Here is a 144,179-nt window from a genome sequence, read left to right on the forward strand (position 1 = left end):
CTAACTTCCGTAGGGAATAACTTCCAAATTATAGCAAACCAAATTCTTAGAAATAGAACTAAATACTCTAATAATTTTCATTAATATGGTGCAAGTTTCACTTTAAGAATCCTTGTAAAAAAAAGGTACAGCACAAATTCCAAACTGACTTGTTTGGAATTGAATTTCGGAGCATACAAAAACCCTAACTTCCTTGCAGCATATCTCCAAAAAATACAGTGAAACAAGATCTCTAACTTGGACCATATTTTCACCATAATTTTTCCTCAACATGGTCCAAGCTTCACAGTCTGAAGCCTCATAGAAAAAATCTACATCAAAAATTAAAAAGAAACCCATTTGAGATAGAATTGAGGAGAATTCACAAACCCTAACTTTCTTAGACAATATATCATAAAAATATCAAATCAATATCTAAAATGTGAACCAAATATTTCTTAGGATTTATTCTCAATATTCTCTAGGTTTCACCATCTGAAGCCTCCTAGAAAAAAAGTCAAAGAGAAAATGTCACGATGGCCTGTTTGAAGTAGCAAAACCATAGGATCAAGAGCTATGATACCAAATGTTATGATCCTTGAGGCTTAAAAATGCTACGAAACCAATAATTACAATACACTTTTAGGGGGAAAGCTCATTTTATAAAAGATACAATGAACGATACAATATTTTGTGATCCTAAGACTATATCTCCTTAGTATATGTATAGGAGACAAAGGATACAATTATAATAAAATGGGAACATGAAGGGTTCTAGCCAACATAACAAAATAATAACATAAATGCAATTACACAATAAATAAGGCTCAATAACGGGTTTTTGGGATAACATGGAGCTTATATAAGGCTTAACATTTACCCACATGAGGCAAAATGATCCAAATAGTTTGCCTAAAGAAACATAAGACACACTTTGCGTAGCTTCTCTAAGATTCCTTTAAAAATGCAAGAGAGAGACATCCAAAACACAAGGATGGATTCAAGGATAGACTTGATAAGCACTAATCATTCTACTCTAGAGAGCCATTTAAAACTCCAAGCCTTTAACCTTTTTTCCAATTTTGCAACGAGGCAATTCTAGTGTAATTTTTTGTATGAATTTGGTTCTAAATGGAATCCAATGTATTTAAGACCTTCACAAAAATTCATCAAGGTAGAAGGGAAAAAAACTTTAAAATGAATGACTTCAACCTATTCTAATAATTGTATCAAGAGAGTTTATTTAGAAATATTTATTTGCATACCCATGGCTCTCCAAAACAAAACCAAAGGGGAATCTGGAAAACTTGTGTCTTGACATGAACCATCACAAAAGACAAGAATACTATAAAAAAAATAGGTGCGTAATTGACAGTTTACATCAACTGTTATTCCTCTAAAGTCTCCCCTTGGCTTTGCATTTCCTAGCATCCTACTTAGTCCTTCATCCACTAGTAGGAAAAGTAATGGGGAAAGAAAACATCTTTGTCGGAGACCCTTTTGCACATGGAAGAAAGAAGATGTTGGTCCATTCATAAGGGCTACAAAAGAAAATGATGAGATGAAACTCATAACCCATGTAATAAAAGGAACTTCAAAACCTAGGTGAGTTAGAAGGAGACAAAGGTGATGCTTTCCTTTTCTAGTAGTTCCTAGCTAAATAATTGTGTCAAAGAATATAAGTGAAGGATTTGTTTAAAAATGGTTTTTTTAGGAATAAAATCCTTGACTTAATGTAAATAAACTCTTCCTTTTTAAAATATAACCAAAGTGGTGAGTTCCAATAATAATAGTATGTGAATATAACTTTGCCAGGGGATTTAAGGTAAGCTAATCCTTAGTCAGACCTCTCCCAAGATCCACACAATATTAAATGTATAAAAGAAAAGACCACGTAAAACAAGAGATAACTTACGTATGAACAATATTTTTTTATCTTGAAACCAATAATCCTTGATTAAATTTGGAAAATTGGGCTAGTACAAAAAATATCAACTTTTGATCTAAGAATCAACCCCTTTCCATATCAAAATTTACAATATTTATATAGTCTCTACAAAACTCAATTTCTACAAATCTTAAGGAACACCCTTTGACTGTTGGATTTCCCCCCCACAATTTGAACCTGCCCTGATTCTGTGTCTTGATATAACTTGTTTATATGGATGTTTTTGTAGTTGAAATATCTTATGATTGGATTTCAAAAAGTTTATCCAAATCTCTCATAGTTGGATAAGTGAAAGAGATTAACTTTCAATATACTTCATCCAACTCGTTATACTTTTGAAAAGTTAGCATGACTGTAAAAACATATTTAATCTTATAACACACGAATAAATCATTTGATAACTTTTCAAGAATATTTTGACCACTTGGAGCTCTTGTGAAACCAATAAAACTTGAATTACCATTTGCATAATCATCAAGTAATTTCTGATACACATTCTTAGAAACAAGTTTACCCAGGTAATTTTTGAATGATGCACTGATACAAAATGAGAGATTAGTAACTATGCGACTAAATTAGTTAGTTACCACAGTCATTTCAAGTGAATTATTACTAAATTTGAGTAATTTTAAGTGACTCAACTAAAACTGACTAAATTAAACAACTAATTTAGTCTAGGGATAAAATATATGACTAGACAATGAGTGACCCAACTAAAAATGACTAACTTAACTAACAAATTTAGTCAAGGACTAAAATATATGACTAGATAATAAGTGACAACATTAAAAATGATTATCCTAAATGATTAATGCAGTGCAAGAATAAAAATATGACCAACTAAGAAGTACAAGTATATGACTTAGTCATTTATGCTAGTCACTTTTAATTGTGTCACTCCAAAAAAGAAAAATTGTAATTTTGATATTGAAGTGTTACCTTTCACTAAATTTTAACAATGAAGATGGATTCAGAGACTCCTTGCCCCTTTTAAAATTGTATATCGATTCAGAAACCCATTTAATCCATCTACAATGTTAAAATTTAGAGACAAAGGGGTCTCTAAATTTATCTAGAGTGATAAAATTTATATACAACTTAATTTTGGAGAATTATTTTAATCCTCAAATACAGAGATTGATTTAATAACTTGGGAAAATGTTGGGTTTGGGACAAGGGAAACCCTTCACTCATATACGTTAGGGAATGAGAGGAATTTCACATGTTTCAACCCATTTTGGTTTTTATATGTTCTTTCCCACAACAATGTAAGAGCAAGGAAGTCAATCTCATGCATATTTTCTCCATGCAGGATTGGCATCTAATGTGTTTTGTCTAGATATTTTTGTTGTTTTTTGTGAACCTAAATTCTAGAAGTCCCAAATTATCAGTATGTATCAGAGAACAATACTATGTTTGAATAATGATTTTCTATCACGGGTATAGAAGGAGGAAGATGTTACAACTCAAATTATCATATTGAGAAGGATTGCAACATTTTCAGTATATAGGTGACATGTTTACACTATTCTTTAAGTTCCTTTTGATTTGAATGTTTATGCTGTTTTCTTATCTGGGGATTAGGTTTTGGGTAATTGGATTTATTTATTTTACTATTAGTGCAATCATGTACAAGAACCATCTATAAGAGCTTGCTGAGAGGATTTGTTTCAATTTTCCATCGTATTTTTGGATATAGGAGGGGCTCAATCATGCCCCTTTTTTAAAGGAAGTATTCATATTCAATGGTGAAACTTTTGAAAGGCCCAAATTGTATGTCAATTTGTTCTAGGCCGAGCATGTGGTTGCAGAAGTTGCTCTCAGTAATCTCTCAAGAAGAGGCCCCTCACAGTGTCTTGCTACAAGAATCCTAGTAAGTAGACCATTGCTTGTTTATTTTTCCTTGTTGGTTTTAATATTAGATTGAAAGAGGTACACAAACATAAGTATTATCCATTAAATTCCATTAGCACTACCACATTACAAATGTCTCTTGTTGTACTTTTGAGTCCCATTGACCTATGAACAATAATGTGATTTATTTATGTTATCATTCCTTTCCTTCGCCCAGCGAGAACTGGTTTTGCACCTGCTCAAACCCTATGATGTGGTACCTCAAGGCTTGTGTTAATGAAATTTGTATCTATATATCAAGTAGGGTTACCAAACCTGCCCAACCCAAAATGGCAAGCACCGCACCGAAAATAATACATAGATTTAACTTTGGTTGAAGACTTGTTGATGCCTATACAACAAATTACAAGTTTCACTGGATAGGTTAAGGGTTGTAAGTTGTGACCTTTGTCGCACCTTGAAATCACGCATGTTATGATCCTTGTAAAAGAATAACAAACTAGATGAACTATAAAAGGAGAAGGGAAGAGAGATGGGTTTTGAACCCTCTGTTATAATATCAATCTACCATCTAGACTAGATTGGTTGTTGTGAAATAGGCGGGCATAATCTATGGCAGAGAGGCCAATCGGCAAAGGTAAGTCCATGGATTAATTCATATCTTGTCCAATTTTTAACACCTTCAAGCATTTTTTGTAGTTTTAAATTCAGATCAAACAAATTCCACTGGAACCTTATCTACTTACCTAGAAGTAGTATGGTTATTTATAACATCCATAAAATTTTAGAAACAAGGTGGTCAACTTTGTTCTCTAAGATGATGGAGCTATACAATGTCTATTATTGTCTATATCTACATTTAGAGATGAATGTAACTAATTTCATAGCACTTGAAGAATAGGTGAGAGACTAGGGTTGATATTTGGCCATTTTTTGTGTCCCAGTTAGTTGGCTTAAGGGAATTTGGAATTTTTATCTCTAGTTATTTATTGCCACTAGTAGCGGAAATCGCGAGTGAACGTCATTTTACCTTAAAAGTAGACATGCTTTCTTTGGAGAAGGGATAAAATTAACAATTATTCAGCTTGCATTGCATGGACTTCCTATGGAGGGAACTCTCTTAAGGAAGGTAGGACTTTGATTACTATTGGATTTACACTCAATGCGTGCTAGGAAATCTACACCATAGAGAATGAAAAAAAAAGGTTCATTATTATTTGTTTTAAAGAGTGGAGGCTAGCAGAGTTGAAGATGACATTATTCTATCAAGGTTTGTGAATTTGTTTTGTAGAAAAATCTATGGAAATTTATAATTAAAATGTCAAAATATGTTAAATGTAATGAATTATAAATGCGACTATAAATAAGTAATTTCTAAGATGTGTTTTGAATTACAGGAAAAAACTAGAGCGTGCAAAAATCTAATACAAGAGATGGCCCAAAGGGTTGGGGTGTCGTTACCAATATATACAACAAGGAGGTCAAGACCGGGACATATGCGAGCGTTTACATGTTTTGTGGAAGTTGTGGGGATGATCTTTCAAGGTGAAGATGAAAAATCAAAGAAGCAAGCTAAAAATAATGGTACAATGGTTGCATGGTCATCCTTAAAGCAACATATGATTATTCACATTGTGCATGTAATTTTCAGTGCAATGTATTAAATTCTTGGGTTGGTAATGTTATGCTCATTTTTTATTGTTTGTGTAGATACTATATATTTATATTATGCCCATAGCTACAATGAATCTTAAGAAAACGTTAATACCCCTAACTTTTAGCTTGAAATCGAGAACATATGTGAAGTCGCTATCCCACTTACAGTTTCAGAAACATTTCAGTGGGCGAGGTTACTCTAATTTGTGTGTTTAATGGCCTCAGGAAAATACAAGGGAACCTCACTAATGGAGGTTGTTAATATTATTTTCCATTGAGGTGACCATAAGTTTTATCTATGAAAGAAATTAAAAAGCAACTGATCATTGTTGAATCAACTTTAGTGGCATGGCATTTGTATTTTCTAATTAGACGGGTGCAAGGGAGTTTGAGAGATAAGATATCTTCAATGCTAAGGATCATTGAAGAAAAATTGTTGACAAGATATAATAGAAATTATTAAAAGGTTCTTTTATCAACTAAACCTTCAAGGTAATGTTTCTATAAGCATTAAAGTCTAGACATAATTGAACATGACATTGTGTGCAAGGCATAAATGAAAGGAACAAGGAAGCTAGTTGTAGAAATGCTTATGAAGGAGAAATATTATCACATTAATAGAATCTCATTATCATTTTTTAAAACAAAAATAATGTAGTGATCTAGGTAAATTTTATATGCTAGGGCTTGTGGGGATTAGGGTTTGAGGTTGAGATGTCCTTATGTCAACTGAAAGCTGAATCATATTCAAACAATACATATTCTAATGAACAAATCAATAATAAAACATCGTATTGATAGAATGAACTACCCTGAATAAATTGCTTCGGTCAATAGAATCGATGTGATTTAAGTTAAATCATACCATAGGAGTTCATATAGTTTTGTATTCAGATAAAGAACCAATTTCTAAACATGAAGGTTTCATGCCCTAATGGACATTCAACTAGAACCCTATGTATGGACTGATCTAAGCAATAGTAAAAAAAATCCTTCCTCTGTTACAAAATTCGCTAACTTTAGATCCATGTCCTTATTTTTCCTTCACTATCTCTACCAACGTAGGATGCTAGTTCTGATTAAGCTCGGCTTGGATGTATTTGTTTTATCCAGACTGCAGGGTATCAAGTTTCCCTTCGATCACAGTTCAAAACCCTTAGTCTTCCTTAGAGTGTGATCTTTGAGTGTGCAAAACTTCTTGATGACCCCTCAAACATTAATAACACTTCTAATCCTTACTAGGCTATAGAATGTACCTCTAAATGCAATTATTTGGATATACTTTTATCATGCAATAATCTAAGTTTTAGATTGTGAACCTTTATTTTACTTGTCAGTCCATCCAAAATTTCAGTTGTTTTTTTCTAGCTATGTTCTTATGTTTCTTTCTAACATGTCAATGCCTAATCTAATTCTATTCTTTCCTTTAAGATATTTTGGAGGAGGTAGGGCTACTGCTTTGGTTGTATTCTTATGAAGTTATTGTTACTTATTCATATACTACTTTGATTGAAACAATTCCAAACATGGTAAGTAGAATTGTCGGCATATATGACTGTTCTCTTATTTGACATCCTGTTTTTGTTTATTTGGCTCTTAATTTAGCATTTCTCGAGCAGGACTCAGTACATGCCATTAAAATCAAACATCCAAACATCACAAGCTTGTGGGAGTTATTTTTAGAAAAATACAAGGATAACTCACCTTATTTCAAGCTTGCTTAGGTTATGTCTCTTAATTCTTGACTAAAATTGAGTTGAAGGGGTTTTCCTGTTATTCATTATTTCATGTTAAATCAAATTTGTAAGTTTTCTTCCTAACCCATGCGGCCAAAAACTAATTTAAAATAGGGGTTTTCTTATGCCTTTTGTTAATATTGAATGATTAGCAATGACAAATAACTAAGTATGAATGAAATTATAGTGGATCCATAATTTTAATGGTTCAACTTTAACTTCTTGCCTCACTCAGGCACATCTCACTTTTTGGTGCTCTGTCTACCCTTAAAGAGTTCATCAATTTTTTTTTATCGAATACTATGTAGATTTGACTGTTCAAACATATCATTTTAGCATTTTCCCCATATGTTTAGAAAAATATAAAAAGCACTACATTATGCTAAGGAAATTTGATTATAGACATGTAGAGGAAGGGAAATTTACCCTAAACACATTGGTTGAGATGCATTTGGCTTTGAAAGATGAAGAGCAAGGAGGCAATTTTGAGCCAACCTACACCTGGAACTTCCAAGTAGATTTGCACATGGAATCAAAGATCTGACCTGCACTAGACACCCCATGACTTACACATACATTGCAACCCAACTTGTGTAAACTAGTTGTTGCGTCCCAATTTTTCTCAATTTTGATAATATTTATTAGGCCTTAACCCCCTTATTTTGAAGCCTTCTTATCCTTAAAAACCCTCTTTTACTACATTTTGTGTGGTTTGACCAAGAGGGTGCTATGAACTTGAAAGAATGTAAATTATTTTAAAATGTATCATTTTACTTTAATTCCTAAGTATTTTTGATGTTAAAATGTTATCTAATCAAATAACCTACAATGTCAAAGAAGTTGACCACATCTTGTGCAGATCAACCATTTTTTGAAGTGGTTCCAAGATTCCTGCAACTACTCTGCAATTTCCTGCAGTCATCGATTTCCTATAATTGCCTCGATTACCTGTATCTTCTCCGCAATTTCCAGAAAGTTCGTCGATTTCCTGTATATGTGGAGATTTCCTGTAACCACCCTGATTTCCTCCAACTGCTCCATAATTTCTTGCAAGTTCACCAATTTCCTACAGACACAGAGATTTCCTGTAACCGCCTTGATTTCCTGTAACAATATCCATGGTTGAGCATGTTTCGGTCAGCCTCGAGGAGAATGAAGACATGAGTTTTGTTGAGAAAGACACTAATATGGATGTTGTCCTATTGGTCACCTCAGAATTTCCATTAAAACTGCCTAGATCTTCATTCCTTTTTCATATGGCCATATTAAGAGGCAGTTCCTGCAGCTTCACAAAATCTATTCGATCCATGCTTTTAGTCATGGATCGACCTCATCATGCTTATTTATTCTATCTTTATCAGCTATTGTTAGTCAGCAGTTGTAGGGTGTTATATTTTCTAACTTGAGGCAAGTTATGCCCATGTATTTGTATAAAAGAACTTTATGTTTATTTGGATGGGGAGAAGAAGGATCTGGAGAGAAGAAGGATAGATTGAATATATCAGACCTATATGACTGTATATTTTCTAGATTAATATAATAATTGATGTTATACTAAATTTTGTTGAGTAACTCCTTTTGTATTTGAAGGGGTTGTGAGTAAGGGAGGGCCCCCTTTACTCACAACTCCTATAGCTGCAGATTTGTTTTATTTTTATTTATTTTTGTCATGCATTACTAGAATTAGTACACAGTTTGCAGTTCTCTTTTCTAATTTGTAACAGCTTGTGAATGATGGTTAAAAGTGAGCTCATTTGATGAATGATTTGGAATTGTTGAATATGCTTTCATTTCTATTATGCAAAGTGTGAATTGAGTTAATTGTTGTTGTTTGGGTTTGTATCTTTTCTGGATCTGCATCAACAATTCTAGGTGTTGTAGAGAGATGAATTATCTACTCCATAGCCATTGCTGCTAAGTGCTGATGAAGAAAAGAGTTCTTGAAGGAATTGAGTTAATTGTTGTTGTTTGGGTTTGTATCTTTTCTAGATCTGCATCAGCAATTCTAGGTGTTGTAGAGAGATGAATTATCTACTCCATAGCCTTTGCTGCTAAGTGTTGATAAAGAAAAGAGTTCTTGAAGCTGTGTGTGTGTGATTTTACTTAGAACAACACTTACGGTATTAGCCTGCATATATTTTTCACAACATCTCACAAGCTTACCTACCCTGGTTGATAATTTATGTTTGTCAAATTATAAGTCTATAATTTTCCCAAACATTTTGGCGTCGTTGCCGGGGAGGTGCTAAGGGATGATACTGGAAGTGTTTTAGTATGATTTCTTTTGTTTGAATTTTTTAGGACTGGGGGAGTTGAAGTGGTAAGACGTGGGGTAAGGCCTACGCACCTGCAGAGATCAGAATTCGCCAAAGTCATGTCCTGATTGTTTGGTAAGTAGAAGTTTTTAAATTTCTGCATAATATATGAATAGGGTCCAATATTTTCAAATATTTTTAGTGGTGATGTGAGCACCACTTCGTCCACTAATAAACTGGTAAGGGAGAGGAAGTTCGTAAAGAACAAGGCAAAGGAAATAGAGGAATCCAACAGGAGGTTTACAACAAGGTTTGATAGTTGATCCTAAGTGGACTAATAATCCCACAACAGCTTCCTCTGGCAGAAAATCCTCTATTGCTGCTCATTTAGAATTTGCAATGGCACCTCAAAGGCCATGGAAACCACATCCTGTAGGTATGTTACAACAACATTTTCAATTTCCTTATGCCCAGAATTGGATGTGGAACATTCTAATGCCTTGGCAGCCCTGGCCTTGGCAAGGGAATTTCCCTTACCCTGCTGCACCAAATTATTCCCCTCAAAACTTTTATTTACAACAAATGGTACAACAACAACTTCCTGCCCAGCTAGTATCCAATCTCAACAATAAAGCCATCCAATCTACTCACAATATTGGAATGGTCATTTATCCCACTTATCCTACTTATTACATTACACCTCGGCCTCTGCAGGAAATTTTTGTACCTTTGCTGCAGGAGTTTCTTGCACCTCTGTAGGAAATTTTTGTACCTTTACTACAGGAGTTTCCTGCGTCTCTATAGGAAATTAAACTAAGGTTAGGAAAAGTGGTGACCCAACCAAAAAATATTGAAGAAATTATAGAGGAAGAAACCCTTGATACACCTAAAATAGAAAATGTACAAGAAACAATAGAACAAAACATTCTAAGATCACAAGAACCTTCCTTATCTCAAATTGTCCAACCTCCTTTTCTTGAGAGGTTGGGGTGGAAGAAATGACAAAACAGCCTGAATTTGATCTAGTATCCAAGTTAAGAAATTTATGCATCAAGTTTCCTTTACTGCAAGTGATTAGGAATATCCCAATCTATGCTAAAATAGTTAGGGAACTATGTATCAAAAAGCTGGGGAGACAAAAGAAAGAACCCTCTACAATTCAAGTAGGTGGGGAAATTGCAAGCCTTGTGTCTACCAGATTTTCCATTGGAAAATATGCAGACCCTGGTGTTCTTCAGCCTAGGACTAATTTAGGGAGGTACCCTTTGATCTTAGGGAGACCTTGGTTGGCCACAACGGATGCCTTCATTAAGTGTAGGTCGGGGAACATGACCATCACTCATAAGGCTGAAATTAAGCATATCAATCTATATCCCCCTGCTAAACCCCTCTTGAAATCAGAAAAGATTCATTAGGCTGAGGAAGAACTTAATTGAGAAATTATTCAACCAATTTTGACAATACCCCAAGCTATGGGCCTTAATGGAAACCTTGGGGATAATTTAATTAATTGCTCTATTTCAAACATTGATTTTTTCCAGCACTTAGAGGGGCATTCAAGTCATGAGATAAATATCATTGCTAAGAATAACTTCCAAGACCATAGTACAACAACCGAATTAAATTCATCCCTCTTATCTGTATTTCCTATATAATCAATGACTAAAGGTGGAAGCAAGGTAATTGAGATATTTCCCAGAAAAACTTTAATTATCAATTCTGCCCTAACTTATGAACAGGGAAGTCAATTAACTCATATATTGAAATATTTTTTAGACACATTTTCTTGGGAATATGTAGATATGGATATGATACTTGGAATTAAAGTTGACCCGACAAAAATTGAAGTGATTTTGAAGAAGAAAGAGCTAGAAATGGTGGGAAAGGGGATCATTCCTTTCACTACCTCTTCTTGATCTTCTGCTGCAATAGACTAATCTTACTTTGTTCCTTCTTTTGCTCATTAAACCATGAGAGGAACGTCTATTGGGTACAGGTTTATTCCTTTTTCCAGGCCTAATGGACTAATTACGGAAAATGAGCCCGCTCAGAGTCTTCTTTTCCATGTGTTTTTGACTCTCTAAAATTGAAATCTGGTCAGCATGGACTGCCCTGGGCTCGTTGAAATTATAGGTCAGTAGGTCCTTTAGGATCCTTTCAGTAAATTTTGTTTTCATTTAATTCTGGATTGCTTGTGTTGGATTGATGTGGGATTTCTTAAGGCCCTCCTTCCAACAATCTTGGCCCATCAACATCAGCGAGTTATCTGGGTGCAATATCAGAGGCTTATGATGCCATGAAGCTTGTATGTCTTAATGACAGGCTATCTTGCTAGCAGCAATGGGGAGTCACTATGGCTCCTTGACTGTTGGATCCTACAGGGGGTTTGACACCAGCTCATACATTCACACCTGATAGGATGCATTAGATGTACCTTGGTCCTCGCTCTCATCATTGGTGATGGGCCTCGCGTTGGTTAACAACTGACCTTAATGGCTGGTAATCCAGCGAGTCCACTACACATTCGACCTCAGCACATTTATTCATGTGTAGTGAACTGTACAAGAGGGGGAGAATATGGTTTCCTGTACATGGAATTCCTATAGAACATTCCAGCAACAGCATTTCCGCAACAAAAAAGTAATTATTTCCTGAAGAATGAATTTCAAGCAGAGCATATTCTACAAAATCTGGAAAGTATCGATTATCATCATTGTTATTTGAGGCCACGTAGCTATATGATCTTTCATCTAATATGATTTCAAAGTGGTTCATAATTTCAAAGTAAGTACAGGCATCATCAAATGTATTGACAGTTGTAAGGTAAGATCGAAGGTACGTTTTGACATCAGAATACTTAGGGTAAGAAAAGTAATGGTACTAAATTTTTTAAATTTGCATGAATTTAAGTCATGGCTACCTTCATGGAAAAGATGGCCTTGACCATTGGTATCTTACACAAATTCCCATTCCCGCCTATTATCCTATTTGCATGATGTTATCTTCCTAATGTTTATCTGGCAGAATGGATCATGATGACAATAATGATCACATTCCCCCATAACTCAAAGTTTCCCATTACTCCCGAGTCTTTCTGAATTAAACCTTCTTGTTTTCATTGGGTTTGAATTATTTCTGCCTAGTTTTAGTAACAGGGGAAACTGTTGGGTGAAACTCGAAGCCAAAAGGGCACCCTCGCGCCTGCTAAACGCTTTACGAGGATCCAAGCCATAAAGCTGGTGATTAAAGAACATGCAGAGGAAAGGGAACAACCGTCAAGACTGAGGAACCAAGTCTGTCATAGTCCTCCTAGGGACAATGTGATGATGAGGGGACCTCTAAGGAATTAATGAGCTCACCGTTTCTGAATGGGTGCTCCGGACAAAAAAATAAAAAAACTTGAAGGAGAATAGCTTGTGATTGTAGAAAGAGGTGGAAGAATGGAAAGAGAACATCAGAAGGTCTACCATATTATGAAGAAACATCAAGTTCATATTGGTCATTTGTAGAAGAAGAATGAAGAGTATTAGAACAGGGTACAAAAAGTAGAATCTAGCAGGGCACACCTAGACCATCTTGCTGCAGTAGTTGCGACCCAGAATAAGGACTAAATTTTCTTCCTGGAGGAACATTTTTGCTTGCATAAGGGACATGCAAGAAGCTAGGTGTGGGGGAGATGTTGAGTCCAAATTTTTCTCACTTTTGATAATATTTTTGAGGCCTTAACCCCCTTATTTTGAAGCCTTCTTATCCTTAAAAACCCTCTTTCACTACATTTTGTGTGTTTTGACCAAGAGGGTGCTGTGAACTTGAAAGAATGCAAATTATTTTAAAATGTATCATTTTACTTTAATTCCCAAGTATTTTTGAAGTTAAAATATTATCTAATTGAATCACCTACAATGTCAAAGAATTTGACCACATCTTGTGCAAATCAACCATTTTTTGAAGTAGTTCCAAGATTCCTGCAACTACTCCACAATTTCCTGCAGTCGTCGATTTCCTGTAGATGCAGAGATTTCCTGTAACTGCCCTGATTTCTTGTAGCTGCTCCGTAATTTCCTGCAAGTTCGTCGATTTCCTGTAACCGCCCCAATTTCCTGCAATTGCTCTGCAATTTCTTGCAAGTTCACTGATTTCTTGCAGACGCAGAGATTTCTTGTAACCGCCCTGATTTCCTGCAGCGATATCCATGGTTGAGCATGTTCCGGTCAACCTCGAGGAGAATGAAGACATGGGTTTTGTTGAGAAAGACACTAATATGGATGTTGTCCTATTGGTCACCTCAGAACTGCCATTGAAACTTCCCAGATCTTCATTCCTTTTTCAGATGGTCGTATTAAGAGGCAGTTCCTGCAGCTTCACGAAATCTATTCGATCCATGCTTTCAGTCATGGATCAACCTCATCATGCTTATTTCTGCTATCTTTATCAGCTATTGTTAGTCAACAGTTGTAGGGTGTTATATTTTCTAACTTGAGGCAAGTTATGCCCATGTATTTGTATAAAATAACTTTATGTTTATTTGGATGGGGAGGAGAAGGATCTGGAGAGAAGAAGGACAGATTGAATATATTAGACCTGTTGTAGGTTTTAACCCCGTACAGAAATTACCTGCATATGAATTTTAAAACACAGAAAATAAACAATGAGAGAGCATAACACATAAAACACATATACACAGAGATTTTCCCCTGGATCCCAAAACCGGGACTACCAGCTTGATTTTTCATTATATTCCTTTCAATGTTACAATACATATTTATACATGCCGAAGCATCCAATACAATGGAACGAAAACCATCGCGTCCAAAACCATGGACCGAAAACCATCGCGTTGAAAACCATATGCGAAAACCATGCACAAAACCATAAGTAGGTCCACGCAACCTAATATAGGGTCCAAAAAAAAAATTCCTGGGGCGCTACCCTGGACCCCATAGAGGGGGGCTACCCACCCCCTTCAAACCCCCTGTGACCCCCCTTTTGCGCAATCAATGCAACGAAGGGGCAGCTCTCCCCCCCCCCCCTCTAACCCCCTGGTTAACTACATTGGCTAGTCACGAAAAGAATATAACACAACCCAAAATTCTCCCACTTGTTGGTTTCTTTCCACAGGGGGCCACAGATGAGCTTAGTCATTTATCCAGCCCTGCAATTCCCATTGTTTCTCTACACCATGAGAACATCTCAGAGCTCACAGATTTTTTCAATGCATGTACAGTATTCTTCAAAGTGTCCACCTTTACCAACAACACCTTTCTGTCTTCTATCATATCCCTCACAAAGTGATACTGAACATCAATGTGTTTTTTCTTTGATTGATAAGTAGGGTTCTTTGCCAAGAAAATTGCACTTTGGCTATCACGTCTATCCTTATAGCTCCTTGTACTAACCCCATACTTGAACACAATCTCTGTAGCCAAACTGCTTCCTTGCTTGCATGAGTGGCTGCCATGTATTCTGCCTCTGTAGTTGATATTGCCACTACAGGTTGTTTCTTACTCATCCAACTGACTACACCTCCAAATAAGTTAAACACATACCCACTTGTAGATCTTCTCTGATCCAAATCTCCAGTCCAATCTCTATGAACAAATCCATGAATATCCAACACTCTGTCCAATCCTGGTATTCATTGGTAGCACAAACCATCATCACTAGTGCCATGAAAATACCTAAAAACCTACTTCACTACTGTCCAATGACTTTTTCCTGGTTTTGACATAAACCTGCTCAATACACCCACTGCATGTGTAATGTCTGGTCTAGTACAAACCATTGCATACATCAAGCTACTGACTGCACTTGCATATGGAACACGGGACATGTCCTCTTGCTCTTCTTGTGTCTTGGGACATTGTTTAGCAAATAACTGTACACCTACAGGAATAGGAACCTTCACTAGTTTACTATCCTTCATATAAAACCTTTGCAATATTGTCTTGACATACTTCCTCTGGTTTAACCAAAGCTTCCTCTTTGCCCGATCTCCTTTAATTTCCATGCCCAAAATATAGTTTGCAGCACCAAGATCTTTCATGTCGAATTTGGAGGAAAATTGGGTCTTCAAATCCTGGATAATTTCTTTGTCATTTCCAACCAGCAAAATATCATCCACATATAATACCAGATAAATAACATGGTCACCAATTAATTTAAAATACACACAGTGATTTGCTTTTCTTCTGGTGAAGCCAAGTCCCCGTTTAAATGTATCAAATTTCTGATACCACATCCTTGGTGACTGTTTTAAGCCATACAGAGACTTCTTTAATTTGCATACCAGTTCCTTCTTACCCTTCACCACAAAAACTTCAGGGTGCTTCATATAGATCTCATCTTCTAGATCCTTGTGAAGAAATGTTGTCTTCATATCCATCTATTCTACCTCAAAATCAAAAGCAGCAGCAATAGATAAAATTAATCTAATAGAAGTTGTCTTGGCAATAGGAGAAAAAATATCACCAAAATCAATTCCCGGCACCTAAGAATAACCTTTTGCTACCAACCAGGCTTTTTATTCTCCACCTTACCTTCTGCATTTGTCTTCTTCTTGAACACCCATTTGCTGCCAATGGGTTTTAACTTCCAGCCCACAACTCCACTAGATCCCATGCCTCACTTTTGTGCAAAGATTCCATTTCATCAACCATGGCCTCTTTCTAAAGTTTTCCATCCTCTGAATCTATTGCTTCCTTCACAGTTCTATAATCATCATCAATAATAGATAAAGAAAAATTTGAATAGAAAGCAGATGGACTATACCTTTCTGGCTACCTTCTTTCTCGAACTGATATTCTCACACCCGGAGTTTGTGGCTCTTCATCTTCTGATTCCTCCTCTGTTGTAGAGTCTAATTATTCCTTCATTAGCTCAAAATCTATCTTCTCAGGTTCCTTTGATGGGACTTCATGTTTAATAACATCTTTCACCTCTCTAAACACCACATTTGGGTTGTACACAACCTTCCTTGTTACTGGGTTCCAAAGCTTATAACCGTTTAAGACATCCTTATACCCAATAAAGATGCACTTTTCAGATTTACTATCCAACTTGGTTCTTTTCTCCTTTGCAACATGTACATATGCATCACATCCAAATACCCTTAGATGTGAAAGAGAGGGTTTCTTACCAGTCCATACCTCTTGTGGAGTCTTATCCTCCAACGCTGATGAAGGTGATCTGTTGACCAGGTGACATGTTGTCTCCACTGCCTCTGCCCAGAATTCCTGTCCTAACCCGACACCACTAAGCATGCTTCTTGCCCTTTCAATCAATGTCTTGTTCATTCTTTTTGCAACTCCATTTTTTTTAAGTGTGTATGGAGTAGTCTCTTGCCATGTTATACCACACTTCTTACAGAATTCTTCAAATTCATTGCTACAAAACTCTCCATCATTATCTGACCTTAACACCTTTATCTTCTTTTCTGTCTATTTTTCCACTAGAGCCTTAAATTCTTTAAACCTGTCAAAGAATTCAGGTTTCTTCTTAAGGAAATATATCCATGTATTCCTTGAGAAGTCATCTATAAATGATACATAGTACACAGACTTACCCAGTGATGGAACCTTCACAGGTCCAAACACATCACTGTGCACAAGCTCTAATATATGTTTTTCCCTCTTACCACCAGAGGGGAAACTCACCCGATTCTGCTTCCCATATACACAATTTTCACAGAAATCAAAATCTAGAGAGCTATTACTCATACCTTCTACCATAACTTTACCATGAAGTATTCGAAGGCCCTTCTCTCCAATATGTCCAAGCCTTTGATGCCACAACATGGTCTTCTCTCTAGAGACCACTAGATTTTATGCTCCACTTTCAGGAACCACAGAAATTTTGCACCCATCAACAATAGTACTACCTTGCAGCTTGTACAGAGTTCCAATCCGAACTCCTCGCATCAATACCAGTGCTCCCCAAACCATCTTGTAGGTATCCTTCTCGAACACTACTTTTACAAATGCATCATCCAACTTGCTTACAGAAATCAGATTTCTGGCCAATGCAGGAATGTGCAGAACACCCAGAAGTGTTCTAACCCTTCCACCTTGCAACTTCAACTTTACCTTTCCATGACCAATGATTCTAGCCTTACTATCATCCCCTAAGAAGACATCACCACCATCGTATTTCTCATACTCGTAGAAATACTCTCTATGGGGAGTGAAGTGAAAGGATGTACCTGAGTCAATCGACCATGCCTCATGATCTACATGTGTACTTGAAGAATCCAAGTACACATCCCCACCTTCATCTAAGGTGGTTTTCGCCTCTGCAGAAGGAGCATCATCAGATCCCTTTCTTTTGTCAGGAGCTTTAGATTTACAGTCCCTTTTGTAGTGCCCTTCCTTTTCGCATTTCCAGCACACCACCTTTACAGGTTTTCCTAGAGATTTAGATCTCCCTTTAGATTTAGATCTCCCACTCAATGATTTATTTTTGTTTCTATTTTGGGACCGTCCTCATATAGATAAAGCATCACCATTCTGGCTCTCCATATTTTTCCATCTCATCTCAGCAAGGATGATACTATTTCATCAAACTACAAAGTAGCTACATTGCTACCTATTGCAATAACCAGACTATCCAACGAATTTGGTAGAGAACACAACAAACTAATGCACTTATCTTCATCTAAAATGTTAATATCAACAAACAATAACTGACTTACCATAGTATTAATGCATTCAGATGCTCTGTCACTGAGTCTCCATCTTTCATCCTTAGGTTATACAACTCTTTCCGTAGGAACATTTTATTCACCAGAGACTTAGATTGGTACAAAGTCCCTAACTTGTCCCACAAAGCCTTCATTGTAGCTTCCCTTGATACATTCAGCAATATTGAATTTGAGACACACAATCGTACTGTGCTCTTTTCCTTCCAATCCAACTTCTTCCATTCTTCGTCAGACACTCCCATTGCTTTAGTACCCGGATCTACCACGATCCACTGATCTTTATCCACCAATAGATCCTCCATCTTGATTTTCCACAACTCAAAACTTTGACCATTAAATTTCTCGATCTCTATCTTTCCACTACTAGCCATCTTCTTTCACCACCATAATCGATCTTGTAGGTCTCCCATTGAACAGGGTCTACCACAGGCCTGAGCGAAACCCCTCAGCAACAAAGGTGTCCCCTTGAAACCAAAAAAGCTTTGATACCAAATGTAGGTGTTAACCCTGTACAGAAATTACCTGCATACGAATTCTAAAACATAGAAAATAAACAATGCGAGAGCATAACACATAAAACACATATACACAAAGATTTTCCCCTGGATCCCAAAACTGGGACTACCAGCTTGATTTTTCATTATATTCCTTTCAATGTTACAATACATATTTATACATGTCAAAGCATCCAATACCATGGAATAAAAACCATCGCATCCAAAACCATGGACCGAAAATCATCGTGTCTAAAACCATGTGCAAAAACCATGCACAAAACCATAGGTAGGTCCACCCAACCTAATATAGGGTCCAAAAACGATTTTCCCGGGGCGCTGCCCCAGACCCCGTAGAGGGGGGGCTACCCACCCCCCTCAAACCCCCCTGTGACCCCCCCACTGCGTAATCGACGCAATGAAGAGGGGGCAGAGCCCCCCCTCTAACCCCCTGGGTAACTACGTGGGCTAGTCGTGGAAAGAATATAATGCAACCGAACACTTGTATGACTGTATATTTTCCAAATTAATATAATACTTGATGTTTTGCTGAATTTCATTGAGTAACTTCTTTCGTAGTTGAAGGGGTTGCGAGTAAGGGAGGGCCCACTTTACTCATAACTCATGTAGCTGTAGATTTGTTTTATTTTTATTTATTTTTCTCATGCATTACTAGAATTAGTACACAATTTGCAGTTCTCTTTTCTAATTTTTAACAGCTTGTGAATGATGGTTAAATGTGAGCTCATTTGATGAATGATTTGGAATTGTTGAATATGCTTTCATTTATGTTATGCAAAGTGTGAATTGAGTTAATTGTTGTTGTTTGGGTTTGTATCTTTTCTGGATCTGCATCAGCAATTCTAGGTGTTGTAGAGAGATGAATTATCTACTCCATAGCCTTTGCTGCTAAGTGTTGATAAAGAAAAGAGTTCTTGAATCTGTGTGTGTGTGATTTTGCTTGGAACAACACTTATGGTATTAGCCTGCATATATTTTTCACAGTATCTCATAAGCTTACCTACCCCTGGTTGATAATTTATGTTTTTCAAATTATAAGTTTATAATTTTCCCAATCACCAGTGATCTGATTTTGAATTTGGACCCAATCTGCTCAAATATGCAATTTGATCTGCAAATTCATTATTGTAACAAGATCTTACTTTTGTTCCCTACAAATTATTTTCCCCATCCCTAAGATTTGTAGTGCCTCCCATATCTTGACTATCTCATCTTGTGATTATGTGTCTAAATTCCCTTATCTAGAATCTTTGTCTTTGTGGAAATCTTAATAAAGTGAAACCTTCATAACCCCACATTGACCTTGACTCACTATGGAGTCCAATCACTTAAGGTTTTTATGGATATAAAAAACAACTATTGGAAAAAGAAAGTATGAGGTGCACTAACATGATAGAGAATTACGAAGTTGGTAAAATGTTGAAACACGATTTCAATTTTTTCCCATTTGTGTCCATTGTGTGGTTTGTTTTTGGGATGTTGAGTTCATTCTACAAACTGAACAGAGGATAAAGTTGAAATTATTTTCATTTTGAACCACAATTTCATTTCCTACATGTGTTTCCCTTATGTGGCTTGATCATACATTTTGGGGATGTTGAGTTCATTCTATAAGGCGATGGGTGAGATTTCTTTGCATTTGACACAAATTTAATTTAGTTTTATCTTCTTATGCAGAAGAAATTTGTTGAGAGCATGGTTGTATATTTCATATTGTGCTACCTTCTTCAAATATATCTCCCTCGTAGGATATTTTACCATTGTTCAAGTCAATATGAATTTTACACCTGGTGATGCTTTTGATTTCTTTGTGTACAAGGATAAAATATGGAAAATTCGAAAAAAGAAACCTACAAACATTCATAAATTATGGGTATGGTCCATTTATGATTTTAAATTGTGGAGCATTAAAAGTGATTTTCTTGCTTTCACATACTTCTTATCTTGCTGCTTCCCTGTCTTCTTGAGTAGGTTGGTGGTTGCAAGCCAGAAACCAACACTAATACATTTTTCTTTACTAATTCATAAATGAGAGAAATAAATTAACGAGTAGTATAGTATAATATTAAACAATATGATCCATAACAAGATTACTTGTTCATTCAACAATATGCAATGAAATATTTCATCAACACAGTATTTTTGTTCATCCCAATCAATATATTAAGAATAAATTCCAGATTCACAAAACTTCACCAATGAGAAATTATACCCGATCTACCAAATGACCTTAATTTTTCCACTGACTAATCCATACACTGAAGGTAGTACCTAGTGTGGTTTTCCTTGTGAGCTTTTACTAGACCAAATGTTCGACTAGCCATAGAACGAATCTACTAAAAGAAAGTTACCTAAGGGTCACTAGATAACGGTTGATTTCCTCATGATGATAACCAACTACTTAAGACAATAATCGAACTTTTTCACAGGATCTATCTTGCATTGAGATTGAGATTGAACGATTTCAACTTAAGAATAGGTAGTCTGTTGTGGACACCACCCCCTAATTGTTCTATGATACCATGAAGGAAATGTAGGAAAGAAAAACAAGACTTTGGACAATGAATTGTAGGCAAATTTAATTCTCATTGCCTAGAATTTTAGAAGATAGAGAAAATCTATGCATGGCACATTACTTTCCTCTAACAACACAAGGAGAACTTCCTTCTCTACTTTGTAGTCCCTCAAAAGTTTCCCTCTTGTATGCATTTTATGAGAACATAGAAAGGTCCAACTATTATCTCAAACTTCTACATTTTTTTCTAAGTTATTTGGATCTTTTCGGCACATGTATGTTTTTCCATGGTTGGTACAATCTTTATGGTCGTGGATTCTTATTTTCTAATGTTCAAGTTCTTCTTTTTTCTTGCCCCTCTCTTAGCCTTCTCCTTCCATTTCAAATTTCCCATACATGAATTCTCAATAAGAAGTCCCCCCCACTACTTTTACTTGTTACAAAAATGTAGGGGAGACACATTGCTATAGGAGTGATGGCTTAAATCTACGAAATGGTTTTCTCCACTACTCATGGCTTAATAAGGTAGGATAGGTAGAAATAACATATGGTTTTTAGACATAAAGAAATCACATGGACCCCTCACCTTTCCCCCACTTGTGTTATCATAGCCCCTTTAATTGTTTTTTCTTCGTTGACCTTGGTCATTTTTATTAACTACAAAAATAAAAAAATTATAGTATTCAAAAGGGTTATGTTGGAATATAATCCTAACATCTACATTTATTTTTTAGCCTAAGTATCCTTGACTTAGCCACATGCACTAAAAATCATGTTCACACTTGGCTTTTGGTAAACTAGCTCGGTGGACCAACTTTCCCTTGGTTTTTTACCTTTAAAGGCTTAATATTATGGAAATATTAGTCCAACCACTTTCCTAAACCATTTAGACATCTAAGTGCATGTTCACACCTAACCACACCTCATCCACTTGAGTTATTTGAGGATTGGCGCCCACATGAAGATTCCCCCTTAAATCAAGGGATTTGGTCCCCCGAACCATTTTAGCATGTTTTAAAGTTGCCTTCCTTGGGAAATGCACTCCTCCTCATTCTTTCCTCGTGGCTGATAGTTGGCATAGGTTTTCTTGAGTCATTGTTGCTATTTTAGGCCTCCCTTTAGCTTTTCTTAGCCTTTTCTAGTTTTTTACTAGTTTTATAGATTCAGAAATTTCTATATAACCACCTCCCTTTGGGATTAGAGGTTTGGTTTCTCATGTATTACTATTGTTCATTAATTTAATACATTGATTTTATGGAGCAAATTCTTTCTCTCCTCTCTTGAATATCAACAAATTACTTGTGCTTAATTTAACTATAATTCTAGATATATCGAAGTTTCTGCAGGAATTATACATGGTATCGGAGCTAGTTCGAATCTAGTGGATTGTACAAGGTTTTATTTTCAGGTATAGATCATCAAGAGGCGCAGCAAGAAGCAATGGATCATCTCTCTCAACCCACAAAACTCGTTCTAAATCCTTTCAATTACTTTGAATGGTAGATAAAGATCACTTTGCTCCTCCAAAGCAAAGGGCTTTACAGGGTAACAATGAGAATAAAGACTGAACCGAATTCTGTAGCAGAGAAGATCAATTATTTCAATAAATTAGATGAAGCAATTGGGCTGATATGCCTTTGAATTTCCAGAGAACTCCTCTTTCATGTCAATGGAGCCAGTACTCTTGATGTGGTCTGGACCACATTGGAAGGACTATTCAGCAAGCAAGATGAAATGAGAGTGCATCAACTGTAGAATGAACTCATATCCCTCATTCCAACTCATTTTAGCAACCTGCAAGAATAATTCTGTTAAAAAAAATATATATATTAAGGAGCAATGGAACACATAAAATATTGCAGAAATATAAACACAAAAAACGCATAAAACAAGAGAGACACAAATATACGTGGTTCACCCAGTCTGGGCTACGTCCACGAAGAAACAACCAGTCCTTCCTTTTATATTATCCAGTACACTGAAGAGATAAAACCTACAACAGATCCGCTGTAACACCCTCTTCGCTCTCAATCTCCTCTCTCTTTCTCACTCAGAATACAGATCTACATAGACGCAATACAATTCCCTCATATATAGTGAGGGGTTGCCTTCTAGGGCAAAAAACCCTAAATTAAACATAACTTCTACTGTTAGATCTCTGCCTAATGAACGGCCCAGATTGACTAGAAATTATGATACTTTTAAAAGGAAATTTTACATCTATTCTTAGCTTCGGGGGCGCTGCCCCCTAGACCCCCCCTGCAGCAAATATTTTATGGGCGGTGTTGCTGCCCCATTTCAAAGTGGGGTCCAATGTGGCAATACCTTTGAATACAGAAGATAATCAGGCTCCACACCCAACAAATTCACCAAGTTTAAATCCCTCCTCATTGAAATTGATGCATGTGGAGTCAAAAAAGAGGAAGATCAAGGCATCCTTTCAATTCTCTCGAAATTAAGCTCTGAATATTCTGTATTTGTATCTTCTTTTCAAGCATCTAAGTTGACTCTGGAAAAACGGAAAATTGTTCCATTGAATGACTTCATTTCAGAATTGACTCAAGAGTAAGCTAATTTAGACCAAATGGGTGCCATCAAGTGTTCAAAGAACCAAGCACTTGTGGCTACTGATGCTCCAAAGAGCAGTGGAAGAGACAAGCAAAAAAGGAAGTGTAAATTTAATGAATCAAAGAAGGAGAGACTTGTACAATCTGCAGAGAGTTCTTCTTTTCCTAAGGGTAAGAAGAAGAAGGAAAGAACACTTTGCAGCTACTGTTCCAAAGGTTTTCATCTCGAAGAAAATTGCATGAGGAAAAAAATAAATGAGATGGTTAAGAAATTGTAGCAACACAATCTCATTGTGCCCGAGAATGCAAAGAAGAAGGATGATAACAGAACGGGAGATGGGAGAGGGAGAGCACGAGATGGTCATGATTTAATGGCTATCACATCCACTCTATTAGCTCGAATCCTTGATTCAGGTGCATCGAACCATATGACTGCATCAAAAGATGAATTTTCCTCCATCGAAGAAAGCACCAGATCCCCAATTTACTTGGGAGATGCCACACCCACAAAAGTGTGCAGAGAAGGAATTGTAGACCTTGAAAGGGGCTGCTTCACAAATGTGCTTCATGTTCCCTCACTGTCCAGAAATCTTCTCTCGATATATTAGATCACTCATTCTAGCTCTGGAAGGAAGGTGGAGTTCACTCCGGACTCCGTAGTGATTATTGACATTTCCACGGGCTCGCAACTTGCACATGGAATTGCAGATCACAGTTCTCATTTGTATTTCTTCTCCCACTTTGTTCCTAAATCTTTAGCACTGTATTTATGTCACAATCTAATGATATCAACAATTTATGGCATGAAATATTTGGCCATCTAAACTATAATTACTTGCATCAACTCAGCAAGGAAAACATGGTAGAAGGATTCCCGGCTATTAAATTCACAAGCGGTGTATATCAAGGATGCATTCTTAGCAAGCATCCGGAGCAAAATTTTGACAAAGGGAAGGCACAAATAGCTTCTTCACCTCTTGGTCTGATTCACAGTGACATCGCGGGCCCATTCATGCAACCTTCAATCAGTAAGGCTCGATATGTACTCACCTTCATAGATGATTTCTTTCGCTTTACTTGGGTATTTTTTCTGAAATTAAAATTGGAAGTATTTGAATGCCTTATAGAATTTAAAGCACTTGCTGAGAATGAGTCTGGGTGCAAGATTAAGAAACTCTGTACTGATAATGGGGAGAGCATGTCAACAAAGATGTGCAACAACTTTTTATTGATGCAAGTATACAGCTACAACACACAGTGCCATATACACCGCAGCAAAATGGTGTTGTGGAGAGGAAAAAATAGTCGTTAAAAGAGATGGCTAATTGTATGCTACAATCCAAATCATTAGCTCCTATGCTATGGGCTGAAGCTATTAATTTTGCAGCATACATTTAGAATTTCATTCCTCACAAAGCAATCAAAGGCACCACTCCATTTGAATGTTGAACTAGTAAGAAACCAAAAGTGTCGCACTTTCACATTTTTGGTTCACGAGCATGGGCTCACATTCTGACAGATAAGAGGAAGGCTTTGGAGCCTCAAAGTGTTGAATGTATATTTTTTGGATATCTTGACAGTGTCAAAGGATATATATTTCTAGACTCTCACATTGAAAAGTTCCTTGTAGCTCGAAGTGTGAAGTTTGAAGAAGAATCACTGCATGATTTTTCAGCAGACCCTACCGAGGAACTACTTGTTGCCACTGATGAGGAGGAGTCTGAAACTTCTTCGAGCACTTCAGAGCAGCCATCAGAGAAGCCTCTTGGGTCTGATTCAGAGGATGAGGAGCAGGTCATGGCTGCTCCAACTCAGCTGCCAACTTGGGTAGAGAAAACCCTGCAAGATGCGGGTGAACTAGTCGGTGATCCTACGGATGCGAGAAGGACTAGATCACAGTTTTTTGGGGCTCCTCAAGCCCTGGATGCCACCAAACCATTGCTTCCCATACATTTCTATATGAAACTTGGTTCATATCCACAATCACACTCTAAGGTTGCTAGAAACCCGCTTTGGGAGGTTGCCATGGATGAAGAGTACTTTGCTCTCATGGAAAACAACACATGGGACTTGTTTCCACTTCCGAAAGGAAGAAAGCTTGTTCGATGCCGATGGATCTATCGAAAAATATTTCTGCAAATGGTGAGATTAGAAAGTATAAAGCTTGAATTGTTGCAAAAGGATACTCATAGGTACATGGCATAGACTAAATAGAGACATTTGCACCTATTGCAAAAATGGACTCCATTCGACTTGTTTTAGCCATTGCTGCTTCTTGCTGATGGGAAGTTCATCACATGGATGTGAAGAGTGCATTTATTCATGGAGATCTCAAGGAGGAGATATATATGGAGCAGCCACAGAGATACATTCAGAACTCTTCCCTTTTTTGCAGATTAAAGAAATCTTTGTATGGCCTAAAACAGGCCCCCAGAGCCTGGTATGCAAAGATGGATTCTTTCCTGCTTTCCATTAGATTCATTCGATGCAAATCTGATCTGAATGTTTATTTGTTGTAACATGATGATTCCATTTTTCTTATATTGCTTTATGTAGATGATTTACTGATGACAGGGAACCTTACCTCAATTATTGATTCGGCAAAATCAACATTGCACGATCGATTTTCCATGACAAATTTGGGACTGTTGCACTACTTTCTTGGTCTTGAAGTTTCTCAGTCTACTTCAGGGATCAAGATGGCACAGTCTAAGTATGCATCAGATCTACTTGTCCACTTTCAGATGACAGAATGCAAGCCAGCAACATCTCCCTTTCTTTCGGGGATCAGATTTGAGGATGCGGGTACTACACCTTTGGTGGACAGTACACTATATCGACAGTTGGTTGGGAGTTTGTTGTATCTTACTCACACCCGACCTAATATATCTTTTGTAGTAGGAGTTTGTTCCAGATATATACAGGAGCCCCATGAGCTTCACTAGAAAGCTACAAAGAGAATCCTTAGATATGTGAAAGGTACTTCTAGTTTTGGTATCTTTTATGTTGCAGATTGCCCACTTTCACTGATTGGGTACACAGATTCTGATTGGGTTGGCGATGGTACAGACCACAAGTCCACCTCTGGTTATGTTTTTAGCTTTGGTTCAGGGAATTTTTGCTGGTCTAGCAAGAATCAATCCACGATCACTTTATCTTCAACTGAGGTAGAGTATAGAGGTGTAGTGAATGCAGCTACACAGGCTGTTTGGTTACAGGGGCTTCTCTCCGAGTTTGGTATTTAGTATCCACTTTCGACTGTCATATTTTGTGATAATCAGGGGTCCATTCAGATATCGATTGATCCAATTTAGAGGCAGAGGATCAAGCACATCAAGATTCACATGCATTACATCCACGAGTTGATCTGTGACCGAGTCATGTCACTGCAGTACTACCCCAATAAGCAGCAGGTTGCAGACATCTTCACCAAGTCTTTCACTGAAAAGAAATTTTCAGAACTGAGAGCTATGATGTGGAGTGGTTGAGATAGCTGAGTAGGCCCTTCTGGCCACTCAGCCCTTTTTTTTCCTCTTTTAGGGGGGTTTTTCTCACGAGGTTTTCCCTCTTTCTTCATTTTATGAGGATGTTTTATTTATTGTACTTGAGTAGCTAACATGGCATCTTGGCCGGGACTCAGTTTAGATAAGTGAGTTAGGATGATGGGGGATGTTGGAATACAATCCTAAAGTCTACATTTATTTTTTAGCCTAAGTATCCTTGACTTAGCCACATGCACTAAAAATCATGTTCACACTTGGTTTTTGGTAAACTAGCTTGATGGACGAACTTTCCCTTGTTTTTTGACTTTAAAGGCTTATTATTATGGAAATATTGGTCCAACCACTTTCCTAAACCATTTAGACATCTAAGTGCATGTTCACACCTAACCACATCTCATCCACTTGAGTTATTTGAGGATTGGTGCCCCACACGAATATTCCCCCTTAAATCAAGGGATTTGGTCCCCCGGACCATTTTAGCATGTTTTAAAGTTTCCTTCCTTGGGAAATGTGCCCCTCCTCATGCTTTCCTCGTGGTTGATAGTTGGCATAGGTTGTCTTGAGCCATTGTTGCTATTTTAGGCCTCTCTTTAGCTTTTCTTAGCCTTTTCTAGTTTTTTACTAGTTTTCTAGATTCAGCAATTTCTATATAACCACCTCCCTTTGGGATTAGAGGTTTGGTTGCTCATGTATTACTATTGTTCATTAATTTAATACATTAATTTTATGGAGCAAATTATTTCTCTCCTCTCTTGAATATCAACAAATTACTTGTGTTTAATTTAACTAGAATTCTAGATCTATAAGAGTTTCTACAAGAATTCTACAGGTTAAACCACAATATTACTTTGATTTTGTTCTACATTTTGTGTTTCCTCAACTAAGGAATAATTATATGTTGGCTCCTAAGGTCACTGCTCATAGTCACAATCCTTGAGATCATATACCTACTCTAGCCACTTCATGAAAGCCCTCAAGTTATGGGATAAAACCTTGTATACATTGTAAACATCCATGCATTGGTAATTGTACAGTATCTATTTGTTATTTTTTGCTCATATATCAATATTTTGATTATATATAAATAAAACAAACAAGAAGACTAGCTGAAACAATTTGTAACATTTCACATTTTTGTTGGTTTCTTTCATACCATATCTATTTAGTTTGTTTGAACTCTAAGTTAGCACAAATAAGAAAATTGATAGAGCCATTTGTAACTTCTTGCATTTATATTGGTTTGTTTCATGTCATCTCTTTTTAGTTTGTTTAAGCTCCAATATGGTTGCACTATGGTATAATGTTAGATTATCTAACTCGAGTTAGGTTATTAGTGCATTTTGTTATAATTTTTTCTCAAAGAGTCTTGGATCAACATGTTTTAGTAATTTGGGTCCTATTCCTGTTGAAAATTTCATGCCTTCTTGGTTCTTCTCCACTCCTCCCTCTAGCTTTGGGGTATTGGCTCACAACTTCTCTGAGGTATACTATAATAAATAGTAGCTGCATATTTATATTCATAATGATTAAATCTACATATTCAATTCTGATATGCTACATTTATAGTGGTTTGGGGTGTAGGTTTTAACCCTGTAGAGAAATTACCTGCATACAAATTCTAAAAATATAAAATAAACAATGGTGAGAGCATAAAACATAAAACAAATATACACAGAGATTTTCCCTTGGATTCCAAAACCGGGACTACCAGATTGATTTTTCATTATATTCATTTCAATGTTACAATACATATATATACATGTTGAAGCATCCATAAACCCCAATCCATTAACCCTGGATAAGAACATAATCGTAGTTCCCTTGACCGGATCTATAAAATACCATAGACAGGAAACCATCATGCCCAAAACCATGTGCGAAATCCATGCACAAAACCATAGGTAGGTCCGCCCACCTAAAGAAAAGGGATTACCTTGTTCATCTTGAATTATGTATCTATGATTTTTTTGGTTCAAAATTAGAAGTTACTTTTACCAACTATCTTTGTGCATAGATAGTAAGTTAGTCTAAAGAAGTGTTTCTACCCATTTTCTTGTTGTCACTAATAATAGATATCCATGTATTTCTATTAAATGTAAATTGTTAAATTGTATTGCTAGATAGAGAGAGCGGAATGCAGTAACATGAACACAATTTTCGCTAAGTAACCTCTCCACTGAGGACTTGCCTCTAAATTCTTCTTTTTATTTTAATGATGACCATTCTTATTGTTAGGTTCCTATACCAATAGGAGTCATAATTTTGAATGACTAAGGTTAAGCCTTGTAATATTGTACATACCTTTGCTTTCTACAAATGATTTCCATATTATAAAAATTACAAAATGTAAAGAGGGTATGTCTTAAAAGAAAAATCAAAAGGACGAAAAGAATAAGAGAAGGTCAAAAGAAAATGAAAATATATTGTCATGCGGAAAGAGTCAATTTTGCAGACAAAACCGACCTCCCTAGAAGCTAAGGCTTTCTAGTGACAAACAAGACAAGTAAACACTACCTTTCTCTAAATATGCATTTAGAATACAAGAAATCAGGTGTTTATAACATACCTTTAGTCCAACGCTTTGTAGTAGTCCAGCCTTGCCGATCCGGATGAGCTCCTCCTTCTCTTCGAAACCTGCATTCACTAACAAGCCAAAAGATTACATAGCACCTAAATAACTTATAAAATAACACATATTCATCATACAGACCAAGGAGTATATGAAACAAATCATGTATAACAACTTGTTGAGAAAAATGAGCTTAATTGTATTAAGTGGAAACAAAAGAAACCATTACAACCTGAGCCTTGGTGTTGTGCAGGTCCCTCCCAGGGTCCAGCAAGAGTTTTCCTTTACTTTGATCAGCTCACCCACTTCCAAATGAAGCTAAGAAAGGATGGGAATCTCTCCTCTCAAGCTCTATAAGGGAGTCCTAATCTCAGCAGCATCTACCCTTAGGAATGTTCAGCTTTCAACCTCCCCTCCCTCTGGCCCAATGCCTGTATTTATAGTGCTTTAGAGGAAGTTAATCAGGTCCACCATGAATGGGATAAGCCCCTCTTTCAATGGGATAGCTCCCCTCTTCATGGGATAAGTTCCTCTTACATAGGGATGCATGAACCATCTGGAGGCACTCAATCCATGTCAAACCATCTTCTAGAATGCTCTAGAAATGACCACAAGTAACTTTTTTGAAGTGAAACTTGCGCCTTTTGACCTTTACAGGAGTACGCACCCAGCCCTTTACATACAGAGCGTACAAGTACGCAGGTTTTATGAACTGGAGGTGCGTACACGCAGGTAAGGCTAAGAGAAACTGCGTAACCAGAGTTAATTGACTTTTAAAGGACTTTCTCTCTTTCTTGGGGTTTGACATGAGGAGCAGAGGTATGAGACTTGCCAAGGAGGATAGTATGACAGTTGATAGAGCCATACTAACTGTAGATAGTCATGGTGACAAATTTTAGTGTAACATATATGAACCCCAAAAAAACAAAAGAGACCATGAAAGTGTGCAAGTCTAAATGCCACTACTATTTACTTTTGTGCAAAATAATGATTCTGTGAAACTTGTTATTCATGCCACAATCCATGGTAATCAAACTGTTTAATCTTGGTTATTTCATGCTTTGAATTTTATGTTTATAGTTAGAGAATAAAATCTAACCAAACAATTTAATCTTGGCAGATCATTAGATAGGTAGAGAAAATAAAAGGAGCTCATAAGCTTAATCTGAGCCCTTGGATGATATAAGGTTAGAAATAGATAGATTACTTTTCAAAATAAAAATAGATGAATAAGGGTTTGCTAGCCTAAATGCACCCAAAGAAATGAAGAAAACATGTTAGAGGTAAGAAATGGGTAAGTAGAAGAAAGGTTGCTGAACTACAAAGTTAATTGGATCAAAGCACATGCATCATGCTTAGACACATCTTTCAACATGTATGATCAACTATGGAAGCAAAGGAAAAGGTTTGCAAGTTAATGTAATTAACCCCCCCATTCATTTTTTCCCCTATCCTGTAGGTTTTAACCCCGTACATAAATTAGCTGCATACGATTTCTAAAACACAGAAAATAAACAATAGCGAGAGCATAACACATAAAACACATATACATAGAGATTTTCTCCTGGATCCCAAAACCGGGACTACCAACTTAATTTTTCATTATGTTCCTTTCAATGTTATAATACATATTTATACATGCCGAAGCATCCAATACCATGGACCGAAAACCATCATGTCCAAAACCATGGACCAAAAACCATCACATCCAAAAACATGTGCGAAAATCATGCACAAAACCATAGGTGGGTTCGCCCAACCTAACAGAGGTTCCAAAACCAAAATTTTCCATAGAGTGGGGTTACTTGCACCCCTCAAAACCCCTGTGACCCCCCACTAAGCAATTGGCGCAACGAAGGGGGGGCTTTGCCCCCCCTCTAACCCCCCGGTTAACTGCGTGGGTTAGTCATGGAAAGAATATAACACAACCCAACATTCTCCCACTTGTTGTTTTCTTTCCACAGGGAGCCACAAGAGATCTTAGTCATTTATCTAGCCCTACAATGCCCATTTTTTCTCTACACCAAGAGAACTTCTCAGAGCTCATAGATTTTGTCAATGCATCTACAGTATTCTTCAAAGTGTCTACCCTTACCAGCAACACCTTTTTATCTTCTATCATCTCCCTCACAAATTCATACTGAACATCAATGTGCTTTGTCTTTGAATAATATGCAGGGTTCTTTGGCAAGAAAATTGCACTTTGGCTGTCACAGTCTATCCTTGTAGCTCCCTGTACTAACCCCATACTTGAACACAATATCTGCAACCAAACTGCGTCCTTTCTTGCATGAGTGGTTGCCATGTCTTCTGCCTCTGTAGTTGATAGTGCCATTACAAATTGTTTCTTACTCATCCAACTGACTGCACCTCCAAATAGGTTAAACACATAGCCACTTGTAGATCTTCTCTAATCCAGATCTTCAGCCCAGTCTCCATCAACAAAGCCATGAATATCCAACACTCTATCCAATCCTAGTCTTCCTTGGTAGCATAAAACATAATCACTAGTGCCACGCAAATACCTGAAAACCCGCTTCACTGTTGTCCAATGCTCCTTTCCTGGTTTTGACATAAACTTGCTCAATACTCCCACTGCATGTGCAATGTCTGGTCTAGTACAAACCATTGCATACATTAGGCTACCAACTACACTTGCATATGGAACATGGTACATGTCCTCTTCCTCTTCTTATGTCTTGGGACACTGTTCAGCAGATAACTTTACACCTACAAGAATAGAAACCTTCACCGGTTTACTATCTTGCATATTAAATCTCTACAATATTGTCTCGACATACTTCCTCTGGTTTAACTAGAGCTTCCTCTTTGCCCGATCTATTTTAATTTCCATGCCCAAAATATAGTTTGCAGCACCAAGATCTTTCATGTTGAATTTGGAGGACAATTGGGTCTTCAAATCCTAGATAATTTCTTTGTCATTTCCAACCAACAACATATGATCCACATACAAGACCAAATAAATAACATGGTCACCAATTAATTTAAAATACACACAGTGATTTTCTTTGCTTCTGGTGAAGCCAAGTCCTTGTATAAATGTATCAAATTTTTGATACCACATCCTTGGTGATTGTTTTAACCCATACAGAGACTTGTTTAACTTGCATACTAGTTCTTTCTTACCTTTCACCGCAAAGCCTTTAGGTTGCTTCATGTAGATTTCCTCTTCCAAATCCCCATGAAGAAATGTTGTCTTCACATCCATCTGTTCTACCTCAAAATCAAAAGCAGCAGCAACAGATAAAAGTAATCTAATAGAAGTTACCTTGGCAACAGGAGAAAAAATATCACCAAAATCAATTCCTGGCACCTGGGAATAACCTTTTGCTACCAAACGAGATTTGTATTTCTCCACCTTTCCTTCTGCATTTGTCTTCTTCTTGGACACCCATTTGCTTCCAATGGGTTTCCTTCCAGTCGGCAACTCCACCAGATCCCAAGCCTCATTTTTGTGCAAAGATGCCATTTCATCAACCATGGCCTCTTTCCAAAGTTTTCCATCATTTGAATCTACTGCTTCCTTCACAGTTCTGGGATAATCATCAGTAATCAATAAAGAAAAATTTGAACAGAAAGCAAATGGACTATACCTTTCTAGCTGCCTTCTTTCTCGAACTGATATTCTCACACTTAGAGTTTGTGGCTCTTCATATTCTAATTCCTCCTCTGTTGTAGAGTCTGATTCTTCCTCCTTTAGCTCAAACTCCATCTTCTCAGGTTCCTTTGGTTGGACTTCATGTTTAATAACATATTTCACCTCTTTGAGCACCACATCTCGGCTAGACACAACCTTCCTTGTTACTGGGTTCCAAAGCTTATAGCCCTTTAAACCATCCTTATACCCAATAAAGATGCACTTTTCAGATTTACTATCCAACTTGGTTCATTTCTACTTTGGCACATGTACATATGCATCACATCCAAATACCCTCAGATGTGAAAGAGAGGGTTTCTTACCAGTCCATACCTCTTGTGGAGTCCTATCCTCCAACGCTGATGAAGGTGATTTGTTGACTAGGTAATATGTTGTCTCCACCACCTCTGCCCAGAATTCCTGTCCTAACCCGACACCACTGAGCATGCTTCTTGCCCTTTCCATCAACGTCTTGTTCATTATTTCTACAACTCCATTTTGCTGAGGTGTATATGGAGTAGTCTTCTGCCGTGCTATACCACACTTCTTATAGAATTCTCAAATTCCTTACTGCAAAATTCTCCACCGTTATCTGTCCTCAAAACCTTTATCTTCTTCTCTGTCTGGTTTTCCACCAGAGCCTTAAATTATTTAAACCTGTCAAACACTTCAGATTTCTTCTTAAGGAAATATATCCATGTATTCCTTGAGAAGTCATCTATAAATGATACATAGTACACAGACTTACCGAGTGATGGAACCTTCATAGGTCCAAACACATCACTGTGCACAAGCTTTAATATATGTTTCGCCCTCTTACCACCAAAGGGGAAACTCACCTGATTTTGCTTCCCATATACACAAATTTCATAGAAATCAAAATCCAAAGAGCTATTACTCATACCTTCTACCATACCTTTACCATGAAGTATTCGAAGGCCCTTCTCTCCAATATGTCCAAGCCATTGATGCCACATCATGGTCTTCTCTCAAGGGACCACTAGATTTTCTGCTTCACTTTCAGGAACAACGGTACTGTTGCACCCATCAACAACAGTGCTACCTTGAAGCTTGTATAGAGTTCCAATTAGAAATCCCCACATCAATGCCAGTGCTCCCCGAACCATCTTGCATGTATCCTTCTTGAACATTGTTTTTACACCTGCATCATCCAACTTGCTTATAGAAATCAGCTTTCTAGCCAATGCATGAATATGTAGAAAACCCGGAAGTGTTCTAACCCTTCCACCTTGCAACTTCAACTTTACTTTTCCGCGACCAATGATTCTAGCCTTCCTATCATCCCCTAAGAAGATATCACCACCATCGCATTTCTCACACTCGCAGAACCACTCTTTATGGGGAGTGAAGTGAAACGATGCACCTGAGTCAATCAACCATGCCTCATGATCTACATGTGTACTTGAATAAGCCAAGTACACATCCCCACCTTCATCTGAGGTGGTTTTTGCCTCTGCAGAAGGAGCATCATCCAATCTCTTTCCTTTATCAAGAGATTTAGATTTACAGTCCCTTTTGTAGTGCCATTCCTTTCTGCATTTCCAGCACACCACCTTTACAAGTTTTCCTCGAGATTTAGATCTCCCACTCGATGACTTATTTTTGTTTCTTTTCTGGGACCGTCCTCGTAAAAACAAGGCATCACCATTCTGGCTCTCCATATTTTTCCATCTCATCTCCTCCGTCAGCAAGGATGAGACTATTTCATCAAACTGCAAGGTAGTTGCATTGCTACCTATTGCAATAACTAGACTATCCCACGAATCTGGTAGAGAACACAACAAACTAATGCACTTATCTTCATCTGAAATTTTAATATCAATAGATGCTAACTGACTTACCATAGTATTAAATGCATTCAGATGCTCTGTCATCGAGTCTCCATCTTTCATCCTCAGGTTATACAGCTTTTTCTGTAGGAACAGTTTATTCACCAGAGACTTAGATTGGTACAAAGTCCCTAACTTATCCCACAAAGCCTTCATCATAGCTTCCCCTGATACATTCAGCAATACTGAATCCGAGACACACAATCATATTGTGCTCTTTGCCTTCCAATCCAACTTATTCCATTCTTCATCAGACACTCTCGTTGGTTTAGTACCCAGATCTACCACGATCCATTGATCTTTATCCACCAACAGATCCTCCATCTTGAGTTTCCACAACTCAAAACTCTGACCATTAAATTTCTCGATCTCTATCTTTCCACTGCTCGCCATCTTCTTTCACCACCAAAATCGATCTCGCAGATCTCCCACTGAAGAGAATCTACCACAGGCCCGAGTGAAACCCCTCGGCAACAAAGATGTCACCTTGAAGCCAAACAACTATGATACCAAATGTAGGTTTTAACCTCATACAGAAATTAGCTGCATAAAAATTCTAAAACATAGAAAAATATCGCATCCAAAACCATGGACCGAAAACTATCGCGTCCAAAACCATGGACCGAAAACCATCGCATCCAAAAACATGTGCCAAAATCATGCACAAAACCATAGGTGGGTCCGTGCAATCTAACATAGGTTCCAAAACCAAAATTTTCCGGGGCGCTGCCCTGGACCCCATAGAGTGGGGTCACCTGCACCCCTCAAACCCCCTGCGACCCCCCACTACGCAATCGGTGCAATGAAGGGGGGGCTTTGCCCCCCCTCTAACCCCCAGCTTAACTATGTGGGCTAGTCATGGAAAGGATATAACACAACCCAACATATACTTACTAATTTCCTATTCATGAGTATGTTCTAAATACTTTAAATCCTACAAGTCATAAAGGCTTAGAGAATTTCTCTGACTTCTGGTGGGACCGAACCCTCGGCTTAATGACTAATGGACACAAGTGCTAGAATCCCCTTCATAAAATCATTCCCCTTTCATACAAACCATTTCTCCTCATTATCCTAATAAACCCCCTTTTCCTAAGGTTAAACACCATTTACTTAGGAAAAGTAAAAACCCCCCATGTAAATCCCTTTTCGCTCAAAAAACCCACAAAAAGCCTTCTATCCCAAGTATAAAGTTAAGTGCGCAAATGTTACATTTTACCTTTTTACTTAGGAAAAACCCACTCTGCCCATCGCATTCATATTAATTATTAACGTTATTATATATTTCCCGATATAACCCTTTTTCCGTATATTAATTAAACCACTAAATTAAATATCCCAACCCTTAGTTTTAATAAAAACCATATAAATTACCCATATCCCGATACAACCTTACATAATTTACCTAATCCCGGTAAACCTAAGTTAATCCCATCATTAACCTCACCTGATTCCCTAATCTCACGATTAAGCCCCCCCGATCACTTAACCTAGGATTAATTCCTAAATTAATCCCAAACCGTTGTGATTAAAACCCCTGGCCCCCCCCCAACTCCCATTCATTTCCTCTGTGCATCTTCTCCGCCCGACTACTGTCAGATCACAAGCACCCAAATCTAACGGACCACAGCCATATCAGCCGAGCCCAATAGCCGACCTTTACCCACCCAATAAGGCGGTTTTCCCCGACCCCCTGAATGCTACGTGTCGCGCTCTAAAGTAGATCAAGTGACCCCTCCTAAAAACCACCCACACCACAAAAGCGGTGCGACAACCCTTAAAATCGCCTCCCCGCCAACCCGATAAACTGCCTATGATTCGTAAATATGAATTTCGCGCCATATTCAAAAAATTTCCCATTAAAGACTTTAAACCTTGAAAGCCTTGTTTTCGTGCCTTTTGCCTTTTTCATAGTATAAACCCGTTAAAACCTTTAGTGCCACCCTGAACCTTTGCGACACAATTCCACCTCCATTTACATCCAAAACACTGCCATGACCCCTTCCTAGGCATCCCTATGCAAATAAAGCCATCATATGCCTTTCGAGTAGTTCGATGTTTTCTTAATGATTGTTGAATTGTGCAGGTAATTAGCCGAAGATCAGAGCTTGGATAAATAGTTCTAATACTAATCACAGAACCTGTTTACTCCAAGACTCAACAAGAAACCTGTCAAAATCCTATATTTAGAAGAAGAACACCATTATACAAGGAACAAAGAAGAAGACAGTCACACATAGAGCTGAGAAGAAAACACTTATACAGAGACATGGATAGTCGAAACAGAGGAACCAGACTACAGATGCAGTTAGAAGAAAAATAAATAAAACATACTGAGACTTGATCAATATCCACTTCCCTATGTTGATACGCATAAAAACAAAATAATTATTGTCGAAACACACAGTAAAAGGTTAAAATGTGCAGTGAAAGGAAAGACACAGTGAAGGATAAAAACATGTCATCAGAGTGAAAGAGTATCAGAGTCGGAGAGTATCAAATGAAAGCTAGAAGTAAATAAAGCTTCTAGCGTAATGATTCAAACAACAAAGAGCGTAAGGAGATATAATCAAACCATAAAAGCTGGCAATACCACAATAAAATGGACAACGTGAAAGCAGTTCAATAGCTACATCTATCTTCCTGTGAGAATATATTTGTATTTCCTGGATTAAATCTCAAGTCAGTTTGAGATATTTGTAAAAAACCTTAGTATAAATACTTCACAATTCGAAGTATGCAGTGTGGATTCTTAGACATTTCTATAGACTTCTTGATTGAAAGACTGTAAAGCCATTGGAGCATAACTGAGCCAGCAAGATGGATTGATGAATAAAAGCCAGATATTTCAAAGAATTCATGTGTAGGGTTATGTGCAGGCAAGTATTTTCTCATGTTGTTGTTATCTCTTTTAAAGTTTTTCCATAATGTTTATTTGAATCTGAATTCCATAACTAAAGTATTATCTCAGAATCTATTTAATTACATTTTGTTATAACAATTAGGCAAATAAATGTTTTCTACTGATAATATAAGTTAAGGAATTCTTAATTGTTCCTTAGTTCAGGTTGTTTCTTTATAATCTATAGCAAATGATTCTTAATTGCCCTTTGTTTCCGATTACCATTTGTTCCACATTTCAATCCCAGTCTGAGAATTCTTAATTACTCTCTCACCATGGTTAAAACCTTTTCCATCCTTCTAGCCTAAAGACCTGCACTCTACTCTGCTATCTTGCCATTTGAACATTCCCTTTAGTGAGTTGATCCAGTCTTGTTGCTCTTTTGTTGACTCCATAGCCCAATGAACTAGAGACATCATCCTATCCATCTGTTTAAAGATTCCCACTACCCAATCTTCAATACAAATAAAAAACCCCTTGAACTTTATGAACTAGCCTAAAATCCCATCAAAAAAAGCTAAATCATATAGAGAGATCCCTCTCTAGACTTAGGTTGGCTCGAGCCTATACCCAAAAGTTGGTTTATGGTTACCTCGGTCATTTTCTTTCTTCTAATAAATTCTAGAGAAAATTCTGAGTGATAACATAGTGGTGACTCCAATGGGGAACCAACAATTCCTCAGTCGTAATAAAGTTTTAAGAAAATTCTAATTCTATATTTTGAGCCTCTTAAAGTCGTTTGTTAGAAGTTATATTGAAAAATCTCACCAAAACAATTAAAAATTTTGAAATTCTGGCTTCTAGGAAGACTCATTCTACTAGGGCTAATCCAGATCCCAACCCTCCCCTAGTAGTTGATAATCCTAACCTGATTTCAAGAAAATTTAAAAAAGAAGAAAGTTCAGTTAGTCAAATACCTTTAGTTAAAGCTAATTCATGTCCTGATGATTGGTTATTTTTAGAAGATCTTCCCTTTGATGAGCAATTGGGCTTTCATTATTTAAAACAAAATCTAAAAGTGAAATATATGAAACTGTTATAGATCCTGATTTTATTGCAGACCTTGAAGTCCAACAGTTCAATAGATCAATTGATGAGTACATTCTGAAATCTGCACAATCATCCATTAATACTACCACTAACCCTGAGTTTTCTGAAAAGTTCTCCACTACTTCGAGTTCATCATTATTCCCTTCGACTTCAATACTTTTTGAATTCCATTATGCACCATTGTTTACACCGTCACTCCCTCACCACCCTATCATTACTCATTCACCACCTACTAGTCTTGGTTCTTCATCCACTACTACATTAATCCCAAGTATATCAACCCCACATCTTATCCCCTCCCAACCAACAACAATGGAAAATAGATATGCTCCTCTTGTTTTACCTGCCCAACTTCATGTTATGCCTGCGGATTATCAGAGTAAGATTCTCTTGTTTGATGCTACTGGTCACTACACTGCCCAACAACATGTAAACAAGATTTCCGACTTCTTTGAATTACATGAAATAGATGAAGCCGATGTCCAGATGAGACTCTTTGCCCAAACCTTGATTGGTGATATCAAGAAGTGGTTTAAAGCCTTTCCTTCCAACCATATAGTAGACCTATAAAATTTCCAAAGGTTGTTTATTAATAAGTGGGAAAAGAAAAAGAATCTCTTACAAATCCTTTCAGAATATGAGAATATTAGGAGAGGACCTAATGAAACTGTTCAAGATTATTGCACTAGATTCAATAACATATATAATGCAATCCCATTTAACCTTAGACCCCCACCTGACTTAGCGTTAATAAAGTTCCCTGATGGTTTTGATACCGATATGTCATACCAACTTAGGGAAAGAAACCCCCCAACATTAGAAGAAATGCAAAGTGTAGCTGTTAGTGTAGAAGCTAATTTGTTAGCTAAAAGGGCTAGAGTTAGAAATGAAAAGAGAACTACTAAGGATGAAACTTCACCATCTAATCTTAAAATAGATAACTTGGCCAAAAACATGGAAAGACTAATGGAGAGAATAGGTAACATGGAAAGGAAACCCCAATGGGATAACCAACAAGCACTTCCAATTAGAAACCCAAATTTCAGAAATAACCAAAACATGGGGAAAAACAGACCATATCAGAACATAAGGCCTCCTTTTCAAGGAAATTATACAGAGACATCCCAACCAGAAAATCCAGAGCATGATCCACAAATTAACCTAATGGGAATAAATGATGATGACATTGCTTTTCTAACCCAAGATGAGCAAGAACTGTATATGTTGTAGCAATTACAAGTACAGTCTAGTGAATCATTTGATTATAAACAAGGATATGACTCTGCTATCTTCGAAATCCACAAGCAATATAATCTAAGAAGCAAAAGGAATGCAGATATCCCTCACCAAACTAAGAAAACAACCCCAAATCAACCCAAGAAAATAAAAGAAGCCCTTGTTTCAAAGATCCTCCAAATTCTCCCTAGACAGAACCCAAATCCTTTTAGCCCCACAACTGTAGATATAACCTTTGATCAACCTTCTGCTGGTCAACCATCCACTTCAATTCCACTTGAAAATCCACATAATGAGATCCCCAATAAATAAAAATAAAACAATCCTATTCAAATCCCTGCTGCTAAAACTCCAAACCTTTAAACAGACAAATCCTCTTTGCCATTCAATTTGGGAGAAGAGATAGAAAATTTAAAGATTCTAGTCCCTTTAACATAACTAATCAAGAATGAACCTTACAAATCACAAATAAACTAGACCTTAAACATTGCTGAAAATGAGGATTCAGTTAACTTGTTTGATGACCAACCAGAACTTATATTTGGTCCAGATGTTAATGGCAAACCATTAGAAGGAGGAGTTCCACCTTTTTACATTAGCCTTAGTATCCATGAAAAAATTCTACACAATGCAATGTTGGATTCTGGGGCCTCTCACAATTTAATGCCCAAATCAGTAATGGAGAAATTGAACCTAGACATTACAAGGCCTTACAAAGACTTATTCTCATTTGACTCTACTCAAGTAAAGTGTCTAGGATTGATTAAAGACCTATGTGTTACTTTAGTCCAATATCCTGCCAAAAGCATCCTTATGGACATTGTAGTTGTTGACATCCCACCAAAGTATGGCATGCTGTTATCCAGATCATGGGGAGCCAAACTTTAGGGATCTCTACAATTAGATATGTCAAATGCAACAATTTCTGTTTTTGGAAAACCTAAGAAACTATACTGAGAAACCTTAATGAAATATATGGTAAGTAGCCAGGATCAGCCTCAAAAATTTCCCATCTACTCCATACACCCAGATATTGATTCTTTTGTCTTGTATAATGCTGATCAAACACAAGAAACACTTTTAGATAGAACTGATACAGAACCAAACGAAATTGTAGTTTCTACACAAAAAGAAGCTAACAGGAATACAAAGCTATTCAATGAACAAGAAGGTCTTATTGTTGTCAATGATGAAAAGTTTGTTGCACCAGATAGTGAAAATTATGATCATGAGATATTATGGCATTTAGAATTTGATGGATCAGTCAATAGGTTAGGAGCAGGAGCAGGAGTGTGGATATATAATTTGGAGAACAATTATTCAGAAGGCCATGCATATAGATTGAATTTTAAATGTACAAATAATATAGCTGAATATGAAGCATTAATTTTAGGTCTTAAGTTAGTTAGGAATCTAGGAGATAAAAGAGTTTCAGTTATGGGAGACTCTGAACTAATTGTAAAACATATTGATGTTGTATATATGACTAAAGACCCTAGATTAAGTTGCTATAGAGACACTATTGTAGAAATACTTAACACTTTCCTAGAAACAAAGCTTGTAGTAATCCCTAGAAAACATAACATGCAAGCCCATAGTTTAGCAATGTTTGCCACTTGTAAATTACCCTTCCAACCTAGCTATCAATATACTGCTAAAGTTAGGCACAGACCTGCAATTCCAGATAATTTGAAGAATTGGCAAATATTTTCTAATGATAAACAGATAAATAACTTTTTACTTTCAAAAGAAGAATTTGTAAATAATAATATAGATACTGATACATCCATAGATCCTAACACTAAGGATAAGATAGAAATAAATGAGATAGAAGATGATAAAATAGATAGACTTAACCCAACTAAATTTTCCAAATCAAATGTAGATAACTTAAAGATAATGGATATTGATGAAATAATGAATGAAGAAACCGAAGTAATTAATATCAAGGATAACTTCTTACCAAAGGGATTAACCCCTCTGGAAGATTTATTTGATTCAAGTGATGTTCGTAGGAGACCTAAAATGGAACCATTAAGGTCTGAAATAGAGGAATGTAATATAGGCTCTGATGAAAATCCTAAACTGATCAAAATTTGAAAACCATTACCTCTGACTAAAAAAGTGAAATACATTGAGTTGTTGAAATAATTTAGGGATGTTTTTTCTTGGGGTTACGAGGACCTTAAATTATATGACACCAACATCATCCATCATACAATTCCTATCAAAGAAAATAAAAAGCCTTTCAAACAAAAACTAAGAAGGATCAATCTTGTCTTATTACCTGTGATTGAAAAAGAACTTTAGGGGATGTATGATGCCAAAATAATTGCACCAATCAGATTTTTTGATTGGGTCTCAAACTTGGTGCCAACTAGAAAGAAAACTGGTGAGATCAGATTCTGTGTGAATCTCAGAAACCTCAAAAAAGTGTCACTAAAAGAAAATTACCCTCTCCCCAAAATGGATCACATTTTATAGAGAGTAGTTGGATCAACCAGAATCTCATTGTTGGATGGGTTTTTTGGTTATAATCGAATCTTAATTCATCTAGATGACCAACCCAAAACTGCCTTTACTACTCCTTGGGGCACTTTTATGTATGTGAAAATGCCTTTTGGGCTAATGAATGCAGGAGCCACTTTCCAGAGGGTTATGGATATAGCCCTTGCTAAAGAAATTCATGGTTCCTTGTGATATATCCAGATGACATTACTATATTTTCAAAGTTAGACAATCAACATTTGGATCATCTAAGGCAAGTCTTTATTAAATGCAGGAAGTTTGGAATCTCCTTGAACCCCAAAAATTCCTTGTTTGGGTTAGAGGAAGGAAAGTTGTTAGGTCACATAATTTCAAAAGATGGTATAAGAATAGACCCTGCAAGAATAGAAGCCATCTTACAAATAATACACCCCAGGAACATTAGAGAATTACAAGCTTTCTTAGGAAAAATCAAATTTCTTAGAAGATTTATATTTAACCTAGTAGAGTTAATTAGATCACTAAACAATATGCTGAAAAAGGACTCCACCATAAAATGGAATGTTGAGGCTAAGAAATCTTTTGAAGACATCAAACTAGCCTTAACTAAAACACCTATACTAATAAGTCCTAAATTTGATAGAGATTTCATTTTGTTTTCCTTTGCTTCAGAGCACACAATAGCTGCAGTCCTATTACAGAAAAATGACCAGGGCTATGAACAACTCATTGCTTTCTTTAGCAAAGCCCTGAGAGATGCCCCCTTGAAATATAACATAATGGAAAAACAAGCTTTGGCTTTAGTCAAATCTATTAAGGATTTTAGGTATACATCTTATATTCTCACATAGTAGCTTGCGTTCCCAATTCAGTAGTAAAAGACATCCTAACTTAGGATGGTCTTGATGGAAAGAGGGGAAAGTGGATTGCTACTATTTTAGAGTATGATATAGAAATCAAACCTACAAAGTTAATCAAGGGCCAAGGTTTAGCCAAGCTCATGGCTGTTGGGTTGTGTTATATTCTTTCCATGTAGTTAATAGGGGGTTTGAAGGGCACCCGTAACCCCACTTTATGGGGTCTGGGGCAGCGCCCGGAAAATTTTGGTTTTGGACCATATGTTAGGTTGGGCGGACCCACCTATGGTTTTGTGCATGATTTTCGCACATGTTTTTGGACGCGATGGTTTTCGGTCCATGGTATTGGACACAATGGTTTTCGGTCCATGGTATTGGATGCTTCGGCATGTATAAATATGTATTGTAACATTGAAAGGAACATAATGAAAAATCAAGCTGGTAGTCCCGGTTTTGGGATCCAGGGAAAAATCTCTGTGCATATGTGTTTTATGGTTTATGCTCTCGCATTGTTTATTTTCTTTGTTTAAGAATTCGTATGCAGGTAATTTATGTACAGGGTTAAAACCTACATTTGGTATCAGAGTTGTTTTGGCTTCAAGGGGACGCCTTTGTTGCTGAGGGGTTTCGCTCAAGCCTGTGGTAGACCCTGTTTAGTGGGAGATCTATGAGATCGATTCTGGTGGTGAAAGAAGATGGCGAGCAGTGGAAAGATAGAGATTGAGAAGTTCAATGGTCAGAATTTTGAGTTGTGGAAACTCAAGATGGAGGATCTGTTGGTGGATAAAGATCAGTGGATCGCGGTAGATCCGGGTACTAAACCATCGGGAGTGACCGATGAAGAATGGAAGAAGTTGGATCGGAAGGCAAAGAGCACAATACGATTGTGTGTCTCGGATTCAGCATTGTTGAATGTATCAGGGGAAGCTACGACAAAGGCTTTGTGGGTCAAGTTAGGGACTTTGTACCAATCTAAGTCTCTGGTGAATAAACTGTTCCTGCGGAAAAATCTATATAACCTGAGGATGAAAGATGGAGACTCGGTGACAGAGCATCTGAATGCGTTTAATACTGTGGTAAGTCAGTTATTATCTGTTGATATTAAAATTTCAGATGAAGATAAGTGCATCAGTCTGTTGTGTTCTCTACCAGATTCGTGGGATAGTCTGGTTATTGCAATAGGTAGCAATGCAGCTGCTTTGCAGTTTGATGAAATAGTCTCAGCCTTGCTGATGGAGGAGATGAGACGGAAAAATATGGACAACCAGAATGGTGATGCCTTGTCTGTACGAGGACGGTCCCAGAAAAGAAACAAAAATAAGTCATCAAGTGGGAGATCTAAATCTCCAGGAAAACCTACAAAGGTGGTGTGCTGGAAATGCGGAAAGGAAGGGCACTTCAGAAGGGATTGTAAATCTAAAGCTCCTGATATAGGAAAGGGATCTGATGATGCTCCTTCTGCAGAGGCGAAAACCACCTCAGATGAAGGTGGGAATGTGTACTTGGCTTCTTCAAGTACACATGTAGATCATGAGGCATGGTTGATTGACTCAGGTGCATCCTTTCACTTCACTCCCCATAGAGAGTGGTTCTGCGAGTATGAGAAATACGATGGTGGTGATGTCTTCTTAGGAGATGATAGGAAGGCTAGAATCATTGGTCGGGGAAAAGTAAAGTTGAAGTTGCAAGGTGGAAGGGTTAGAACACTTCCGGGTGTTCTACATATTCCTGCATTGGCCAAAAATCTAATTTCTGTAAGCAAGTTGGATGATGCAGGTGTAAAGACGGTGTTCGAGAAATATACCTGCAAGATGGTTCGAGGAGCACTGATATTAATGTGGGGAGTTCGGATTGGAACTCTGTACAAGCTGCAAGGTAGCACTGTTGTTGATGGGTGCAATAGTTCTATGGTTCCTGAAAATGGAGTAGAGAATCTAGTGGTCTCTGGAGAGAAGACCATGTTGTGGCATCAAAGGCTTGGACATATTGGAGAGAAGGGCCTTCAAATACTTCATGGTAAAGGTATGGTAGAAGGTATGAATAATAGCTCTCTGGGTTTTGATTTCTATGAAAATTGTGTATATGGGAAGCAGAATCAGGTGAGTTTCCCCTCTAGTGGTAAGGGGACGAAACAGATATTAGAGCTTGTGCACAGTGATGTGTTTGGACCTGTGAAGGTTCCATCACTGGGTAAGTCTGTGTACTATGTATCATTCATAGATGACTTCCCAAGGAATACATTGATATATTTTCTTAAGAAGAAATCTGAAGTCTTTGACACGTTTAAAGAATTTAAGGCTCTGGTGGAAAATCAGACAGAGAAGAAGATAAAGGTGCTGAGGACAGATAATGGTGGAGAATTTTGCAGCAAGGAATTTGAAGAATTTTGTAAGAAGTGTGGTATAGCACGTCAGAAGACTACTCCATATACACCTCAGCAAAATGGAGTCGCAGAAAGAATGAACAAGACGTTGATGGAAAGGGCAAGAAGCATGCTCAGTGGTGCCGGGTTAGGACAGGAATTCTGGGCAGAGGCGGTGGATACTGGATGTTACCTGATCAACAGATCACCTTCATCAGCGTTGGAGGATAAGACTCCATAGGAAGTATGGACTGGTAAGAAACCCTCTCTTTCACATCTAAGGGTATTTGGATGTGATGCATATGTACATGTTCCAAAGGAGAAACAAACCAAGTTGGATAGTAAATCTGAAAAGTGCATCTTTATTGGGTATAAGGATGGTTTAAAGGGTTATAAGCTTTGGAACCCAGTCACACGGAAGGTTGTGTACAACCGAGATGTGTTGTTCAGAGAGGTAAAAGATGTTATTCAACATGAAGTCCAACCAAAGGAACCTGAGAAGATAGAGTTTGAGCCAAAGGAGGAAGAATCAAACTCTGCAGCAGAGGAGGAATCAGAAGATGAAGAGCCACAAACTCCGGCTGTGAGAAGATCAGTTCGAGAAAGAAGGCAGCCAGAAAGGTATAGTCCATCTGCTTTCAGTTCAAATTTTGCTTTGTCTGTTACTGATAATGATCCCAGAACTATGAAGGAAGCAGTGGATTCAGAGGATGGAAAACTCTGGAAAGAGGCCATGGTCGATGAAATGGCATCTTTGCACAAAAATGAGGCTTGGGATCTGGTGGAGTTGCCGACTGGAAGGAAACCCATTGGCAGCAAATGGGTGTTCAAGAAGAAGACAAATGTAGAAGGAAAGGTGGAGAAATACAAAGCTCGATTGGTAGCAAAAGGTTATTCCCAGGTGCCAGGAATTGATTTTGGTGATATTTTTTCTCCTGTTGCCAAGGTAACTTCTATTAGATTACTTTTATCTGTTGCTGCTGCTTTTGATTTTGAGGTAGAACAGATGGATGTGAAGACAGCATTTCTTCACGGGGATTTGGAAGAGGAAATCTACATGAAGCAACCTAAAGGCTTTGCAGTGAAGGGTAAGAAAGAACTGGTATGCAAGTTAAAGAAGTCTCTGTATGGGTTAAAACAGTCACCAAGGATGTGGTATCAGAAATTTGATACATTTATACGGGGACTTGGCTTCACCAGAAGCAAAGCAGATCATTGTGTGTATTTTAAATTAATTGGTGACCGTATTATTTATCTGATCTTGTATGTGGATGATATGTTGCTGGTTGGAAATGACAAAGAAATTATCCAGGATTTGAAGACCCAATTGTTCTCCAAATTCGACATGAAAGATCTTGGTGCTGCAAACTATATTTTGGGCATGGAAATTAAAAGAGATCGGTCAAAGAGGAAGCTCTGGTTAAACCAGAGGAAGTATGTCGAGACAATACTCGAGAGGTTTAATATGCAGGATAGTAAATCGGTGAAGGTTCCTATTCCTGTAGGTGTGAGGTTATCTGTTGAACAGTGTCCCAAGACACAAGAAGAGGAAGAGGACATGTCCCGTGTTCCATATGCAAGTGCAGTGGGTAGCCTGATGTATGCAATGGTCTGTACTAGAACAAACATTGCACATGCAGCGGGAGTATTGAGCAGGTTTATGTCAAAACCTGGGAAGGAGCACTGGACAGCAGTGAAGCGGGTTTTCAGGTATTTGCGTGGCACTAGTGATTATGGTTTGTGCTACCAAGGAAGACCAGGATTGGACAGAGTGTTGGATATTCATGGCTTTGTTGATGCAGACTGGGCTGGAGATCTAGATCAGAGAAGATCTACAAGTGCGTATGTGTTTAACCTATTTGGAGGTGCAGTCAGTTGGATGAGTAAGAAACAATCTGTAGTGGCACTATCAACTACAGAGGCAGAATACATGGCAGCCACTCATGCAAGCAAGGAAGCAGTTTGGTTGCAGAGATTGTGTTCAAGTATGGGGTTAATAGAGGGAGCTATAAGAATAGACTGTGACAGCCAAAGTGCAATTTTCTTGGCAAAGAACCCTGCTTATCATTCAAAGAAAAAGCACATTGATGTTCAGTATCACTTTGTGAGGGATATGATAGAAGACAGAAAGGTGTTGCTGGTAAAGGTGGACACTTTGAAGAATACTGCAGATGCATTGACAAAATCTGTGAGCTCTAAGAAGTTCTCTTGGTGTGGAGAAGCAACGGGAATCTCAGGGCAGAAAAAATGACTAAGCTCTCCTGTGGCCCCCTGTGGAAAGAAAACAACAAGTGGGAGATTGTTGGGTTGTGTTATATTCTTTCCACGTAGTTAATAGGGGGTTTGAAGGGCACCCGTAACCCCACTTTATGGGGTCCGGGGCAGTGCCCCGGAAAATTTTGGTTTTGGACAATATGTTAGGTTGGGCGGACCCACCTATGGTTTTGTGCATGATTTTCGCACATGTTTTTTGGACGCGATGGTTTTCGGTCCATGGTATTGGATGCTTCGGCATGTATAAATATGTATTGTAACATTGAAAAGAACATAATGAAAAATCAAGCTGGTAGTCCCGGTTTTGGGATCCAGGGAAAAGTCTCTGTGCATATGTGTTTTATGGTTTATGCTCTCGCATTGTTTATTTTCTTTGTTTAAGAATTCGTATGCAGGTAATTTCTGTACAGGGTTAAAACCTACAATGGCTGAATTGAACTGTCAGGCCTTGGACATAAAATTTATTGCAATAATAGATAATGAAGAGGAGATTGCGACTCCACTAATCAGCTAGGCCTTTCTTGAACCACCATGGTATGATGATATTATTTATGTTTTACTAAATTTACAAGTTCCTCTTGAATTATCTAGGACTAAAAGCAAGTTTTTAAAGATGAAATCCTTAAGGTTTTGTATATTAGGCAATGTTTTGTTTTGGAGAGATCATGAAGGTATTCTTCTCAATTTCTTACTAAAAGAAGAATTTGACAAAGTTTTACAAGAGTTTCATGCAGGTGACTATGGAGGACACCTTTACTAAAAGACTGCTATAGATAAAATCCTTAGAGTTGGTGTCTACTGGCCTACCTTGTTTGTTGATGTCAAAAAATATGTGACCTCCTATCACAAATGTAAAATTTTTTAGGGGAAGAAAAAGCTTTTACCTTTACCCCTCAAGCCAATCTCTGCTAAAATATCTTTTCAACAATGGGGTCTAGACTTCATTGGTGAAATTCACCCACCCTCCTCTACCCAACACAAATGGATCCTCACAGCCACAGACTACTTCACAAAATGGATAGAGGCCATACCTTCAAGGAAAGCCACAGATACTGTTATCATAATCTTCCTTGAAACCAATATTCTACCAAGATTTGGATGTCCAACTAAGTTCATTACTGATGATGCAACAACCTTTAAATCCAAAAGAATGATAGATTTCTGTAATAAATACCATATCACCCTTAGCCATTCCACAACATATTACCCTCAAGGTAATGGATTGGCAAAATCCTCAAACAAAAGTGTAGTAAACATCATCAAGAAGTTACTAGAGGAAAATAAGAAAACTTGGAATAAAAAGCTAGTCAATGCCTTATGGGCAGATATATTGACTACTAAGAAATCAATTGGTACTCCTCCCTATCAACTAGTTTATGGAATGGAAGCTGTCTTTCCATCCTCTTTGGGAGTACTGGTAATGAAGTTACTTCAAGAAACGCATGTTGAACCAAATAGTATCCAAAGAAGAATCTACCAAACTATTCATCTACAACAAATAAGAGAAGACGTCTATGTCAGGTCTCAAGTTTTGCAAGAAAATATTAAGAAGATTTTTGATAAGAGAACGAAGGCTGAAGATTTCTACATTGGTGACAAAGTGCTCAAGTGGGACGCAAGGAGGGAAGATAAAGGAAAACATGGGAAATTTAATTTCCTATGGAAAGGTCCTTATGTCATTTATGCTTATAGAGGAAATAATGCTTTCTTCTTGAGAGAAATTGATGGTACAGATGCAGAAGGTGGGCCAGTGAATGGTCAAATGCTAAAACATTACTTTGAATCTACTTACTAATTTTCACTTGTATATATTCTATTTTTAATAGTCTAGTTTGGATTGGATGGTGATATTTGAAGTTGAAGCCTGAAGAGAAGGCCCTAAGCTTTAAAATATTCACTATCATAAGTATCAATAATGCAGATTCGTAGAAGGACACTTTGCAAGGCAACGTCAACAACAATTCAAAGGCTACTGATCTCTAAAGTTCTTGAAATTTCACAAGGAAATTCCATCCCCAAGTGGAGCCACTGTTAGGTTCCTATACCAATAGGATTTATAATTTTGAATGACTAAGGTTAAGCCTTGTCATATTGTACATACCTTTGCTTTTTGCAAATGTTTTCCATATTATAAAAATTAAAAAATGTAAAGAGGGTATGTCCTAAAAGAAAAATTAAAAGGACAAAAAGAATAAGAGAAGGTCAAAAGAAAATGAAAATATATGAACCCCAAAAAACGAAAGAGACCATGAAAGTGTGCAAATCTAAATGCCACTACTATTTACTTTTACGCATAATAATGATTGTGTGCAACTTGTTATTCATGCCACAGTCCATGGTAATCAAACTATTTAATCTTGGTTATTTCATGCTTTGAATTTTATGTTTATAGTTAGTGAATAAAATCTGACCAAACAGTTTAATTTTGGGAGATCATCAGCTAGGTAGAGAAAATAAAAGGAGCTCATAAGCTTAATATGAGCCCTTTGATGATATAAGGTTAGAAATAGATAGATGACTTTTCAAAAGAAAAATAAATGAATAAGGGTTTGCTAGCCTAAATGCACCCAAAGAAATGAAGAAAACATGTTAGAGGTAAGAAATGGGTAAGTAGAAGAAAGGTTGTTGAACTACAAAGTTAATTGGATCAAAGCACATGCATCATGCTTAGACACATCTTTCAACATATATGATCAACTATGGAAGCAAAGGCAAAGGTTTGCAAGTTAATGTAATTACCTCCCCCTCATTCATTTTTTCCCATATACTTATTAACTTCCTATCCACGAGTATGTTTTAAATACTTTAAATCCTACAAGTCATAGAGGCTCAGAGAATTTCTCTGACTTTTGGTGGGACTAGACCCTCGGCTTAATGACTAATGGACACAAGTGCTAGAATCCCCTTCATAAAATCATTCACCCTTCATACAAACCATTTCCCCTCATTACCCTAAGAAACCCCCTTTTCCTAAGGTTAAACACCATTTACCTAGAAAAAGTGAAAACCCCCCATGTAAATCCCTTTTCACTAAAAAAACCCACAAAAAGCCTTTTATCCCAAGTATAAAGCTAAGTGCGCAAATGTTACATTTTACCTTTTTACGTAGGAAAACCCCACTCTGCCCATCACATTCATATTAATTATCAATGTTATTATATGTTTCTTGATATAACCCTTTTTCTGTATATTAATTAAACCCCTAAATTAAATATCCCAACCCTTAGTTTTAATAAAAACTATATAAATTACCCATATCCCGATACAACCTTACTTAATTTACCTAATCCTGGTAAACCTAAGTTAATCTCGTCATTAATCTCACTCGATTCACTAATCCTGCAATTAAGCCCCGCCCGATCGCTTAACCCAGGATTAATTCCTAAATTAATCCCAAACCACTGTGATTAAAACCATTAGGCCCCCCTCAACACCCGTTCATTTCCTCTGCGCATCTTCTCCACCCGACTATCGTCAGATCACAAGTGCTCAGATCTACCGGACCACAGCCATATCGACCGAGCCCGATAGTCGACCTTTACCCACCCAATAAGGCGGTTTTTCCCAACCCCCCGAATGCCATGTGTTGCGCTCTAAAGTAGATTGGGTGACCCCTCCTATAAACCGTCCATGCCACAAAAGTGATGCGACGACCCTTAAAACTGCCTCCCCGCCAACCCGATAAACCGCCTATGATTCGTAAATATGAATTTCGTGCCATATTGAAAAATTTGCCCATTAAAGAATTTAAACCTTGAAAACCTTGTTTTCGTGCCTTTCGCCCATTTCATAGTATAAACCCGTTAAAAACTTCAGTGCCACCCTGAACCTCTGCGACACAATTTTGCCTCCATTTACGTCCAAAACACTACCACGACCCCTTCCTAGGCATCCATGTGCAAATAAAACTATCAAGTGCCTTTACAGTTGTTCGATGTTTTTTTAATTATTGTTGAATTGTGCAGGTAATTAGCCGAAGATCAGAGCTTGGATAAACAGTTCCGATACTAGTTGCAAAACCTGTTTACTCTAAGACTCAGCGAGAAACCTGTCAAAATCCTATATTCAGAAGAAGAAGACCATTATACAAGGAACAAAGAAGAAGACAATCACACACAGAGCTGAGAAGAAAACACTTATACAGAGACATGGACAGTGGAAATAGAGGAACCAGACCAGAGATGCAGTTAGAAGACAAATAAATAAAACATACTGAGATTTGATCAATATCCACTTCCCAATGTTGATACACATAAAAACAAAAGAATAACTGTTGAAACACACAATAAAAGGTTAAAATGTGCAGTAAAAGGAAAGACAGTGAAGGATAAAAATAGGTCATCAGAGTGAAAGAGTATCAAATGAAATCCAGAAGTAAATAAAGCTTCCAGCGTAATGATTCAAACAACAAAGAGCATAAAGAGCTAAAATCAAACCATAAAAGCCAACAATACCACAATAAAAGGAACAACATGAAAGTAGTTCAATAGTTGCCTCTATCTTCCAACGAGAAGATATTTGTATTTCCTAGATTAAATCTCAAGTCAGTTTGAGATATTTGTAAAAAAACCTTAGTATAAATACTTCACAATTCGAAGTATGTAGTGTGGATTCTTGAACATTTCTATAAACTTCTTAATTGAAAAATTGTAAAGCCATTGGAGCATTGACTGAGCTAGCAAGCTAGATTGATGAATAAAGACCAGATATTTCAAAGGAATCATGTGTAGAGTGAAGTGAAGACAAGTATTTTCTCACATTGTTGTTATCTCTCTTAAAGTTTTTCCATAATGTTTATCTAAATCTGAATGCCATAACTGAAGTATTATCTCAGAATTTGTTTAATTACACTCTGTTATAACAGTTAGGCAAATAAATTTTTTCTATTGATAATCTAAGTTAAGGAATTCTTAGTTTCTCCTTAGTTTAGGTTGTTCCTTTATAATCTATAGCAAAGGATTCTTAATTGCCCTTTGTTTCCGATTACCCTTTTTTCCTCGTCTCAATCCCGGTCTGCATTCTTAATTACTCTCTCACCTTGGTTAAAACCTTTTCCATCCTTCTGGCCTAAAGACCTGCACTTTAGTCTTCTATCTTGCCCTTTGAACATTCCCTTTAGTGAGTTGATCCATTCCTGCTGCTATTTTTTTGACTGCATAGCCCAATGGACTAGAGACATCATCATATCCATCTGTTTAAAGATTTCCACCACCCAATCTTCAATACAAATCAAAAACCCTTTAAACATTAAAAACGAGCCTAAAATCCGATCAAACAAAGCTAAATCATATAGAGAGAGCCCTCTCCGGACTTAGGTTGGCTAAAGCCTATGCCCAAAAGTTGGTTTGTGGTTACCTTGGTCATTTTCTTTCTTCTAATAATTTCTAGAGAAAATTCTGAGTGATAACACTTATTATGGTAGGAAATGTGGAAAATTAAATTTAATAAACCTTCCAAAACTTTATCTATGACTAAAATCAAGGATAGCATGATTCTCACCAACTTGAAAAGTGATAGTACCAAGATAAGGGATAAAGTTGTAAGAGATTATTATCATCCACTTAAAATGTCGTTGATCAAGGAGATATGGATCTGGATTGATTATACTACCACCTCAATCATAGCAATAGCAACTTCTTAATATTTAGCGCTATGTTAGAACCCCCTTCTTAAATTGCAGAATCATATTCAACTTTAACACACTTGCATCCACATAGGCCTTACATAGTGCTTAATTGACCTATTTGACCTATTCACCTCTATTTTTTTTTATTGGGCTTGGGATGTTGAAGGATAATGTACTCTAGGAAAAACAATAATTTCATACTAAAATCCAAAAACTTCTTTGTTGAACCCCAAATCCATAATGCCCTTCTCTTCCTCCATTGAAGAGCGTCCTTCATTTAGGAAAGAATGGTTCAAAGCAATACACTAACTCAGCTTTTCTTCATATCTCTTTGAAAGCATTTCCATATAGAGAAAATCCTAAATTTGAGTCAAATGGGATGCAAGCAAGTCACGCAACTCCTTTGTGTGCTCTCATCCATACATTTGTATATCCATTTAAATGGTACCATTTTGAATCAACCTCTCTTTTTCCCAGGTGAAATAATGGTGAAGATTGTCACCACTGCATTGAACTCACTCCTATATGCTACTAAAGCTAACATTCCTTATAGGTCTCTATCTTGGCCTATCTTGTCTCGATTGTGAGAAGTCCTCTAATTTCACATCCTCTAGGGTGTTGTAGGCTAACCTCAATGCATGTAACTTGTCAAATCCATGATGACTTTGATAGAAAGAAATTTTCCCACATTTCTCTTCATTGGTTTGTTGTTGGTACAATGCACAAATGACCCCCATATGGAGCAAAGGATCCTTTTCAAATGCAACACACAAATCATCTTCTTATTCCCATCTCAAAATGTTTTTTCTGTCACCTCAACCTTTTAAAGATTTCATCTAGATCCTCTAGGTTTGAATCACTCTATCACTGATATTTCTAAACTTGATTTTCTAAGTTTGATGTGTTAGAGTTTTTTCCCTTTGACTGACTTGAACTTTCCGCATTATCTCTGACCCTCAATTGTCATCCATAATAAATCCACCTAAATTTTCTCCCTCATTGTTCCTCTCATCTTCATCTTGTTCATCTCTTCCTCTTCATTGCCACTTAACTTCGATAAATTTATTGTCTTCCTTGAAATATTTCTTTTTGATCTTCACTTTAAATTTTCATAAGAGGTTTGGACAGCATGTCAGCATGCTTGACATTTCTAGCAGTTCTGCTTTTTTTGTAGTGTTAGGAGATCCACCATGTATAAAATATTTTCATTGCCCACTATGACTAAAGATGGTGGGGTTTATATATAGAACTAAAATTGTATGCTCTTATAAACATGTGAACATTTTAATACCTTTAGATTGTTTTGGTCCATTGGATTTTCTAACTCTCTTGAGTCTTTTGAACTTTGTGACAGGAGTGCGTTCATATCTATCAACTGAGTGTAAGCCCTCCTCAGATTGCACAGGGGAGGGTAGTTCATTTTATTCTATCATTCCTGGAAGCCCGCTCAATTCCATGACTGGTACATGTTCACCTCCAACAAAGCATGACTGTTTCTTGCAATGTGGCCACAGAAAATTCATTAACCGCTTTCACTTTTTCGAAGTCTTCAGAACTGTACACATTAAGCTTCTCTGTTTGACAAGACCTCAACCTTCATATGGTTAACAAACAGAACTGGCAATCTCATCTTCTTTAAGAGTTTCACCATAGAGTTCACCCAAGTCATTGCCTCTTGTGCGGTTAAATGGTATAGGAAACCTGATAAAATACGGATGAAAGGGTTCTTAATTTGTTTAAGGCTAAGGGATGATTAAAATATGACTCTTTCTTTTGCAAAACTGAAAGCATTTTTGGTCTTCAAACCACGGCTGCAAATTTGCAACTGAACAGATAACCTATAATTCAGGGAAAAAATGACATATGGCGTATTTTTTCTAAGGCATTGAAGTCCTCAAGTTTTAATCCTGAAAATTCAATGTCCATCCACTAAATCTCTTCTTTGGTCTCAATGTTTTAAATGCTAATTATTAATATATATTTAAAAGTCATCTTCAGTGTTCAAAAGGTACATGTACATTGAACAAAGAAGTCACACGTGATTTTACATAGCTGATGTATATCCATTATATATATGTAGTGGGTAGAGAAACCCTTTAGGAGAATAGTAGGAAAGCCATTAATTTATTTCATAAATTTTATTCCACCTGCAATAGGTTTCCAGGAGTTTATTAACATCTTCTATTCTGCTTATCATGTTTTGCTCTCGAAAATTACAAGGCCTAGTTGTTATTCATTTGGTGTCGGGGCGCTATTCAAGAAAGGTCCATTCAATCTTAGGGGAGACAAATTGATTAGAAATCAGTATTGTTGGAACAAAGGTAATGGCTGCTAATATTTGATTTCTTGTACTTGTATCATATAAGCATCCTTCTTAGTGCAATGATTACCAATACGTTCAAAAGTATGTATTGTATTTCTCAGGTTTTTTCTAGTTTGCTTTGTGCAGAAGAAAACATGCTTTATCTCGAAACTCCAACGAGAGTTGGATTTTCCTATTATAGTGATGCATCATACTATTTGGGTGCAAATGATGCTAAAACAGGTATCAAAATCAGGGATGAGATGTAAATTACATGTTAATAATTTCTACAATACCTTAGTATATCACAGTAATCTGATGGTTTGACTTTCTTACAGCAGAGGATAAGTTGTTATTTTTCCATGGTTAGTTTGACAAGTTTCTAGAGTACAACACCAGATATTTGTATTTAACATGGGACAACTATACAGGTGAATTTATGATTTAAGTTTAGGTTCTTATTAAAACTAATAGTATGGAAAGATGAGAACCATTATCTTCTATCCTTACCTTCATCTTCACGTTGACTTGTATGAAGTTATGAACCAGGCCACTATACTTTTCAGTGGAAAGAAATTATTGTTCAAGAGAATATCTTCAATCTGAAGGGTATAGCAGTAAGTCTAATTCTACATTTGTGGAAATTTTTTCAACAATATCCTGTACAACTGTTATTTGAAAATGCATATTTGGATTAACCCATTTTAGAGACAATTTCTTTAGATTTCTTTTGTCCTTTTCAGAAGATACTGACTTCCATTTTTGTCTCTCTGGTGGTATTATAGCTATGTTCATTATTGTTGATAAAGTAAGGGATCTAATTTAAATGGTCAAAATGTGCTCTAAATTGCATTTTTTTTGGAAGTTGTAAACCAACTACATTGTATGATGAGATTCTTCAAGTATAAATAATGAATATAAAATCCATACATAGAATCCATACCAGTTGGTTTACAGTAAGTCTACAAATGTCTTTTCTTCTATTGATACATGAAGTCAAGATATGATCTGATTTAATAATTTTTTGTTGGGTTAAATATTGGCAACCGACTGCTCGATTTCTTCACAGATTTTAATGCAAGGGAGGAGTTCCTATGGTCAGATGGTCTTAGTTCTAACTCGACATATAATATTATGGAAAACCGTTGCAACTACACTCACTATGTGGATGAGTATTACCGAGGCACTATTTCTTTGACCTGTGAAGAATACTCAATAATGAGCATGAAGGTCAGCCGTTACATTGATAGAAACGACGTCACAGTATACATTTATCTATCGTCTTTTGACACCCAGAAGTGTAAGATGATGGGAGTTGAGGTAAAGTAGGTAAAGTTTTGTTGAGAAATAAAGCCTGTAATTTACATATCTTTTCTCAAAGATCATGAATATGAAATGGTGTTAACTGTGTTTTGTTTTTTTTAAATGTATTTTTTATTGTAAAAATAGATTAAAAAATTACACATTTCAAAATTGTAATTTTAGTAAAAGTTTATTAAATTTCAATTAAATTTAATAAAGAAATATACGAAGAAAATGATAAAACTTAAGAGAGTTAAACTACGTATTGTGAAATGATCTTCAATATCTACTATACTATATACTTTTTAGAAGTTTTTTTTAGTATATTTTCTAGTCCACTTTGCTAAAAATCCCACATATATTTGTTAGAATCTCAAGTTTTAAATTATTCACATTTGAAGCATTCCATGGATTTTTCATGAGTGTTCAATATATATACAATCAAAAACCAGTTTTAAATAACAAATATCAAGATTTAACCAAAAAAATATAATTGAACTAAACAATAATTGAACTGAACTTTCTCCCTATCTCTGCTTGTGTGGTTTGATTATTTGGAATGAAGGGTGATGAATGGTTCCACCGCTTTCACTTTCAATATCACTTATTACTATAGGATACACTCTCATCAGTTTGGCACTTCCCTACAAGTTGGACATCATTACTAAAAGAAACATTTTATTTCCTAACAACCCATCACTTGAACACTTATCAATCGAGGACAACTTGAAGATCCCATAGTTTCTAGAGGTTCATCATTCCTATAAATTCTTGCAACATCCTTGCAATTGGTTCTTCAATTCTCTTTAACACACAAATCTACCATGATGTCCTATTCTCCACAAATAGAGGCTGAAGTAGAAAATGTTACAGGTACAGATACATCAGATGTAGACTCAGTGGTTGAAGTAATATTGGAAGATAAGAAACAACAATAGGCACCACAAAATGTACCAGATACCAATCAGGCTCCATTAGGTGGTGAATTAAAGAAAGATACATTGTTGGTTAAAACCTCAACATATCACCACTCACATCACCCTGCAAGAAAAAAACCAACAAGATGGCAACGAATTAGCCACCAGGACAACAACCCCCACATGGCATATACAACGGGGTGATGATCCACCAACTACACACCAACACAGAAGAGCCATCAGGGTCAACTTCCATCTCAAGCGAGCGAGGCACTAGCTAGATTGATGGTTCACCTTTCTCTAGGATGGCTAGATGCACGTGCATGGTACCAGTGGACGACTCTTTCGAGTAGATCTTATTATTTGTGTTCTTCCCATGTTTCGGGGACGAAACATGTTAAGGGGGTTGGCAGGTTGTATACCTAGGGGGGATAATATGGGGTACAAACAGAGGCACCCAAGGGAATAATGTAATAATGGGATGGGCATAGTAATAAATAAGGTGGTTAACCCGTATCATGTAAGGGACTACAAGTAGTTAGTAATAATGTAATGGGCCCATGGTATTAGATAGATGGTATTGAGGGAACCATAGTAATGACCCATGGTATTGTATGTATGAGGCCTATATAGAGGCTAGAGACTCCACATTGAGAGATGTCATGGATTATTGTATGAATATGCATATGGCTTGTGGAGTGTTCTCTTTCCTTAAGGAGTGAATGTATGGTGTTGCCCTACCTTAAGGGTTTGATCAATAAAGAAGCATTTCTATCTATTCAGATCTTGTTTTTTCTTGAGTTTATTTATATTATCATATATTTTTGGGTTAGATCTATAACACTTGCAACATCCATGCAATTGGTTCTTCAATTCTCTTTAACACACAAATCTACCATGATGTCCTATTTTCCATCATTTCCTAATTCATTTATTTTGATGGCATTATGTAGTTAATTCCTTTGATGTAGGATTGTCAAAAACAATGGTCTTGAAAGTTTCTTGCTCCAAATGACAAGTTTCTAGAGTACAACACCAGATATTTGTATTTAACATGGGACAACTATACAGGTGAATTTATGATTTAAGTTTAGGTTCTTATTAAAACTAATAGTAGGGAAATATGAGAACATTTATCTTCTATCATTCCCTTCATCTTCAAGCTGACTTGTATGAAGCTCTGAACCAGGTCATTAAACTTTTCAGTGGGAAAAAATTACTGTTGAGGAGAAGATATTCAATCTGAAGGGTATAGCAGTAAGTCTAATTCTACATTTGTGGAAATTTTTTCAACAATATCCTGTACAACTGTTATTTGAAAATGCATATTTGGATTAACCCATTTTAGAGACAATTTCTTTAGATTTCTTTTGTCCTTTTCAGAAGATACTGACTTCCATTTTTGTCTCTCTGGTGGTATTATAGCTATGTTCATTATTGTTGATAAAGTAAGGGATCTAATTTAAATGGTCAAAATGTGCTCTAAATTGCATTTTTTTTTGGAAGTTGTAAACCAACTACATTGTATGATGAGATTCTTCAAGTATAAATAATGAATATAAAATCCATACATAGAATCCATACCAGTTGGTTTACAGTAAGTCTACAAAAGAAAAATGTCTTTTCTTCTATTGATACATGAAGTCAAGATATGATCTGATTTAATAATTTTTTGTTGGGTTAAATATTGGCAACCGACTGCTCGATTTCTTCACAGATTTTAATGCAAGGGAGGAGTTCCTATGGTCAGATGGTCTTAGTTCTAACTCGACATATATTATGGAAAACGGTTAAAACTACACTCACTATGTGGATGAGTATTACCGAGGCACTATTTCTTTGACCTGTGAAGAATACTCAATAGTGAGCATGAAGGTCAGCCGTTACATTGATAGAAACGACGTCACAGTAGACATTTATCTATCGTCTTTTGACACCCAGAAGTGTAAGATGATGGGAGTTGAGGTAAAGTAGGTAAAGTTTTGTTGAGAAATAAAGCCTGTAATTTACATATCTTTTCTCAAAGATCATGACTATGAAATGGTGTTAACTATGTTTTGGTTTTTTTAAATGTATTTTTATTGTAAAAATAGATTAAAAAAATTACAAATTTCAAAATTGTAATTTTAGTAAATGTTTATTAAATTTCAATTAAATTTAATAAAGAAATATACCAAGAAAATGATAAAACTTAAGAGAGTTAAATTACGTATTGTGAAATGATCTTCAATATCTACTATACTATATACTTTTTAGAAGTTTTTTCAGTGTATTTTCTAGTCCAATTTGCTCAAAATCCGACAGATATTTGTTAGAATCACAAGTTTTAAATTATTCACATTTGAAGCATCCCACGGATTTTTCAGGAGTGTTCAATATATATATACAATCAAAAACCAGTTTTAAATAACAAATATCAGGATTTAACCAAAAAAATATAATTGAACTAAACCATAATTGAACTTTCTCCCTATCTCTGCTTGTGCGGTTTGATTATTTGGAATGAAGGGTGATGAATGGTTCCACTGCTTTCACTTTCAATATCACTTATTACTATAGGATACACTCTCATCAGTCTGGTGCTTCCCTACAAGTTGGACTTCATTACTAAAAGAAACATTTTATTTCCTAACAACCCATCCCTTGAACACTTATCAATCGAGGACAGCTTGAAGATCCCATAGTGTCTAGAGGTGCATCATTCTTATAAACTCTTGCAACATCCATGCAATTGGTTCTTCAATTCTCTTTAATACACAAATCTACCATGATGTCCTGTTTTCCATCATTTCCTGATTCATTTATTTTGATGGCATATGTAGTTAATTCCTTTGATGTAGGATTGTCAAAAACACTGGTGTTGAAATTCTCTTGCTCCAAATGACTTAAAACAATACTAGAAAATATTCCCCCATCCTTTAAATGGGAAATATGACCTAACAAATTCGCAACATGTGTAGGCTAAATCCTTGACCCTATATCAATCTTTTTTTTCCCTTAGTTGATTAGTGTGACCTTGTGATGTGTTGTCGAAATTTCCCTAAAAATAGTTGTCTCCTTGGAACTAAATAATAAGCTCTTTTTTTTGTTGCTTCAATGCTAATGTCTAATGTTTTAGGCATACTACTATTGATACAAGGAGTATTTTCTATATGCTCAATTTGACTAGCTTGGGGGTTTCACATCCTCCAACCATCACCATGGGCTTGTTCAATGCATATACACTATTTGAAGGAAAATTCTTGAGTCAAACTGTAGAATTTGTTGTATCTCATATTCCAAGTCTTTTTTAAGAGAAGAGACAAGTAGGTCACCCTACCATAAATGTGTCCTAGTTGAATCTCTTGTCTTCAGAGAATTCATGGAAGTCTGACAAATTATGACAACTTGTCTTGTCTTAAGGAATTTATCGAAGTCTAACAAATATGACAGTGTGTCTTGTCTTTGAGAATTCAGGGTGGTAGAATCACATGTATAAGTTGGTTATATAAGCTTCACAAGTATTCTTCTCAATTTATGCCTGAATTTGAGGGCTTAATATTTGAGGTTTTAAACACTCGATTTATATGCACTATTTCTCTTGTGTATATAATCCATTCATATATTGAGCTTTCCCATTTTCCTTTTAGCTTCATTGTCAACCTATTTACTTGATCTCTAAGGAATATGGATAGATCTACTAGATGTCTTGTTTAACATTTGATCTCCCAAATGAATTTCAGTTTGAACAAGATATTTTTTATGCTATCATTTACTGTCCAAATTATATTTCTTGGACACCCATTATGATAGACACCCATTTCTTTTTGTTTTTAAGGTCGTTTTTGCTACATATTCACTTATTCTAAGTGAGTTCATATTCTTGGACTTGTTCATGTCACTTATGTTGAATTTCCTTACACAATTTCATTTGTGTATATGTTTTTTTTTTGTAATATAGGATTATGTGAGGGCTATGATGTTTATAGAAAATGGGAAATATATAATCTTGTAGAAATTCTCACTATAGATTAAACTGATTATGTAATGTACTAAAGCAAAATAATTAATCTACTTCTATAATCAAACTTGCAGAAGCTTAATCAATTTTGAGCAAGATCAAACAGAACACATATAATAGAGAAGAAGATTCAATCACACATGAAACACAGAAGAATACTCTCATGAAAGCCTCAGCTAAAAACCCCGCTATCTGTATTATCATACAAGTGGAAATATCTCAAGATTACACAAATCTTTAGCTCTCAAGTTACCCAGCTCTCGGTACAATCTCTCACTGCTTCTCATAGACAGAATAGACAACACATATGCCTTCCTCTATCCTCCAAGCCTCCTATTTCCTTTCTCAGTTTCTCCTGGGTCCTCCAGCTGTAACCTGTGTGATTCTCACCTCACACACTGCTCTGACCTCTGTAGTAACTGCGCAATCCTTAGGGAATGAATTCCTTCTGCATGCAAGAGATATCCACATGGGAATATTCTAGCAACTGATAGTACATTGTCCCTGCCTTTAATCTCAAATGGGTCTTTGTCTGAACTGACATGCATGAGTTATTTATGAGAGAATATTCAGTTATCTGGAGAACACTAGATGCATGCATGCATGCATTAACTAATTGAACTCACAATTAGTTCCAAAAATTGTTTGGAACTAATTTAACTAGACATAACTCAATTAACTGAGCTAACTAATTACAACTCAAATACAACTCATCCTTATCTCCTTAATTAAGGGATAACTTCCTCAATCAAAAGGATAATTGTTGCATGTCTTCACAAAGACTTCATGTTTGAATTTCTCCAACTAATTAACTCAAGATGAATTAATTAATTATTTTTTAAATAGCTAGTGAGACTAAATTCAAATTTTAATTCAAGGACAAATTAAAATTGGAATATATCCTGAAATGTTATCTATAGTAATGTTATTTTTAGCATTTCTATTTTTATCATTTCTTGTTGATATTTTCAACACTCCCTCTCAACAAGAAAGGAATTCAACTCGATCCCGATCCTGAACCTTTGGAATGTTCTGCATGCAACACTTCTCTCAAGTGTTGTTGCTTCAGCAACTCCAGAAACAAGAAAATATCCAACCTGAATCAGAATGATGCCTCTATCATCAAAGTCTCTAACTGCTATTGCCTATGTTGACTGAAAACTCTGCGCTTCTACTGACTCTGCCTAGTCAGTCCTTCTCTGCACTCTTCAGTATCTGACTGCTCTAGCCTCTGTCACTTTGATCTCTGACTACATCAATCCCACTGATTCCTCCTGCTGCATCTATGTTGTTGCTGGTCCTTTCTCCCAGCACTGCATCCGCACTGCACCTCCTCTCATCATGTTGCATCATGCTGCCCACTGTTGCACTGCAACTTAGTTACTGAGAAGTAAGTAATTGATCTCCCAACAGACCTCCCTATTGGGCTAGAAACACCCTCTGATGATGAATCTTCCTATGCCTCTCCATCTGCATCCGTCTCTACCCACTCAACCAGTCCTACTACTCCTTGTCGGGGCTCCCGTAGGAAGGTCTAATCAAAGAGGTTGGGTACCTCAAAGATCCTACCCCTATTTCAGCTTTCTTGGGACTATCACTTCACATCGCCCCACCTCCCACCTGGAGGTATGGCTGCATGTGATCCCTCTTCCCACCTAGCTCGAAATTTCTCCCTACTGGAGGTCTCTGCATGAGTGGATGCCTCCACTTGGTCTCATCTCAACTTCTCCAGTTGTGGCTACCCCACAACCTCCTAAAGTTGCTTCACCAATTGTGGCTCCTCCACAACTGTTTGAGACTTTGTCTGGCACAGCATGTTGAGAAGTAATTTACTCTCCCTCTCAACCACCAATTCTCCAACATTTGCCTTGCTCCTCAAGTCTTTGCATGCATCTTGAATCTCAAGAGCCTAAAGGTTCTTGACTCGTGAACCGATTTGCTTCACTTGTCTCGCGGTGATGTGTCTAAGGAAAACCTTTCCCTTACTGAAGACTACATCATAGCCTTTGTCCTCCAAAATCGTGATAGTTATTCTACAGTCCAGGCACATACTTCACATCTGTCAAGGTGATGAGAGCTCTATGCTCCCTCTAAAAGCAACTGTGCCCACTCCTGAAACACTATATATTTCATCATTACCCATCTCTATGCGCATCTAGAGGTCTTTCTCCTCCAAGGTACTAAACAAACTCTTATCGTTGGTCATGTGGAATGAGGCTCCACTGTTAAGAAACCAACCACAACCCATCATCGATGAAACCATGCATGCGATGAGGGTAAAATCCAATTCGAACTGAGAGGCCAATGCCTCACCTTCATATCCTTCCAAGGATCCCTTCTTGGACTTCTTAAATGGACAATTAGTTGCATAATGGCCCACCTCATGATAATTAAAGCATCTCACTTTAGATTTGTCAATCTTCTTCCCTCCATGAGAAGAACTCGATTTGGGATGACAATCCTTCTCCTTCCCTTTCCTTTCCTTACTCGCTAAGGCGAGATTTTCTTCATCATCATGATTAGATAAAGAACCATCTTTGGTGCTCCTCTTGATCTCCTCCTGCATCAGATCCAACCACAGGTGTTCCCAATCTGGCAGTTTCTCTCTTCCATTCACTGATTCCTAGTAGCTATGCCAACTCTTAGGAAGACCGAGGAGAAAAATACTCACCATGTCATCATCGACTGTCATGATTCCTACACTTCCAAGCTCATCTTTGCAGGTGGTGAGCTTGTTCAGATATGTAGAAATTATGTCACCCTTTTCACACTTGATTTTCCGAATCTTGTCCTTCAGCACCAGCTTCCTCTGGTCGTTGTTGTTCTGATGTAGGTCCTTCAATGTCTTCCACATTAAAAATGGAGTCTCCTTCCCATGGAGACTCGAGACAATATGGTCTCGAACTCCCTCCAGAAAAATCCTCCTCGCTTTCGCCAGACATTTCTTCTATTCCGCCAATTCTTAGGCATTAGCTATTGTTGACTTGGGGACTTCTTGATCAATGAAGTCCTTCAAACCATTGTCTCTGATACCACTTCCATGCGATCCTTCCATGCTATGTAATTTGAGCTGACATCCAGGTCATAATCGAGTCTCAAGCCATTGAACACCATTGGTGAACTTTTAGATGTGATAAGAAATCAATTTTGTACCTACAATCAAGAACTTCAAACTTTGAACTTCTCCCTTCTTTGAATATTGTTCTCCACTTTGATCACCTTTGCTCTGATACGATGTAGAAATTCTCACTGTAGATTAAAATGATTATGCAATGTACAAAAGAAAAATACTTAATCTACTTCTATAGTGAAACTTGCGGAAGCTTAATCGATTTTGAGCAAGATCAAACATAAATCATATAACAGAGAAGAAGATTCAATCACACATGAAACACAGAAGAATACTCTGGGGAAAGCCTTAGCTAAAAACCTCGCTATCTGTATTATCATACAAGTGGAAATATATCAAGATTACACAAAGCTTTAGCTCTCAAGCTATCCAGCTCTCAGCACAATCCCTCACTGCTGCTCATGGACAGTCTAGAGAACACATATGCCTTCTCCTCTGTCCTCCAAGCCTCCTATTTCCTTGTGCAGTTTCTCCTGTGTCCTCCAGCTGTAACCTGTGTGATTTTCACCTCACACACTGCTCTAACCTCTGTAGTAACTGCGCAATCCTCAAGGAATGAATTCCTTCTGCATGCAAGAGATATTCACATGGGAATATTCTAGCAACTAATAGTACATTGTCCCTGCCTATAATCTCAACTGGGTATTTGTCTGAACTGACATGCATAAGTTATTTATGAGAGAATATTCAGTTATCTGGAGAACACTAGTTGCATGCATGCATGCATTAACTAACTGAACTCACAATTAGTTCCACAAACTATTTGGAACTAATTTAACTGGACATAACTCAGTTAACTGAGCTAACTAATTACAACTCAAATACAACTCATCCTTATTTCCTTAATTAAGGGATAACTTCCTCAATCAAAGGGATAAATGTTGCATGTCTTCACAAAGACTTCATGTTTGAATTTCTCCAACTAATTAACTCAAGATGAATTAATTAATTTTTTTTCAAATAGCTGGTGAGACTAAATTCAAATTTTAATTCAAGGACAAATTAAAATTGGAATATATCCTGAAATGTTATCTATAACAATGCTATTTTTAGCATTTCTTGTTGCTATTTCCAACAAATCTCTTATGTTGCTTGTGAGAGGAACTTTACTATGTGGAAATGGGATGGTAGTAATGGGATTGGGACTATTGCTTATGTTCTTTCAATGGAACACTCGGTTGTGGCTTTGGATTGTAAAACTTTTGGTGAGGGTCTAAGTGTTCTTGTTGTCTCAAAAAGATGAGTTGCTTATATATGGCGTGGAGAAAGTGTACAAGGTTGGGGTTGGTAAAACCTTCTAAAGTGATGGTACTTTTAGAAGAAGTGGAAACTCAGGCTACAAAGCCTGGGAGGAATAGTAAGGTTTTCATTTTTGCAGAAAGGCTATAAGATGTAATAAGTGAAGATTTTGTGATGGTTTTAGTTACATATGGTAATTAAGCAAAACCAATATTTGAGAGACTTAAGCTCGAGAAGCAAGGGAGGGATATTATTCTAAGTACTTCTCATAATGGAGCACTATTATTCTTCAGGCATGCCAAGAGCTCTGTAAAGAGTAATCTATAAGGGAATGAAGGTACTCAATATTGAAATTTTGTGTTGGAATCTTAAAGACTTAGTGACAATTATAACATTTTGTGTGGTTTGGATTACATGGAAACTGGTGTAGGTTACCACTATATTTGTCAAATTAAAACTTGAAAAGTATCCATAATGATCCTATGTGTTGTGTTGAATCATAGTTATGCACGTGTTGAAGTTTTGAATGTACATACTAGTCATTTAGTGAAATTGGTTTCCATAATTTCAGTTGCAACATTGAGGAACCATGTTTATTTTAAATATTTTAAGTAAGTGTTGAATGACTTACATAACGCAGTTGAATCCCAAAAAATGATATCTATTATAATGCATTGTGAACACCCCTCAATACTTAAATATTAAATATCATGTCAGGTCACATGGAGGGTTTTTTTTGTGTAAAGGCTCGTCTGTTCATTAAATCAAGAAAACATTACATAGAGTATGAACTTGTGTCACTGGCCTTCCTGAAGGGAAACTGGACCAGTAACCCAAATTTAGTGTCTTAAGATTACATATATTTTCCCTAATCATTGCATCATACATGGAAAAAAAAGGATGCCAAAATTATCCAAAGGAGAGCAAGCACACATGTCATTGCTACAAGAGCACAAACTACAGAAACTCAAGATTAACAGAAGTTCATGTGGAGTGTTATGTGGAAATTTATTTCTCGTATTTGTTACAACTTATATTCATAGTGATTGTTTTCTTATGCCTTTTATAATTCAATGTATTTCCAATCACAACAATAGGTCCTGAAAATGTAGAGAATGCCATCCTTCTTACTAGAAGTGAAAAACCACAAGACAAAACATGAAAAAAAGGATAGGGCAAGTTGTGACCTTGAGGAAAGGGAAAATTGTTCTAGTGTTGATCTAGTGAGGATAGATGGTGAGCTTAGTTATGATTTGTTTTTCATCCTTTTTGAAATGGAACATGCTCTTGAATTGTTCATGACCTTGGGATAAGGTTTTGGCCTTCCCTGCAAAATTTACTTATTACAATATTTATTTAACCTGAATAACTATGAAGGATAAATGTGCTTGTGGATTTTGTAAAATGTATCTTTGGCTCATATATGTAACTATAGTAAATTTTCCTTTTCACATGATTTTCCATATCCTTCTTTCAAAGAGGGCAGGTATTTCAAATGCCTATCAGTTTGCATTGTTTTATTTTTATTGGAGTTATTGGTGTTAGGAATGGTTCTTGTAATCAATTTGTTCTTTTTTTGTTTGTTTGTTCTCTTGTACCTTTCCAAAGAAAAAACTGACATTTTTATTTGTAGAATGAAAATTACAGCTTTTATGTTAAAAAGCACTACAACAACAACTATTACAACTATTTAGATTTATTATTTCTACATATCATAAAAGCCCAAGTACTAGCTCCTTGTTCAAGGACTATTAAAAAATACTCCAAGTTTTTCAATTACATCCATATGTTCCTACTTGGTAGAGTCAAGGACAAATGCCTAATGTTATTTTCCATTACATAAAAAACCAAAGAAATTAGACTTTTCCCTTTTTATTATTCAAGTTTACCAGAAACAGACTAACTAAACTTTGGGATCAGGCGTAATAGTCTTCAAAAATGGTGATACTCCCATCTCTACTTTCTTCATGTATTTCCCTGTCTTCTGCCGCTTGATTCCCCTTTTTAATAGCTTGTTAGCTTTGCATATTTTGTTGCCTGTACACTTGAAAGAAATTAATTGATTCAAATTTCCTTGAACTTTATTTAGTTAATTACCTATATTTTTAAGATGAATGTTTAAAAGTTGCCTAGTTCTATCCTTTTATTTAATAACATGTTTAGAATCTCCGTAAATTTGAATAGACTTTACTTTTTTCTCTAGAGAAATTGTATGAAGCAGTCTCAATTCCATGAGTTCAACATTATTCAATATATTTGTCATGGCTACCATTACCTTGAATAAAAGGGAGTCATAATGAAATAAAACACAACTAGTACTACACTTTCCCTTGGGCCCTTAACTAAATCCATCGAAAAACCCTCAGGTCATATTTTTATTGATTTCAACCTTGATGTTTTCTTTGCAATTTTTTGGATAACTGGAATTTAAAATTGTAGGTTGAACTTTAATTTGATGGGCCAACTAAGATAATGGGGTCTCTTTATCCTCAAAAAGAACTTGATTGTTGGCTAGCCACACTCCCCAACATGTCATAAATGGAAGGGCACTCTACTCTTTAAGCACCTTCATTCCTCAACAACTTTTTAGACATTTCTCCACTAAATCTACTCCCATTCCTCATAAAAGGCTTTGAACTACTCAACTTTTGACTACAATGACATGACATAAGAGTAGTAGATGGATAATATCGTCACTACTTTTCTTGCTAGGAAAACATAAATTAGGACCTTGCTTTACTATTTTCTGTAGATTCTCCAACGTTAACTTTGGATTTTAATGCTTGCCACATAAATATCCTTGTTTTCATTGAAGCCTTGACCATTTGTATCTTTTTCCTTGTTTTATTATCTAAGTCTGAAGAAACATGTGCTTGGTAGTCCATTTTTCTTGAATAAAATTGGATGGTTTGTTTTTGGACTACATTACTAGAATCCAAATCGTCATTCACATATGATTTTTTTTTAAGCCTATACATCAACGTTTGATACCTCTCCATCGTTCCCTTTCAGATGCTAAAGAATATGCAATCTTTTGACTCTTCTGCCACATATGGGTGAATACTTGACTTGATCAACAGTGAATATAGCTTAGGCCTATAATAATTTTATCTTTCTCCTTGGCATTCTCTTATAATTTTTGCAACCCACCTATATATCTATCCCTACCCTCATTTGTTCCCCATGATCTATTTTGTATGATAACCAATTTTACATTTTACAACTTGAGTTTTTTAGCATGTAAGTTAGTTGGCAGGATTATGCCTTAAGATTTTCCTGAAGGTCGAACACCAAGTTCCTAAGGTGTTATTTTCTATGGTGACACTAAGAATTTATTTGCTTTATTTATATAGGTAATATGGCCACATAGTGGCCACTATTGCCCAACCGAAGAAAAATTGTTTGAGTTTCTTTCTTTTCTCGCAAAAATGGCATTGACATTTCTAATGTTGAGGCATATGTCATATAAATCCTTTATATTCTATTTTAGTTTATATTCCAGTGTTCATCATCTTTCACGTCTTATACTCTACATTGTATCTTCTTTCATTTTCAGAAGAGGAACTCATTATTGATGGTAAGAAGCAAGAATTGAATAAAGAGGAGAAGAATAACACTGGAGAGACAAATGTAGAAAGAGAGAGAGAAGAGAACCAGTGTAGTGATACCCTTAAAACTAATATCCCACATGAGACATGCACATAGACTTATGGTCAAATATTTAGAGTTGGTGAATTTACTTGCAATGCCTTGGCAACACAATGATAATGTTTGGAAGTGATGAAACAATATTTCATCTGTAAATTGTATTCCAACCAATATTAAGTTAGAAATTCATATTGTAATACTTGACATTTCATATAATATAATTTATATGGTTGAAATTATTTATAGTTGTACTTGATATTATTTAGTATTGTAATTAACATATGTAACTTCGCGAGAGAGCTCTAGTTCCTCAAAAATGGCAGTCTCAAGGTGGCAGTGCCAGAAGAACTTTCCGACACAAGTTGCTTGACAGTGTTTGGGTGTAAACACGCAGAGGTCGGAACTGAATGGAGCAAGGGGACATGTTTGTAGTGTTTTCACTCGAGGAGGGTTAAAATATGTATGTTCAGGCCCTCTCCCAGTTTGGACGTTTTTTTTGTCATTAGGCTGACCAAAGTATCTGTGGTTCTTTCTGGGCTTCTGCTCTGGTTCCACTGTGATCTTTTCCCTTTTTTTTCTTAGGGCGGTCACCTCTAGAGAAGTCTGTTACCAGGGCATGTACAGTGTGGGGTTTTCCCATTGTCTCAGAGTTTTGGCTTGCAGGTTCTCACCGGGCCTTTATCAGACACACCAATATTTCTTTTCATTTATGTTTATTCTACTCATTGTTATGAGTGATGGTGATTCCGTCTCATTTCATAAGCTTGGACCCCGCGCCAAATGACATTCCGTCAGTGTGGGGTTTGGAACCGACAGCGAAGAAACTAATGATAACGAAGGGTGTTATGCTAGCTAAGTCACCACTTGGAAAAAGTTTATGTACGGAGCTAGCATGGAATTATGGCGGTGGTATAGGTTTATTGGAAGAGTAAAAAACCCCCTCCACAAAGGTGGTTTGCGGGTTTCTGGACTCTGGAATTCATGAAGGTCTGAAAGGGGCAGTTTTGGCAGGTCTCTTTGATGGGTCTTTGGCGGGTTTACTGGTAAGTCCCGTATCTCCTGCTATTGTCTCTATTTATGGGGTTTTAACAAGTGGATTGGAAGATGTTGTAAGGAGCAGTGGTTTAAAGAGGAAGGGAGGGCTTCGTTCTTTCCTTAATGAGCTTCTAGGGGCTGGGAAGTCGTTCACGGGACTGAGTCTCTACAAAACTTTGAATTGCAAAGTCCCTATTATGAAATGTGCAATTAATCTCTCGGAGTATTTTTGGCTCGAGGTGGAGGTTGGGGTTGATGATTTGAAAACCTTTTATGGGTTTTCAGAGATAAAATATTCGGTTGGGTTGCCATTACAAGAATCTTATCTGAATGTTGGGTTAGGGTTCCATGATTTCATTAGAAAACCCTTGGGACAAGGTGGTTTTCCAAATTTGGGGTCCCTAGGGTTGAGAGAGGGTGGAAAACCCCTCACTAGAGGAATTGGTGGTTAAGATTTGGTTATATAAGGCTTGGAAAACACTCTCTTTTTTCTGAATATCCTAGTGGGTGGTGTTCAAGGCGTGGGAAACTGTGGAGGAAGAAAATTCCTTTGTCCCTCCATTGGTGAATGTTTTGTCCTCTCGGCAGAAGACAAAAAAAGGGAAGGTAATAAGAAAGGAGGGGAAACCTAAAATAATTTTAGGGGTGGATATCCAGATGGACGAGGTAATGGATGCATCAGAGATAATTCTTGTGGGTAGGGTAAAAGGTAAAAAATTCTCTGTTAACGATATCAAGGAATGAATTAATAAGGAATGGGCATCGGGGTCGGAGTCTCAGACAAAGGTTATCAGCCTGGCAAGGGGGTGTTTATGGTACATTTCTCAAATTTGGAAGTTGTTTATTGGGTTCTAGAACAACATTGGGGTTTTGGTAAATTCCCTATTTTATTCAAGAGATGGCACCCCCTGTTTGATGCACAGAGAGAAAGATTGGGTGAGATTTCGATGTGGGTGCACCTCCCTTCACTTTCTCCTCAAATCTAGTCCCTGGATATTTTTAAGGCTATTGGAAAAACTTTGGGTACTTTTTTGGAAGCATATATGTTCTTCCAAGTAATAAATGAAAGGAAAGTGGCTTGTATTCTGATTTATTCGGACCCGAAGGAGGGGTTAGCGATATGATGGAGATTCAAGTGGTGGGTTATACCTTGACATAGACCCTGGATTATGAACAATTTCCATATCATTGCCACTGTTGTCATAAGCACGACCACTTGGCAAGGGATTTCCCTTTGGGGTTCAGGTGCAGGAGGAAGAACCAGGTGGAACCAGTTCAGGAATTTCAGGAACTGCCTATGGATGATGGGATGGTACCGGGTGTCCAATCAGGGGACCAACAGGTGGAGGTCATGTTACAAAATGAAAACAATGAAAATCAGTGGGCTGCAGTTGTTGTGGCTGAATGGAGTTCTCCTGTAGACGTGGTGGATGAGATGATAGTGGAGGAGGCATCTCTCCTTGTGGGTACTTCCTTTTCTCTCCCTTCCTCTCTTTCAGTTTTGGTTTCGTCCTCTGTGAATCCTTGTAATGGGCCTAGTCCCTCCAGACCTTCTATTGGATTTCTCTCATCACATAGCAATATCTCTTTGGCCCTTGGAAACATTATTACCTCCATTCTGACTCTAAAACTTTCTGGTCCATCAATGGGGGGCTCTGTTTTTACTTCTTCCACTGTATTGAACCTTGTTAAACCTTTTTACAATCTCAAACCCTGGGAAAAAATACTTCATCTGGATGATCTGGTGTGAGGCCGTGGTCTCCTACAAGACTCTCCTAGCCCCCCAAAATCACGGGGTAGAAAATCAAACCTTTCAAAAGCCTAGCTTAAAGCCAAACTTTATATCGCTGATGGCAAACAATTGTCCCCAAAAGGGTCACTTAGAGCAGCGATGACCCAATTGGTGATTTCCAAATGATCCTGTTGTCCTTCAATTGCAGAGGGATTTCCAGTCCCTAAAAGAAATTGGCACTAAAACACTTTTTTTTGAATGTGAAGTGTGATGTGATTATGATCCAAGAGACCCTGGGATTGTGAGAGTTCGTTAGAAATATTTTGGGAAAAATGTTGCCTGGGTGGTCATTTATGGCCATGGATGCAAATGGTGGTTCAGGAGGTTTGGCTTTCGACACAAATGACAACAATTTAAAAATCTTAAACTCATGGGGCTCAGACTCAATGTTGGGAGTGGAGGTTTACTCATCTGAATCATGTACAAATTTAACTCTTCTTAACTTATATGGCCCTTATCAGGATCGTATTTCCTTTTGGAATAAGTTGTTTGCAAAATCCCTTCTTAACTATCCAAACCTTGTGATTGGAGGGGATCTAAATTTCTCACTAGGGATATCTGAGTCATGGGGACCTATTGCACAGGTGGATCCTCTAGCCGATTTCTTCTTAAACAAATTACAGATGGGGTGGTTTATTGATGCTGATCTTATCAAAGAAACCCCCACTTGGAGAAATAGGAGGGTGGGTGAGGCCAAGTTTGCTAAGAAATTAGACTGCTTTCTGATAAAAGATGATTTGGCTAATTTTATTCCTTATTTTCGCCAATGGGTTGGCACTGGGGGTGAATCAGACCACTTCCCTATTTATATGGAATTAAAAGGGGTCAATAGGAAGCCTTGCTCGCCTTTTAAATTCATTTATTCGTGTTTAAGATATTTTTCTTTCAATAAATCAGTTCGTGAGATTTGGAGAATTCAGAATGGCTCCTCGGCTTTATCCTTTGCATAGTCCTTTATGGAGAAACTTAAAAAACTGAAGCATGCTTCGATCTCTTGGGCAAAGGAAAAAATCTATTAGGAATGAGGTTGCGATAAAATCTATTGAACTTGAACTAGAGGTTCTTGAAAGTTTGGAAGGAGATGGGTATGAGATAGAGGAAAAAAAGAGAAAGATAAAATCTATGGAGGGTGAAAGGCATAGGATCCAGAAATAAAATGAGAAAAAATGGAGGTTGAAAGGCAGAGCCATTTGGCTTAAGGCTGGAGATGAAAAATATTTTTTTTTCTAGAACTATGCTAAGGGAAGGAAAAAATCTAATTCGATCTCGGATTTGAAAAATGAAGAAGGGGAGTTGAATTCCTCTTTCAATGAGTTATCATATATGGGGGTCAGTAATTTTAAAAACTTGTTTAAATCTCCCCCTGAGGCCACTATTGTTGAAGTCATCCAGGTTGCTCAAGTTTTCCCTAGGTTTGTGGATGAATATGATAATGAGACCCTGATGGGTCTGGTCACAAAGGGTGAAGTGGAGGGGGTCCTTCACACTATGTAGAAAGAGAAGAGCCCAGGTCCTGATGGCTGGACGGTGGAATTCTTCCAACACTTTTTTGATATCATTGGGGACGAACTAGCTAGATTGATGTAGGAATCTAGGCACAAGGTATTTTCCCATGACCCTATTAACTCTACCTTTCTAGCTCTGATCCTAAATTCTGATGACCCCCAATGTTTCAATGACTTCAGACCCATCTCCTTATGCAATTTCACCTACAAAATTATTCCTAAAACCATTTCTCACTGGCTAAAACCTATTCTTTCAAAAAATATTTCTATGGAACAGTTTGGCTTCCTTGAAGGTAGGAAAGTTCATGAAGCCAATGTGTAGCCCAAGGATCCTTGCACAGTATCAAAATAAATAATAAAAAAGGAATGATTGTCAAGATCGATCTCTCAAAGGCATATGATAAGATTAGTTGGATGTACTTACGTCTTATGATGACTCACCTGGGTTTCAACATTGGTTTTATTAACTTAGTTATGGGATGCATTACCAATGTGAGATTTTGTATTCTTATAAAGGGGGAGGCTTCTCCTTTTTTCCATAGTCATAGAGGCCTTCGACAGGGATGTCCATTATCTCCTCTACTGTTCCTTTTAGCTGTGAAGGGTTTGAGTCGGTTGATTCACCTTGCCATCAGAAGGGGAGAATATAAAGGCATTGAAATCACCATAAGCCTTTTCATCACACATCTCCTCTTTGTGGATGACATTTTGCTTTTTTGTGATGGCTCCAGGGGGACCTTTCTAAGCTCTAGTCAATTATGGAGATATTTCTAAAAGCTACAAGAATGAGTATTAATGCACAAAAATCCTCTATTACTCACAATGGACTTTCTGAGGCTGAGCTAACTAGAACAACATATTTTTTCCCCTCGTTGTTATACCTCTGTTGGAAATACTTAAATATCTGGGGTTCCACTTGAAGTCAGACTCCTACAAGACTAGAAATGGTTAGTTACAAAAATTTAAAAAAGAGTCAACCACTGGAGTTTCAAGTGGATTTCTTGGGCTAGGCGCTTGCTCTTCATTAAATTAGTTTTACACGGTATTCCAGTTTACTGGATTGCTCTTCCATGGGTTCCAAAAGGTATCCTTTCATAAATCCAAAAGATCTGTGGTTGGTTTCTCTGGGCAGGATCAAAATTGGAGGATGTTCTTCCTTAAGTGACCTAGGAAAAAATTGCATTCCCTAAAGAGAAAGTGGGGTGGGGCATAAAGGACCTTCCCTGTTTTTCTCACTCACAAGTAGCAAAATCAGGTTGGAGCCTTCTAACGAAGAACAACTTATGGACTTTAGTGATAAAAAGAAAATACATTGGCCCTACTGATTTTATGGTTTGGTTGAGAGATCCAGAGAAGTCTCATAGAAATTATTCGGTTATTTGGAAGGCCATGATAGAATATTTTGATATTATTGTTGATGGGTTATCATGGTTGCTTGGAAATGCTATAAATATTCGTGTGGGAATCAATCCTTGGGTTGGTTGTAATGAGGCTTTCATTCTTCCTAGAGGCCTGGTTGAGTCACTTGTTGTTAAGGGGATTTTTTCACTCAACCATATCTCTCATGAAGAGTCTACTACTTTTTGGAATCAGGGTTGGAAGTCTGCAGAGGCATTAGAACTTGAGCCTCAGTGGATGGGGGTTTGGAGGGATTTCATAAAGGAACTTCAGAGAACAAATGTTCGACTAAAGGATAGGGTTGATGATCTTCATTGGGTAAACTCTCCCAATGGTCTATATGCTCCAAAATATGGTTACATTTATCAAATGGGAAGAAGGTTGGGGGATGCTCGGCACTGGTGGTATAACTCTTTATGGAAGCTCAGTTGTCCTCCTAAATCTAGACTCTTGTTCTAGTGAATTCTTAGGAACAAAGTCCCAAATTGGGATAACTTGCAAAAAAGGAACAAACATGGCCTTGGTTGGTGTGCTCTGTGCAAATCCCCTGGAAAATGTTCTTATCATCTCTTCCTGTCTTTCTCTTTTACCTCTAAAAATTGGGAACATTTCTTAAAGAAGTTGGTATCACCTCAAATTGGTCTGAGAACTTTGTGTAGACTTCTTGGGAAAACTGGTGGGCACATACTTCTGATCCTCATTATCAAAATATTCCTTTGACTACCTGCTGGGGCATTTCGGTGGCTTGGAAAAAATGCATTTTCAAGGATCAGCCAATAGACCCATATGTTACAACTATACAATGTGCTTTCATTTATGAGTTGATCCCTCACAATATTCCTGCTACTCCCTCTCAGAATATTCAGGTTTAAACCATCAAAACTGATATACTGTGGGCTTATTTTGATGGGGCTTCTGATGCCCACAATTTCTGTGGGGCAGGGATTGTCATACACTTGAATGATCAAAAAATCATTAATGATTTTGTGGGTATTGGGCCTGGTTCGAATAACTTTGTTGAATTGTTTACCTTGAAAATTATTTTATGTTGGCTAAGGCAGATGGGGGTGCTTTCTGCTCAGGTTTTTGGTGACTCTTTGAATGTGATCAACTGGGAAAATAATGTGCAGCACTGTCAAAATCTTACTCTAATGCCTATATTAGATGAAATTTTATTTCTTAAAACAAGTTTTGACGATTTATCATTTTGTCACATTTACAGGGAGAGGAATATGGAGGAAGATTATCTCTCTAAAAAAGGTTTACAATAGGTTTTGGACTCTTGGTACATAACTGACTCAGACAATGGGCGGGTCATGGTTTCTGATCGATCTTCTTATATATAAAATCTTTATATGGTTACTCAGCTTTTGGATTTTTTGCTCTATCGGGCCCTTTGGGGGCTATTTATGGATTTTTGGCATCTTGTTGACTATGTATATTTTTTGGTTTCTGGACTTGTCCTAGACATGTGGATTATTTTGGATACTGGTTTAGGTTGTTTTCTTCAATTGTTCGAAGAGGTACATTTCATTTTTTTCTCTACTTTTCATGGTTACCTATGGCGAAACCTCTATTTTGAGTAAGTGTGATACTCACTTTCCCCATTATGTTGTTGAATTCACTTACTGTGTATGTTGAAATCACAGACTGTTGATGTGCTACATTGCATCTACTTTGTAAATTTTTATTCACTTAATAAAAAGTTTGGTTTTTTCTACGGCAAAAAAAAAAAAAACATATGTAACTTTGCGTTTTCATATTAGATGAACATGCACATTGTATGCCATTTTTTCAGTTTATTCGCAAAATCATACTAATTAATATATGTTGAATAATAATGAACACACACAATAAATCTAAAACTACTGAATTAGTAATTTATATTGATTAAGGATGAACACAAATAAATTGAATATTCAACGACTAAATTAGTTATTTATAATGATTATTAATGAAAGTAAATGAAATGAATATAAACTACTAAATTAGTCGTTTATATAAAGAATATGAAATTACCCAAAAAAGATAAATGACTACTGGAAATAATAAATTTGTGATTACAAACGACAATTAAATTTTTCATTTATATGACTATTAGTATCTAATTTATTGTACCTTATAACATGACCAAAATATAATCATAATTCTTTGGTCATTGATTGGTTTCAAATGATGACTAAAATTTGCATATATATGACTATAGTAGCTAATTTATAATACCTTATAATATGACCAACATTTTGGTCATATTTTTTTGGTCATTAATTGGTTTTCTTGGGTGATCATGTAGTAGTATATTTTGTTGTGTATTTGAACATTGATTGTGACAATCAGTTGCCAAATATATGACTAGATATACTACTAGATGATAAAATTAAGACAACCAACTAATGACTAAGCTAAATACGGCTAAAAGTTGGTAACGTTATAAGATACTATAAATTAGCTACTATTGGTCACCGACTGAAAAATGGTTATTTATATGCAAATTTTAGTCGTTTTTTAGTAACTAATTAGCCATTTTGTACTAGCAACGATAATCATTTTTCTTGTAGAAGATCAAATCTCATGTTGAACCTATCAACTTGATTTTACATGAGTCTATGTGAATCTTTCACGTATCTTTCCAAATTCTTTTTAGTTAGAGTTTTATTGGTATCCATGATGACATGAGTTCTATAAAAAATACTTATCCCTTCAAGATCTAACTTTTTTTTTTTTTTTTTTATATTTCGGAACCTTATAATCTTGCCAACTTGAATTGGTTTATTTCTCAATTCTCTTTCAATTTCATTTATTAATCCTTTAGCCAGGTTTAAAAATTCTTCATCTTCAACAATAATTTCAATTGAAGGCCATATTTCAAACATAGAAGACATAATTTATATCCATAATTTAGATTTAGCCTAAATAAAACATTAAGAACTAGTGGCTTGATTTATATGGAATTATACTTGTTTCTGCAACTTGGCACTCCTTTGAAGTTCAACAATTAAGAAATTATCTTTCTTTAGTTTTTCTTGTTGAGCTTTCTCCAAGGATTTCTTCAAATCACCAATTTCTTGATTCTTCAGGGTTAAAGATGATAGCGCATGTGTTAATTCATCTGATGAATACATTTCTATAGAGGCTTATTTGAGATGATGAAATAACTATATCTTTTTTATGTTCTCTTTCCTTAAGTAGTTTTTCTACTTGAAAGTCCAACTATTCTAATGAGAGGAGCAATTCCTTCTCTTTTTATGTATCTTCAATCTCTTGTGTCTATGGATGTTCAAATACTAGCGACTTAAGCTTTTTGTGAAGTGACTATATATCTGAATTCTTAATTTTAATTAACTCTTAGACAACATTAGTATCATTGGGATTAGTTCCCAATCTAATCACTATATCTTCTAAAGATTTGATTATGGTATGTTTGTCCAGAGAAGACATTCTATCCCTCTTTAATTTAGCAATTGTTTTGTTTAATGCATTTTTCAAATTAGATAGATTAATAGTTGAAGTGGTTAGAGTAGAGTATAACATCACCCTGTATGTTTATGAAGATCGATTTGATCTATTGGATTAATCTGCTTTATATTGAATAAAAACACTGAAGTTTTATAATCCTCGGCCGACTTGGCGCCTTTGAATTTTGGTTCTAAGAATGCCAATTGAAACCACCCCTTTTGAATATATAAAGTTGAGAGCAATCTATTCTTTGTTTAAGAACTATGTTTCCAAAATTCCCTATAAGTCATAAATCTTAAAGCTTCATTTTTCCTTTTAAATTCCATGAAGTGAGAAAATAAAGTCTTACTAGCAAAAGTAGATGAAGAAGACTATTCTGTAGTTGTTTATAATTGTTTCAAATGTACATAGCCTCACTTGATGTAGTAACATTAAAAGGTGTAGAAATATCTGTTGACACAATTTGTGATATTTATTCTTCTATTTCTCTTGCCTTTTGTCTCTTATATATAGTTTGAATCCCCCTCCCTCTGAATATGATCTCGATTGTGGAAGGTCTTTAATCATTCTTTTAAGTTATTTTTCTTTCAGTTGTGGAGTAGATAAAACATTTGGCCTTATGGTTTTCTATGTTTCTTGTTCTCCTGATATATCCATTAGGGTACCTTCCTTTGATGCTTCTTTGTTGCCATATTTTTTAATTTTTGGCTTTAATGAATGTACATATGGGGAGGAACCCCGTTAAACTCTTAAGGAATAAATTATGCCGATACAATCATAACACCATCTCTAACCTTTTTCTAATTCCATTGGTTGCAACAATAATTCTACTTCTTTATATGCAACCATAGTATTTACAACAAAAAGGTCCTATTTGTGCTTTAAGCTTAAAAAGAGCCTCTTTCTTCCTTGGTAAGAAATGCAATTGCTCAATATTTAAGCTCTACCTTATGAACACAAGTGCAAAAATCATTATTTGAAGAAAAGTTGATAATCTATGAGGAAGATCACATCCTTATAGTCTTATTTCTATAAATTCTTGATATAATTATCAATCCCATACCTTTGCTTGTTCACTCAAATGTAATATATATTTCACCTCTAGAAAAATTCTTGGGACCTCAGCATCATTCAAAAGACTATAAAAAGCTGACAAAAATTGATTTACAAAATTTGAAATGGACAACTCTTCAAAATGTTTTCCAACCAAGGATGTCCAATGAAACATTGAGCCCTTAAAATATTGTTTCTGAAACTGTATTTGAAAAAAATTATATGATTGATGAAACCGGAATAAATATATCAAGAATGATTGGTATTTGAAATAGCTCATAATTCTATAATTCATAAATTGTTCATGGTTTGCTTTTGCAAGATATTGGCCAAAATTCAAACACAAGGAAGATTTCTTGCCTAAAGAGGGAGTAGATAAAAACCTAATATCACCTCATCCACGATTTCATTATTTTCATACCCTAACAAACAAGAAAGCATAGATATAATATGCTTGGAGATTTCTGGAAATGTTTTTGAAGGATAAGGAAGATCATGCTGAGTGTTGGCTTCCTCTATTAAAAATGATTTAAGTAGAGTGTTCCTTTCCTGAGGGGTCAACTTTTGAAATATTTTTTGTAAGACTTAGCTAGAAAAAGGTTGAACTAGATTGGGCATAAAAACTTGTAGAGTTTCTAAAATTGACTCATATGTAATATAAAATAATAAAGTGTCTTCTTTGGAGGTTACAACTTTCTTATTTGGCAGATATCTCTATGAACACTAGACAATAAACTTGATAAATTGAACTGAGGAAGAAAGGATTCTTAGAGAGAGAAAATCATCACTTTGATCTTCAAAAGCTTTTTAAATCTCAATTCCTAAGTTCATATAGGTTGAATTCACACTAGGTTTCAACAATCCCAACATCCTTATGGCATTTGGTCCATTTTCATGGAGGTAGTAGGAACAGGGATTTTGCACTGAATTTTACTGGCTCCACACTTTCATTGACTCATTTTGAAATATAGAAAGGAACCGAAGAAAAGAATATTTACCCGAAATGTTGTTTTATATCATTTTTTTGTCACTAGTTCTTTATACATTACCTTCAATGCTCCCAAAAATATTAGAAAGAAGGCCTCCTTTTAGTGCCACAACTTGAGTTTCAACTTTCGTAATAAAATCGACGTACTTGGGAGAAATTTCATATGACATCAGCTTGACATGACCACAAACCATAGTGGTATTTTGAGGGGGGTTTGGGGTGGTTATACGCATTTTTTGCAAGGGGGTATGCTTTTCACTTGTGCTGCCACGTTAGCTTTGGAGGTTTATTCAAAACCACAAATCGTGGACCTGATCCTAGTCAAATGAGTGAAGGGGTCCACTTTTCACCAAAAACCGTTGATCTTTGAGAATACTTTGAGACCATCAATAAGTGCATGCACTTTATATAGGAATTTTATTTATTTTTAAATAAACTCTAATATAAAATTGAATGTGATTTAATATTTTTAATTATACAACACTTTATTTCCTAGCAACCATATATATAAATCCTTACAAGGTGTAATAGAAAATAAAATATTTTCAATATTTTTTTGTAAAACATTTTTTGATAACAAATGTTACAATAGGTAGAACCAACTGGCTTGATCATATGCTTTAGATAGGTCAATCTTTAGAACCACTTCTTTCAACTTCTGATTTTTAAGGTTATTCTAAACACCCCACCTTGGCCTTGGTGAAGTGTTCACTTGCTAATCCAATTTCCAAGTACCATTACAGATATGGGATAATTAATATATTTGTTTTTGTCTTTCTTTCAATTTCTCAAAACTCACAATAGGTGTCTCCATTGCACTCGTCTTGGTGAGGCATTTCTAATGGTACAAAATGTTTCTCATTTGGACTCCAACATCCCAAATTAGACTCTAGTGAAGTTTCACTCATTTAAATTTGTTATCCCTTTCCTTTCTCCCATGTGGTGCCCATGTGGCCTCCACGTGGTGCCTACATGGCACAACATACCAATTTCACAAGGTAGTTATGGGTAAACATACATATAAACACATATATGGTCAAGCATTTAAACTACCATTATGGTGGACCACCCAAACCATATGGCTATGACCTTGCCATGCTTCAGTCCTTTACATGTTGATACACACACACAAACACACAGATATATATATATATATATATATATATATATATATATATATATATATATATATATATATATATATATATATATATAGATGTGTATATATATATATATATATCTATATATATACATATATATATATATATATGTATATATATATAAATACACACACCACATACATGATCCCCTATCCTTATGCATCCATTGTGGCATAAACAACTATTCATATCACCCATGGTTCCATTATGGATCAAACCAGTAAGTGGAACCATACATTATACACACACACACACACAAAGCTACCCTTATGTTATGACGCGCATGCATTGCCTTTCATTTTTTGTCATTCCACTGCGAGGTTTCACACATTAATCTTACGGTTCCAACTCTCCCCATGCATTTAACAATATGTGTGTCGGCTTAATTTATTGTACAAATTAAGGCATGTATTTTACTATCAATCTAGGTTGGTAATCTTAGAAGCATACCACAATTTATGGATTTTTGGATAAATAGAAAGTAGTTATGAGAACAAAAGTGCATATTACAAATATAAATCATTCTACATAACTAAGCAAAAACATTTAAGTCTATTTCATAAAAGCATACATGATTGGTCAATGAAATTACACTATTTTAGAAAAACAAGGAAAAGGCACTTTTCAAAGAGACCTAGTTGTCCCTCCTCAATATTTCTATAATGACATTGCCAATATCTAAGTAAGCATAAGAAAATGTAATGAAACCATAAGAATTTAATCTAAGAAAGCTTTGAAAGAAGTGAATCTTGTTCAATCCTAGTCCTAGCTCACAGAGAAGAGGCTCTTTTTTAAGAGACTTGGTTTTCCTTCCACATTCAAGCTAATCACTAAAAGGAAGCAATCTTCACTTAACACATAGCCATAAAATAAATTCACATTAAATATATTTACAAATATCTACAGCAAATGAATATAATAAACATGAAGAATTAAACTAACATATGCACAAATATGAACATCATACAACAAAGTGTACTTAGCTTGGTATGAGGGCCCTCCAACCTTACTGGTACACTGCTAAAACACTCAGCTACAAAAACTCATTTACTTCAGCAAACACAAATAAATCATGAAACAAAACCTCTGTCTTCAATTATCTCAAAATAATAATCTTCAAGTTTTTCTACATGTTCTAACTATGAATGCCTCTCTTTAAATAGGAAAAATAATAACCATATAAGCTAAAAAGTCTGAAACAACCATCATTAATGTTATCCCACTTCATTAAGTTGAAGCCATCCATTAGTTACAAGAAATCTAGAAAAATTCCAAAAAATCCTAAAACTGCCCCTTTTTAATAGGGATTTCTGGGTGACAGGTCAAGTTTGACCAGCGTTGACTAGGCTTGTATTTGCTCAGTTTGACCGAACCAATAGATGTTCATCCATCCGTGGTTCCTAAGCTTTCCAAATATGCATTCATCTCGTGCCCAGGTGTCCTGCACATATCACTTCAATGGAGCTATTACGAGAATTTTAATGCAGTCTAAAATTAATTTTAAAACCCAATTTTTACAAAAAATTCTAAAAATTAAAAAAATTAATTTAGTTACCTGAATATGAAAAATAAGAGTTAAATGAAGCATATGTAAGTGAAATATGATGGTATAAGGTGGTAAATAGATGGGTTTAGGATAGACAAAAATAACCAAAATTAAGGGCCAACATCTCCGCCTTGCTGATTCTCAAGCATGTCCTCATGCTTGTATTTGTCTCATTGCTCTTCTGCCTCTACATGCTAACCTCCCTGTTGTTCTGCCTATGGATCTACCTCCTGATGTAGAAGCCTTTGCTTGTGCTGCTTGAAGAAATATAATAACCCTCTCCATTTCTTCCTTTGTCAATTCAATTGGAGTTGTCCTTTATTTGCCTACTCAAAGGATCTTGAATTTGAGCACATCCAAGGATTAACTTAACTCTTTGCCATGTGAATCATGTCCATTACCATACTTTTGGAGATGTGTCTAAAAACTTTCTTTGATTTTGAAAGAGGGTATTAATTTCCTTTATCTTAACCCTATGAGTGTCCTTATGCAACCCATTCCTTTGTATAAACCAAACTATAATTTCCATTTCTTAATGCCCAATAACCAAAAGCACTCTTTTTTCCCAATTTATGATATTGATAGTACATGAAATTTTTAAAAATATCTTTCCAAAGTAATGATCATTCAATTCTAGCAATACCAGTGAAGTGGAAGCGATTTGCACATAAAGTTACAATAGTTACAACAAACATTGTACAAGTAGCATCAAACTTGTTTAACAGTTTTCTTATAAAATACAAACTGGGTTTCTTTGAAATTTTTCTAAAATATTTCTACCACTCCATTTATTCTCTTCACCAAAAATTGGAAATACCCTCATCACGGATTTTGAGAAAAAGACAAATTGGTTGTAGGTGACATTGCTTGATTTCTTCAAAAATACAAATCGGTTTAACTTGAAATTTATCGTATCTGTTGATCTCACAATGATGCATCCCCCTATTAAATTTCATGATAATCTGATGCACGAAATTCAAGAAAAATGGGAAATGGTTGTAGGTGACGATGGTTGATTTCTGGAAAAATGTAAGTTCTTTTGGCATGAAATTTTCTTGGTTTATTCATCTTTACAAAAGATTTTTTGGCGAAAATCACATGAAATACCATTTGTCGACGCGTTTCAAACTAACCAGTGTGGTTCATCGTCAAGACAAGTTGAAGAAACAGATCCAGCTTAGCATGTTAAATAGACTGAGCAGAGCCTCCAACAGCTAACTTGACCAACAACTAATATTGACTATTGGACCGGGGTCAAAACTTTTTTAATAATTTAAGGGAAATAAGTTATATTAGGTGACCAAACCCTTAAAATATATATAAAAATATATAAAAAATAAATAAATAAATAAATAAATATGTGATAATAGTTAGTTAAAAAGGTATTAATAAATAATTAAAAATTATAAGTTAATTAGTATTTAAATGGAAATTAGTTATATAAAGGACCTTTCTTATATGAATAAATTATATGTATATATAAATAGGTTCTTAAGATACAAGTTAGTTAGAAAAATAAATAAACAAATAAACAAATACATAAAATAAATGTAAATAAATAAATAAATAAATAAGAAAGTAGATGGTTAAAAAATAAATTAATTAATTAATTAATTAATTAAAATTAAATTAAATTAAAAAATAAAATAAAATAAAATAAACATATATAAAAAAGAAAAAGAGAAAAAAGATAAATAATAATAATAATAATAATAATAATAATAGTGAGAAAAACAATATTAAGTCAACTTAAAGAAGAAGAAGAAGAAGAAGAACGAGAAACTAACATTAAGTTAACTTAAATAAAAATGGATAAGAATAAATAAAAACGAGAAACTAACATTAAGTTAACTTAAATATCTTAACAAAAAAAAAAACGAGAAAATAATATTAAGTTGATCTAAATATCTAATAAAAATAAATAAATAAATAATTAGTTAAGAAAGTGGATGGTTATAATAATAAATTAATTAAGAAAGTAGATGGAATATATTAAAAAAAAAAAGGGGGCGGAAAAAATGACTAGGAAGAGAATGCTGGGACCCAACACCTACTGATTTTCCAGCCATCTTCTCTATTGAGATTGCTCAGCCTCTTTTCAATCTCAAGAACTTCCCTAAATTTCCGATGATGGAAGTGCGAAACCTTAGCAATAAAACTAGCCTCCTCAATACAAACGTGATGATTGGTTTTCTCAGCATGTTCAGCTAAAGCGGAAGACTTAGTTTGCCTATGCTTAAGGTCCGCTGCATGCTCACTAATCCTTTGATTAATGGAGCGAATAGTCTCCCCAATATACAGGGTCCCATAGGAACAGGGGATCATATACACACCTTTCATATCTTTAGGGTCGATAGGATCCTTCACTAATCTGAGGGACATACGAATGGTGTTCAGGGGCCTAAAGGTCACAGGGACACTATGCATCCTGAGAATCCTTCCAATCTTATTAGTGGTCCCCTGAACATACAGAAGATGGACACCTGGAACCTATTCCTTCGGTTCCCTTTTAGTCAGAGAATTCTTGGTAGCTTTAAGGAAAGCCTTCTGACCCATGTATCTACTATAACCATTCTCAACAAAGACATCAAAGATATGGGATTTTTCCTTCTCAAAACTCTTCTTATCCGAGATCCTTAGGGCCCGAGTAGCAAGGGTATTGAGAACACCCATCTTTTGAGCCGGGAAATGGGGAACTGGGATGAAGATACTGCTCTGTATGTCTTTTCTTCCGAAAAACTTGGTGGGCAAGGGAACCATCACTATTCTTAGAAATAAGAATATCAAGGAACGGAAGGAAACCATCAACTTCCTGTTCTTTAGCGAACTTAATGGCTGAGGATTGATTGTTGAGGTGATCAAAGAAGAGATCTAATTCTTCTTGGCTGTGAGACCAGATAACATTGGTGTCATCCACATATCTTTTCCAAAGCTTTGGCAAGAGCCGGGAAGAGTTTAGAGCCCTGGACTCAAAATCTTCCATAAAAATATTAGCAACAACAGGGGAAAGGGGTGAGCCCATGGCAACCCCGCAGGTTTGCTTGAAGAACTCTCCCTCAAAACTGAAAAAGGTAGAGGTGAGACAGATCTCAACTAACTTAGTAGTGTCAGGTAGGATCTGTTAGGCAGTTGATCACCTCCATGGCCTGATTAATAGGGATGCAAGTGAATAGGGAAACAACATCAAAACTAACAAGAATGTCCCCAGGGTCAAGCTTAATGTCCTTGAGTTCCTCAATAAAGGAAGCAGAGTCTTTTACGAAGGACTCCGTACGACCAACTAAGGGCTTAAGCTTTAACGCAAGGAACTTAGCAAGAAGGTAGGTAGGACCTCCAATGGTGTTGACAATGGGCCTTAAGGGAGCTCCATCCTTGTGAATCTTGGGGAGACCATAGATTCTAGGAGTAATAGGGTTGCTCTCAATGAGTTTATGGTGCAGGGAACTCATTGAGCTAATGGATTTAATGGCAAGGGCCACATTCCTAGCAACCTTCTTTAAAGGATTTTTGGGAAGCTTTTTGTAGCTACCACTATTATGAAGATGATCCAACATCTTGTTGCGGTAATCAACCTTGTTAAGAATGACGGCAGCACCACCCTTGTCTGCCTTTAGAACAATGATATCCTTGTTCTGGTTTAAGGATCTGAGAGCTATTGATTCTTCCTTGCTAAGGTTGCTCTTAGGGGGCTTAGCCTTTCTCAAGACAACCGCACAATCTTGCCTAATAGTATCCTTGATCCTATCAGGTAAACCTTTGATCCCAAACTCTATGTCACAAATGATATCATCTTGCGGTTGTCTTTCAACCGCCTATAGCGAGGTGCGGCACTACCAATCGTTTTCTTTTCACCAATACTTACGATTGTAACCTACGCCTAACATTCCATACTTAGTTTTATTTCTTGTTACCAAGTATTATTTTTATCCTTTATACAAGTGAAAGCCTATAACATTCACATAAACAGCATTATACAAGAGAAATGCACAACAGTACAAAGGGAGGGGCAACTCCCTGCAATATGAGTCTGCCTGAATCAATATATTATACAATCTTCAATGTTACACAGCTTACAAGTTAAATCTTGGGAAACCCCAAATTTACAATTAGCCAATTTTCAACTTTGGCAAACTCAGTTGCCCAGCTCGTTGGCACCTCAGCACGGTCACCGCATGACTCACCAACCCTTCATTCACCTCGTCGCACGATCGTGTTGTTTGCCCAACTTGGGCGCGCCTCGTTGTAACCAAGTCGCCACACACGGGCGCCTCCGCACGAGTCACACCTCCGTTCACAATCTCAACACTTCACTGTTTCCATTGTTTCGTCATGCACGGTGCGCCCTCACCCAGTTGCCCGTCCGCACGATTCTTCGTTTCGGCATGCATGGCGTGCCCTCGCTCAGCCGCCCATCTACACGTCCACCCGTTCACCCAACCTCATTCACCCAAGTCGCCACACGACTTCACCCGGGTCGCCACACGACTTCACCCGGTTCGCCCGAACGACCTCACTCGGGTCGCCACACGACTTCACCCGGGTCGCCCGAACGACCTCACCCGGGTCGCCACACGACCTCGCCTGGGTTACCCGAATGACCTCACCCGGGTCGCCACACGACCTTACCCGGGTCGCCACACGACCTTACCCGGGTCGCCCGAATGACCTCGCCCGAGTTTTGCCCAAACAACTTTTTTGAACGACTTTCATGAACGACTTTCTCGAACGACCTTTCGAACGAATTCTCGAACGACTTCCTCGAACGAATTCTCAAACGACTTTCTTGAATGACCTTTCGAACGAATTCTCGAACGACTTCCTTGAATGACTTCTCGGACGAATTCTCGAACAACTTTCTTGAACGAGTTTTACACCCGAGTTCCGCCTGTCATGCGGGCTCATCCACGCACTGCAGAACTCCTTGTTCGAACTCATGTGATCGAATGATGGTCGTTTGCCTCCAAACGCTCTCTAATATATACGGGTCAGTGGCGGGTTATGTCACCCGGTCGACCCACACCGAACACCCAAGCTGACTCGTTCAACATGTGTTGTTTCACCCAAGAGGAGGGTCAGCCCGCCCAACTCGTCCAACACCTTATAAACTCGTTTCTTGGCTCGTTTCGTTTCATATTTTGCATGTCCTTCGCACAATGGAGTCGCCCTGCCCGTCGCACGGACTGCAGGTCCTAACATCCTCCCCCACTGGAAGTCATTGTCGTCCTCGACAATATCTCATCCCGGCAACCATCTATCACCAAGATCACCATACCAAGGTATACACCCCATCGGTATGTCATACATCGGAAATCATCTCAATCCATGACCATCGACTACCCTGTCACAATCTCCACATGCTGCTCCCCGTCGTGGAAGGCTGGTCCCTCCATCTCAAGCTACATGCCCACTGCAACATCTCGTGTCGACCCCGTCATGTGTCATCCTCGTGTGAACTGCTGCCATGATACTCCAACAAATGCTAACACATCTCTGTACACTTCCAGACCCCATGTTTGAACTAGTCAGGTGATCAGTCCAACTATCCCGCTCAAACCATGAGATTGAACATCCTCATGCCATCATCAGTCATTTCTCAAAACATCTTGTCACATCCTCAACTCGATCAAGAATCCATCTCCATATAAGTGTAAGCCATGCTCAGGTCCATGAAGTAGCCCTCACCTCATCTGCAACATGTTGTCCATAATGTCTGGTACTAATGTACTGCATGAAATCAGCCACATCTACCCCAAAATCATCATCCATCTACAAAACATCCATTTCCTCAAAGTGAAGAGATCATCTCATCAAACTCCGACTCTCGATGTGCCACATCGGGGTCCATGAAGCAACCCTCCATCATATCCGTATGTGCCATCCCTCAAGTCTGCCATAGAAACAAGTATACACCTGTCTCATCTATCCATATGCTACCCTTGATCATAGATCAATCAGCTCCCATGTGTCAAAGGTGGTTGAGTCTTGGCTCAACCTGTTAGACTCTGTCTCATGTCAGAGATTGATTCTTCTTCAAAAACCTGTTTTGAAGAAGAAATCATTTAATGTGTTGTTTTAGATTATGTCATTTATTCTCCAGCTCTTCAGATGGCAGCGACTTCAAAACTCCTATCCCTGCACAAGCACAATTCAGAATATCATTAGCAATCAGAGGCAAAGCTATTTGGAGAGGTCTCACTGGAAATCCCAAACAAACTTCATTGTCACAGCTATTGAATCAAATGATTGTGTTAGCGCTGGGAATGCCCTGCGTCTTATTGATCAACGGAATGTGGTTTGAGGCTAAAGAATCCTAGACATGAGCAGACAAAGTTTACTCAGGCCTATTGGAAGAGCATCCGAACTTGTAGACTTATACATTTCTCTTCAAATGTGTAAGAATTTGGGATACAGAGAGCAAATCCTACATATGTGTGGCAGCACGGCACATGGGTGCTGTAGGAGCTGTTGCATTCTCAAAGAAAGCTAAGAACTTCTTTGTAAGTGTGAGCAGTGATCGCACAATCAAAGTATGGAGTTTTGCTAGCATACCAGATTTGGGTGGTATTAGTAAGTCAATCAAGCTCTCATCACACGCTGCGGTAGCAGCTCATGATAAGGACATCAATTCTGTGGCTGTTGCTCCAAATGATAGTCTTATCTGTACTGGTTCTCAGGATCGAACAGTTCGTATATGGAGATTACCAGATTTGGTACCAGTACTAGTGCTAAGAGGCCACAAAAGAGGAGTTTGGTGTGTGAAATTTTCACCGGTAGATTAATGTGTGATGAAAACATCCGGTGACCAGACAATCAAAATATGGGTATTATCGGATGGCTCTTGCTTGAAGACATTTGAAGGTCATACTGCAAGCGTACCGCGAGCTTCCTTCCTCACTCGTGGGACACAGTTTGTTTCTTGTGGTGCGGATGGCTTGTTGAAATTGTGGACAATCAAGTCCAACGAAGGTATTGCAACTTTTGATCAGCACGAGGACAAGATCTCCATTCTATTTATTCCGCCAAAGGCACCCCACGACCTTTATGAAAGTTACTACAATGCCGAGGCCAATATCAAGTTGTATGTCAGGCGTGTTTTCATTTCCGATGAATTTGAAGAATTCCTTCCCAAGTACCTAGGCTTCCTTATGGGTATTGTAGATTCAGACACTTTGCCACTGAATGTATCACGAGAAATGCTTCAACAGCACAACAGTTTAAAGACAATAAAGAAGAAGCTAATTCGCAAAGCTTTAGATATGATTCGTCGAATTGCAGAAGAGGACCCTGATGAATCGGATGCAAAGGGAAAGACAGATGCCGAGTCAGAATCAGAACCAGATACTGAAAAGAAAGGAAAGTATGTCAAGTTCTGGAATGAGTTTGGCAAGTCAATAAAGCTTGGAATAATTGAGGATGCATCAAACAGGAACCGCCTTGCAAAACTTCTGAGATTTGAAAGCACAAAGTCTGGCGATAAACTGGCATCGTTGGACCAATACATATCAAGAATGAAACCGGACCAGAAAGACATATATTACATCACTGGATCTAGCAAGGAGCAATTGGAGAAGTCCCCATTCCTTGAGAAACTGAAGAAGTAAAACTACGAGGTTATCTTCTTCACAGACCCAGTCGATGAGTACTTAATGCAGTATTTGATGGATTACGAGGACAAGAAATTTCAGAATGTTTCTAAAGAAGGCCTTAAGATTGGGAAAGATTCAAAGGACAAGGAAATTAAAGATTCTTTCAAAGAGTTAACTAACTGGTGGAAGGATGTTCTTTCCAGCGAAAATGTAGATTCAGTGAAAATAAGTAACAGACTGGACAACACCCCTGGAGTTGTGGTCACTTCAAAATATGGTTGGAGTGCAAACATGGAGAGAATTATGCAGTCGCAAACTCTATCAGATGCTAACAGACAAAGTTACATGCATGGGAAGAGGGTACTCGAGATTAATTCAAGGCATCCTATTATTAAAGAACTCCGTGAAAGGGTCACACAAAATCCAGAGGAAGAAAATATAAAGCAAACTGCAAGCCTTATTGTGTGTGCTTCTGTTACACCAATTGTTCTTCCTATTGTACACAGTGGGTTTGAACAGGTAAATATTGTTGTCAGCGAACCTATGGAGTTTGATATTTCCACACTTCAGCAGAGAGCTGAGTCTGTGTCGAGAGTTCTTAGAGCATCCGGGGATGAATGCGATGAGGGAAACAAGGGCCATCTTGACAGCTCTGGACGGCCAACAGGATTGTGTAAAGGATTAGATGAAATCGCGCAGAAATTGATATGGCTTTCACGCTATATCAGGAGTCTAGTTGAGAGTTTGTTCTTTTCATTGAAAGCATTCGATGGTCAGTTAGAGAAATGAAGGCAGAAGCACATGACAGTCTTAGTAGGCAAAGAACACAAGGCAATAAACCGGCATTCTTATGAGCAATTTGGGTATTTTTGGAGATCAAATCGAGAATATCTAGGCATGAAATAAGTTGAAGATATACTTTCCAGATTTGAAGGAAACTTATAAGAGGACGATTGAACACCTAGCAGCAGAGAAATATCAGATTAAATATCAGCGGCTTCAACAAATTGAAATCTTCCAACTTTCCCTAAATCTAGTTTTATTTTTAGTTTATCATTTTTAGTTTGTTGATGTATTTGTGTGTCCCTAGAATTTTATTAACAGTTCAAAGGATTGAAATTGCAATTGTAAGGATAACTCAAACTCAACAATCGGATATTTCGAGGCATCAAAAGGCAGCTGGCGATTTTCAGTTTTGATGAATCAGAGGCACTAGCAAATTTCACTCTATAATGCTAACACTTCCAGATTTTGGGGCAACATTTGGGCACGAATGGACACTTTTCAGCATGGATATCATCGACCAAGAGTAAATCCAGATTTAAAAGGATTTGACTCTAACCTTCGACAATCCGAGCAATTTGATTTTTATTTTTGTAATTATTAATATCGGTTTGTTTCCTAAAGTCCAGGGCAACCGAGAGACTATGTTGGCTTATTTTAAGCCATAATTTGTAAAAGGTTAGAGTTAGTCAGTGTAGAGAGAGGGGAGAGTTTCTGGGTGATGAGAGCTGGTGGAGAACAGAGCTTTCAATGTACAGTTTTTGGCAGAGAATTTAATGAAATTACACAGCTCTGACTTCTGAGATTCCTGTGGTATGAAAGTTAGCATAAGTTTTTCTTTTGTATCATATGTAAACTGTTATGTTTCATTTCACTACATGATCATTTCTAATTGAACAAATGAAGTGTTAAAGTAAGAATTCATGCCTGCCATGCTCTGCTTTTAAATTTGTTTAATATTTAATGTTTTCTACTGTTTAAGGAGGATTCAAAGTTATTGTTTGCCCTCCTTAGCTCCTCACTAGTCTTGCCATCCCATTTAAATCTAGATTTGGTGTTAAATTTCTTGCCTACCTTGCCTCAGTCGATAATATGTGTTGTTCATTATATTTCTCTGTTCAAACTGTGATTTTGCCCATGCAGCCCGGAACAACCTCGTCATTTAGTTAAAAACCCCAAAACAACCTTTCTGATCAGTTTACTAGCCTAAAATCAGTGTTACCATATTGGTCATCTCATCCATTGAAGATTTTACCGAGATAGACCAGAGAGAGCCTTCTCCTGCCCCGTAGGGCTAGCTACGAGGCTAAATGGTTTGATGTGGCCTTGAGGTTTACCTTTCTCAGCCTGAGGTGAAATTTCAAGTGCTAACACAACCCATGCCCAAGTGTTGCCACCAAGGCATCATCATCATTGTAACTCCATCACTCCAAAGTTTCCCATATCGATCCTCCACATCAAGTCACTCTTTCAAGCCATTCCCATACATGTACTCGAAAGTATGCACCCCATCCTCCATCAAAGTCTCTGACCTCAACTCCTCAATGCATCAGATCCTCTAAGTCCACCATATATGAAGTCCCTAAAAGTCACAACCTCATGTCATCATGAGCTCCATGGGTCATCTCCAACCAACATCTCAGCAAGTATGCAAGTCTTGGCCCAGAGGTCTCTGCAAGATGCCTCAGCTTTCCATGTAGTAGGAATTCTCCATAGTCTATTCACAACTCCATCCAAGCCCATGGCCTTGTTGTACATAAGTGCACAACCTCTCCATCGGCTCATAACCAAAACATCTCCATGTCACATCAGCAAGTCCACTTGCACAACATCCTTGCCTTGGCACTCCTTATTGGATGCCCATAAGTGACACCACTACAAGTGCTCCCAAGTAGACCCATCACAACCATCAGTCATCCTAATCCAAGTTTGCAATCTTCGGTCTAGTGAACTCGGTCACTCAACAGGCGAGGTCGTTAGGGCGACCCAGGCGAGGTCGTGTGGCGACCTGGGTGAGGTCGTTCGGGCAAACCAGGTGAAGTCGTGTGGCGACCCGGGTGAGGTCGTTCGAGCGAACCAGGTGAAGTCGTGTGGCGACTCGGGTGAACGAGTTGGTGAACGGGTGGACGTGTGGATGGGTGGCCAGGTGAGGGCGCGCTATGCACACCAAAACGAAGAATCATGCGGACGGGCGACTGAGTGACGGCGCGTTGTGCACGATGAAACGGTGGAAACGATGAAGTGTTAAGATTGTGAACGGAGGTGTGACTCATGCGGAGGCGCCCGTGTGTGGTGACTTGGTTACGATGAGGCGCGCCTAAGTTGGGAAAACAACACGATCATGTGACGAGGTGAACGAAGGGTTGGTGAGTCGTGCGGCGACCGTGTGAAGGTGCCGACGAGCTGGGCGATTGAGTTTGCCGAAGTTGGAAAATTGGCTAAGTGTAAATTTGGGGTTTCCCAAGATTTAACTTGTACTTTGTAAAAGTGAAGATTGTATAATATATTGATTGGGGCAGACTCATATTGCAGGGAGTTTCCCCTCCCTTTATACTGTTGTGCATTTCTCTTGTATAATGTTGTCTATGTGAATGTTATGGGCTTTCACTTGTATAGGAAACATAATAATACTTGGTAATGAAAATAAGACTAAGTATGGAATGTTAGGCGTAGTCTACAATCGTAAGTATTGGTGAAAAGAAAATGGTTGGTAGTGCCGCACCTCGCTATAAGCGGTTGAAATACTACCGCAGGTGTAGGGGCGTGACAGTCCCCTGGCGTTGCTAATCTTTTTATGGACAGTTTTGAGGGAGAGTTCGTCGAGCAAACCTGCGGGGTTACCATGGGCTCACCCCTTTCCCCTGTCGTTGCTAATCTTTTTATGGACAGTTTTGAGGGAGAGTTCTTCGAGCAAACTTGCGGGGTTGCCATGGGCTCACCCCTTTGCCCTATCGTTGCTAATATTTTTATGGAAGATTTTGAGTCCAAGGTTCTAAACTCTTACCGTCTCTTACCAAAGCTTTGGAAAAGATATGTGGATGACACCAATGTTATCTGGTCTCACGGCCAAGAAGAATTAGATCTCTTCTTCGATCATCTCAACAATCAATCCTCAGCCATTAAGTTCACTAAGGAGCAGGAAGTTGATGGTTGCCTTCCATTCCTCGATATTCTTATTTCTAAGAATAGTGATGGTTCCCTCGCCCAGCAAGTTTTTTGGAAGAAAACGCATACAGAGCAGTATATTCATGCCAGTTCCCACCATTTCTCGGCTCAAAAGATTGGTGTTCTCAATACCCTTACTACTTGGGCCCTAAGGATCTTGGATAAGAAGAGTTTTGAGAAGGAAAAATCCCATCTCCTTGATGTCTTTGTTGAGAATGGTTATAGTAGATACATGGGTCAGAAGGTTTTCCTTAAAGATACCAAGAATTCTCTGACTAAAAGGGAACCGAAGGAACGGGTTCCAGGTGTCCATATTCCGTATGTTCAGGGGACCACTGACAATATTGGAAGGATTCTCAGGATGCATAGTGTCCCTGTGACCTTTAGGCCCCTGAACACCATTCGTATGTCCCTCAGATCAGTGAAGGATCCTATCGACCCTAAAGATATGAAAGGTGTGTATATGATCCCCTGTTCCTGTGGGACCCCCTATATTGGGGAGACTGGTCGCTCCATTAATCAAAGGATTAGTGAGCATGCAGCGGACCTTAAGCATAGGCGAACTAAGTCTTCTGCTTTAGCTGAACATGCTGAGAAAACCAATCATCATGTTTGTATTGAGGAGGCTAGTGTTATTGCTAAGGTTTCGCACTTCCATCATCAGAAATTTAGGGAAGCGCTTGAGATTGAAAAGAGGCCGAGAAATCTCAATAGAGAAGATGGCTGGAAAATCAGTAGGTGTTGGGTCCCAGCACTCTCTTCCTAGTCATTTTTTCCGCCCCCCTTTTTTTTAATATATTCCATCTACTTTCTTAATTAATTTATTATTATAACCATCTACTTTCTTAACTAATTTATTATTTATTTATTTATTTTTATTAGATATTTAGATCAACTTAATATTATTTTCTTGTTTTTTTGTTTTGTTTTTGTTAGGATATTTAAGTTAACTTAATGTTAGTTTCCCGTTTTTATTTATTCTTATCCATTTTATTTAAGTTAACTTAATGTTAGTTTCTCGATTTTATTTTTCTTATCTATTTTTTTTTTTTTTAAGTTGACTTAATATTATTTTTCTCGCTATTATTATTATTTATTATTTTTTTTTTTATCTTTTATCTTTTTTCTCTTTTTTTTTTATATGTTTATTTTATTTTATTTTATTTTATTTTATTTTATTCTTTATTTTATTTATTATTTTATTTATTTATTATTTATTTATTTATTTTAACCATTTACTTTCTTATTTATTTATTTACTTTTTTACATTTATTTTATTTATTTGTTTATTTAATTATTTATTTTTCTAACTAACTTGTATCTTAACAACCTATTTATATATACATATAATTTATTCATAAAAGAAAGGTCCTTTATATAACTAATTTCCATTTAAATACTAATTAACTTATAATTTTTAATTATTTATTAATACCTTTTTAACTAACTATTATCACAAATTTAAATTATTTTTATATTTATATATTTTTATATATATTTTAAGGGATTGGTCACCTAATATAACTTATTTCCCTTAAATTATTAAAAAAGTTTTGACCCCGGTCCAATAGTCAAAATTAGTTGTTGGTCAAGTTAGCCATTGGAGGCTCTGCTCAGTGTATTTAACATGCTAAGCTAGATCTGTTTCTTCAACTTGTCCTGACGATGAACCACACTAGTTGGTTCGAAACGCGTCGACAAATGGTATTTCATGTGATTTTCGCCGAAAAATCTTTCGTAAACTTGATATGGATCACAGAAGCCTCAACTCTACAATTTATTCATCTTCCCTCAAAATTTTGCATCAAATGGATATATGGTTTAAAAATAATGAACAATTTTTGAAAATGCAACTATTTGCTTACCAAGACTCTCTAATATATTTTCATAAATTCTGAACTAGAATGTTGATATGCTAGATTGATATGCAAATTTCAATCACTGAGAGAAATTTAGGAATGGAAATGTCGAAATTTAGGACTAATATGCTACCTCTGTTACTGACAAATGGTATCCAAACAAAATCCTTTATTTTTAAACTGAATAAAAACTCTTATTGTGCAAAAGACCCAAAATAAAAATCTCCGCCGTAATAAGACCTCTCACAGTGTTTGCAAATCACATTTTTTTTTTTAAATATCTTCATTTTTCAAGGTTTACTTATGCAAAGTACGAGAAAGAAAGAAAGAAAAACTTTGTGTTGCTTATGTCTCTTCCTGTTAGTCATATAGTTCAAAAACTACTTCCCTAGCATTCCAAGAAATTTTCGACTATTACAGGTAGCAGAGGATTTTAAGCAAAAAAAATCCAGAACTGAAGTCTCATGTGACACATTTCAACAAAATTTGAAGTTCGATTTTCCAAATCATTTTCGTTTAATTACTGAGGACACTGATGCTTACCTTCAATGGGAGTTTTTTGTGTAATTGATGGCTTAGGTTGGAGCTTGGCACAAAACCTTCTTCAAAACACCATTAAGTTCCTCTTTAACTCTCCATACTAGTCGGTGCTGCCCTTATTTCTCTGTGCTTCCCTTGTTTACTACACTGCACAGGGTTTTACACTGCCATTTTCACAATTTTCGCGGTTCAATGATTTCTCTATGGCTTGGAGTTTATGCAAAATTTTACAGCGTATTCTCTACGCCAGGAATAGTTCTTCTCTACGGCTTAGGAGTAGCTCTTCTATGTCTCAAGACTACGTGAATTCACTGTGTTTTAGAGTTGAATGAGCGATGATGACCACAAAGCATTTCTTTGAAAATTTGACCATTTTTTTTATTTTTCCCTTTAATGTCGACTTTCAAATGTTGCCACCACATGATTTATGGTTCTCTACTCATTTGACATTTGTTTAATTAGGACATTTGTTTAATTAGGACCTTAGGTTATGATTTTCGTTGTATGAATTATACTCATTCTTTTAGCGCATGCCTTCAATGCATTTTGTATACTCATACCATACTCGTATCCATTATGTGCACCTTTGCTTGTTTTTTTTTTATCATTGTCATTTGTTCTTTTCATATGCGCTTATGTATTTTATTTTCCTTTGTTTATCATATGCGCTTATGTATTCTTAAAATGACCATAGATTTAGGTCCTTTTAAATCAAATATCTTTATAATGATACTAACTTTTTTATCATGATTTTGTAGATGCATAACCTAATCAAAAGGAAGGAGATGTGGTCAACAAGATTGGTCAAAATTTGTAAATGATAGGGTTAAGATATGAATGTATGGTGGACTAATGAATGAATAAATGTGTAGGGTAATAATATAATGCATATGGCTAGGAATTTGCATATTCAGGTTTTTAAACTAAATGATCAATCTTAGGAATTTATTTTAAAAATCAAAGGCTTTAAAAATGATTTTAAACTTACAGTACTTTCCTTTGATTTGATAGCTCATTACTCTTTTGTCATCACTTGACTTTTCAAAATGAATTCTTGTCAATACTAGATTGTAGATAGATGTTTGTAGTTGCTTCAGGTCCCTTTGATGTTAATTTTGTTCAGGTCCCTTACTGATAAATGTTGATGCGGGTCCCTTCTGTATATAATATTGATCTTGTTCAGGTCCCTTACTGATACTTGTTGATGATGATGTTTCAGGTCCCTTCTGTAGAACAACTGCTTGATATCAAACCATTGCATGGTTTGTTGATTTATTATGAATCTTCCCCCTTGCTAATCTTGAGACTTGTCCTCAAGTCTTTCAGTTTTTGAAGGATGATCCTGCAAAAATGAAAAACATAAAACAGAGAATTCGTATTGGCCAAACAAGTTGGTTTTCTAATATGAATTCGAGTTTTTATTGTGCCAGTATCCTAGATTTTCACAACCAAACTCCTTATTATATTTTATTTTTTTTTCTTTTTCTTTCCTCGATGGAGGTGGGATATAATAGTGTAGGGAAGTATAGAAAGCTTATGAAATTAAGATAGGTTGAAGTCATGATCTAGTAGTAGATGGATAGATAGAGAGATAATAGGTCTGGACTTCAACATGCTGTTGGCATTATGAGACAAGTGTTTTCCTTGATGGCAAATCACACAAATGACAAATCATATTGCAGCGGATCAGTAGCAAAGATTTGATGATCAGACTACCAAGAATGATGAAAGAAGAGTATATATGCAGGTTCAGAGTACATACGCAGGTTCACTATATACCAAGTAGGGTATACAAGCAGGTTATACGCAGGTTCACTATGTACCAAGTTGCGTATATACGCAGGTTCACTATATACCAAGTAGGGTATACATGCAGGTTATACACGCAGCTTCACTAATACAAAGGCGCGTATACACGCGGGATTGTCGACCAAAAGTCGCGTATGCGTATGCACGCACTTTCATGCACGGAAAATCGCGTAAATGTGGGAAAGCTTATTTTTGGGTCCGTGGTATTTAGACCTATGGTTTTGGTCCTTAGTATTGCGTTCGAAGTGCTGAACCCAGGTATTGGGTCCCTAGTATTGGTTCTCAATGGTTTTGGACCATGGTATTGAGTAAGGCCTAAGACTATAAAAGGAGAAGAAGATCATTAGGCAAAGGCATTTTTTAGAAAGTCTTGAATATCTAATGAAGGATGAGATTCAATATGTAGGTTATGGGTTCATGATGCATTGCTTGATCTGAGTTAAGGAGGAATCTCACCGGTTGATGGAGAACAAGATCTAAGGATAGATCGGGATCAAATGGTTTGAAATTAACTATCTCTATATGGTAGATTATGCTTATTCTAGATCTGTATACTGACGCTTGTAATTTTCTAACCTGGGTATAACTTAAGTTTGAAATATCTACAAGTCATGATTGAATATTTATAGATGTGTACGCGGGTTGGCTTTGGTGAAAGCGCGTATGTATGCGGGTTTGGTTCATCATAGTAGCGTATACCTTATGAAGTATGATATTTGAAGTTGCAGTTGGGTCTAATTGTTATTGCAGAGTTCTGTTGTCTGATCTGTGTTCTGGTGACTGTGTTGTTGACAAGGTTTCAGTGTTTCAGTGATTCAGAGATTGATGATGCTAGTATTGATTGATTTTATGCTTCAATGATATTGATGGGTCCAGTATGGAAATTGGATGAAATGTGGCCTTTCAGATTATGGTATCCAGTTTGAAAATTTATGAAACATGGTACCTGGAGGAAGAAAGAGAAGGTTGTAACCCTCTGTAGGTCGACACCTACGTACTAGTACATCAGCTAGTACAAGAGCAAAGGGGGTGGTAGCTCCCTTCCAGTAGCAGCTGAAGAATGAGTAAAGGTTGGAGCATTTCTGTAGGCTGGAACCTATGTACTAGTAAATGGATTGGCTAGTACAAGAGCTAAGGGGGTTGTAGCTCCCTTCCAGTAGAGTCTGGAGAACAAGAGAAGGTTGTAGCCTTCTGCAGGTAGAAGCCTGTGTACTGGTATAAGACTGCACCAGTACAAAATATTGTAAAATGAAGTTTCTTGTTAAAAGAATATAGAGACGACTTGTAGTAGGTGGTTTTCACCCACATTGGGTTTCCACCTTATATCATGGTGTTCATGTGTGCTTCTTGTGTGTGATGATTTGTTATGTTTTACTGCACTTTCTTACTATTCACATGGATAATGAAGTTCTGATGCACTAACTAAAGATCAACATTTAATGGATTAACTGAATCATAAGTATTCTGGATATACGCTAGTTGCATTAGACACAGTTGCGTATACACGGGGTTCCATTAACTGAAGTAGCGTATATGTATCTAAGTATGGAAATGAAAAAGTTTTATTGATTTAATAATACTGATTAACCCCCCCTCTCAGTATTATTTCCAACAATTGGTATCAGAGCAGGTCCTTTGGTAGAAGCTTGATCGCTTGAAGGATATCCATAGATCAATGGGAAAGAAGCTTAAGCAGAAAGCACCTAAGAAGAAGAAGACATCTCAGAAGAACTATGACAGTGGGAGCATCGATTAGGGATTATGTGGAAGAAGCACTTTAGATTCAGAATCACTTCAGAATGAAGATGAACAAGATCTATCAGGTATGAATTTGTTATCCTCTAGTGATACATTTATCCATCCATGTGAAGATGATGAAAGCGATAGCGAAACAACTGAATTTGCTCTTATGGGTGAGCAAGAAAGATATCAAATAGAGGCAGAATTTAAAAGGCTAACAGACAAAATTAGAGATCAGCAAGATCTATTGAACAAAAGGGAATGTGCCTTCAAATAAGTAGCTACCAAACTAAAAGCTCAACTAGAGAACGGTAACAAGGTAAGGAAGCTATTCAAGGAAAAATATCAAAAGTTGCAGTATGAAGTGAAATCATTAAGAAATGAAGTAAATGAAAGAAACACAACAATCAAGAAACTCATAGATAGATCCTGTTACTATGAAAGGCTTGAAGCTACGATCCTCTCGCTAAAGAAGCATAATGAAGAACTACTCCAAGCTCGTGAAAAACAATAAAATGAAGTTCTTGATCTAAGACATCAGTTGGAAGAAGGAAGAAATGTTGAAGAAAACATGAAGAAGCAGTATCTTGAAAAGGAAGAGCAACATGAGGTTGAGGTAAATATTCTAAAAGATAAATTAGACGAAAAAGATAAGCTCTTACGATTTCAAGATAGTACTAAGATCTTGAATGATATTCTTAGTAGTCAAAGGTCTCCTGCTATCAAAGCTGGTCTTGGTTTTCATGAATCTGTTGAAGAAGAATCTAGTAAGACAAGGGAATCTAATGATAAATCTGAAATGCTCAACAAGGAGATGAGAGGTCAACCCCATCAATAGCTAAGGAAAGAAATTCTTCAAAGAAAATCTTTTACTCCTCTAATGAATAATGTTGAATGTTATGTATGTCATGTTGCAGCCAGATGCAGAAGAAGAATGGTTCAAGACCGTCATACAGAAAGATCATCACATTCCAGGTACTTTAATGGATATTGTTTTTCTTGCAATATGTTTGGTCACAGAGCTATTGATTGCCATAGGAGGAATATGAAACATGTAAGATGTTATGCATGTAACAAGCTTGGACATATATCAAAGGAATGCAGGAACAAAATACGGGCATCACACCAAAAGGAGAAAACATCATCGCACTTGAAGATATGGAAGAAGAAGGAATTACAGTCAGAAAGATGTGGCACAACACAATATACTCAGACACAGCACAACACAGACATAGTAGACTCAAAGGGAGCTGAAAGTGTAAAACTTCAGTGTCCTAAATCATATACGCAAGTTTCATAAAGGGAAGTCGCGTATAAACATGAGTTAGTTACTGCACAGTTGCGTATATGTTAGTTTGAGGAAAAGCAGTAGGGACAGGCTCATAAAAAGGGTCTGATATGATTCAGTCCATTATTTTCTCTGTTTGATAATGGTTATAATCTGCTGATGATGTGTGGAAATGTCTTGACACTTGTAAGATGTTTTAAAGTGTTTTGATCCTAAATTAATGATGATGATGCCTTGATACTTCTTGCTGATATATGCATGATCAGATCTGACAGTGAACAGATGGCACAGGTTCAGGGGGAGCATATACTTTTAATAATGCATTGTTGGCATTATGGTTAGTAGTCCTTGGTGATGATGCTTGTATGGCTAAATGATATATCTTGCTATGATATGGTTATGAGTTGTCCATCTCATATGATTCTTGGGGTTACATAGTTGGTGTTTAATTCAGATTTGTGGTTGATTCTTTGATGATGCATATATGGTGCTTATATGGTGATCTTCATAAGGATAAGGAGAAGTACAAAGTACTTGGTGATGAGCCACTCATATGTTGTTGTTGTCATATGCATAAAGATCATACAATACAGTTATGATGCAGGATTACTATAGTTCCTGGCACTCACATGGATGAGGATTGTGGTTGTTGATGATATCAAGAAGTCTTGAGCTCTAGATACATAGTGTTGGATACATGGAGTTGCATTGTTGGAGATATGATGATGATGAGTTCTTACCTATATGATGATAGGTTGATACTCACATATGTTGATTGATGATTGTCAGATAAGGGATATTTCCGTGTAATGTTACATTGATGGTATATAAGATCATGTAGATCTTGATGATGTTTAGATGACTATGGTGTTTTTCACATATGATATAGTGTGAATGATTTTATGATGATGTTCAAAAGGATGAGTTGATATCTATATGCAGACATACCTTGTTACAGGACATTTACAGGTTTCTGATCTGGAAGTGGTTGTATGCGATTTTTATGAAGAACATCCGCATATATACGCCTGTTTCTGTGGATACAATCACGTATATGTTGGTTTGATTTGATTTCAGGTGGATTAGGTGCAGAAGGAGAACATGATTATTGGTCTAGATGTTGTTGACAGATGCTTATGGAGCAGATCATACATTGTGCATGATAGTTGCTGATGACTATCATGGTCTTATTTAGATGTAAAGGTCATATCAAGACTCATGATGTAATAGTGTGTCTCTATCTATTGTAGTCATTTGATGAAATCTCTTCTGATGAAATTTGTACCCCCTTTATGCATAGGAAGGATGATGAAATATTTCTGTCATGTATTTCTTTTATTCTCAAGGTCATGTAACGGCCTATTTTGGTTTCCCCACTATGCCTAGGATGAATGATGTTATACTCTTGTGTTATCATGTGTAAACCTTGATGTATCCCCACTTGGTTGGGTAGATGAGTCAATTCCCACTTGGTTGGGAGATGGATGTATGTATGAGTCCTTAGTGATAGGAAGGTCATTTATGATAGAGTCATGTTCTTCTTGTAGAACATCTTTTTGTAGACCTTGCTTACAGACAGGGGGAGCATGAACAACACACTTCAGCAAAGCAGAGATTTCAGCATGTACTCAGAGGGAGCATGGATAGATTGGTACACCTTGGCATTCAGAGATTTCAGAAGGTACTCAAGGGGAGTATGGACTGCGGAATGTTTATCAAGGAAAGAGAATATCTTGGTCCGCCCTTTGCCCTTGATGTCAAAGGGGGAGAGTGATTTGGTGTTGTTGCCATCAAGTCCAAAGGGGGAGATTGTTGGCATTATGATGCATGTGTTGTACTTGATGGCAACCCACTCGTAGAAGAACAACTCACTTATATACATATAGATGAATCTACAGAAGAGATATCAGATGTGACTGAATCTACAGAAGAGATATCAGATGTGACTGAATGCATGGGATGTAGGACAGCTCAAAGGAATCAGATGACAATTCTCAAGATGACAAGTTAGCCTTGCCATCAAGTCCAAAGGGGGAGATTGTTGGCATTATGAGACAAGTGTTGTCTTTGATGGCAAATCACACAGATGATAGATCATATTGCAGCAGATCAGTAGTAAAGATTTGATGATCAGAGTACAAAGAATGATGAAAGAAGAGTATATATGTAGGTTCAGAGTACATACGCAGGTTCACTATATACCAAATAGGGTATACAAGCAGGTTATACGCAGGTTCACTATGTACCAAGTCGCGTATATATGCAGGTTCGCTATATACCAAGTAGCGTATACACGCAGGTTATACACACAACTTCACTAATACAAAAGTGCATATACACGCGGGATTGCCGACCAAAAGTAGCGTATGCGTATGCACGCACATTCATGCACGGAAAAGCGCGTACATGTGGGAAAGCTTATTTTTGGGTATGTGTTATTTAGACCTATGGTTTTGGTCCTTAGTATTGCGTCCAAAGTGCTGAACCCAGGTATTGGGTCCCTAGTATCGGTTCTCAATGGTTTTGGACCATGGTATTGAGTAAGGCCTAAGACTATAAAAGGAGAAGAAGATCATTAGGCAAAGGCATTTTTTTAGAAAGTCTTGAATATCTGATGAAGGATGAGATTTAGTATGCAGGTTATGGGTTCATGATGCATTGCTTGATCTGAGCTAAGGAGGAATCTCACCGGTTGATGGAGAACAAGATCTAAGGATAGATCGGGATCAAATGGTTTGAAATGAACTATCTCTATATGGTTGATTATGCTTATTCTAGATCTGTATACTGACGCTTGTAATTTTCTGACCTGGGTATAACTTAAGTTTGAAATAGCTGCAAGTCATGATTTAATATTTATAGATCTGTACGTGGGTTGGCTTTGGTGAAAGCGCATATGTATGCGGGTTTGGTTCATCGTAGTAGCGTATACATTATGAAGTATGATATTTGAAGTTGCAGTTGTGTCTGATTGTTATTGCAGAGTTCTGTTGTCTGCTCTGTGTTCTGGTGAATGTGTTGTTGACAGGGTTTCAGTGTTTCAGTGATTCAGATATTGATGATGCTAGTATTGATTGATTTTATGCTTCAATGATATTGATGGGTCCAGTATGGAAATTGGATGAAATGCGGCCTTTCAGATTATGGTATCCAGTCTGAAAATTTATGAAACGTGGTACCTGTAGGAAGAAAGAGAAGGTTGTAGCCTTCTGTAGGTCGACACCTACATACTAGTACATCAGATAGTACAAGAGCAAAGGGTGTGGTAGCTCCCTTCCAGTAGCAACTGAAGAACTAGTAAAGGTTGGAGCATTTCTGTAGGCCGACACCTACGTACTAGTAAATGGATCGGCTAGTACAATGGCTAAGGGGGTTGTAGCTCCCTTCCAGGAGAGTCTGGAGAACGAGAGAAGGTTGTAGCCTTCTGCAGGTAGAAGCTTGTGTACTGGTATAAGACTGCACCAGTACAAAATATTGTAAAATGAAGTTTCTTGTTAAAAGAAGATAGAGACGACTTGTAGCAGGTGGTTTTCACCCACATTGGGTTTCCACCTTATATCATGGTGTTCATGTGTGCTTCTTGTGTGTGATGATCTGTTCTATTTTACTGCACTTGCTTACTGTTCACATGGACAATGAAGTTCTGATGCACTAACTAAAGATCAACATTTAATGGATTAACTGAATCATAAGTATTTTGGATATACGCTAGTTGCATTAGACATAGTTGCATATACACACGGATTCCACTAACTGAAGTAGCGTATATGTATCTAAGTATGGAAATGAAAAAGTTTTATTGATTTAATAATACTGATTCACCCCCCCCCCCCCCCCTCTCAGTATTATTTCCAACACATGCATGATCACGAAGCTTAACATACAATATGGATGATGGATGAAATCATGAACAATATGGCTTATGAAAGGCTTCTTAGGCAAATGATGTGACTTGTAATGGTACAAAACTTGACTTCTTCTTCTGATGATTAGCTTCATGCATTTTGCCTTGATCTTTATTTATGTTGTAGGGTTGTTAGTGTTGTTGGTCAACAACTGAAAGCAAGCTTCAAGAGTTTTGAGTTTCATTGAATGAACTCAACATCAGGTGAATTCCAATTTACTTTGACTTGGATATTTGCATTTCATATTCTCATATATGAATTTTTAAAATTGACTTTGAAAAGTCCTTCATCCATGGAGTCCACTCCTTAATTCTTCTTATGACCTGTAAAAACATAGATTTTGCCTAAAATACAATATTAGATGATGGAGGAAGAGAGGTTTACAGTCTATCTTCATCCTAGAAATATGTAAAATAATTACAAGCATTTCCTAAAAACAAGTCCAAAGATTATATACAAAGAAATTGCATTTTTTACCCCTTGAGGAATGGTGACCAGCCTAGACCTCCTAGTGGTATGTTGTTCACAAAATATTTGAGGAATGGTGACCAGCCTAGACCTCCTAGTGGTATGGTGACCAGCCTAGACCAGAAGCAGCACTGAAATGCTTCAGCAGGGAAAAATGTCTAGGTTCGAACAGGTGGCCCATGGAATTCTATAGTACTTTTATCAAGATCATTGGTCCAAATCTTCTATTGGCCATTAAGGATTGTAGAATTAGAGGTAGGATGTATGAGGGTTTCAGCTCGAGCTTCCTGGAACTCATCCCCAACGTTGAAAAACCCCTTACCTTTGATGATTTTTGAAAAATATCCCTTTGTAACTACATATGAAAAATTATATCAAAAATCATTTCCCTTCGTGTGAAACCAATCTTATGCAGGATGATTTCCAAGGAACAATTTTCTTTCCTCAACCACTATTAGATCCACGAATCCATAGGGACTACTCAGGAAGGCCTTCACTCGATCAAGAAACTAAACAAAAAATCCATTATTCTCAAGATCGACCTCTCCAAAGCCTTTGATCGGGCTAGCTGGTCTTATCTGCACCTCATCCTCACTCATATTGGCTTCCCTCATTCCTTCATTAACTGGATCATGTGTTGTTTCTCTTCTGCTTCCTTTAGTATTCTCATCAATGGGGTTGCGTCTGGTTTTTTTCATGTTGAACATGGACTGAGACAGGGATGCCCTCTATCCCCCTTGCTTTTTTTGTTAATCATGGAAGGTCTAAGTAGATTGATAAAAAATGCTCGCTTTGTTGGAGAGTTGGGGGGAGTCATGATTTCAGACATGACATCTCTCTCCCACCTATTGTTTGTAGACGATGTTCTTATTTTTTTAAATGGTTCTTTCAGTGATTCCTCTTGTTTCAAGAACATTCTATCATTGTTTTGTAAAGCTACAAGTATGGAGCCTAATTATGAAAAATCCACCATCATTTGTGTGGCCTGCCTACAAAACGAGGAAAGGTATGCTTTACAACATTTTTCTTTTGTGAGACAAGAGTTGGACTCTGGCCTAAAATATCTTGGGTTCAAGCTGAAGCCAAATGGGTATCACATTGCAGACTGGTCTTGGCTCATTGCAAAAATCGAAATTCGCATAAACATCTGGCGGCAACGTTGGCTCTCCAGAGCTGGCAGGATTACTTTGATAAAATTAGTGTTGGAGGTCATTCTAGTTTACTGGATGACTCTTGCTTGGATTCCCAAAGGTATTCTCAACATGATACAACAGATTTTTTGTAGATTCCTATGGTGGGGTCAAAATGTGGGTCGGATGTTTGCTTGGGTCTGCTAGGACAGGATTAAAAGCTTAAAAAATGGGGTGGTTGGGGAATAAAGGACCTCCACATCTTTGCAAAGGCTCTAGCGGCCAAGATGGGCTGGAAAATCATTAAATCTAAGATCTTATGGAAAGAGGTGGTGTTTTTTAAGTATATCCATCCCCTTTCAATAATTGATTTGATTCGCAGACCCTCCAAGTCGTTACTAGGTGCTTCCATCATCTGGAACGCCATTGCCCAATCCTTAAGTATAATCAGGGATGGCTTGGCATGGAGTATTGGAAATGGTGAAAAGGTTAGAATAGGCATTGATTCCTGGTCAGGTAGCGGAAATGCTCACATTCTCTCGAGGGCTTTGAGACTTTTTCTTTCACGCATTGGCATCACCTAGATTGCTCAATTTGCCGAGGCAGGGCATCCTCCCTGGGCCCCACAGCATTGGTTGGCCTCTAGAAACCCGGGGATCCCAGATAGATGGAATGGAGATTGGCATTGATTCATTGGTACGCTAGAGGAAGCCAACATTAGACTATCTAGGCGAGAGGGTGAGCTCATTTGGACCCCTACTCCTCATGGAAGGTACTCCCCAAAATCTGGATATGCGACAATAATGAATGCACAGGACATTGGAATCATTTTCTGGTGGTGGCGCCACCTTTGGAAACTAAAACCCCCCCATAAAACGAGGTTGTTCATGTGGTGTATTCTCTTGAACAAGGTTCCAACAGAGCTAAACCTTATGAAGCAGGCTTTCCAAGGTCCCTCCAGATGTTGCCTTTGCCTTTCCAACCCCGAGGACACGGACCATTTATTTCTTCACTGTTCCATTACTGCTCAAGTTTGGTCATCCATAACCAACTCTCTCAACTTGAAGAAAAAATGGGAGGGACAAAACGTTGAGGAAGCATGGTTGCATTGGTGGTCTGAGGCTTCCTCCCAAAAAGTAAGAAATCTCCCTCTCGTTGTTTGTTGGGCCATTTGGCTAAATAGGAATCGCCATATCTTTCAAATTGCTCAAAGCAACTGGTCCATCACCTACAACAATATTGCTGCCATATACAACTTGATTCTTGAGGACACTGACTGTCAGCAAGCTTGGGTCATCACACCCAAAAGCATTGATAAAATCTCTCCTTGGACTCGGCACAGGCTATGGGCTGTTGGGGGGGGGGGGGGGGGGGGGGGAATACTCCATTTAAATGAGCACCTTTATTTCAGAATGAAAGTGGGGCTAGGAAGGGGCACAAACAATTATGTTGAGCTAAATAGTCTAAGACAACTTCTCCTCTTTGCTCTGGAACAAAATTGTCATAGGATTCATATTTTTGGGGATTCATAGCTTGTTATAAACTAGATCAACAGGGCTTATTAGTGTCACTTGCACACACTCATGGATACACTGGATGATATCATTACTCTAAAATCACATTTTGATTTTATTGTATGCTCTCATATCTACAGGGAAAGGAATGAGATCATTGATCATCTTTCCAAAGTGGTCACGCAGCTGAACATGGGGCAATGGATAATTCAGGAATTTAGAGATGGGGACTTTTTTCAGTTTTTTCATCATCCATTCATTGAGCTAGATGGGAACTTTTCGGAATAAGCCTCATGAATATTCCATGTTTTTTGTTTTTTTCTTACTCAGTTTTTATGGACTCAATATGGATCATGTTAATATTGCTTATATATTTAATTTATGCTATTTTAATGATGATATCTATAAATATTGTAATGAACAATGATTGTTCTACTTCACCAGAGAATGCATCTCATACATGGTGAAGATACAACATGTAATTTTCTTAAGTTACTTAATGAAAATTGCGCTTTTTCATGGAAAAAAGTTAATTTGATTTCTTATAGGTTTAAGAATACTAAATTCTGATAAGAATTTTATGTTCTTTTACATATGTTAAAGTTTCAAAAAAACAAGGTTTGAAGTTTCCTTTTTGAATTGACTTATTTCCAAGGTTATACCATAGGTAGTGTATTTATTTTATGGTAAGTAAATTTTTAAGGAGCATTCATGAATCCAAAAAAATCCAGTTAACCATAATAATTCAATTAACAAAATATCAGCATTTATTACCAAAATGTAATTTGACTGACTAATAAAATTATTTTATGTTATTTTACATATGTTAAAGTTTTAGAAAAACAAGGTTTGAAGTTTCCTTTTTGAATTGACTTATTTCCAAGGTTATACCATAGGTAGTGTATTTATTTTATGGTAAGTAAATTTTTAAGGAGCATTCATGAATCCAAAAAAATCCAATTAACCATAAGAATTCAATTAACAAAATATCAAAATGTAATTTGAGTGACTAATAAAATTCTATTATTACAAATAGATAAAAAATAAAATAAAATAAATCATTCCACATTCATATACACTTCAAGGTGGAATGTGCTATTCTTTAGTAATTACACCTTATTACGGTGACATCTTTGCTTATGTAATCACTCTCAATCCTCCACTCTCTATTCCATTCTTGTGTTTTAATAATAGTTTAAACTACAGATAATGCAAGTTTATATTTGTATTTTTCTATCTATTGTTCAAAACTTAAAGACAATTTAAACTTCAAACTATTATTTTAGAGTTCAACGAAAGGTTAAATTAGTTTTTTATTTATCTAAAGCTATGGCTTATTTCTTATATCTAAATTGACTTTTTCTTTATATTTATTTTCTATTTATAGATAACATTTTTTAATCTAATTATGTTAAGTTTTTTTTTTATTTGTAAGTTTTTTAAATTAGTAATTTATTGTAAATGTTTTGCATGTAGGTAAATTATTTAAATAGAAATGCCTCCAAAAAGGAAGGGTCAATCAATTATTGACAAATTTTAAGGATATTCTAAAACATAAAATAATTCTAATGTTAAAGATATTCCATATATACTTGATTTGAATGATGATGCTAATGAAGATATGGACGAAGAGTTTGTTGTTGATCTAGAAATTCTTCGTCGTGAAAAGGAAGGACAAGATGTTGGATCTACTAGTTCGAGGAGGAAGGTCTTCTCAAAACGTGAATTTTGAGAAGAGTGGATGATAAAACATCCTTGGGTGTATAGTATTAATGTTGAAGATGGAAAGACACGTATGAAGTGCAAAATTTGTGAGAAATACAAGGCTCACAGTCCATGAGGTATTAGATATGGATGTAATACCATTAAGTATGATGTTCTGACAACTCATGCAAAATCTATTATTCATCAAATGTCAGCTCAGAAAAAATTGTATGTAACTAAAAGGTTGGCAAAGCCCATTACATAACACATAGTGGTTATAAGTGAGTCTAATAAGTGCCATAATCACCATGAAGTTAGCATATTTTATTGCACACAAGGATATTTCAATTGTTACTTATGAAGATCTTTTTCATCTTCAAATGCATCTACAAATGCCTAATATGCCTTCTCGAGCAAAGTATTCTTCCTAAATAAATAGAAAAGCAACTATTGAATTTATTCACTCTATATCAGATTACCTTGAAGAGGTGCAAACTTGCAAAATGTTAGAAAATTCATTTTTCTCTATAAGTTAGATGAAAGCATAGACAATGGTTTGGAGCAATACCTTGTTGTGTATTCTACATATCTAGACTTAAAATATTTGGTCCCTCCAGTCTCACAATTCATGAAAATGATTATTGTTCCTGATGGAAAAGGAAATACTATATATGATACCATCATTAATTTAAAGGAAATAAGACAGATGAAAAATGAGAAACTAATAGCAATTACGACTGATGGTGCTTGATCTATGGTTGGATGTGAAAATGTATTTGTCACATTTCTAAAGAATGATCTACCAAATCTTATTGGTACTCAGGGCATTGCACACCGTGAAGCACTTACATCATCATATGCTTCAAAAAAGATACCAGAGTTTTTGTATGTTGAGAAAATAGCAAACGAGGTATACTCATGGGTTGGAAATTTGGAAAAGAGAAATAATGAATTCATTTCTTTATTATAGACAATGAATTAGAATCCTTTCAAGTTCTTCAAATCCATGGGATCCGATGGCTCTCTAGGGGTCAAGTGGTTGAAAGACTAGTTACATTGATGTTTGCTATTTTTGAGCTTGTGGAAGAGAAAAAGAAAGAATTCATGGTATCATAAGGTAAAGATTTTTTCAGTTCAATTTTGTTTGAATATACTTGTTGATGTTTTGAAGGAGTTGAATAATCTAAACAAAAAAATTCAAGAAGATAATGTGGATGTCACATCGCCTGGAATAGTTATTGACCATGCATTAAATACTCTTAAAAGATATTTTTTTAGACCAAATTCTTTTGCAGAAGGTGTTGTACATCTTACTAAATTTTTGAAAGAATCTAAAGACATTTTCCTTGAAAATGTTGACAAAGAGGGGAATATCCATAGAGATGATTTGTTGCATATTTCAATCCATGATGAAAAATTGTCACAACCAATGGTAGTTTGCATTGATGGCTTCCTTGAGAGTTGTATACAACTTATAAGAAATTGCATCCAAGCATTGATTGAGAGTTTCAATTCAATATTTCTTGATCTTCATATTTTTAATGCAACAAGGTTGTTTAGTCCTTGTCATTATCTACCTGATCTTTATGTAAGATAAAATAACGCAAAGCATTGGCTTGAAATAATTTTTTCACATTTGCAGCATAAAACATGTAATGAAGGTGAAAACGTACCAATGTTTGATAATACAACTTGTAAAAGAGAATTATATCAATTTCTTAATGTGGTTTATTTGAATGGAGAAATATTCCCAATGAAATATGCATGGAAAGTGTTTTCTCAAACAAAATATTGGCACTTTAGGTATCCAAATATGCTAAAATTATGGCAAGCAATGTTTCTCATATCAGCAAGCATTGTCGCATGTGGACGAGGGTTCTCTAAGCAAAATATGATCAAAGATATAAGGGGAACAAGATTATCAATTATCACACTTGATGCATTGATGTGTATATAATTAATAGGTCCTAACACAACATAGGTGGAATGGGAACGAGTTTATGAGATTTGGCACGCTGCAAAGGAAAGAAGAGTTTTTGACATGTGAGAATTATTAAGTTATATGTTTTTATTTTTATTTTGCATAAAGTATATATATATATATATATATATATATATATATATATATATATATATATAGATATATATATATATATATATATATATATATATAGATATATATGATTTTTGTTGTCCTCTACTATATTTATATTTTTTATATCGAATTTTAATGTTCTTTGTATATTGATGGAATGTGGAATACAAGCATGAATAGTTACATGGATGGTGGCTATTGTAAGAATAAATTGAATATATCATTTGAAAAAAAAAATCATGTGTTGTTGTTATAGGTTGATGGCACATGAAAAATGCCATCAAGATTGAAAAATGCCCACATCTTACCAACCTTTCAGAAAATGCAGTAAAAGATGTGATGCATTTGGATTGGATAATTTTGCTACTATGGCATAGCTTCTCTCCCTTTATGCTTCTCAAGATTCATTTAAATACGAGGAGATTCTTTTGCACACATATCCAATTTCCCTCTTTCTTTGGATTTAATGCATAACTTTCACACAATTTGAGGCATTTCATTGCTTTCATTATCATTGGAACAATGGAATCTAGAAACTTGTAAGTTGTGACATTAGTTTTGTGTAACTGGATTTTGGAGTAAACCATAATTTAGAATAGTATGTATATCTATCAATTAATAATTTGCTTCTAGATTCCTTTCTCTTATTGGATGGATTTGAAAGTTGGACATTGGTGGTATGTTCTTGTGCCTTTTTAGGGTGTCATATATTTATATTTTGTATCAAACCTTATATTAGATCATGTCCGAAATTATCTTTGAATTTTCATGGAACTTAGTCTTATTGGGCATCTAAATATTCAAGTGGGATAATATAAATTATTGTTTTTAAATGATAATTTAAATATGTGCGATGGGTAACCATCAAATATTTATATACTTTCACTAAAAAAATAAGCATGTTTCAAATGTTCAACGCTTTTTATTGAAACCTCCACAATTGAGTTGTCAAAGTATTATAATTTAAATATATTTAACTTTTCAAAGTATTATAATTTAAATATATTTAACTTTTAGTCGATATGTCTACAAGTTAGATTAAAGGGTATAGTCTCTAAATAATACACCAAGGTGAAAATTATTTTTCAATTTTCAATGAAATTCTTTTGTCTTAAAAATAAACTAGTTAGATACTATATGGAGCTCTTTTAGAGTGAGTTTGTTATGATTTTATTTAATGTTACTTTTATACACATTGAGAGAGAGAGTGTGTGTGTGTATGTATGTATATATATATATATATATATATATATATATATATATATATATATATATATATATATATATATATATATCAATTTTACTAAATTTTGGTGATAAATAGAAGGAAGGATTTGATCAAAGCATGCTTTTACCACATTTAATACTTATAAGTGTTTGCTCTTTAAGAATGTAATAATGGAGGAAATCATAACATAATCCTATAACATGATGTTAAGAGATCCACAATGTCCATTTATTATAAGTTTAGTCTTTTAATTTTTAAAAGGTTCAAATACTATGCACTCAATCTTGTTAATATTAGTGTATATCCCATGATCCAAAACATGCTAAAATAAATATGGTAAAATGTATACTTTATTTTTAGATTCAATAATATATATTAGATTATGTAAATCATAACATAAACCATATTGATTAATCTACTTTTGATTTTTTATTGATAGCATTCAATAATTTTACTATGTTGGTCATCTTATATGTCTAATAAGATCTCTTTAGTCATATCTCAAATATACAAATGCTATGGCATGTCCGGGTCAACAACATTTGATTTCAGATTCCAAATATTTTATTGCGAGTGTTCCATGCGATTTTAAACCAAAATTCAAGATTTAACAAGTCATCTGTGTGTTATGGTCATTTTGGTTTTTTCTTTATGATAAATATATGAAATTTTTTAACACAATTATGTTATTGAAGGGTAATTTTTTTAATCAAACCTTTATTGGTGAAGGGTCAATTTATTATGAGAACTCACTCTTGAAGGGAAAATTTTTAAACATAACATTTCTTGAAGGTAAGCATAAGCAACCAAAACATCAAAAAAGAATTGTATGATGGGTAAAGAGAAATCCAAATTCCAACCTTGGAATCAACTATGGGTAGTCACTAAAGGATGTGGGAAAAGTTGTCCATCATTGCATTCCCTTATCACTCGAGGGCTTATTTGAGCAATATTTTGAAAATATATCCTACTCCTCCATCTTTCTTTTCTTCTGCCATGGGATGTTGTCGGGGTTTGTGAGGCTAGTCTTGTAAATGTTCAACTAGTTTGATCCTTAACTCCTTATACCTTGAACTCGTTGGGGACATTCAAAGAAAAAAAGAGAAAGAGAAGATCACTCTGATACCATTGATCTAGACTTATGCAGAAATGAAACAGAACACGGATATAAACATAAGCACAGAGATGTAGGAGAAATAAAAACCTCATTTCATTAACATCAGAGAACTAAAATATTACATCCATACTGGAATTAAACTAGCTCAGGCAATGGTAACTGATCTCTGAGAAGAGATGTGGTGGCTACATGCTTCCGAACTGGGTTACAATGAAGCTCAAAGGAATTTTTATTATTGAACAACAAAGCGAAACCCTAAACAATCAAAAACCTAACCCTAGGAGATGGAACACCAAGAGTTTGTGAGCCTTGTTGGGGTTAGTTGGGCAGCCAACTTCCCAGGGTTGTAACTTTTCCATATTATCTTCGTTTGGCATGTACGATACCTCGCTAGAAATATCTCTCGGAGTATGATAGGATGTGTGGCAAGATCTTTCCTATGGCTACAGGCCAATAATGGACCTCAAAAAAATGTTGCTTAGGGGGTCTAAACAGCTTTGGAAGTTCAAGACTGCTAAAAATAGTAAATGTTGCTATAATAAAGGAAACTAATGAAATTGACTAGGGGTCTAGGCGGAATAGGAAAGTGACTACCAATATCTGCCTAGATCAATCCTCCCCCCTTAGGAAGCAATGGTCCCCATTGCGTGCAAAGCCTCCATGAGGTGACGAAATTTTTGCTGAACCTGGTCCCTAGTGAGCCACTTGCCCTGATGAAGGATTTGGCCTGCTTTGAAAACTTGATATAGTTTGATCCTCTTTTGGAGAGTGTTCTTGATCTATGTGTCCATGATCCTATCAGTAGTGGAATTTTCGATACAACTTGGGTTGAGTTGGTGTCAATAGATCAACAACGTCAGATTTGTCGAACAATGGGGGAAAGTATGGTCGCAACTAGTCCACATTGAATACTAGGTGCAGACCAAGGAATAGTGTAATTTTGAGCTTTAAATCATTATCCGCTATAGCCTTAGTGATAGTGTGAGGCCCATATTAGAGCGGGTGAAGCTTGCAGTGGGGCCCAACGAGGCGCTCCTTTTGCAAATGTAACCATACTTTTTTGTCCACCTGGAACTTGTGTGACACCTAATGTTGATCATGACGCTACTTGTAATTGCATTTTCTCTAGCCAATATGTCATGGACCTGTTTGTGGATGTGCTAAATGTGCTCAACGAAGTTGTTAGCCCTGTTAGCTTCCTACTGGACATGAGCTGAATATGCCTAAGTAGCTGCAAATGGTATGGAAACATCAATGATACATAGTGGCCGAAATCCCAATCCCACCTGAAAGGGGCTATGGCTAGTTGAGCTGTGGAGAGCCCTATTATAGCTATGTTGGACATAGGAGAGGCTTTCATCCCATGTGTGTGGGTGCTTTGAGTTATACATGTGAAAGATGTGCACAATCATCCTGTAGACAACCTTTGTTTGGCAATCAGTTGTGGGGTGAAAGGTTGTGGACTTAGTGAGCTTGGTATCCAAAAATAACCATATGCTTGACCATAATGCACTTAGGAACCAGCTATCCTGATCCGAGATAATGGACTATGGGATCCTGAAATGTACCCATGCTCATTCAAAGAAAATTTTAGCAATGGCATCTACTTAGATACTCTTCTTGCAGGCCATCAAAATGATCATCTTAGAGAATTTGTCGACGACTACAAAAATACAGGCATTGCCATGCTTGGTAGAAGGAAGGACCAACATGTAATCCATGGAGATGGATTCCTAGGGCTGGCTAGGAGTAGGAATAGGACTATACATGCCTTGCTTGTTGATTGTAGGTTTTTCAATGGCATAGGCAATGCATGATCTGATGTACTTCCCAACATCCTGTCGAAGGTTTGGCCAATAAAAATACTTTTGAAGTATTGCCATCGTCTTTTCTACCCCAAAATATCCAGTGACTCAACTGGAGTGCATCTCCCAAATCATCTTGGCACACTCACTTGAAGGTACACAAAGGTGTCCCAAGTGGCATAATAGCACGTCCTGGAGGTGAAAGTTTGGAACTTGCTTACCTTCCAGGAGCATCTGGTATGTGGTGCCGAATTCTAGATCACTCTTGTAAATGTGTGGCCATTGTGAAGTCTCGTCTCAAAAAAATTCGAGCACAGTAGTCAGCGCCTTGACCAGCGGTCGAATGAGGCAGTCTGTAACATTGTTGTGTTTCCCTTCTTGTACTTGATTTTGAAATGAAAATTTTGCAGGTATGTAGAACATTTCCAATGGTGATTGTTACGCAACATTCCTTTTGTCTGTGTTAGTTGCAGGGGTCGATGGTTTATGTGGATAATTTTTTCCTTCCCCATAATGTAAAGCTTTCATTGTTGATAGGGATGCACAATGGAATACATCTCTTTGTCATAGGTGGGATACTTTTGGACTATGTCTAAAAGTGTCTCACTGTGATATGCCACTAATACCCCTGTTGGGTAAGAATTGCACCAATAGCATAGTCAGAGGCATTTGTCCCAGTCTCAAATGGTTGTTGTAGGTCTAGTAATGTACTAGTGCATAGCAGAGGTGATGCTTCAACTAAAAAAACACCTTCTACTAGGATTCATACCTAAAGAACTTTGATTTCACTCCACCCTTGGTGACTTGACTCAAAGTCAAAGTGATATGAGAGAAACCCAACACGAACCTGCGTAGAAATAAGAAAGACCCAGAAATATACGAAGCTCTGTTAGAGTGGTTAGGGCTAGCCAATCCCGAATAAATTCTATCTTGGCTGGGTTAATGTTGTTGCTCCTAGAGACAGCCTCGGATTGCTAACAAGACCAGTGCCTGGGCACATCTAGACTCTGTGTGTCTCGTAAGATTCTCAAGAGATTGGAGACATCACATATACTTCATAAATGTATATTTAAGTGGAATGGGTTGGTTCATTCATCTAATGGAGTAAGCCATGGATTTCTAGTATTTCTTCACATAACAAATCGCAGAAATATATGCATAAACAGTGGAGGTTGCGTAGTTCAAGGACTTATAGTTTAATAAGCTTTTGAAAAGTTATGAGAGAGGATAAGGAGAAGGATTAACTCATCAGATAGAGCTTAAAACGTCAATAATTCTACACTTATCAAATAGATCTTGAGGCATCAAGAATTTCTACACTTATCTGAGTTACAGGTAGATATAATGGATAAAACAGGGAGTGAATGCTATGATTCATGTAGCACAAATTTAAGGATATGATTTCAATAATCCATATAGGCGCATGCATTAATAAGCCAATAAAAATGAATCTGTGAGGAGGTATGAAATATTTCTAGCATCTATGATTGCATGAATTCAGTAAAGAAATGTCAATATAATGGGTTTTAATAGAGGGATAACATACTGTAATACTTGAAGGGAGAACCACCACCATTTCCTTGATATTCTAAAATATATGTATTATAAAGTCATATAGTTTTAAAATAACATATAGCATTTTCTTTATAATTTATGAACCTTTGTGAAGTGTTGCTTCCCCCTATTTATCTAGAGAGGGGGAGCACTAAACATTCATTACATCAAAATATCTTCAGTCGAGTCTCAGCTATGAGGTTGACTAGCGGTCTCGGACAAGGATGGCTCTGTCACCCAAAAACATTGTAAAATATTAATTGCCTCATTTAATGGCCACACATTACAGGGTAATAAAACAAGTCAACAGTTAGGTCAAAATGTAAACAAAATTATCTGCATGCCCATCCCTATGATCGCCTCTACTTCAGGCTGAAGTTTTCTTACAGTATGGCCTCCTGTGTTGCCCGGCCTACTCTTGTCGCTTCTCCCTTTACTACTCGAACCATTCCTCCTTTAAAGTTGGGAGTGGGCACTATCAATTTCATGTTGTAGTACTGGAGAAGAGGACCCCTGGGTGGTACTTTGCGTCCCCTCTGTATGGGACACCATGCTGAGCAATCAACTCCTCATGAGATACTAAGTCCATGTTTTCCTCTATTGGCATCAACCCTGGTTCCATGTCACAAAGGGCCTCTCTGGATCAGCCCATGATGGGTTTAAATGCTCCATATTCCTAATTAAATGCCACATGTTTCGATCCATCCACCTTCAAAGCCATGTACCATACTATCGGGTCTTAAGCGCAGCGAGACTTTTACTTTGGAAGGTGTTGTGGAACAACAATCTCCAATGCTCCTTGGCCCCCTTTAGTTTAGCCTCTTCCTAAATTTCTTCTCATGAGACCAGGGGGCTGTTACAGGGTGATTAGTTCCCGGGCACTAGGGCCTTTAGCGGGAGACACTGCGAGGATGATTGGTTTTTAGAAGGGGGCATGAGTGGTAAGTGGTAAGTGAGGGGGGAGGTGCGAAATGATACGAGAGGGACATGTAGCAGAGGAGCCCGGTGGGGAAACTGCTTTTCAGACCCCCCCCCCCCCCCCCCCCCCCCCCCCCCCCCCTCCCCCATTGATAAAGGGAAACATGGTGGGGGTGGACTAAAAGGCCTAGGAGCCGTTGATCTGGGTGGAGTCAATCTGGGTTGTCCAGAGATGGAGGGTGTTGAATGAGCATGGTGCCTTTGAAAGGGATGGACCCGATAGCCTTTTAACTCCATTGCATAAAATATCGTGTCTGGGGAGTTCCTGCATATCACAATCACAATCACAATGTGGGAGAGGGTGTGAGGATGAGTAACCTTTGCTTTGTGCGATTTTCGATTGCTGGATTGATGACATCATCATTGCCACATGGCACCCCCGAGTGGTGACACGTGTCACCCGGAAATGCCCGCATAGGACCCTAAAAATGCTCAATCTGCGTGCCATGTGTCCTCTGTACTTCCACGTCAAGCTGACATCAGTTGTCCAGTGGATTCATCTAGACCAATGGTGCTCTACCACGTGGCCCCTTAGAGGGGAGAGAAAAGGCCCGCCTGCCTCTGGTTTTGCAACTGATTTCCTTTGTAAAATGAAATCGACTCCTCCCGGTGCTTTAACACTAAAGCCCAATTCTCGGCTATTTTCAGGACCAAGTGCTTGCACACACCCATTTGCACCTACGATCATTGATATGTGATATTGGTGCTCTCCATGGGCCTCTAACCGCAAATACGTTATGCTCCATGGGCCTCTGACTGCCGATTTGCGATTTGCGATATCGGCGATTGACAGATTGCAGGTTTTGTTGCCTTCCATTGCTGCTATTCCAGAAAGGCCCCGATTGCAATTTGCGATGGGCCTGACCCTTAGCCATTTTTTCTTTTTTTTCTGGATTTCAAAGGGCAGCTTCAGTTTGCTCTAATTTCTAATCCAGGAGTCCATTTTTGGACTTCCACCTATCATTAGAAAGCTTGTTCCGAACACTATGCAATGGAGAAGGTTTGATTTAGCTTTGAATGATTTTGTGGCTAGGAAGGTGGCTTAAAACTTCACTACTCCTTGGAAACTTTGCTGAAAAATAATAATGCAGTGAGTGACAACATTGGCTCCAAATGGGGACTATGTCTTGCTGGAAAGGTGTTGAGAACCTAAAAACCAATAGCCTTCCTTCCATTAGGCATGGATTCATTCTAAACAAATGATAATTCTGTGAAAATGGACTTTTCAACATAAACTGAAAAATTTCATATAACAATTATAATACACACATTGGTATTTACAATGAGTGCAATACAGGTACCTCTAGTTTTGGAAATAAATTTTGAGGAACTGTCCATTTATCAATAGTTCGAGAGATTCACCCTCCATATTTTCAAGCATGTACGTGTTATTTCCTCTTTCTTCTGCAATATTGAAAGGGCCGAACCATAGCGGATCGAATTTTCTGTGTTTTCCTTTTTCTTCCCGTCGGACGTCCCAGCGGAGAACTAAATCTCCTGGTTGAAGAGGTCGATCCTTGGCCTTCTTTTCAAATAGGGATTTCATCTTTTGTTGGTAATTTGACAATTTGGCCCCCACCTATTCTCTGTTCTCATGAAGCTCGACCAGTTGATTTATCCTTCGTGTCAGGGCACTTGGCTCTTCCTCAGCTTCTTGTAGTAACTTCGCCACCGACATCGCTAATTGGATCGGGAAGACTACAGCCTTACCATACACTAGCTCAAAAGGCAATTTCCCCATGGATCATTTAGGAGTTACCCAGTTGGCCCATAGGGAAAAATTCAGTTGGGAGTCCCAGTTCCTCTGATTCTTGGAGATGGTCTTCTTCAGCACCCTCACCACATTTCTGTTTGTGGAATTAACCAAGCCATTACCTTAAGGATAGTAGGTAGTGGAGTGCCTAATTATGATATTGAATTTCTAGCAGAGGCTGATGAACTTGGAAGATTTGAAGACCTGAGCATTATCAATGATAATTTTGAAGGGACAACCAAAGTGAGATAGTATATTCTCCTCCATAAATTTGATTATTGCTGAGTCTATAGCATTTATGGCTAGGATGGCTTCTACCCACTTGGTGAAATAACCTGTGGCCATCAATATCCACATGTGTTGGCCACTGGACGATGGGTTTATTTCTCCTATGAAATCTAGTACCCATTTGTTGGAAATAATACTGAGAGGGGGGGTGAATCAGTATTATATAATTCGTTTAATAAATCTTCTTTATTTGTTCTTTGAATTATTTTTGCATGTCAGTACCATAAAATAATGAACATGAACAAAAGAAACAGATAGTCACACCAAAGAACACAAGATGTAAGGTGGAAACCCAATGTGGGAGAAAACCACCTGCTGCAATATGTCTCTATCTTCTTTCAAATTAGAAACTCCTTTTACAATGGTTTTGTATTGGTGCAGTCCTTTACCAGTATGCAGGCTGCAACCTGCAGAGAGCTACAACTCTCTCTCGTTTTCCAGTCTCTCCTGGAAGGGAGCTACAACCCCCTACTTCTTTTCATACAAGGACCACTTTTCATAAATTTTCAAACTGGATCCATAAGCATCAATTGATCATCAAGTGTAAGAGAATTACCCAATCAACTGTAGTAACCAGATCAACAATAATAGGACCAAACCCAGAACACAACAGTGATAAACAAAGATTTTAAGAGAAGGAAGCACCCTGCTCAACTGCTAGCCTGAGTCCAGACTCACCCTGCTCAACTGCTAGCCTGAGTCCCGGACTCACCCTGCTCAACTGCTGGCCTGAGTCCCTGGACGCACCCTGCTCAACTGCTAGCCTACGTCCCGGACGCACCCTGCTCAACTGCTAGCCTGTGTCCCTCACACTGAGTCTATTGAACTGACTGCGTCCCGGCGCACCTGAACCCTTCTGCGCCTGCGTCCCGGCGCACCTGAAACGCTTCGCTCCTGCGTCCCGGATGCACCTGAACCCTTACTGCACCTGCGTCCCTCCGGGCATAGATGATTTCAAGACTTCAAAAGTAACCCAGACAATCAGATCCACAGATCTGAACATGCGCCAAGAGATCTCGGTCCATTAATAGATTCGCCTTGATTAGATCTAGACCAGATCTCACCCCATAAGATATTCAACAAAGACATGCTCAAACCAAATGATCTCCTTTGCTTTATATAGGCAAGCTCCTCCTCAAATCAAGGAACAATACCACGAGCCGACACCTTAAAAACACAATACCGTCGGCTAGATACCAGGAGTAAATCACAAGAAACCCCCACGTGTGCTTTTCTCTGCCTTAAAAAGTGTGCACTGGGTGGATGCACCTTCTGAACGGCTGGACTGCATCCCTGGACGCGGTCTATGCATGGATTACCTGCGGGTACGCACTTTCTAAAAGGTGTACCTGCGTCCTTCTTAAATTTTTCAATAAATTAAGAGCTGATCATCAATCTTTGCTGCTGACATGAAGAACAGTGATCTACCACCTGAATGGGTTGCCATCAAGGACAACACCTGAACCATAATGCCAACAATCTCCCCCTTTGGACTTGATGGCAACCTCATAATCTTCAGCTTCATTCTCCCCCTTTGACATCAAGGGCAAAGGGTATGCTCCCCCTAAGATCATGCTCCTCCTGAATATGAACCAGATCTACAGCGACGAACCATAATCTACCATGAAAGAGATAGAGACATATTGCAGCAATTTCCAAGATCTCCTTCTGACCATCCTCCATAATGCCAACAATGCATTATGTGCTCCCCCTGAGCCTGTATCACCAATAAGAAGAGGTTCAACAATAAGATGATGCATCAACAACCCCCAGCTTTTGCCTGAGGTATTCAAAAGTGTCCCTGGGCAATGGTTTGGTGAAAATATCAGCAACTTGTTCCTTAGAAGGAACATACTCCAATTTGACCTTCTGTTCAAGTACTTGTTCCCGGAGAAAATGGTACTTGATTGGTATGTGCTTGGTTTTTGAATGCATAACAGGATTCTTTGAGATGCTGATTGCACTTGTGTTGTCACATAAGATAGGGATTGGTGGTGTACAAGTGATTTGAAAATCCTGTAATGTCTGCATCATCCAAAGGAGTTGGGTGCAACAAGATGCAGTAGCAACATATTCCGCTTCAGCTGTAGACAAGGCAATTGAACTCTGTTTCTTGCTGAACCAAGATACCAGTCTGGAACCCATAAAGAACGCACCACCACTTGTGCTTTTCCTGTCATCCACGCTTCCAGCCCAATCTGCATCTGTATAAGCATGAAGTGTAAGATCTGTATCTCTAGGATACCATAAGCCATAATTTTGAGTCCCTTGAAGATATTTGAAAATTCTCTTCACTGCCTGAAGATGAGTCTCTTTCGGATTTGCTTGAAATCTTCCAACTATTCCAACTGCATGCATGATATCTGGTCGGGTACCTGTCAAATAAAGTAAACTTCCAATCATAGATCTGTAGGTTGGTTGATGTACTGCTGCAGATTCATCATTTTCACTGAGGCTACATCCTGTGACCATGGGTGTACATACTGGTTTTGCATCTTCCATGCCATATTTCTTCAAAATCTGTTTGAGATACTTGGTTTGAGATAAAAAGATTCCTTCTTCCTTTTGTTGGATTTGCAAACCAAGGAAATATGTCAGTTCTCCTAGTAAGGACATTTCAAATTCTTTCTGCATGACCGAGGCAAAGCTTTGACTCATAGCTTCTTCATTGCTGCCAAAAATAATGTCATCTACATACACAACAAGAATTAGCAATTTTTCATTTTCAACTTTTATATAAAGATTGCTATCTGCTGAACCTTTTGAGAACCTTGTTGATGAAGATATTTGTCCAAGCGGTAGTACCAAGCCCTTGGAGCTTGTTTGAGACCATAGAGGGTCTTTTTCAATCTGCATACGAGGCTTGGATCATTTCCAAGAATAAACCCATCTGGCTGTTCAATGTACACTTCTTCTTCCAAGTCTCCATTCAGAAAGGCTGATTTCACGTCCATTTGAAATACTTTGAAGTTTTGAAAACTTGAGAGAGCAAGGAACATTCGGATGGCCTCAAGTCTTGCAACAGGAGCAAAAGTTTCTTCAAAGTCTATTCCTTCTTGCTGTGCGTACCCTTTACAAACAAGTCTGGCTTTGTTTCTAATTACTTCTCCATTTTCATTCAATTTGTTTTTGAAGACCCATTTTGTCCCGATAACATTCTTATCTTTTGGTCTAGGAACCAGCTCCCAAGTGTTGTTCTTTTCGATCTGCTCAAGTTCTTCATCCATTGCTTTCACCCAACATTCATCTTTGCATGCTTCCTTCACATTTTGTGGTTCAGTCGAGGAGAGTAATGCCAAATAGCTTGAGGCTTCTGCAACTGTTCTTCTAGTTTGTACACCTGCTTCTTTCTGTCCCATAATCTGAGATTCTGGATGGTTTTTCTGAACATATCTGGATGGAGTCTTTTCTTCTATTCTTGTTTGCTCCTCTGGTTCTTCTTGAGGTTCTTCTTGAGGTTCTTCTTCTTCATCATTCTGTCTTTGAGGGTAGCCTTCATCTTCTTCGATATCTTCCCGATGTACTTGCCTAGGAATGTATCCCTTCTCATCAACCACCACATCAATGCTGTCAACAATTCTGCCAAGTCTTTTATTGTAGCACTTGTATGCTTTGCTATGTGGAGAGTAACCAAGAAGAATGCCTTCATCTGCTCTAGGTTCAAGTTTGCCAAGCTGCTCATCAGTATTCTTGATATAGCATTTGCTCCCAAAGATTTTGAAGTGCTTTACCGAAGGAGTTTTACCACTCCAGAGCTCATGAGGAGTTTGAGTGCTGTTTACCCGGACATTTGTTTTGTTGAGAATAATAACCGCAGCATGTGCAGCTTCACCCCAGAAAGTTGCGGGAGTTCCTGATTCATCAAGCATAGCACGAGCCATTTGTTGGATTGTTCTGTTCATTCTTTCCACAACTCCATTTTGCTGGGGAGTTCTTGCTGTAGAGAATTCTCTTCTTATCCCATGTTCTTCACAGAAATCGAAAAATTCATTTGAAGTAAATTCCCCACCTCTGTCGGATCTGAGGCACTTAATTTTGTGACCTGATTCATTTTCAACCAAGGCTTTGAAGGATTTGAATTTTTCGAATGCTTCATCTTTGTGCTTCATAAGTCCTAACCAAACAAACCTGGAGAAATCGTCAATGAATAATATCAAGTATTCTTCTCCTCGAGGTGTCCTTTTTCTGAAAGGACCGCATGTATCTGTATGTACTAGCTCAAGAGGCATGCTAGCTGATCCTTCTTTCTCTGGAAAGTTAGTTCTGGTTTGTTTTCCAAACTGACATGATTTGCATATGGTGTTGTCAGGAATTTTGATATCTGGAAGATCGCGAACTGCCTGATATTTGCATGCTTTCCTTATTTGTGAGAAGCTTAGATGTCCCAACCTTCGATGCCATAACCAGTGCTCTTCATCCTTGCTTAGATAGCATTGTTGTTGTCCTTCTTCAAATATGTACACATTATTTGGAGTTCTTTTGCCTTTGAGCATTGTTTTACCTGTATCAAGATCACGAACAAGACATCCATTTGATCTGAATATAACCTCGGTTCTTTGATCACACATCTGGCTGACACTTAGTAGATTATGCTTCAATCCATCAACATACAAAACATTTCCAGCCTTGACATTTTCTTTTAAAGGAGAAATACCTTTTCCTTTTATAGTTGCAGGAGTATCATTTCCAAAAGAGACTTTCTTTCCCTTTTCTAAAGTAGAATAAGACTCAAGTTTTTCTTTATCACCTGTCATATGCTTCGAACATCCACTGTCAATGTACCATAGATTTTCCTGTCCCTCTGCATAAAATGCAATCCCACATCTTTCTGTTTTAGGTTCCTTTATTCTCCATGTTTTGGTGCTTGAGGCTTGTTCCTTTTTCCGCTCTTGTTCCTTTCTCTCCTAAAACCTGCTCCTGCATTCAGAGTCTTCATGACCAAAATTATTGCAAATGGAACATTCAACTTCATTTTCAAGAGCCGAAAAGTTGTTATAGGTCCTTTTTGTAATCCCCGTCATACTTCTTTGTTTTTGAGCTTCCCTAGTCATGATCGTTTTATATGCAACACATTGAGCTGCTTTGTGACCAAAGTTATGGCAAGAAAAGCATTGTCCATTGAAGAAGCTTCTGCGGTTATTGAATCTACCTGCCAACTGATTGTAATTTCTATTTTCATCTATTCTTGAACCAAACTGAGAAGATTTTACCTGTGGCTGGTTGTAGCTTTTGTTCACCCTTAAGATGGATTGCCCCTGATAGTTTCTGTTTGTATTTCGTCCCTGCTTTACCTGATTATCTTCATTGTTCTTCTGCTCATTTCTTCTTGCCGCATCAAGATAACTTTTTGAGGTGGATGCTTGAGAGGTTTCTCCATTATAACCCAAACCTGTCTTGTTTAGAGGAGACCGCTGCACATTGATAATCTCATCCAAAGTTTCAGATCCTTTGACAAACTTAAGATTAATAGCTTTTGTTTTCTCAATTTCTTTTCTGAGACCAACAATTTCACCTTCTAGTTTTTCAAGATGTTTTTCCTTTTCATCAATTTGAAATTGTAGAGTATCAATGATCACATTCTTTTCTTCTATACATCTCTTGAGTCTAGTAATTTCATCATAGAGGTTATTCACATCTACAGCATCCTCATAATCATCATCTTCAAATGCCATTAACAACTTATATTTATTACCTTGTTCATCTTCATCACTGTTTGATAAACCATCACTATCTTCATGGGTGTAGTAGCTTTTCTTATTTGCACTTTGTTTCTTGTTCCATCTAGCAGGTTCCTTTCTTTTATCCTTATAGGGACATTTTGCAGCATAATGACCTACTCTTCCACAAGCAAAGCATTTGAAAGGTAGCTTACCTCTGAACCTTCCAGAACCCCTTTGAAGATTTCTGACAAAATTTGATTCTTCTTCCTCTTCTTCTGGAACATGGCTTGCTTCATAATAATCTTCTTTGCCTGATGCCTTGAAAGCAGCTTCCCTTCTATCTGATGGACCTCCCTTTCTCATTTCATAAGCAGTTAGAATTCCATGTAGCTGAGACATAGTGAGAATTCGGAGATTTTCCTTTTCTTCTATTGCAGACACTTTAGATTCAAACTTGGGGGACAATGATCTTAGAACCTTTTCAATTACTGTAGCCTCTTTTATTTCTTCACCCAAATTTTTCCTACAATTAACAATCTCATCTACCCGAAGAAAATAATTAGCCACACTTTCATCATTATACATCTTGAGAGTCTCATACTGAATCCTGAGAGTTTGAAGTTTAGCACGCTTTCCCTGTTCATCTCCTTCATAGCTTGTGACCATTTTGTCCCATATCTCTTTTGCGGATTTGAAGTGCATTACCTTCATGAATTCTGTTTGGGATATACTTCCTAATAGAGTACTGACTGCTTTCGCATTTGTTTCATACTTCTTCTTCTCTGCTGCATCTGTAGGAGTAGATGAAGGAAAAGCGTAGCCTGTTTCTACAATGTCCCAAACTTCTGTACCAAGAGATTGAAGATATGCAGTAACTCTTACCTTCCAATAATTGAAGTTTGTCCCATCAAAAACGGGTGGCCTGATTGATGCTTCTCTCTCGTAGTTGCTCATGATGAACGATCTACCTTCAAGTGATCAAGCTTCTCTGAAGGACCTGCTCTGATACCAATTGTTGGAAATAATACTGAGAGGGGTGGTGAATCAGTATTATATAATTCGTTTAATAAATCTTCTTTATTTGTTCTTTGAATTATTTTTGCATGTCAGTACCATAAAATAATGAACATGAACAAAAGAAACAGATAGTCACACCAAAGAACACAAGATGTAAGGTGGAAACCCAATGTGGGAGAAAACCACCTGCTGCAATATGTCTCTATCTTCTTTCAAATTAGAAACTCCTTTTACAATGGTTTTGTACTGGTGCAGTCCTTTACTAGTACGCAGGCTGCAACCTGCAGAGAGCTACAACTCTCTCTCGTTTTCCAGTCTCTCCTGGAAGGGAGCTACAACCCCCTACTTCTTTTCATACAAGGACCACTTTTCATAAATTTTCAAACTGGATCCATAAGCATCAATTGATCATCAAGTGTAAGAGAATTACCCAATCAACTGTAGTAACCAGATCAACAATAATAGGACCAAACCCAGAACACAACAGTGATAAACAAAGATTTTAAGAGAAGGAAGCACCCTGCTCAACTGCTAGCCTGAGTCCGGACTCACCTTGCTCAACTGCTAGCCTGAGTCTCGAACTCACCCTGCTCAACTGCTGGCCTAAGTCCCTGGACGCACCATGCTCAACTGCTAGCCTGCGTCCCGAACGCATCCTGCTCAACTGCTAGCCTGCGTCCCTCGCACTGAGTCTATTGAACTGACTGCGTCCCGGCGCACCTGAACCCTTCTGCGCCTACGTCCCGGCGCACCTGAAACGCTTCGCTCCTGCGTCCCGGACGCACCTGAACCCTTACTGCACCTGCGTCCCTCCGAGCATAGATGATTTCAAGACTTCAGAAGTAACCCAGACAATCAGATCCACAGATCTGAACATGCGCCAAGAGATCTCGGTCCATTAATAGATTCGCCTTGATTAGATCTAGACCAGATCTCACCACATAAGATATTCAACAAAGACATGCTCAAACCAAATGATCTCCTTTGCTTTATATAGGCAAACTCCTCCTCAAATCAAGGAACAATACCACGAGCCGACACCTTAAAAACACAATACCGTCGGCTAGATACCAGGAGTAAATCACAAGAAACCCCCACGTGTGCTTTTCTCTGCCTTAAAAAGTGTGCACTGGGTGGACGCACCTTCTGAACGGCTGGACTGCGTCCCTGGACGCAGTCTATGCATGGATTACCTGCGGGTACGCACTTTTTGAAAGGTGTACCTGCGTCCTTCTTAAATTTTTCAATAAATTAAGAGCTGATCATCAATCTTTGCTGCTGACATGAAGAACAGTGATCTACCACCTGAATGGGTTGCCATCAAGGACAACACCTGAACCATAATGCCAACAAATTTTGAAGGGACAACCAAAGTGAGATAGTATATTCTCCTCCATAAATTTGATTATTGCTGAGTCTATAGCATTTATGGCTAGGATGGCTTCTACCCACTTGGTGAAATAACCTGTGGCCATCAATATCCACATGTGTTGGCCACTGGACGATGGGTTTATTTCTCCTATGAAATCTAGTACCCATTGTCTAAAATGTTCTTCCACATGTACTGGAATCAGGGGGAGAGGTGAAAGCTTTTTCCTCTCAACAAACACTTGGCAATTATGGCATGACCTAACCAGGGAATAAACATTCTCAAACAATGTAGGCTAGTAGAATCTTGCCTTGATGATTTTATGTGATGTGGTAATCCAGCTGTAGTGACCTCCACAAACTCCTCCGTGAAATTCCTCAATCACTTTATGGGTTTTGCTCTCCACCAAACATAACAGCAATACCCCCATCGGGTCCTTTCAGTAGAGTAGGCCATTGGATATGATATATTTTTGTGCTTGCAATCTTAGAGTTCGGTATTTGGATTTATCAAACCCCAGTGGGAACCTCAGGAATAAGAGATGATGAACTATATTCTTATACCAGGGTGATCCCTCATATTTAGCATAAATCTTCTGCTCAAATGTTTTAATCCCACTCTAATGATCCTCTGGTCTACCTTCCTCTGTTATCAGTTTTATCCCTAAAGCTTGGAAATTTGATTCGGATAAAACCTTGGCCAACCCCTGGCCTTTTATGAGCTTAGTAGGCTTTATGTCTAGCTCATATTCTTGTATTTTTTCTATCCACCTACCCCTTTTTCCTTCACTATCTCCCTGCACCAGGATGTCCTTGACTACTGTCGTTGGGACAAATGTTGTGATTTCCGATTGTAGCACATACATACGAAATGCCTTCAAAGCCTTGACTAGTGCATAGGCTTGTTTCTCCAAGATGTTATATTTCAGCTCAGCATCCCTCGGGACTTGGTTGAAGAAGGCAATGGGTTTTTCATAACCATCTTTATTTTTCTGTAGCAGCACTACGACAATAGTATGTTGGGAAGCAAAAGAGAAGATATAGAAGGGCGCTGAATAGTCGAGGCTGACTAGTATCAGGGCTTCAACCAAAGCTTCTTTAATTCTAATGAAAGAATCTCGAGGGGCAGGGCTCCACTTGAATTCATTTTCCTTCTTAAGCATGTTCATAATACCCTTGACTATTTTTGCATAGTTGGGTATGAACCTCCTCAAGAAATTTATTCTCCCCAAAAAGGCTTGGACCTCTTTCTTATTCCTGGGCAGAGGAATATGGTTGATGGCTTCGACTCGTTTAGGATCGATCTTCACACCTTCCTATGCTACTATGTGTCCTAGTAGCTTCCCCTCACTCAGGGCGAACTGAGATTTCTTAGGATTCAAAGAAAGACCATACCTCCTGCATTTCTCAAAGGTGAGCTTTAAGTGGAGGATGTGCTCTTCATTAGTCTTAGAAAAGATTGTGATATCATCTAAATAAACCACCACAAATTTGTCTTGCTCCCCTACGAAAGTTATGTCCATGGCTCTCTGAAATGTGGCCCCTGCATTAATAAGACCAAAAGGCATGTGAGTGTACATGAATGTTCCCCATGGGGTGGTGAAAGCAGTCTTCTTCTGATCATCAGGGTGAACTACTACTTGGTTGTAACCAGAAATCCTATCCATCATGGACATTCTGACTACACCGACCACCTTCTACAATATGTGATCCATCTTAGGCAGCAGGTAGTTGTCTTTCAGCGACGTCCTGTTTAGATTCCAAAAATATACACACATCCTTATTTCTCCATTCTTTTTCCGGACAGGGACTAAGTTGGCCACCCACTCAGAGTACCTTAAGGAAACTATGATCTTTTCCTGTAGCATCTTTCTCACTTCTTTTTCAATGGAGGGGAGTAAGAGTGGATTTATCTGCCTGAGTTTCTACTTGCATGGTTTCATTCCACCCTTTAAAGGAATCTTATGTTGTATGATGTTAGTATCAAATGCTTTCAAATCTTCATAAGACCAAGCAAAAACATCCTTGTAGATTTTGAATAGATTTAAGTACCTTTTTTTGTATTGCAAGGCGATTCCTTTCGATAGCCTGATCATCTGGGGTTCCTCCTTTGTACCGATATTGCAATCCTCCACTTGATCGTCTATGTCCGGCGCCATGGGTTTGGAGGTTACGTCATCCTTATTAAAAATCCTTTCCAGTGGGAATAACCTGCGAGGGATGGTATTCCCTTTCAGTTGCAAACTTTCACACCCATCCACTATGTCTTTCAATGAAGTGGCTTCTTGATCTGCTTCCTCTTCTTCTTAATCGATGGTGGAGTGGGTGAACTCCCCAATGACTTCTATGAATATTTTCACCTGCTCATCATCCTCGAATACCTGCCAGTGCTTAACATTATCAGGTATTAAGGGATTGTATCTAACTTCTAACTCATATCTGAGGAGCAGATTTTGAGGGGCTCTAAAACTGCTTGCACTTACAACAAGGGAGTCAGCCATTCTGTTTCCTTCTCTGGGCAAAAGTTTGATATTAAAGGCCAGGAAGAAGTTTTCAATTAGATCCCACACTTCGTTCTGGTAAGTCCTCAATTTGGGATATTTGGCCTAGCACTAATTTTTGATCTGCCTTACAACCAGCTCAGATTCTCCATATACCGTTAGGCATTCAAAATTAATATTGTTTGTCGTTTGTAACCCAAGGAACAATGCTTCATACTCCTCCATGTTTTTGATTACCTCAAACTCCAACTTGAATGAGATGGGTATCAGGCTGCCCTCTGAAGATACCAACAATACACTAGCTCCATTTCCCTCTTTTGAGTTTGCTCTGTCAAAGTATAATTTCCATACATTGTTTTCATTTGCGTGCTGGTGTTTTGACCCATAAACAACCATTGGCCTCTCCTCTTGGAGGTTTAAACTGGCATGGGTTGGTGTTGAATTGGATGGATGCATGAATTGAGAGACTTGAACTTTATAAGTAGGTTGCTTTAGAAGCTCAATCAAAGGAACAATAATTTTTACCTTTTCAAGCTCCTTCTGAATATTGAATGTGGGTTGGACTTTTTATATACCTCCTGTCTTTGCTCCTTCTTCCTTACCACTAGCAGTTTTCAGTAGAATATGTGCCTCCTTTTCTATGGGTCCCTCGGAACTATTGCTTTCCTTATTAGAGGAGACTTTTATCTTGGAAGGGTCAGGATTTATCTTACCTTTCCCTTTATCTAGTATTGGGGGAATAACTTGGGGAGAAGTTCCTTCTATTTGTTCTAGTTCTCTTAACCTCTTCTTTGAAGATCTTAGGTCATACTTACAGTGTGGTTGTGCTTGCATGAAATATGCAAACTTTTTACAATAATAGTCCATATCCTCCTCATTTGTTGTTAATTCTCTATCATGACTGGTCTCGTGGTGAGCCATGTTTTCATGTTCTTCTTTAGGGAATGTGGAATACAAGTTTCCTTACATCTCATGTGTATCCAACGATTCTTCATTGGGATCATCTTCTAAATATAGGGGATGAGGGATCTGATCGAGTTGTTCCTTTCTTTCCCTTGGAAGTATTTGCAATGGAGGCCTTCTATAATGCGAGTTATAACCGTGGTTACTCTTTTGAACATTCTGTTTGGAGAGATTCTTGTTCTCAAGTTCAAGATTTCCAACCTTATGTGATAAACTCCTGATGAGTTTATCTAGTTCATCCCACTTCAGGTCTAGTGATTCTCTAGCTTGACCAGAGGAGGATGCCTCTTCTTTCCCTCTTTTATTCTCAGTAGGTTCCTTCTTTCCTCTTGACTTCCCAGCTGAGGTGAGATTTTCTTCCACCTCAAGAGCATCGATTTGGAGTTCATCTAAAGTGAGGGACTTCCTTTCCCTTAGAGTAAAACCAAAGTTGGGTTCAGAGGCTCCCAAGAAATCTACTCGGACAGCAGCTGGAGGAGGATTTATCTCACCCGACAGGTTATTGTCCTGCTTATTTAACCTTTTAATAAATCAGGATATATCCTCTTTCGGCTTCTTCCTTATAGTGTTAAATTTTGTGAGGAGGTACTCATGATTTATTTTTTCACCCCATTTTTGTGTGAAAGAGTTCTCAAATTCCTCCCATGTAGTGATGGAGGCATTAGTTAGGGATTTAAACCATTTTCTGGCTTCTCCATTTAGGGATTGTACAAAAAGTCTCATGACCACATCCAGTTGTTCCAGATTAAGATTCTCAGCAAAGGCACAAAAGGTTTTGATGTGTCTCTATGTAGTGTTATCATCCTCCCCATTGAACCTAGGCAGAAGCATTAGGTAGTCCTAGAGCATAGCACTTAGGGGTTGAGGTAAATTAAGAGGGGCATATTTATTTAGAAAAAAACATGGAAGATCCATCTAGATTAATGGAGGGGGAGTGAGACTCGCCTGAGGAACTTGGGCCAAAAACACATGGGTAGGAGTGGCTAGACTAAAAGTAGGGCATGTAAGGGTTTTAGGAGTAATTCCTGAGTAGTGAATAACAGTGGGTTGAGAGTGCGATGAGGAGGCTTCAAAAACTAATGAGACGGTAGTGCAAGAAGTAGCAGTGTTCTCCTTCCAGACTTTCCTAAAAATTATTTTCTTTGGGTCTGAAACAAATGGGGCTTTCTGCTAAGAAGTATCTGAGCGAGTGTGAGGCTTTTTAAAAGCCAGGATGATAAATGATAATGGGGGGTAGTGGAGTCGCCAAGGTGATATGGATGCAATCAGAACACCTTTGCTCACTGACACAAAGAGTGCTCAATTTGTTGTATCCCAGGGGAAAAATCCTTCAATAAGTTCCCCGAAAATGGCCCCAAGAGATGTTTTCGCTCCCAGAGACAGCCTTGGATTGCTAACAAGACCAGTTCCTAGGCACATCTAGACTCTTTGTGTCTCGTAAGATTCTCAAGAGATTGGAGACATCACATATACTTCATAAATGTATATATTTAATTGGAATGGATTGGTTCATTCATCTAAAGGAGTAAGCCATCGATTTCTGGTATTTCTTCACATATACAAATCGCAAAAATTAATGCATAAACAATGGAAGCCGAGTAGTTCAAGGACTTACATTTTAATAAGCTTTTGCAGAGTTATGAGAGAGGATAAGGAGAAGGAGTAACTCATTAGATAGAGCTTAAAACGTCAAGAATTCTACACTTGAGGCATCAAGAATTTCTACACTTATCTGAGTTACAGGTAGATATAATGGATAAAAGAGGGAGTGAATGCTATGATTCATGTAGTGCACATTTAAAGATATGATTTCAGTAATCCATACAAACACATGCATTAATAAGGCAATAAAAATGAATCTGTGAGGAGGTATGAAATATTTCTAGCAACTATGATTGCATGAATTCAAAGAAGAAACATGGACATAATGGATTTTAACAGAGGGATAACATACTGTAATACTTGAAGGGGGAATCACCACCATTTCCTTGATATTCTCAAAGATCTATATTATAAAGTCATACAGTCTTAAAATAACATATATCGTTTTCTTTAGAATTTATGAACCTTTGTGAAGTGTTGCTTCCCCCTATTTATCTATAGAGGAGGAGTGTTGATCATTCAATACATAAAAATTTCTCCGATCGAGTCTCAACTGTGAGGTTGACTAGTTGTCTCAGCCAGGGATGGTTCTATGGCCCAAAAACATTGTAAAATTTTAATTGCCTCATTTAATGGCGGCACAGTACAGGGTAATAAAACAAGTCATCAATCAGGTCAAAATGTAAACAAAAATATCTTCATGCCCATCCCTGTGATCGCCTCTGCTTCAGGCTGTAGTTTGCTTACGTATGGCCTCTTGTGCTACTTGGTCGACTCCCGTCGCTTCTGCCTTTATTGCTTGAACCATTCCTCCTTTAAAGTTGGGAGTGGGCACTATCAATTTCATGCCATAGTACTGGAGCAGAGGACCCCTGGGTAGTACTTCGTATCCCCTTTGTATGGGACACCATGCAGAGAAATCAACTCCTCCTGAGATACTAAGTCCGTGTTTTCCTCTATAGGCGTCGACCCTGGTTTAGTGTCACAAAGGGCCTCTCTCGATCAGCCCATGTTGGGTTTGAATGCTCCATCTTCCTGATTAAATGCCACGACTGTCGACCCATCCGCCTTCAAAGTCCTGTACCATACTATCAGGTCTTAACGGCAGTAGGACTTTTACTCTGGAAGGAACTGTAGAACGACAATCTCTGATGCTCCTTGGTCCCCTTTACTTTAGCCTCTGCCTACATTTATTCTCATGAGACCAGGGGGTTGTTACTGAGTACTTAGTCCTCGGGCACTAGGGCCTTTGGTGGGAGAGAGTGTTGTTGAAAATAGCAACAAGAAATGATCAAAATAGAATCCAATATATTCCAATTTTAATTTGTCCTTGAATTAAAATTGTGAATTAAAATTCGAATTTAGTCTCACCAGCTGTTTGAAAAATAATTAATTAATTCATTTTGAGTTAATTAGTTGGAGAAATTCAAGTTAGAAGTCTTTCTGAAGTCATGCAACAGTTATCCCTTAAATTAAGGAGATTATCCCTTAATTAAGGAGATAATATTGAGTTGTATTTGAGTTGTAATTAACTAGCTCATTTTACTGAGTTAAGTCCAGTTAAATTAGTTCCAAATTGTTTTAGGAACTAATTGTGAGTTCAGTCAGTTAATGCATGCATGCATCCAACTAGTGTAATCCAGATAACTAAAGATTCTCTCATCAGAAACTCATGCATGTCTATTCAGAGGAAGACCCTGTTGAGCTAAATGTCAAGGACAGATTACTATCAGTTGCATGAGTTTTCCTATAAAGGAAACTCATCCATGCAGAAGGAACAAGGTTCCTTGAGGATTGTGCAGTTTTACAGGGCGTGAGATCAGTGTTACACTTGGTAACAGGAGGATCACCCAGGAGAAACTGTGTAAGGAAATAAGAGGCTTGGAGGGTAGAGAAGAAGGCTTTTAAGAAGCTTTGTTTTTCCTGTGAGCATCCAAGAGGATTGTACTGAGAGTTGGCTAGCTGTGAGAGCTAAGGCTTTGTGTAATCTTGATGTATTTCCACCTTGTATGATAATATAGATAATGGGGTTTTTAGCTGAGGCTTTCCCCTGAGTATTCTTCTGTGTTTCATGTGCTTTGATTCTTCTCTGGTTATATGTGATCCGCTTGATCTTGCTCAAATCTTTTAAGCTTCTGCAAGTTTGATAGTAGAATTAGATTAAATTATTTTGCTTTAGTTATACTACATTATCAAGTTAATCTACAGTAAGAATTTCTACATGGTATCAAAGCAAAACTTATCGGAGCAGTGAACAATATACAGAGAAGAGAATTCAAATTTTGAAGTTCATGGTTGCAGGTGCAAATCAAATTCATCTCATGCTTCAAGGTTGGTCAATAGCATTCTATGGCTTGAGGCTCGAGTATGCCTTGGAAGGAATCTTGAATTACATAGCATGGAAAGGTCACATGGAGGTTGTATTAGAAGACAACGACTTGAAGGATTTCATTGATCAAGAAATCCCAAAGCCAGGCTCAACTAATGAACAAGAGTTGGCTGAATGGAAGAAGTGTGTGGCAAGGGCGAGACAGATCATCCTTGAGGGAGTTCGATACCATATTGTCTCGAGTCTCCATGGGAAGGATACTCCATATTCAATGTGGAAGACATTGAAGGACCTCTACCAGAACAGTAGCGACCAGAGGAAATTGGTGCTCAAGGATAAGCTTCGAAGAATCAAGATGGAGAACGGCGATACTATTTCCACATATCTGAACAAGCTCACCACTTGCAGAGATGAGCTTGGAAGTGTGGGAATAACTACTTCCGATGATGATATGGTGAGCCTCACTCTCCTTGGCCTTCCAAAGAGCTGGAATAGCTACCAGGACTCTGTGAATGGAAGGGAGAAACTGTCAGATTGGGAACGACTGTGGTCAGATCTCATGCAGGAGGAGATCAGGAGGAGCACATGAGATGGTTCTTCATCCAAGGATGATGATGAAGAAAATCTGTCCTTAGCGAGTAAGACAAGGAAAGGGAAGGAGAAGGATTCCCATTCCAAATCGAGTTCTTCTCATGGAGGGAAGAAGGTTGAAAAATATAAAGTGAGATGCTTTTATTGTCACGAGATGGGTCATTATCCAACTAATTTCCCATTGAAGAAGTCCAAGAAAGGATCCTCGGAAGGATCGGAAGGTGAGGCATTAGCCTCTCAGTTCAAAATGGACTTTACTCTCATCGCATGCATGGTGTCATCGATGATGGGTTGTGGTTGGTATCTTAACGGTGGAGCCTCATTCCACATGACCAACAATAAAAGACTATTCAATACCTTGGAGGAGAAATACCTCAATATTCGCATAGAGATGGGTGATGACGAAAGGTTTAGTGTTTCAGGAGTGGGCACGGTTTCTTTTCAGAGGGAGCATGGAGCTCCTATCACCTTGACAAATGTGAAGTATGTGCATGGACTGAAGAAGAACTTGGTATCAGTCGCGATGTTGGAAGACAAAGGCTACGATATTGTCTTCAGTAAGGGAAAGGTTTTCCTTAGACACATCACCACGAGACAGGTGAAGCAGATCGGTTCACGAGTTAATAACCTGTATGCTCTAGAGGTTCAAGATGCATGCAAATCCTTGAGGAGCAAGGAAAATGTTAGAGACTTGGAGGTTGAGAGGGATAGTACATTACCTCTCAACATGCAGTCCTAGAAGAAGTCTCAGACAATTGTGGAGGAGCCATAATTAAAGTCACCAGAGGGATCACATGCAGCCATACCTCCAGGTGTGAGGTGGGGCAATGTGAAGTGATACTCCCATGAAGGCTGAAATTGGGCAGGGTCCATTGAGAGGTTTTATCTCATGGATCGTACCTTTCTACGAGAGCCCAAAGTACATAATAGCGGGAGGAATCAGTGGGATTGATACAGTCAGAGATCAAAGTGACAGAGGCTAGAGCAGTCAGATACTGAAGAGCGCAGAGAAGGATTGACAACAGTGCAGAAAGGTTGAGTCAGCAGAAGCAGAGAGTTTTTAGTTGAAAGAGGCAATAACAGTCAGAAACTTTCATGACAGATGCATCATACTGATTCAGGTTGGATGTTTTTTTTTGTTTCTGGAGTTGTTGGAGCAACAACACTAGAGAGAAGTGTTTCCTGCATAACATTCCAAAGGTTCAGGATAGAGATCGAGTTGAATTCCTTTCTTGTTGAGAGGGAGTGTTGAAAATAGAAACAAGAAATGATAAAAATATAATCCAGTATATTCCAATTTTAATTTGTCCTTGAATTAAAATTGTGAATTAAAATTCGAATTTAGTCTCACCAGCTGCTTGAAAAATAATTAATTAATTCATCTTGAGTTAATTAGTTGGAGAAATTCAATTTAGAAGTATTTCTAAATTCATGCAACAGTTATCCCTTAAATTAAGGAGATTGTCCCTTAATTAAGGAGATAAGATTGAGTTGTATTTGAGTTGTAATTAGTTAGCTCAGTTTACTGAGTTAAGTCTAGTTAAATTAGTTCCAAACTGTTTGAGGAACTAATTGTGAGTTCAGTCAGTTAATGCATGCATGCATCGAACTAGTGTACTCCAGATAACTAAAGATTCTCTCATTAGAAACTCATGCATGTCTATTTAGAGAAAGACCCAGTGGAGCTCAATGTCAATGACAGGTTACTATCAGTTGCATGAGTTTTCCTATAAGGGAAACTCATCCATTCAGAAGGAACAAGGTTCATTGAGGATTGTGCAGTTTTACAGGGTGTGAGATCAGTGTGAGATATCAGTGTTACACTTGGTAACAGGAGGATCACCCAGGAGAAACTGCGCAAGGAAATAGGAGGCTTGGAGGGAAGAGGAGAAGGCTTGTGAGAAGTTTTGTTTTCCTATGAGCATCCAGTAGGATTGTACTGAGAGCTGGCTAGCTGTGAGAGCTAAGGCTTTGTGTAATCTTGATGTATTTCCACCTTGTATGATAATACAAATAGTGGGGCTTTTGGCTGAGGCTTTCCCCTGAGTATTCTTTTATGTTTCTTGTGCTTTGATTCTTCTCTGGTTATATGTGTTCTGATTGATCTTACTCAGATATTTTAGGCTTTCGTAAGTTTGATAGTAGAAGTAGATTAAAGTATTTTGCTTTAGTTATATTGCATTCTCAGGTTAATCTACAGTAAGAATTTCTATAAGTGTGAGGATGAGTGGTTTTCGGAGGGGGGCATGAGTGGTAAGTGGTAAGTGAGGGGCGGTGCAAAATGATACCAGAGGGACATGTAGCGGAGGTGACCGATGAGGAAACCACTTTTCGGACCCCCCCCACTGATAAAGGGAAACATGGTGGGGGCGAGGGGGGAAAGGCCTGAGAGCCGTTGATCTGGGTGGAGTCAATCTTGGCCGTCCAGAGATGGGGGGTGTCGAATGAGCATGGGGCCTTTGAAAGGGATGTGCCTGACAACCTTTTAACTCCATTGCATAAAATATCGCATGCGGGAGTTCCCGCATTATGCGGGAGAGGGTGTGAGGATGCATAACCTTTGCTTTGTACGATTTCCAATTTCAGGATTGATGATGTCATTAGTGCCACGTGGAACCTCCTGAGTGGTGACACATGGAACCTCCTGAGTGGTGACACGTGTCACCCATAAATGCCCCCATAAGACCTTGAAAATTCCCAATTTGTGTGCCACATGTCCTCTGTACTGCCACATCATGCTTATGTCAGCTGCCTTATGGATTCATCTAGACCAATGGTGCTCTGCCACGTGACCCCTCAAGGGGAGAGAAAAGGCCTGCCTGCCTCTGGTTTTGCAATTGATTTCCTTTTAAAATGAAATTGGCTCCTCTCAACGATTTAACACTAAAGCCCAATTCTCGGTGATTTTCATGACCAAGTGCTTGCACGCACCCTTTTGCGCCTATGATCACTGATATCGCATATTGGCGCTCTCCATGGGCCTCTGACTGCCGATACACTATGCTCCATGGGCCTCTGACCACCAATTTGCGATATCGTCGATTGACAGATTGCAAGTTTCGCTACCTTCCACCGCTGATGTTCCAGAAAGTCCCCAATTACGATTTGCAATGGGCCTGACCCTCAGCCATTTTGTCTCTGTTTTCTAGCTTTCAAAGGGCAACTTCAGTCCGCTCTAATTTTTTATCTAGGAGTCAATTTTTGGACTTCCACCTACTATTGGAAAGCTTGTTCCAAGCACTATGCAGTGCAGAGGGTCCGATTTAGAATTGAGTGCTTCTGTGGCCTGGAAGGTGGCTTCAAATTTCACTGCTCTTTGACAACTTTGATCAGCTGAAAAATCATAATGCAATGAGTGACAACAGTCCACATGCACACCCCACTCATCAATGATGTACCCCAGATATTGAACCTGGGTCATACCAAAAGTGAATGTCTCCAAATTAGCACATAATTTGTGTTGACACATGGTTTGGAGGACCTGTTGAATATGGTGAAGGTGCTCATCCCAACTCTTATTGAAGATAAGGATTTCATCCAAATACACTACCACTAATGAGTTGGTGAAGGACCACAAGATGTTTTCCATCAACCTCATGAAGGTTGTGGGGGCATTCATCAACCTGAAAGGCATGATCAAGCATTCGAAAAGGACCTCCTTATATTTGAAGGAAATCGTCCACACATCAGAGGGTTTGATTGGTACCTAGTGATAACCAAACTTCAAGCCAATATTGCTTAAATATTTGGGCCCCTTGAGCTCGTCTAGAAGGTCATCAATCCATGGGATTAGATTCCTATTCTGGACAATGATCTTATTCGGCACCCGATAGTCAACACAAAGTCTCCAGGTCCTGTCCTTATTTTGTACCAACATGATTGGGCTCCAGAAGGGTAGTGAACTTGGCTTGATGTGCCCCTTTTGCAAAATCTCTTGAATATACCTCTTGATTTCATCGTTCTCCAGAACATAGCATTGATAGATATGTCTGTTGGGTAGTGGTGCGCCCGGGATAAAATCAATGGAGTGATTGACCTAACAGTGTAGGGGTACCCCTATGGGTGAGGTGGAGATGTCCCTGTATTTCTCCACGACCTTGTCCATCTATTGTTGCCATGCAAAGGAGCCATGTCTGGAGGTCGTGAATGTGGCCACAATCTTCTTCTTTCCCTAAGGGAAAATCATAAGGAAGACAAATTTCCCTGTCTAGGAAATGATCTTATTGAAATGCTTCGCAAAGATCAAAGAGATGACGGTATGTGGTGCTACCTCCAATATCTTGTATAACTTATTGCCCAAGTAATAATAACAATGTGAGGCCTAGACTCATACAGAGCATGATGTTTCCACAAGTATGCTTGGCCTAATAATACATCACAAACTTCAAGAGGAGCAGCATCACACAGTACCTTGTTTGTGAAGGGCTTCATGTTGTAAGATAGGTGACACTGATGGCTGACGCGAAGATCTCGTCCTTAGTGAAGCCACCCCATGGTGTATGGATGAGGGTGTGGTGTGGTTGGTAGGCCCAACCGCTTCACAACCTCTACTGAAATGATGTTCTTTTGACTCTTTTTTTCAATGATGAACTGCAATGAAGAAGCCTTCACCCACATTTGTGAGTGGAAGAGCCGCTCCCCCTCCTCTGGATCTTCGAGCTTAAGCTTCTGGATCTTGGTGGTGGAAATGATGGCACTATGTTCCTCATCAATAATCTACTTCCCTTTGTCATTCCACTTTTCGAGTTCTCACTCAAAGTCGAAACATGCATTTGATTCAGAAGACTTCAACTCGACCACCAATCACTGCTTGGCTCGATACTAGCTTGTATTGTGAGTGGGGCTCTTATGGAACTCACATCATTTTCTTGTGTCTTTCTTTGTCTTTGTGGTGTTATTCTTTGCGTGCAGCTTCGGCGGGTTGTCCTGGGTCGCCCTACCTTGGCTTTGCCCTTTGTTCTATTATTTGGGGGTGCCTTTCACTTACTTCATATTCACAGATCCAAAGTCTCGTTTCTTCTATTTAAAATTTTTCTCGATCTTGACATCATATCAACTAATTGTGAGTTCAGTCAATTAATGCATGCATGCATCCAACTAGTGTACTCCACATAACTAAAGATTCTCTCATCAGAAACTCATGCATGTCTATTCAGAGAAAGACCTAGTTGAGCTAAATGTCAAGGACAGGTTATTATCAGTTGCATGAGTTTTCCTATAAAGGAAACTCATCCATTCAGAAGGAACAAGGTTCCTTGAGGATTGTGCAGTTTT

The sequence above is a fragment of the Pinus tabuliformis genome, chromosome 7 (genome assembly GCF_031772625.1).
Source record: "Pinus tabuliformis cultivar Carrire ecotype Pingquan chromosome 7, CPIR1, whole genome shotgun sequence".
Classification (NCBI taxonomy): Eukaryota; Viridiplantae; Streptophyta; class Pinopsida; order Pinales; family Pinaceae; genus Pinus; species Pinus tabuliformis.